Genomic DNA, 144,179 nt, shown 5'->3' with positions numbered 1-144,179 from the left:
GTGCATTTCCTGAAGGTATGCTGTCTTTGTCTGCGCTGGCCCTGTGGCGGTCCTGGGGGTGGTGGCGGTGGGTGTTGTGGCCCTGTTGGGGCTCCGAACTGCATGATCAGTGGCTCCATGGCATCTGTTGGTCTTCAGGTGTGGCTGTGGGCTGGGCTCCCTTTTCTGGTGCAGGTTGTCTTCAACTTTGCACCAGGTCAGAGCAGGTGTTAATTTCCTGCTGCTAACGCGCCTTATCGCCTGTTTTGTGGTCTTATCGCCCTTCTGGCTGGTCGTTGAGAATGTTGAGGTGTGGTGTTGTCGCTGCTTTTTGCTTGGGAACACCTACTCTGCATCTCATTAGCGTTAGTTGCCGGGGTCATCTGTGACGATGTTTTTTGCGACTGCTATCGCAAGTAAACTGGTGATATGGGCTGTTAGCACCAGCTTGTGAATGGGGCGATAAACTTATCGCAACTTTGTCTGAGATAAAGTGCTGATAACTCAACGATAGATCCTTGAGAATATGCCCCAATATTTTATGTCGTGATAGCGTAGATAACTGGTAATGCTGGGTAGAACCCTGACAACGTCTCTTACTGAATATTTATTTTAATCAAAACTAAAGAGGCAAATCGACCCCTGCAATGGAATACTACGTTTCGAATGTGCACACTCTTAGCACTGTATTGGATTTGTTTCTTAATTTGAAATGTATTGCTTTTACTGCCAATAATTATGATGTATCATGTATTTTCAGAATCATTGTTGTTACTCAAAGACTAAGTCAGTAAAAAATAGTTTTGTGTAAAAAAACTAAATATAGCTAAAGGGAAATTAACTTAAACATGCGTAGCAGCATCAAAGACAGAGTGAACATTTCGCAAACATAGTGAATACATAAGTTTGTATTGCCTTATGCCCATTGTAGGTCCAACTACAGTAACAGACAACTATATTTGTTTATTAGAGATGGTGTCAGCATACAAGAAACAGAATGAGGTTTGGGTCAGCCTTTTTCAGCCATCAGCCAAACTTGGGACCAGACGACAGCATTTTGAAGATGTTTGCATTTTCATCCTGCACAGAATTGGACTGTGCAAAGTAATTCTGTCTGTATTCACAGCCAAAGTTAGAGCCTCTCAGAGGCAACATGCTATCACCCAAGTGGGAGCCGGAAGCTGAGAGCAGAAGCAAATGGCTGTTTTGGTAAATTTAGTATGAACCAGCTATCTACAAACTGCTTGGAAAATGTTTTAAAATTCATTTTTGGCAGCATAGAAACATTAATTATGTGCGGAAGAATGCTGGTCTACTAAAATCTGAGTTTGATTAAATGTGTCCTACAGGAACCTTTATGTGTGAGTGTGCCAAGGAGGTAGAGCGCAAGGAAAGTTGAGGGACCAAGCAGGAGAAAGCAGTAGGTTGGAAGGAGTAAGCAGCTGGAGCAGCAGGAGGCCGGACTGGAGCCATCAGGAGGTGTGAAGGGTGGGTAGGGGAGCAGCAGGAGGTGTGAAGGGTGGGCAGGGGAGCAGCAGGAGGTGTGAAGGGTGGGTAGGGGAGCAGCAGGAGGTGTGAAGGGTGGGCAGGGGAGCAGCAGGAGGTGTGAAGGGTGGGTAGGGGAGCAGCAGGAGGTGTGAAGGGTGGGTAGGGGAGCATCAGGAGGTGTGAAGGGTGGGTAGAGGAGCAGCAGGAGTGTGAAGGGTAGGGAGCAGCAGGAGGTGTGAAGGGTGGGCAGGGGAGCAGCAGGAGGTGTGAAGGGTGGGTAGGGGAGCAGCAGGAGGTGTGAAGGGTGGGTAGGGGAGCAGCAGGAGGTGTGAAGGGTGGGTAGGGGAGCAGCAGGAGGTGTGAAGGGTGGGTAGGGGAGCAGCAGGATGTGTGAAGGGTGGGCAGGGGAGCAGCAGGAGGTGTGAAGGGTGGGTAGGGGGCAGCAGGTGGTGTGAAGGGTAGTTAGGGGAGCAGCATGAGGTGTGAAGGGTGGGTAGGGGAGAAGCAGGAGGTGTGAAGGGTGGGTAGAGGAGCAGCAGGAGGTGTGAAGGGTTGGTAGGGGAGAAGCAAGAGGTGTGAAGGGTGGGTAGGGGGCAGCAGGTGGTGTGAAGGGTAGTTAGGGGAGCAGCAGGAGGTGTGAAGGGTGGGTAGGGGAGAAGCAGGAGGTGTGAAAGGGGATAGGGGAGAAGCAAGAGGTGTGAAGAATGGGCAGGGGAGCAGCAGGAGGAGTGAAGGGTGGGTAGGAGGGCAGCAGGAGGTGTGAAGGGTGGGCAAGGGAGCAGCAGGAGGTGTGAAGGGTGGGTAGGGGGCAGCAGGAGTGTGAAGATTGGGCAGGGGAGCAACAGGAGGTGTGAAGGGTGGGTAGGGTAGAAGCAGGAGGTGTGATGGGTGGGCAGGGGAGCAGCAGGAGGTGTGAAGGGTGGGTAGGGGGGCACCAGGAGGTGTGAAGGGTGGGCAAGGGAGCAGCAGGAGGTGTGAAGGGTGGGCAGGGGAGCGGCAGGAGGTGTGAAGGGTGGGCAGGGGAGCAGCAGGAGGAGTGAAGGGTGGGTAGGGGGGCAGCAGGAGTGTGTGAAGATTGGGCAGGGGAGCAACAGGAGGTGTGAAGGGTGGGTAGGGTAGAAGCAGGAGGTGTGATGGGTGGGCAGGGGAGCAGCAGGAGGTGTGAAGGGTGGGTAGGGGGGCACCAGGAGGTGTGAAGGGTGGGCAAGGGAGCAGCAGGAGGTGTGAAGGGTGGGTAGGAGGGCAGCAGGAGTTGTGAAGGGTGGGCAAGGGAGCAGCAGGAGGTGTGAAGGGTGGGTAGGGGGGCAGCAGGAGTGTGTGAAGATTGGGCAGGGGAGCAACAGGAGGTGTGAAGGGTGGGTAGGGTAGAAGCAGGAGGTGTGATGGGTGGGCAGGGGAGCAGCAGGAGGTGTGAAGGGTGGGCAGGGGAGCGGCAGGTGGTGTGAAGGGTGGGTAGGGGAGCGGAGGGAGGTGTGAAGGGTGGATAGGGGAGCAGCAGGAGGTGTCAAGGATGGGTAGGGGAGCAGCAGGAGGTGTGAAGGGTGGGTAGGGGAGCAGCAGAAGGTGTGATGGGTGGGTAGGGGAGCAGCAGGAGGTGTCAAGGATGGGTAGGGGAGCAGCAGGAGGTGTGAAGGGTGGGTAGGCGAGCAGCAGGACGTGTGAAGGGTGGGTAGGGGAGCAGCAAGAGGTGTGAAGGATGAGTAGGGGAGCAGCAGGAGGTGTGAAGGGTGGGTAGGGGAGCGGCAGGAGGTGTGAAGGGTGGGTAGGGGAGCGGCAGGAGGTGTGAAGAGTGGGTAGGGGAGCAGCAGGAGGTGTGAAGGGTGGGTAGGGGAGCAGCAGGAGGTGTGAAGGGTGGGTAGGGGAGCAGCAGAAGGTGTGATGGGTGGGTAGGGGAGCGGCAGGTGGTGTGAAGGGTGGGTAGGGGAGCGGAGGGAGGTGTGAAGGGTGGATAGGGGAGCAGCAGGAGGTGTCAAGGATGGGTAGGGGAGCAGCAGGAGGTGTGAAGGGTGGGTAGGCGAGCAGCAGGACGTGTGAAGGGTGGGTAGGGGAGCAGCAAGAGGTGTGAAGGATGAGTAGGGGAGCAGCAGGAGGTGTGAAGGGTGGGTAGGGGAGCGGCAGGAGGTGTGAAGGGTGGGTAGGGGAGCGGTAGGAGGTGTGACGGTGGGCAGGGGAGCGGCAGGAGGTGTGAAGGGTGGGCAGGGGAGCATCAGGAGGTGTGAAGGGTGGGTAGGGGAGCAGCAGGTGGTGTGAAAGGTGGGTAGGGGGTGGCAGGTAGTGTGAAGGGTGGGTAGGGGAGCAGCAGGAGGTGTGAAGGAGTGGGGAGCAGCAGGAGGTGTGAAGGGAGGGTAGGGGAGCATCAGGAAGTGTGATGGGTGTGTAGGGGAGCAGTAGGAGGTGTGAGGGTGGGTAGTGGGAGCAGCAGGAGGTGTGAAGGGCTGAGGAGCAGCAGGAGGTGTGAAGGTTGGGTAGGGGAGCAGCAGGAGGTGTGAAGTGGTTGGGAGCAGCAGGAGGTGTGAAGGGGTGGGGAGCAGCAGGAGGTGTGAAGGGTGTGTAGGGGAGCAGTGGGAGGTGTGTGGGTGGGTAGGGGAGCAGCAGGAGGTGTGAAGGATGGGTAGAGGAGCAGCAGGAGTGTGAAGGGTGGGTAGGAGAGCATCAGGAGGTGTGAAGGGTGGGTAGAGGAGCAGCAGGAGTGTGAAGGGTAGGGAGCAGCAGGAGGTGTGAAGGGTGGGTAGGGGAGCGGCAGGAGGTGTGAAGGGTGGGTAGAGTAGCGCATCACTGGTAAACTTTGTAAAGTGGCGCTAATGTGTGTGGGTGTGACAGTAGGGTAAGTTTTGGATAGTGTAGGGGTGAAAATTACTATACCCACTCCAGTGAGTGCAACAGTAGGAAAAGGGTTGGATAGTGTAGGGGTTAAATTACTATTCCCATATACCCCAAAACCCATACCCACGCTAAAACTAAAAAATCTCCATTACTTACCTTATAATGCGTTGTAATGGCATGTATTATAATGCTATGCGTTGCAATGGCATGTGTTGTAGTGGCATGCATTGCAATGGCATGCGATGTAAAGGCAGTTGCGTTGTAACAGCTGCGTTGTAAAAGCAGTGCGATGTAATGACTGCGTTGTAATGGATGTTTCACAAAATAGTTTTGCTTTGTGGGTGCTTCCTCACTAAACCAGTGATAGTGTTTACACTACCACACTACAATTGGACATTGAACAAATATTCTAGATTTATGATGCTCTAAACACTCTTGCTGTTAACCAGCAGCCACAGTGGATCTGTGTTACGTGTAGTTTGTTAATAGCAATACAGAGCAGGAACACATGTTACATCCTTAGTGATGCGGGTTTAAGACATTTCCAGGCAGCCTTACAGAGGTGACATGGGCTATCTCGGCGGAGAACTTATGCATTTCTAAATCACATATTTTAATTGTTCATGTGCATATATGGGGTAGTTGATTTTTGTTTGATGGGGACCATTTGGCCTATTCACAAAGGTAAATTCACATGTAAACATCAGTTTTGATTGAATTTACCACACATATTCCTGCCAGGAATTCACAAGTGATTCCTAGCAAACTGTAGTACTCTGATGTAATGACATGGCATGTGTTCTAATACATGTATACAATTGAATATCCCTTATGCTCGCAGAGAACAGCAGGTGTGGATTCCTGGGAGTGGAGTCATTTCCTGCAGGAATCCAAGCCGATGCTGTATCGTAGTATCCCATCCTCGTCGCCAAATAAATGCTGTGTTGAGGTAGAATGTGAAGAAATGTCCACCCATAAACAGCTTCCTGAAGCGTAGTTTGTTTTGGAAGCAATTAAAATGGTGAAGAGAAAACCCACGAAGGTAGCGATAACCAGAAGTGAAGCTGCTGTCCAGTTGACAGTGCCAATAAAATCTCAGCTCAACAGCAGAAACACCATGGGGACAGAATTAGAACAGCATTCAAATTCCAATAAAATATCTTGTATTAAAGGGATACAACAGCTGACTTGTCGCTGCCTGTCATGGGCAGTGTGTGGATTAATAAAGATCTCCTCTTAAACTTCCAGACTGAAGTCTGCTTACTTCATCTTGGTGACGAGTTTCCTGCCGCCCACAGATACTGCCTTGGCTCCCTTATTTTTAGGACATTTTGACATTCTACGGATTCAGCAGCAGCCACGGCTCCTGCGCTAGACCAACATCATTTTTCACGGTCCACGCTGCACCACAAAATCCAGCCTGCCCAGCTTCTCAAGGTTCCAGCCTATGTCGCCGCCTATTTGGGTAATTTCTGTTTATAGCGTGAGGTCACGTAAGTGGCCCTGGTTGCTGGGACACAGCATTGCCTGGAGACAGCGGCATTCTTGGTGTGACCGCGTTTGAGGTCGGAGCTCGTGCTGTTACGGTACAATACTCTTGCGTGTGATCTCACATGCAGGCGCCATATTAGGTTGGGCCAAATCATACTGGGGGCGATTCACAGTACTAATCTAAGATAAAATCGTAAACTTACTACTTTTGGTATTCACAGAAGGCATTTAGTAGTAGTAAAGTTAGGACTCCTAACTTTACTACTACTAAACTGAGATAAAATCCTAAACTTACTACTTTTGGTATTCACAGAAGGCATTTAGTAGTAGTAAAATTAGTACTCCTAACTTTACTACTACTAAATGCCTTTAGTAAATACTGAAAGTCGTAAAGTTAGGATTGTATCTAAGTTTAGTAGTAGTAAAGATAGGAGTCCTAATTTTACTACTACTAAATGCCTTCTGTGTCTACCAAAAGCAGTAAGTTTAGGACTTTCTCTCAGATTAGTTCTGTGAATCAGCCCCTCTGTTTTCAATGCACCCCAGGCTGACAGTGTGCTGCTCCTGTATGGATTGCAAGTGATCTGTGATTGTAAAGCGCTTCCTTGTGCTTCAGTTTACCAGGTTTTGAAGCGCATTCAGCATTTTGGTTCGTTTGTCTACAATTCCTTGGTTCAAGGTAAAAGCTCCCCAGCGCCTGAAGGTCAGTTTGTCCAGACATTCTCTGCATTACTTAGGTGCAGCTCTTTACTCAATTTGTGCCCCTTTTTGTCAGTATTGATTGTTTTCAAGGGTACCATGGCTACAGCACAACAAATCACTCAACCACCTCCTTTTCTTCCACGACCTGGCAAACCTACTATTACATGGGCGCAATGGTTTTGCTTTTTTGACAATCATCTGGTGCAGGAGATTATAGCCCAGAACCTACATTTCCATTGTTATTTGGCAGTTTTGGGTCTTGCCGCCCAACAAATGTTTGACAATTTACCACCCATTTCAGCTCCTTGTGGTCAATCTGGCGATGACAATTGGAATATATATGTGGAGGCTAGTCTGCAGGGTCCTGGGACAGTCCTTAGTCAGATGGCGGGGGCAAACAGCAGACAATTGCATTTCCCTTCAGGTCACTGAGACAGTTTGAAAAGCAATACAGCACAATTGAACGTGAGACCCAAGCATGCATCTGGGCAGTTAAAAAATTCAAAGTATATGTATGGGGCCGTAAAATTGTGTTACACACAGATCATAAGCCTTTAGTCTATATCTTCACGGGGGGCATTCACAACCATGTGTCAGCAAGGTTAACTAGGTTGGTGTAAAAATTGCACAAATACACTTTCACTATAAGACATGTATCAGGTGGCAAAGATTTATGGGCAGATTGCCTTGCCCGCGTGCTGCTTCTGGACGTTGATAACGACTGCGACGAGGTAGATGATGTTGAACGTGTTGCTTCAGTTGATGTTGTGCATGAGAGCAATGCCATGCTCAAAGCGGATGACTGGGTGGATGCCTCAAAATGATGATGTCTTAAAAAAGACTAGCCAATACATTGTTTATGGTTAGCCTAAAGTCAGGTGTTTGCAGGGCGATTTGAAAACTTTTGTCCAAGTTGCAAGTGAACTGTCGGTTGCCAGTGGAATCGTATTAGGAGGCAATTTACATGTTAAACTGCACAATCATATAATTTCCAAAGCACAACAGGGTCATATGGAAGCGACAAAAACATTAATGCGCATGAAACAACATTATTGGTAGCCTGCCATTGATGCGCATTTTAACAGGTAATTGATAGGGTTCCTGAATGTCTCCTTTCCAATAAACAGTGGAGACTCAGTAAAACACCTTTACATCCAACTCCATATCCTGACACACCCTGGGAGAAGTTGGGCCTTGATTTCGCAGGACCATATATATCTTTACCAGGTGACATGAGGTACATCATCCTGCTGATTGATTATTACTCTAAATCGTTATACTTTTCGTTTATTGAATCGCTCACTACAGGTGTCGCAGCAAAATGTTTGGAGCAGGTATTTTTCATACAAGGGTCTCCAAAGTTTTCGGTCACAGACAATGGCTCGCATTTTGTTTCGGAGCAGATGCGTGAATTTATTGCCAGGTATGACCATGGGTGTAGGAACTGTGGGGGACGTGGGGACATATCCGCCCCAGATTTTGGAGAGGGTGGACACAGAGGACAAGGGTGGGGGGATGAGGGGACAAAATAATTTCCCCTCCCCCTTCTAAATTGGTATTTGGCAGGCCATTAGCGACCTAATGGCCCTGCACTTGACCTGGCTGTGACCTGCCTCTCCAGTTACCTGTGTCCAATCCAAAAGTCACAGCATAAAGGTGATGTCACAGAGGCCTCCCACCCTCTGCCCTTTTGAACTTGAGGCTCCGGGAATTCTTTCTCACCTCCCTCCAAAGCTGCCTGCAGTCTGCACTCATTGCTGTCTGACCTTGCCCTGTGTCTGCTGCCAGCTTAAAGACGGAACCATAAGGGCAGCAGGACGAAAAAGCAGGTGAGGAAAATAAGAAAAAGCATTTCGCTTTGGGAAAAATCTTTAAAATATTGTGCTATATAAAGTACACAATTTTCCGTTTAAAAAAAAAAGATGTTCCTTCGTCAGCCAGCACCAGAGGAGCAACTAGGGACAAATTTAGGGGGGGGGGGGGGCTCAGCAAAACTTTCGGGGGTGCTAATTCTTCCAGCAATAGAGTGGAGATGCAGGGGCTCTAGAAGGGGTGGAAAAACAACAAAGCCTCAGTAACAATCAAATGGTCTTTCAAAGACCTGTGAAGTACTTGGGTGCGGCTGTTTGCATGCCCGGGAAGCTGTCTCAACCCGGGCTGACACACACGACGGTGGGTGCTGAAGCCCTTTCAGCCCAATGGGCATTGCGCGCCTGTCCAGCACTCTAAGGATATCTTTCACTTCTCTCACTTGGGGGCATATTAACAAGGGCTTTATCTCCGCTTTTTTGGCTTTAAAAGCCAAAGAAGCAGAGATAAAAATATCGCCCTATCAACAACAGGGTGCTAACATGCAAAATCGCATGTTAGCACCCTTTTCCACTACGCTTCCCTTTGCATCTCTAATGAGATGCAAAGTGGGCGTTCCAGAGCAAAATAGGGTGGGGAATTGCACCATTCCTGGAGGGACTGCAATACCTGGTTGATGGGTGGAGCGTAAAACGTTTAAGGTGATCCTTTTAAGTGTTTTTTCCTTATTTTAGCTTATAAAATTTGTACCGCAGCTCTGTGTTTAGGAATGTGGTCTTTTTAAACCAAACTGCTTAGGTTTTGTACGGATATAAGCAACACACATTGAAACGGGTCCCTTCTGGACCCTGTAGTCATGTGCCTTACTTTTCAGTAAAAATCACTCACTGATTTCTGAATTATGAGAGTCTAAGCGTTAAGGTTACCATGTTCCTGCTTACGTTCACATGCTTTACTTAAACTTGCATTCCTATGAGTGTTTGCTTTTTAGGTCTCCCATACGCAGCACGCAAGCGCTGCTTAGGAGTGTCCTCTTGGAATCACTCAGGACTTTTTGGGAAACTCGTGCATGTACTGCATTGTTCCTAATGAACCCCCGTGTATGTATGGCGTTTACCTTGCGGAAGCGAGCAGCGGCGCCATCTGTTTGCAATTATCACTTTGGAAACAGATGGCGCCGCTGCTCGCTCCCGCAAGGTAAACGCTGTACATGGAGTGGCCACAGTGCCCTCCTTATCCACGGATCTTCAACAATGGAAGATTCGCCTTTCATTTCTCTGCCGTGGCTCCCCAAACTGTATTTCTTCAATATTTATGTGCTAACAATGGAAGATGCGCCCTTCATTTCTCTGGTGCGGCTCCCCAAACTGTATTTCTTCAATATTTATGTGCTTACAAAGGAAGATGCGCCTTTCATTTCTCTGGCGCGGCTCCCCAAACTATTTCTTCAATATTTATGTGCTTACAATGGAAGATGCGCCTTTCATTTCTCTGGCGCGGCTCCCCAAACTCTATTTCTTCAATATTGATGTGCTTTTAAGAGGTAGCGTGGCACGGGCGGCGTGCTGCGCTGCTTACGAAAAACGTAAAATATTGAAAACATAGACTTTGGGAGCTTCGCCTTTCATTTCTCTAGCACAGTACGCTAAACTGTATTTTTTCACTATTATGTGCTTTTAGTAACCAGCGCTACACGCCGTCTGTGCTACGCTGGTTACTGAAAGCACATAATATTGAAAAGATAGACCAACAGGTCTGGTTTTATTTCTCCAATGCTCTTGAATGCTCTCTAATGGTCCTTCCCCCGTAAACAAGGCTGTTAATCTTGGCTGGGTGGGAGGGGTAGACAGCCTTTTGCTTGGGCGAAAATGCCTGCTTCCCAGCCCCGCCACAGCCGCTTACAGGCCCCAACTCCTTACCCCTCCTCTAACAGCTCAGACTCCTGTCGGGGACTTAGTCTTCATTCTCACTTCCCTTTTGTTTTTCCACCCCTGTGCTTCCCTCCCTCCCCCACCGTCTGAATCAGGCAAGCTGCATGATTTCAACCCCCATACTCAAAGCCCGATGAATGGTCATTCTCCAGCGGCACGTGTCCAACTCTGCAGCCACCAGACAGAACCATGCTGCCATTTCAAGCAAGTCTGGTTCCACAGAGGTAAGCGGAGAGCTTCATATCACACTCTGCTAGTAAGCAATCAATCAATCAATCAATCATAGTATTTGTAAAGCGCACTACATACCCGTGAGGGTCTCAAGGCACTGGGGGGGGGGGGGGGGGGAAATGCTGCTACTGTTCGAAGAGCCAGGTCTTGAGAAGTTTTCTGAAGGTCAGAAGATCTTCGGTCTGCCGTAGGCGGATGGGGAGGGTGTTACATGTCTTGGCAGCGATGTGGGAGAATGATCTGCTGCCGGCGGTCACTCTTCGGATGCGGGGGACGGTGGCGAGGGCGCGCTCTGCGGATCGGAGCTGGCGGGTGGGGGTGTAGAGGCTGAGTCGGCTGTTGAGATACACCAAATAACATGGTACTTCGCAACACTAATCATCCACCAGCCCAGGCACAGTAACTGGTTATTCCCATTTATCGATATTCAGTGATCAACAGAAGTTCAATGTTTAAAAACATTGTCTGAAAAGCGGAGCACGTCTGCATTAACTACTCATTATTTGAAATTCACATACCCCACATTGGCTTTGTGCGTGAGAGCTTGCTTCTTTGCTTGCAAGTCTATGCTTTTCTTTGCAGCTAGTGGGGAACTTTTGGTATGTAAACAACAAAACTTTACCTAAGAAACATCTTTGTTAGAAAGAAAGGAAGGGAGAAGAGATGGATTATAAACCGCCTAATGTTCATTGTGCAGTTCTTACATTTCGACTTGTGTTGTCTTGTAGCAGACATAACGAGAGATGACAAGTTGTAGCTGTGTGTCCAGAACACCCGCCCAGCCGCCTGTCATTTTGCCTCACACGTTGTCATGACTTTGTATATTTGATCACTTATTTTTCGCCCGTTTAAAATGTTATTGCAAATGGCCCAATCTCACAAGGGGGGGCTTTCAGTCATCCCTTGTAAATGGCAGCTGCCCATCAGAGAACACTACATATAAATCTCCATGCCAATGAGGGTGAACATATTCTGGCATACCTGGAATTTAATTCGGATCAAAAAGGAGAAATGAAACTTAAAGCACATACTTAGTACATGCATACACTTGCCACTGCACAGCTATCTCCCAAACATAGTAACAGTACAAGGTGGCTCAGCGAGTTAAACATTGCTGCTGACATGCGATGTTATGGCGGACCATACTTCTGAGATGGGTAAATGTTATATCTTTACAATGAGTATTGGCAACAGTTACAGTTGCTATTTAAAACACTTAGTGGCATATTAACAACAGCCAGCGATAATTATCGCTGGCCGTGCTTAGCGATAATTATATTATTGCAGGCTATCTCTGGTATTTATCGCCCTGGTAGCGCGTTATTAACAACGCATTACTCCAGGGTGATAAAAATTCCAGAGATAGCGAGATCATCGCCCTTTTGCAGGGAACATCTCTGGTTTTCCATCGATGTTCCCTGCAAAAAGGTGATAACCTTGCTGATACGACCCACAGGGTCGTATCAGCATAATCCACCCCCTATGTTAGGAATGGCTAAGTCAGGATTTTAGCAGACGTTAGGTTTTGGCGAAAACGGACTCTAATGTGTGCTAAAATCATGTAAACATCAGCGATATTTGCAAGGTGGTCCATCTTGGGTACGCCCAGTAACGCCCCCTTTGCATCTCATTGGAGATGCAAAGTGAGGCGTTGGGAAAAAGGGTGCTAACATGCGATTATGCATGTTAGCACCCTCTTGTAAATAGGGCGCTGGTTTTATCTCCGCTTTTTTGACTTTGTAAGCCAAAAAAGCAGAGATAAAGCCCTTGTAAATATGCCCCGTAGAGGTGACACGAGCGCTGCTTTAAAAAATGTTATTTTTGTTCATAGGATTCTCAGTCCAAGGTAGCAACACACCTTAACAGCAGCCCCTGCAAAACGCCTAGTGGTAATAAGTAATAATTCGCCTAATCTTTATGAGCAAGCGAATCGCGTCGGAGAGACAACTGATTTGCAGAAGATCACATAATGCGAGGAGGCAAGGCACAACTGTGATTAGTATGCGAGTCTGCTGTTTACACCGGTGACACTTGTTTTCCTGCTTCAGCGGTAATTGTTTGTATTGCTGCGCATAAAAAGGAGCGCTATGAGTTCATCTAAAGACAGCATAATTGGAAAAACAGTCATTTCATCAACGCAGCTTGCTTCCGACAGACAGCCCCCTTCGGCCTGCGGGGAGTGGTGGGATTATTTAGCAGACCATGCACGTGGTACATAACTTTCCTTATCAAGTATTGTTGTGCAAACACCAGGAAGAAAGTGCACAGACGATTTGTCAGGGGGGTAGTAAGAGGAAGAGCAGCACTGACAATATGGACGTTTACCAGCGATGCTTTTTTCCCGAAGGGTGTTGTAGGGTGTTCAGGTTGTCATTAGAAATAGAGTTTGCTGATGTCTAGACTGAAGTTGATGTCATTTGGTGACCCAGGAAACATCAACGGGATCACATAACAGTTTTGTGTCAGAGGCTTTAAGTGGGATGAAAGGGGCGTGGCCAATGCAATTAAGGGCGTGGCTTAAAACACGCAAGATAAAAATCTGTGTTTAGCACAGTGTGCCGCCAGACTTGTATTTTGCTGTTCCTGTCATTGCGTCCAGATATGATACAACAAGTCACATCATACCTAAAAGTCAGAACTATTGGCTTTGTCAATGGTTGCTAGTTGCATAAGATAAATAAGCAGCAACTATGGCTTGTATATAAAATAGAAAAAAAGTCCCCTTAAAGCCCTTGTAACACCACGACAATGTTGCTTCTCATGAATTTCAGAAAAAAGAAGGGAAATCCGGGGAGAAAATGACTCTCTTTAAAGGATTTCCCTTCCATTACAAGGCTCACCACACACACAGAAAGTGCCTGCTGTCACTGCAGTCCGGAAAAAAAAACACAGACTGCCTGTGCCAGGGCACAAAACAGAGCCCGATAGAGACCCGTTTCGAGGCCCCCTTAAAAACAAGCATTTACAATGCAATGGTCTCGGCATTTTTAAAGTTAGAGCTATTGGCATTGCTCATGACATTATTTTTGTTTTTAAAACATTTAAAGAAACGGCATTGTTATTTACAATGTCAATAGCTTAATCACTCTCAAATGCGAGACATATTGCATTTGCACCCACACACAGAGCCACACACACAGAGCCACACACACAAAGCCACCCACACACACAGAGCCACTCACATAGCCACCTACACACACACAGAGTTACCCACACAGAGAAAGCCACCACGCATAGAGCCACCTACAAAAAAAGCCACCCACACAGAGCCTCCCACACGCACAGAGCCTCCCACACGCACACAGAGCCACCCACACGCACACAGTACCCCCCAGAAATGTAGTGTCTACTACGCCCCTGTGCGTAAGTGCATTTATTACCTGGCTGGTGTGAGTGATCTTCTCGCCACTGGAGCTGATCTGAGCCCCATATAACCGACGAGACTCAGGGAGGCTTACAAGTTGAGAAACGGAAGGGAGGGATTTTAGGGCATTGACTCCGCGCAGAGCGGGGCACAAAACCGCAGACATTGTAACTAACGTCCTCTGAAGGCCAGATAGGTGACTTGAATAGCAGAGGGAAAACAGTGCAGAGAGTAACGCTGCATGCGCATGTGCAAAAAGCCGGGTAACCACTAGGCGAAAAATAACACTGAAGATCCAATTGCAACTGAAGCAATTTCCCATACTATGTACGGTATTCCGTTCAGAGCGCCGTAGTTTCTTTATGAAAGCAATACTAATCTTTAGATTTTGACATTTAAATAATAAAAAAAGCCAATGTATTTCAACTTTTCTTCAAAATACCAAAACATTTTTAATAGGTTTTGGCGTTTGAAACATGCAGTATTGCCTAAAACAAATCTCTGAATTTGAAGCGGTTTTTTTAATGCTACTTTTTGTTTATTTTGTATACCAATGGAAACAAGATCGATAAGGGGCCACCTTAACACGGCGACTCATTTACCAATTTCGAAATATAGCTATCTGTTTGCATTTGCATGTCTTTCTTTTATGTTTTTTCCAAGAGCTATACTTACACGCAGTCCGCGTTAAGAACTAGACCGCGTTAACTCTACTGAATTTTTATGGCGGCCATGTTGGTTGCCTCATGCAGCAATACATACGCAGCATAGCCTATGGGTAAAAGTGTGCCTGGGGTCGAGACGGAGCACGCGTACACATTTGCAGGCAAACGTTCTTTGGGATCCCAGCAAACAGCACAGAGTTGTTTATCGGAGGGAAATATTTCTAGGACAGACGTGTTTGGTTTCCACCACGCTGTGTTTGTGTACACGGTGCCTCACTGATAACAGCGAGAAAGAAGAGCAGGGAACAGAAATGTCCCGCAGCGTCCAACATCCGCAGGAACTGGCAGCTCACACGGCTCCGTTTGTAGAAGAGCCGAAAGTTAAAAGCAAGAATCCATTTCAATTAGGGACAGCCTAAAACTCGATAGCAAGTACTTACTGTGTCTTGTCCCTACTGTAAAATCAGTGTCAGAGCATGCCGTCTCCAAGTCCCAGGCTAAACGCACGGCTGCATATAGATCCTGTGCATTAGGTTGTTTCCATTGCAGTGTCTCCCCGGCCCTCTCTGACTTCAGTTTGGAGAAGTGCCCTGGTTGCCTCATGCAGCGATACATACGCAGCATAGCCTATGGGTAAAAGTGTACCTGGGGTCGAGACGGAGCACGCGTACACATTTGTGGAGAAAAGAAAGCCCCAGTCTAATTTTCAGGCAGAACCCGTGAAAAGGAAAGGTTGACCTGCTTCGACAGAGGTGAGTTGAAATTCCGATGCCCCCGAATCCGAAAAGGACGGGGCCTGTTCGGAGTGACGGACCTCTTCTCCAATGGCTGGCCAGCATTCAAGAGGCCAGCCAATGGAGAACAGGGGAGAAGAGGGGCGGGTTCAAGCCCCTCTACTCCAAGTCATTATCTCTCGCGAGCGAGACTGCGCAAGCGCAGCCTTCGCTAGCCGAGACCTGAAAACTGCCGCTGCTCAGACCCGGTGAGACCCGGCCCACTTAAAGCCCTGGTCAGAGGCATTAGAATTTATTCCACATAATTGAAATAAGGCAGACGAACAACTAGTTACATAACTTGCCTTCTAAGTTCCAGGCTTGGCTTCACCTAAGGATATAATGCGGTCCTGGGGAACTTTATTTTTCTTTTGTTCCTTATTACCTCATTTGCCACAATAGGGGGCAATTAGAGACAGTCTGACTCCGGTTTTATGCACTAACTAAATTGCTGAATATTTACATTAATATTTATAGTTCTGGTCAAAACTTTGGGGCTCTGGAAACATGCCATCATTGGGATAAAATAACCCTTTCTAGTCTCTACCCCTCCTCTACCCTGCCTTACATCATCTCATACCTCTTCTACTATTGAGATCTCCCAAACAAGCATGTCTAAACCCTTCCCTCCAACCCTTCCCCCTTCCACCTCCCGTTTACTCATCCCAAATCTCCTCCTACTGCTATGAGCTCTAAAAAAAAAAAGCATTTGCAATGCAATAGGTATCCAAGTGGCAAAAGTCAAACTCTGCGAGTATTCTGTCTCCAAATTAAAAGAACCGCCAAGACTACGCTCAGCACACACACTGTCGCAGCATCAATGTAGAGGAAACCAGAGGAACCTGGAATATATAATGATCCATTATTTGTCATGAATGTCAAATAAATTCCTTTATTAAAAGAACATCAACCGAAAGATTTTCATCAGCAAAAGAGAAGGTATATCATCTTCAATAGAGTAACAACAGATCGTAATCCGTCAGAAAAGTAGCAGTAAAAGAGTAGCATCAACAGATAAATTACATCTTCAATGAATTTAAACTATGAACCAAAATTACCAACCATGTTTATAAACATGTATTCATCTTGTTCGCTTATTCACTGCAAGTCACATATTAGAAGATTTAGCCTAGGGACACTGGAAGAGACTCTTTGGCTCAGAAGAGAGAGAGAGAAGGGAAAGGTCCTGAAAATATAGGGATGTCAATATTTTATATTCAAAGGCATGGCTGAAATAAGTTACAGAAGGTAGCAGCCAGGTAAAATGCAAAGAGAATGCCAATCAGTGATTAAAGAACATTTTTAATATTAGAGGCATTGGATGTTGAGAAGAGAGAATCATACAAATATAGAGCAACATGTTAACAAGAGGGCCTTGAATGTGAATCACAAGGTCAGAAGATGTTCTTACAGACCTCTTCACAAGTGGTGGATATGTGGCAACCAATGTTGGGAGATTGGCAAGCAGCGGGCAGGGGGCTATATTAAAAAAAGGTAAATACGGCGAGCCGCATAGCCAATAGGTCTCGCTTTTGGGACTTTATAAGTATTTAGTTATGCAGTACAATATCCTTGGTGCAACAATATCAACTGTTGCATGGCTAAACACTTATAAGGTCCCAAAGGCGAGACCTATTGGCTATGCCAATGCTTGTTCCAGGATGTTGTTACTTTGTTTTTTCAGGCAGCATATTACTCTTGTCTACTGCATAATTTGAATTGAGTCACATCCGAGTGTTTATAGCGGGGCACAATTGGGTTGTAGCTGAAGTCCGTGCGAGTTTCTCTCAGTTGGGCAGTATGGTGTTCAGTGAAGAGAGGATGTGGCACTCTGGCTAGAGCTATCGAATTTGGAACTGGGGAACCAGGCTCAGCCTTTATGACCAGTCCACTCTCATGAGGGAGCACATTCCCATGCTACACCTTAGAAGGCCCCAATAGACCTTGGAAGCCCAATGGCCGTATTACAGAAAGTGCCTCGGGGGGCGCAACAGGCGTTCGTGCCCGCTTTGCATGACCACGGGGCACTTTGGTATTACAGAAGGGGCCGCAGACACTTGTCTGCGGCCCTTTCTGTAATACAAATATAGCTGGAGCAGCTAATGCACCAGCGCTACCACCAGAGAGCGTTCCCTCATTTGCATGGGGGTGCTGTCCCATTCAAATGAGGGGATTCCTTTGCCTCTGTGCCCGCGCTGTATTACAGACGTGGGTGCAGAGGCAAAGAAGTTCTCAGGAGGCACACCTAAAATGTGGCGCACTGTCAGTGCGCCTCTAGAGAGCAGCCCTCTGGAGGGGGTAAAGGGGGTCCTATGGACCCCCCTAACATCCCCTTTGTTTACTTGGTGCATGAAGATGCAAGATTGATATACATATCTTTTTCCCATTTGGTCTAATTACTTTGTGAATGTAAATAACAATAAAGCATACTTGCAAACCATGACTACATGCCTGCCTTTCTCAATATTTCTCTTCATAACTATGCGATTGTATACGTTTAACAGGGTTCGATCTCACACAAAGGGCAATTTGTATAGGGTCACTGGAAAGTCCACAAGGTTGTCCCTGTCCCCCCCAGAAATGTAGTGTCTCCTACGCCCCTGGGTATGACACCAAACATTTACGTGTTGCTCTGTATGTGCCATCTTCAACTGGCCTCGTAGAAAGAGGAAACAAAGTAATCAAAGAGGGCGTACAGACTGCACTTGCTTCAGGCATGGATGTAAAACAGTTCCTTAAACAGAAGGTGTGGAAATATAACACCACACCACATTGTACAACAGGGGTCACTCCGTTTCTGTTGTTAAGAGGCAGAAGAGTTCACCCCTCTTTGTTTCCCACCTGGTTAAAGGAACGTGTAGACATGGCCGATGAAATGGGTGGAGAAAGACTTGGTTGCCTCAAGAGTGGCTAACAAACAACCAAAAATGAGACGTGATTTTTGTAAGGGCGACAATGCTCATGGTGATGTTAAGGTTGGGGATTATGTCCTGATCAGAAGACCTGTCAAAGCCATGAAGGGTGAGTCAGTTCTTTTCATCTCTAACAGAGGGTTGCTGAGTTGGCAAAGGGCCAGCTTTGCTAGACAGCAAGACCTGGTGGAGTAAAAGACATTTAGTGAAACTGTCACAACAGCAAGTCAGCATCAGAATTAGTAAGAGATGCTCTAGTATTGACTTAGATTGGACACAATGGATACAACCCACAGGTGACTCCATAGGCAGTGAATCTGTGAAAGGTTCAGATAGTCATATCTGAGCTGCAGTTAGGTCACGTGAGGTGAGAAGACATGAGAGAGTCAATGATTTTATTATGTATTAATGTATTCCATGCTCTCTCCCTCTTCTTATCTGGGGCAGGTTGAAATTGTGTTGTCATTTTTTCATTTAAGGGTTTTATTCGCTTTTGCTCTACTGATATTTTTTTATTTATTCATTTATTTATTCTCAATTGTTCATTCATGCTGTAGTTTTAATATTTCTTTAATTGTTTTTGAGGGAGAAGGTGAGGTAGTACTGTGATGTAATGGCATGGCCGGATGTGTTCTAATACACAATTGAAAATCCCTCGAGCTTGTGGAGAGCAGCAGGAGTGGATTCCTGCTAGTTGAGTCAGTTCCTGCAGGTCTCCAAGCCGGCTGGTCGCTGCCTGTCGTGGGCAGTGCGCGAATACTTGAATACAGCTCTCCTCCTACACTTTCTAATTGAAGCCTGCTTACTTCACAGACTTACACAATTATATGGTTGCGGATAGCTCCGTAATGAGTGTGGAGCTCCCCACACCCACAAATCTTACTAAGGGGTTGGGGTATAGAGCGTTCCCTGGAATTCCATGGTGTGGTTTACCCAATTTTATGGTTGCGCTCACCTCAGATACGCTCAAGTCTGCAGTGAGTTGCAGATAAGGCCGTAAAATGTTTATTGCGGCATATTTACTGGTGCTGTTGAGTCACTCTCTCGCACCCCCTTCAGAACATACGAAGCCCTTTTAGTCCCCAGGCCTGCTCTTTGCGCTAACATGATTTGGAACTGCCCAGTAGAAGTACGGCCCGCAACCCATTTGAGCTGAGGCTTTGATTCCTCATCCCACACAAGAAGTGTAACACATTCAGTCATTTCCACAGGTCATTGATTTGAGAAGTACGGGCTAAACATATGTTTCTATCCGCCCAAGTGAGGTCGGAAGTGTAGACAGCCCTCAGAACATTTAGACCCAACCCATATGGAAGTAGGAAATGGCATGTGCCGCTCCTCCCACAGACAAAATGCACTGATTCCCATTTTTTTATTTGCACTGCTGTACACAGGACTGTCATCTTCTCCGATGACAGCAAATCTACATCTAGTCCACGGTATGCTTGTTTAATTTCTCAACAAATGCATATTGTGACACCAGCCATAACAACCGGCGGTTGTTGGGAAATGGCAGTCCAAATGAGAAATGGTTGTCGTCGGGCGGAAATGTCTTATTCTGAAATAATTGGCCACACCCCAGGAGGGTGGAGGAGGGGTGTAATAACCCTCTGAGGAAAAAAACATTATCTTACTCTTCTCGTTTAGCCCATTAACAAGTTTTTAGGTCTCGTCTGAGCCAGCTCATAGCCTATAGGTCTCGCCTTTGGGACCTTATAAGTGTTTAACCATGCAACAGTTAATGTTGTTGCACCAAGGATATGGTGCTGCATAACTAAATACTTATAAGGTCCCAATAGCGAGACCTATTGGCTATGCCAATGCTTGTGTTCATATTGCAACAATACTTTAAGCATCTTTGAGTTAATGGGAGAGTAGTAAGATCACATAAAAACACATTTTTAATGACAAGTAAACATTATTTTTGGTTTTCTGTTTGGAAACGTCTGTTTTTAAGTATACCATGCCCCAAAGAAAGAAAGAAAAAAAATTCTTTCTGGCACTCTCTCTCTTTCCTCCATAGCTAGTTTTTTATTTTTGTTGTGTAAAGCCCTATAAATCCTGTTTGTTCAATGTAAAACAGAAATAAATAAATAAAGCACATTTTGGAACACAAATCAGATATAGGTGCATAAACATATCTAGGTGCAAGATAAACCCAGGTGCAAAATTGGCATGATTAGTGAATCGCACTGAGATACTAAATCATTCAGTGCAGATAGAAAATAGTGTAGAAAGATGTAAATTAGGTGCTAAAGTATTGAATTTGTAGCACATCACATGTGATAGACAACCCTTTGATATAAATCATTGTTTATGTAACATGAGTATGAGTGTGAAAGCAGCATTATGAATCACATTCAGGTGATAAATCACTTTAATGTACAAAATCACTCTTGGTCAGGTGGAGTGTGGAATAATCTTTAGGAGATCAAATCAAATTTTATAGCAAAAACCTACTTAAGTACACAATTACCATAGGCCCGTCAAGAATAGGAGTGTGGAAACACCAATTTGCCATTGCAGTACATGGATTCTTAGCTTAACTGTCCATTCTTTGCAATGGGAAGCACTACTTAGGCAGGCAAACGAACACAACTAATGGCCATTAGCTACCAGTGCCCAAAAAACATTATTTGTCCTACTCACAGTCCTAGAAAAATATTAGAACGTTGGAATGTTGAGTGCTCCATTGAAAACAATGGAGTGCTACAGGCTTCTAATGGCAAATAGAAACCCGGAGCATCAACATTCCAATATTTAACAAAGGCCACACGGAGCCCGAGGGGATTTCAACCCCCTAGGGCTCCGTGAGGCCTTTGTTTTACAAATTATAACATTCTGCTCTAATAGCCTTAGACCCCTCCGTAGAGGGCTCTACCAGACATTAAAGGCCTGCTCCCTTGTTAAAGGCTCTCGCCTTCGGCTTGGGCCTTTAACGCTGGAGGAGGCCTTTAATGGCCAGTAGAGCCTGCTACAGCAGGCTCTAAGGCTATAATAGCAATCCTGGAAGCCACTGTTGACACTGCAAATCAATCATAGACTCTCTGCTGCGCTGACTCCTTTCATCAGTATGCGAATCACCATTTTACTAAATACACCACCAGAATGAGACAACCTCACCCCCCAGGTTCCATCCTCAGTCTCCACAGCAAGTCTCCCTGACAGCTCCATTCCTCACGTACAGATGAAATCTGGGGCAGGATGGGCAACTTTGGGTGTTTGCAGCATGGTACAAGTAAAAACGAACACACAAATAGTGGGATAGCTCTAGCACAGTATCTGGCACTGGACATGCAAGATAACCCAATAAAACCACCCTCTGTGAAAGGTGCCCTGTGCCTGTATTGAGGGATTTCTAAGAATCAAAAATCTATGTGTTTTTTAGGAAAGAATGGAGTGATCACTATCTCACTGACCGGATTTTCCATCCTTTTGATTAGCATTTAATTCATGTTACTCTTCCTTTGTTTCTAAATAAAAGGTGTTAGTATTACCCAGTTTAAAAAAAACTCCACTGGCAACCTTCGGAAAGATGGAGGTGAAGCCAGCCTTGCCCAGATTTAAAACCATGAGCTGGAAATTGATGAGTGTCTATTTGAAAGGCCAGAGCTTAAGCCTCTGATCACTATTGGAACATGATCCACCCCATGATTGACAACATTAAATGGAATCTTTCAGGGCAACGTACAAATAAGGATTTCCGTCCACCTTGGTGCTGTCCTGAGTGAATGCAGAATCACATGGCCACGATAGACGAAAAAATGATGAACTTACTTGACTCTTACTGCTGGCACGACATGCTTTCCACAGGTACACATGTGAGCCAGAAACCAGGAGCCCTCCATGTGTGGCCTAGGCCCAGGCTCACCCCACCTGATGCACCCATCCAAGGAGAGTGAAGGGCAGGCTTCACAGTTGACTAACAGATCAGTGGACCTCGCAAGAGCAGTGGCGTTTCCAGGTTACCCTTGCGTCTTGCATGCCTAACTTGAAATATAGGATGCCCTGCAAAGACAGTAGCACTGTCGGCAGCAGAGAAGATGTTCCCGCTGCGCTGCCGCCATGGCCTGGATCAGAAGAGTGGGCATTCTCTTAAATGAGTGTCGGTGGACCCCAAAGACTCAAACTAACCACTGGTTGCAATGTCCCGCTCCTAGTTGCAGCTGAAGAAAATAACCAGTGCTCATCAGAACACTGTTTACATTCTGCTCTTGGGAGTTCCTTTGCCACCACTGAGGGCAAGGGTTGCAAAGGCATTGCTGTGGGTAGCAAGGGGCAAGCTAAAGGGCGCAACTGACCCCTAAATGAAATTCATGCAAGTTTTCCATTTTTACTGATTTTTAAAAATAAATACAAATAGAAAACAATTTGTTTTCATATAGGGACACAAATTGGATCTTCATTTGAATGCCTCTAGCAGTTGTCAGTCATGACACCAGTAGCTGTGCATTTTGACAGCTTGATGGACAGGTAAAAAGGGGAAATATTCCATAATGAAGCTTAAATACTTGGACATGCACACAGGTACTAGAATAGCAGTGCAAATACTTTCAGCTGTTTGGTTTTAATGTTTAGGGTTTCTTACACCCTCCAGGCAAAGAAATGTGATTGTATATTTATCAGTAAAATAAATATGGAACTATACTAATTGAACTTTTATTTTTGCATCAGCGAAAAAAGTAAATATGGATAAGTACCAATAAGATGACAAAAATTGAAATCTAGATAATTACAGGCGGAAATGTCAAAAATACTGTTAAACTTGGGGTCCGAATTATAAAACATCAAGGGGCATATTAGCAAGGGTTTCATCGCCGCTTTGGCGGCACTTTTTGCCGATAAAGCGGCGATTTTTTTATCGCCCAATTACCAAGCTGTCGCTAACAGCAGTTAGCGGCAACTTCCAGGCGATAGCGACCAGTTTGTGGCCCGCTTTGCATGTCAGCGATATTTATCGCTAATGACATGCAAAGTGGGCGTACCCAAACTGGTAGCGACTGAAAGCAGTCGCTAACACAGCTATCGCCTATTAGCAACGCAAGCGAAGCAATAGAAAAAGTCACGCTAAGCGCGATTACCGCTAGTATTTAACACCTTCTGAAAACATGACTTACCTCGTTCATCTATGGGAGGTGGATTGTCAGGCTAAGTCCACCATGGCGTTAATGCGTGAATATCGCTGGATTTCCAGCGATATTCAGGCATTTCGCCGCTATCGCTGGATATTTTATCACAGTGGAGATAAACGTTGCTAATAGCGTGTTATCTCCGCGAAAATATCCAGCGCTAGGCGGCGATAAAAACAACGCGCTAACCGCGTTTTGTGATAATTATCGCAAGTTGTTGCTAATATCCCCCCAAGCGTTTAATTGTTTTGTGAGTATTTATGAAAAACCATTTGAAAAGAGTGTGCACAGTCCACCGCAGGGTAGCTGACTGGCGTCAATGCATGAGCTGGATTAAAGGAAAACGAAACCGTCTTTGTTTCTGCACACAATAGACTCTTTAAAACCGCACCCTGTGAACGCTAATTGAATCCCTTCACAGAGCATCTGCTGTTTGATGCAACGCGTTGTTTACTTGCACGTATCATAGCAACGTAACATGTCAGCAAGATTCTTCTCGCTTGCCAGTTAAAACAGAGGCATCTTTCCAATTCCAGCTCGATGAAACTTCTTTCTATTTATCCCAGCCGACCCGACCTACCAATTATGCAACAAACACGGCATCAGTCCTGGAAAGACAAGTGCATTTTCCCAGATTGTTTGCAAATGTGGGTCATTTCCCACCTGTTCAACCTTTCATTCTTCACATGACCTTGAATTCCTCTCCGCTATAGGTTTGTACTTTACTTGCTCTATCAGCCACGTTCAGAGTCAGTACATGTCCCCATGCCACCGAGTCACCTCTTTTCCAGATCTGGCCTTTTCTTTTACAAGTTATTATTTTCAGACATGCTACTCTAACAGGTTCGGCTGAACTGTCTACAAGTCCCAAAATACAATGATTTGTTACAGTGGCGGCTGGTGAAAACTGAAAGTGGTAGAGTGTAATGAGTGACATATGGCAAGTGAGTGTAGATGTGAGCCTGACTCTTATAAGGAGGGTTCGGGGGGTTCTCTCCCCCAAAAAATTTGAAAAAAAGTGGAAATTTTCAAGCAAATTTGAGAAAGCAAGAAGGTTAATAGGCAAATGTGAAAGCGTAGTTATAACATCAATAAAGAGATTTCATATGATAATGATGTAGGTAGATGCTTATTCAGTATTACCACAGAACTTCATAACTGACTTTGCGATAATGCTGAGTAGCTCAGAAATTTAATTATTTATTGCTATACCGTTACAAATGTGAAATCTACGGAGGACATACAAGTTATTGTGATTTGTCAGCCTGGACACAATGAGACAGCAAGGAATAAACATTTAAGGACAGTAGGCCACCCTATAAGGCACTGTACATCTCATTCAGGGGATGAAGAAATATGATCGCTTCACCCCCATCCTGATGCAACTCCATTAACTCCACATGATGGTCCACTGCATCGTCAAAACAAGCATTGGCATAGCCAATAGGTCTCGCCTTTGGGACCTTATAAGTGTTTTGCCAGACCTATTGGCTTTGCTAATGTGTTTAGGCTATGTTGTAGAGCAGTGTACCTGCTGTGCAGCATGTTGAGAAGTTAAAATAAAGTAATAATCATTTTTGTTGCCTTATATGGCCATCCTGTGGATGATGTCACAATAGGCCTCAGAACCATGGCAGACATAATCAAAGATTGTTGGCGATTGCTGGATATATAGTACCAGTACTAGGTAAAGACAACTGTTTTCCCTTCCCTGAATGGGCCCTTTTAAGTTCTAATGAGGTTAATTTTTTCCCAGCCAGTAGTTATTGTCGTAGATATTGTTTTTAGTTAAGCACTTTCACTCACCCCCGGGTCTTTTGTGTGCATTGAAAAAAACCTCTTAAATATAAACATAGATGCACAGATAGACACACACAAACGTGCAAGCACAGAAACATAGAAACATGCATGCACACATTTGGAAACACAGCCACCTGCAGCCGCTTACAGTGATAGATGCAACGACACAACCATAGGAGAGGCAAATTGGGGGAAAGCTATAACTTAGCAGTGACGGGTGGCGATTTTAGAGCTGGGGAACAAAGTATGATTTTTGGCATTGGTCCAACATCCTGTGATCCTGGGCAAATCACTTAGTCTCTACTTTTGTACCAGAAATTAATATGCCCTTTAAGTTATGCTCATAAAAAGAATTCAAATATTTGTAGGTCCAGTTTGCTGTATAAGGGCCAGTGTTGGTATTTAAATGCTGTGGTGAGTCCTGGAAACCACCGGCTTAAAAAAGCAGTGGCAGTTACAAAATCAAAGCAGCATATTAAATACCATAAAAAAAATCGCAATCTAAAAATAATAAGTATCTCACACTGTGCGTTTTACTTGTGCAAGTTACAAAAGCCAAACAGCATGTTGAACACCGCGCACAATAATATCGCGGTATATAAACAATAGCTATATCACAAATGAGTTTTATTTGTTATAAAAGACAAAGAACATGTAAAACATTGCGCACAATAACAACATCGCAGTTTATAAATAAAAACGATATCAGAAATTAGTTTTACTTGTGCGTGTTATAATGTGTTTTAATATATCTTTAAATGGTGCTAATAAAAAGCACTCCAAAACCTTTGGGTCCAGTTTGCACTGTAAGCGCTGGTGTTGACAATTAAATGCGATTGGGGGTGCAGTAAAACACCAGCTCAAATTAAGCACTACTATAAAAACGGGATATTGACCTATTGGCATTGTAAATTACAATGTATTATAAAGAAAGTAACAGAATAGGAGAGGCAAATGTCATTACGGAAAGCTATAGTGAAACAGGCAAAGATGACCACTTTACAGCTCAGGAAAAATTAAGTCTTGGCGTCGGCCCAACACCTGCTCCTGGAGGAGGCTGTGAGGCTCCCTTAAGGTCCTCGGGCAAAAAAGGAGGAGGCGGGAAGGAGCCAGGGGAGGAAAGGAAGGGGTAGGGGAGGAGGAGGGGGGGAGGTGTTTTCCAACTTTAACAAGTCAGCGAAACTGGAAGCGACCTTTGTAACATGACTCACAACAGATGGCACGCTGCGAGTCTGCAGTGGTACAATAAAAAGAAATGTTGCCCCCTAGTAAAGATCGTTATCATTGGTTGGAGCTGTAAATGAGGCTTTCATCAAGTTGTACATATGGATGCTGTTTAAACAACAAACTGACAAGTTTCTTACTGAGATGAGAATGTTGTCTGAAAGTTTCCATTCCGTTTGCGCTGTAACAGTTGCACTTGCAAAACGTTAAAAAAATTACTCTTACCAACACTGCTTTTTTTTTCAGTCCCACTCTTTAAACATCCATGCTGACATTTAGACAAAGTCCCTTGGCCAGTTATGATAAAATAGGTGATAACAGCACCTTGTATTCTTTGGCAACGCTTAAAAGAAACCGCGTTAAATTAAAATATGAAACCGGGCGCAGTGGTGGGCTGCAGGAACAATACTGATAAAAGAGGCACCTGTGGGTATTAAGAGGGGAAGGGAGAAGAAGAAAATGCTAAAAGAAGAAAAGTGTAAGAGGGAGTAAAAGCAGAAGAGGAGGAAGGAAGCGGGTAAAATAGCTAACTGTATGGTGAGGAGAAAGGAACAAAATAGGAGAGGTAAATGCTATTGGGAAAGGATATGGCGTTATATGGAAAGGTAACAATTTCGGAGCTGGTGAACAAAGTATGAGTTTTGGCGTAGGCCCAAGATCCTGTGTTGTTGGGCAAATAATTTAATCACCGTGTTTGTCCCATAAAGTAATGAGTTTTACTTGTCCGTGTTATAATTTGTTTTAATATATCTTTAAATGGTGCTTATAAAAGGCACTCCAAAACCTTTGGGTCCAGTATGCACTGTAAGTGCCGGTGTTGACAATGAAATGTGTAGGGGAGTGCTGGAAAACACCAGCTCAAATTAAGCACTACTATAAAAACGAGATTTTGACAATGCCTTTTATCGAGTTCTACAAACAGCCATCTACGAGTTCTTTAACCTCGGTTAAAAGCATCTGAAATGCTTTATTAACCCACATTTGAAACTGGTCGGCATCCAAGGGCATTCCATCTATACAACACATATAGAGAGGTTTATGCTGCACACAGCTTCTCAGAACTCCAACAAGTAAGTATTCCCCAGAGCACAGCATGGCTTTGCATACAGACATGCAATAGGTCTCGCAGTTACACGAGTTAAAGCTATTGGCATTGTAAATGACAATGCCAATAGGCATTGTTATTTGCAATGTCAATAGCTCAAACTCGCGTAAATGCGAGACCTAATGCATTGCAAATGCTTGTTTCCCAGCGAAGGATCTGTGTTTATTTAGGCCTTTGTCTGCCCAGGGATTAAGCGCCGGCCCACCAGCATTGTGAATTTGGTGGCAATAAAAGCCCGCCATAACACACTGTAAAATCATTCTTACCATGGCATTACTTGCACAGTATCCATTACAAACTAGAATGCTGGGACTCCCCTTTCACTAATCTAAAGCATTTTATCTCGTTCAGTGCTTAATTTGTAAAATTTGAAGTGCAGGTGCTCAAATCTTTGTCGGAGGCCACACCTACTTTTTCTTTGGCTCCACCCACTTCCTCCAGTGGCTCCACCCACTTCCTCTATTAGCTCCACCCACATCGTCAACTGGCACTGCGAAAAGTCAGATGAATTTCAGCAAGGGAGCCTGCCTTCCTCATAGTAAGGTTTAGACAGGAAGTTCCCCTGCCCTGTGAACATTTTCAAAAAGATTAAATCAAAAGTGCATTTAAAGCACAATTTTGAAATAAATTAGATAAAATCACTAATGCATTGAAAAGGGACAATTCCAGTGCTCTATGTGCTAATTTGGGGAAAGGACAACACTCCTCCTCTTACTTTGCCCACCCAAATTCAGGCCTTTTCCAAATCATACCCCTGCTTGCCCTGCAGCGCTCACTCGAAAGAGACACAAAGTCTATACAGTTTGCCTCAATTTTAAGCTTTGGCTTCTGGTATAGCAAAAGCAGGGTAAGGTGGCAGTGTGCAGAGTTAGTTACACACTGTGATTCACAAAAATTAATTAATTAATTGACACTCAGGGCCGGACTGGGAACCCAAAGCAGCCCTGGCAAGTTTTGTTACACCAGCCCCCATACGGAACATAGCACACAAGCACAGCAAGCGTAATGACCTCCACAGGTGTTTGCATGGGGGAATTCTCCCCTCAAAAACATTTTGCAAAAAGAAAAACCAAAATGGTGCACAACACATTTTCCATTACATATTTAGCTGTATCAACTTTCAAAGCATAGTAAATCATAAATGATGACCTGACATAAGCACCCAGGCCAGAAAGCATGGAAATCTCACACTCACAAGTATTCAACAAGGAAACATGGAAATGTCACACAAAGGCACCAAGGCCAGAAATCATGGAAATGTCACACAAAGGCACCCAGGCCAGAAAGCATAGAAATGTTACACAAAGGCACCCAGGCCAGAAACCATAGAAACGTCACACAAAGGCACCCGGGCCAGCCGGCCAGAAAGCATGAAAATGTCAAAGAAAGGTACCCAAGCCAGTGGGGCTGGAACAATTTTCAGAGTGTTGGTGCTGCCCTCAATGTTACATCACTGAACGAAGTCATAAGATTGAGAAAAATGCAAACATCACACACACTAAGGACAAACATAGCAAATGAGCCTTGCCCATTCCGGCGGAGGTGGTGAGAGTGTGGTATGTTGCAGTGGAGCATTTAGAAGCCCACTGCTTGTTGAGTGGTGTTGGTGAACTCAACTGTATGAACCAAATCTTTCCACAATCCTAAACTCACCAACCCCAATTGCCTCAACTTCCTGCTCTATCCAGTGCTGTGGTAGAATACCTGCATATCGGCTGATGCTTTGGACAGTTGAGTAGCTTTGATGGGAAGAGGAGGTTTCTGAGGTGGGAGTATCAGGCAAGTGACACTTCTCGGGCTCCCTCTGTGCGAGCCTTCAGGGAGAATCCCTCTTCATTACTACCTCCCTGACCCTGGACTCTGCAACGCACTCCCTTACAGGCTTGTTTATCCCAGTAAAAACAATAGTAAAATCACCTTCAAACTTAAAACATTGAATATAGTGGTAAATATAATTAGCACGAACTTCAAAGTATGTTCCACAGTAGCCCTTATGACCCCGACTGCTAATTAAATAAACAAAATCAGAAAGGCCATGACAGGGCCGGCTTCAGCGCTGATGCGAAAGTCTTTTTTGGCGTTGCACCAATAACCTCTCTCTCCGTAAATAACCTTTACTACCACCTTCCAACAGTGCCCCTCATCCCTCCATGCCCCCCCTATTGACATCCTCCTCAGATTCCCTCACTGCCACACGCCACAAGTGTCCCTCATCTCCCCATAGCCCCTCCCCCTCATGACCTCCTCCTCGGATTCCCTCACTGCCACCCTCCACCAGTGTCCCTCATCTCTCTGTAGCCCATCCCCCTCATGACCTCCTCCTCAGACTCCCTCACTGCCACCCTCCAGCAGTGCCCCTCATCGCTCCCTCCTCCACCCCATGACCTCTTCCTCGGATTCCCAATCTGCCGCCCTCCAATAGTGTCCCTCATCGCTCCATAGCCCCTCCCCCTATTGACCTCTTCCTCAGATTCCCTCACTGCCACCCTCCAACAGTGCCCCTCATCTTTATGTAGCCCCTCTCTCATATGCCTTTCATTTGTTGTATAGCGCTACTCATATCAGTGTAGTGTGTGTCAGTACTTTACACCACTCACACATTATACAGGAGACAATGAATCATACAAGTATGTAAATCAGTCTACAGGGAATGTCACATAAGCCAATGAGGATCACAAGGTGTATGAATCACGTGTCATCCATACCTGTGGGACGGAAATTTTACGAGGGTTTGGGCTGGTGAAACACAACCTTAGGATTTAAAGAGTATTCAATGGGGGTCAGCTTTACTGATAAAAATGTACTCATTTTGGCAGTGCTTAATTTGTAAAATATGAAGTGCAGGTGCTCAAATGTTTTTTGGGGGCCACACCTACTTTTCTTTGGCTCCACCCATTTCCTCCACTGGCTCCACCCACTATATTGGCTCCACCCACATCCTCAACTGGCACTGCTAAAAGTCAGATGTAATACCAAACAATCTGAATTTCAGCAAGGGAGCTTTCCTCATAGTAAATTCCCTTTTGATGGCATGGGAAGTAGGCAATATGTATGGTCTATCAAGTTTGGTTACAACAAACTCAATATCACCAATTAAACATTTACAGCATTTTTACAAATTGTAGTTATCTGTTGAAAAGCTGATAACAGATAATTTCCTGTATACGGAAATGAACACCCCTCCCAATCATCAGAATGGCATCCAGAAAAAGTAAATCTGAATGGAATTTTAGCTTAAAAATTATAATAATCTCTTCCAAAAAAAGCTGCCTAAATATTTATATGTGAGGACATGTAATAAGCATATGTTATGTTAATTGAACTTTTAAAGCGCACAGTTATCCTGGGGTGTCCTGGCGCTAAGCACCACCTGCTGGATATCATAATAGAGGGTACTACTGAGTAAAAAGCCATGTTTTCAACCTCTTTCTGAATGAGAGGAGGTCTGTAGAATTCCTCATATGAAATGGGAGATCATTCCAAGCCTTTGAGGCGCAGGTGATAAAACTCCTACCTCCCCAACTAACTTTTTTGACTGAAGGAACTATGACTTGTTTTGCTCCTGCAGAGCAAACAGTCCTTCTAGGGACATACCACTGGAATTTCCACCTCAAGAAGTTGGGTCCTACTCCATTGAGGGCAGGGCCGGCTTTAGTGCTGGTGGCGCCCTGTGCGACAATGTTTTTTGGCGCCCGCCCAATGACCACCTCCACCACGGATTCTCTCACTAGCACTCTTTAACAGTGACCAAGGGGCATATCAGCAACACCCGGCGATAATTATCGCTCAGCGCTCTTAGCGTGAGGATAATTATCGCCGGGTAACGTGGATTTTTATTGCTGAGATAGCGTGCTATTAGCAACGCTTATCTCCTCAGCGATAAAAATCCTAACGCTAACTGCCTAACGTGAGATTATCGCTGGAAACCCAGCGATAATCTCACGCAATGTGGCATTAGCTTGCTGATAGGGACTCACAAACTTAGCATGATATCCACCCGCCATAGGATATCATGGCTAAGTCAGTCCTGAAGCAGGCGTAAGGAAAGTAGCGATAACAGGGGTTATCGCTACTTTTCCTGACGCTATGCTTCATAGCGTGGGGCTTGATGATAGGAGAAACTTCGCTTAGCGACATTTCTCCTGTCATGTTAGGTCAGGAACGCCCACTTTGCATCTCATTAGAGATGCAAAACTGGGCGTAAAGAATCCCCACGCTAAAGCAAGGTTTCACGCGTTAGCGTGGCCTTGCTAATTAGACGATAAAATTATCGGCGCTTTTCGGCCGAAAACGGCCGCAAAAGCGGCGATAATTTTTTATCGCCTGCTTGTAAATATGCCCCCAAGTCTCCATAACCACACTCTCTCAGATGCATTGAATTAGTTATATAGCGCCACTCATACCAGTGTAGGGTGTCCGAGCACTTTGCATCACACATTACACAGAGACAATCAATCATACGTGTGTAAATCCGTGTATAGGAAATGTTACATAAGCCAAAGGACTTAAAGTGTAGGGGTCACATGTCATCCATACTGGTAGGCAGTATAGTTTAAGAGTGCTTGGTGTGGAGAAGCACACACTCGAAAAAGAAACAGCAGAGTTGGGAGTTTTCTTAAATAATAAAGAATCGATTTCTAGTCAAATCAACCCTTTATGCAACATTAATCAATGTTCTAATAATGTATACTTTGCAGTGTGTATGCAGTTCTAGGAGGAAAGTTAAGAGCTCACTATTCTATATTAGGACTTTAAGTTATAAATTTCAAGTAACAAAAATATGTCTCTTTTGAAAGCAGTAACCTGCTGATCTGTTTACGTCAAACGCACTCTGTAATCTACTTGGTTCACGTTCTTTGCAGCAGGCATATTAACCCTCTGCACTAACTTCACCGAAGTCAAAATCTCAACTATACAAAGCACTGAACTCTCTCCAGGAAGATAATTAATCACACGAATTATCTTGACATTTATGTGAGGCCTGGTAATTGCCGGGGAAAGAAATGCTGCAGCAGGTGCTTCAAAAGCATAATAAACTTACAAACAGGGCGCCCCCAGGAAGCCAGCACCCGGTGCGGTCACGGTGGCACCGGTCGCACCGCCTTAAAGCCGGCCGTGATTGAGGGCTTTAAAAACAGTGCAAAGTGCTTTAAAATGCACCCACCAGGTTCCCTCTAATGCCTAGGCATGGGAAACTCTACCACCCACCAGCTTCCCTCTAATGCCTAGGCATGGAAAACTCTGCCACCCACCAGCTTCCCTCTAATGCCTAGGCATGGGAAACTCTGCCACCCACCAGCTTCCCTCTAATGCCTAGGCATGGAAAACTCTACCACCCACCAGCTTCTCGTGGACACTGTATGATCTTGCCCATGATCTGTGGCAAACTTGGAGTGATCTTGGGCAAGATGTGTTTTTGCTGCTGTTAATTGATGCAAGAGGTGCCCTGAGCACAAACATTAAATGAGGAATCGCCGTCGGAGGCCTTGGAGAACCGAATGCGCGAACAGACCCCGTGTCTGTGCTTGACTGAGGTAACAAGGAGGCCTCATGCCAGCAGCAGCGGGTTATGAAAATGTATTTCGATACATGATAGACAAGGTACACTTCTGCAATAATTCACGTATTGGGCCAATATTGTGTTTACCAGGGTGGCCTTTTATGCACAATTAGAAAAATAGATTGTCTTGCGGTATGTGCAAGTCAGAGTGCATGTTTCCAAGTACGATGCGATGCAGAGCAGTAAGGGGTGCTGGGAGTTACAAAACGGGGACTCGGGCCGTTTAATGGCCACACACTTGAGGAGCGCGAGTCGCTGATCTTTATGCTGCATAAAGAAACACTTCGCTTGGCTGGGCCGCGGGATGCATTCTATTGAAAAATTACATTGTGGATCATAAAGTGAGTCTGTTTTTTAAACTACAATCCGTCGTCCGTTACCTGCTGTGGTGGGCCCGTCCGGCCGGCAGGGACTCGAGTTGTCAACTTGTTTGGGTCTTTGGGACAGAGAGAGAGTCAGTGAGACACAACGGACGGCTGCGATTAGCAGGCCTGGTCCGGACCGGTGCTGCTGCTGCTAGCTAAGCTATGTAACCAGGCAGCAGCACACTCGGGTCGGGCCTTGGGCGGCGGGGGCCGGGGCCAACTTTAACGCGACGACTTACTCAGCTCATCTGCCTGTTGCGCGCGCCGCGTTGGTTATGCTGGGGCGTGTGTGTCAGAAATTTGTAAAAAAAATCTGCGCACGTTGCCGAAAAGCCGCCTCATACAACCAAAATCAAGCCCAAAAAACGCCCACAGCAGTCCTCCTCCGGCCCGCCCACGCCCACGAAGGCCTCCGCAGCGCGATGATGCCGCCAGAATCAGTTAAGTTAAAGAAAGTAGTTTATTTATTAAATTTTATAACAGACAGGACTCAGAGACAGCCAGTCAGTGTGTGTGAGCATGCGTGAGAGTGACTCTCAGAAGATGCGAAAGAGGCACGGGCGGCACGATTTACACAATCACACGCAGACGGCAGTAGTGAATTTAAAAATGTGACGTGCGACTGGTGCGCGCAGTGCAAGAGTGTGTAGACCCGGCCCTGTGAAGAAAGTGCCGGTGCTAAGCACCGGAAAGCACCGGCACAAATTAAGCCCTGATCTCGTTCCTCGTGCGTAATGCTGCTTTTCCCCTTTCTAATTTGAAAAAAATACAAAAACGTACTTATGTTTTTTGTGACCCTTTGTGTGTTCAGTTTTTTTTTTGTCCAGATGACTTGTTAACAGTGACGCAGATAGGTGATCCGAAAACAAAAGAAACATTTTAATTAGAGCTTCAAATTGGGGACGTTAGGCCATAAAAATATTTTTCTACGTTTGCATCATTTTTTCCCCGTACCGTGAATTCAACCTACTTGTAAAGTTCCTAACACATTACAACCATCAGGTGGCGTAACAGCCAAGCAGACCTGTGCTTTTTGGGTGGCGCTGATATTCCGGAAGATTTAGCCGTGAGCATATGTATTGTATTAATTATTTTCCAGTACGAAAGAGCTTTGTAATCCCACTATAAAACACTTTTAGAGTCAGCCGCAGATAAGGCGAGGCCCTTTTGAAGGAGGCTCATCTTTAAGAAAAACTGTTGATGACCTGATCACGTCTCCCTTTTTAAAAGTAAAAATATAAGGCATATTTTTTGCGCTGAAGAGTTTTTAATTCTTCGCTGCGGCCGTTAGCGTGTTATGTGCAGAGCAGATTGTGGCTGCAGCAGTGATGTGCAATGTGTTGCTTCTTGTAATTTGGAAGCTGGGGGATCTGGTTCCAGTCCCGGCAGGGATGCTCAACACCCTGTGATTGTGGGCAGATGACTGCATCTCTTTGTGCCTAACAAAATGAATGCGTCAGTCTGTAACGCAACTGGTGCTCATGTAAAACGCTCTGATACCTTCGGGTCGAGTTTGCGATAAATAAATAAAAAATCAGCGTAGTATTGAATTTTGGGATGTGTAGTCATGCTTTTCTAATGGCAAGCACTAGAAAGTAAATCATAAAACATGTGAGGGGCTAGTGAAGAAATAGGTATGGAATCGTAAAGAAAATGATTTGGATTGAATTTACAATGAGAACAAGCAGGAAGTGGGATAAGGGAGGGGGTGGCAAATGTTTCACTTGTGAAAGTAATCATTTCGCGGGCGCTTTGATGTTCGCAGTGGCCGCGCGGCTCACTGAGAACATCAAAGCGCCCGCGAAATGTACACGCAGGCTGCCAAATGGTGCGCGCGCCCGGCGCACATGCACTGTAGTTGGGGGCCTGAAAAGCACTCATTTGCACTTCCAAATCCCCGTTTTCTATAGCTCTCGCCAGAGCAGCGCTAACGCGCTGGCTCAGGCGAGACCTAAAAATGAATAAATAAGTGAAGCTTATAAAAAGCACTTCAAAAACGCTGGATCCAGGTTATGCTATTAGTGCCAGTGTTTATAATTAAGTGCTGTGGTGAGTTCCGGAAAGCACCAGCTCAAAGTAAGCACTGCTATAGAAAAAGTAACAGATTAGGAGAGGCAAATGCCATTGGGGAAAAGCTATAACATAGCAGTGAAAGGTGCCGATTTTAGAGCTGGGGAACAAAGTTTGATTTTTGGCATTGGCCTAACATCCTGTGATCATGGGCAAATCACTTAGGGGCCCATTTGGATGGCAGTCGGAATACCACCCCAACCGCCATGGTAGCGGAAAACAGCCGCCCGCCGGTACCACTGCAAAACCGGCGGTCCGATTAGGACCAACCGCCAAAAATAACCGACCGCGGCGGAAAGAGCCAAAAAGAAAATGCCCGTAGTGGGCGGAGAGGGTCAAAAGCCGTCTGCGGCGTACAGATTCTCTGCAGAAACACACCAACCCACCGCCACGATAGCGGAGACACCACCCGGTAAATTTGGATATCCCCGATGTGCCCGCGATACGTTCCGCTGTTTCCGACCGCCTTGGTCGCAAACAGTGATGAATGGGAGATATGGCGGAAGGGCTGTAGCTTAGCCACCGCTGCCGACGCTCCGTAAATAAAATGGCGGACAATATTAAAACACACAACATGGCCACCAAGTGCACACAGCAAACTAGTCCTGCCCCTAAAAACACCTAACACATCTCAAAGACACACACCCATGGCAAATCAGAAAACTACAAATCCCAGGACAACCCACACAACACACCTGACAGCAATAAACCACTTTGACACACCCACATAGCTGAGTATAAAACCAGCCCCTTCCATAACCACAATCCTTTGCAATACTCCACAACTTAAGGGCCCAACATCACAGCTGAAAGGAGAGGCAAATCAGCACAGCACACCACACAGACATCACAACCACCAACCCCACTTCCACACCTGCACCTCTAACCCCTTTGCACATCACACACCATACACATCACCACCCCAACCACCACTCACATACCTGCACCTCTAACCCCTTGGCACATCACACACCATGGCACCATAGAAAATGCCAAAATTCACTCAGCGTGAGTTGAAGGTTATGGTAGCTGAGATAATCAGAGTTGAACCACAATTGTTTGGTAACCTGATCCAACAGACACCATTAGCCACAAGAGCACAAATGTGGGTAAGGATAGTTAATAAGTTCAATGCAGTAGGGACCACCCCGCGCAACAAACAGGAAATACAGAAGCGGTGGCATGACCTGAAGACTGTTGTGAAGAAGAAGAGGAGCAAGAAAGAATCATGAGCTGGCACAGATGAGTGGCGGTGGCCCTCCTGTTCCACTAAAAACATTCACTTCATGGGAAGAGAAGGTGCTTGCCATACTGCATCCAGAGAGTCTCTCAGGAATAGCCGGGGGAGTGCAGGCTCATAAGTACAAACAAATGTATACCATCACACTGCTACGTACTGTCTTGCACAACTACAAAACTACACCTCCTAGGCCCAAGTCCATTAGTCTGCACCACAATACCCAACACAGGTCTCACAGAGGTAACATTCACTCCATCTGAATCACCCCAAAGCTACACAACATTTACAGGGTGGCATGTGTCCAGGCAACCAGCACCACAACTCCCACCATGCACCCCTGTCCCGCCCCTGAGCAGGATGCAGCACTCCCTCCCACCCAGATGCATGTGGCAGCCATTGTATGGTTCCCCCTCACCTAACAGGTAGGTAGCCATCTTCCCAGGGAGGGCGGTTTGGGGGTGGGAGGCTTGCACTACAACTCCCACCATGCACCCCTGTCCCACCCCTGAGCAGGATTGAGCACTCCCTCCCACCCAGATGCATGTGGCAGCCATTGCATTTTCCACCTTCACCTAACAGGTAGGTAACCATCTTAACAGGGAGGGTTGGCAGTGGTTGGGAAGCCTGCACTGCAACTCACACCAGGCCCACATGTACCAAAGATCAGCAGGATGGAAAACTCCCACCACACCCACAACCAAGTGTCCTCCATTGCATTGCTCTCCACAAACTTACAGGTAGGTAGTCAACTTTACAGGGAGGGGTGTTTGTGGGTGGGAAGCCAGCACTACAACTCCTACCATGCACCCCTGTCCAACCCCTGAGCAGGATGGAGCACTCCCTCACACCCAGATGCATGTGGCAGCCATTGCATTTCACCAACAAAACTCACAGGTAGGTAGCCATTTACCAAGGTTGTTCTGTCTGGGGGTGGGAGGCCTGCACAACCACTCCCACCATGCACCCCTGTCTCATCCCTGAGCAGGATGGAGCACTCCCTCACACCCAGATGCATGTGGCAGCCATTGCATTGTACACCTTCACCTAACAGGTAGGTAGCCATCTTACGCTCTCTTGTTCCACCCCTGAGCAGGATGTAGCCCTTCACCACACACACAAAGAGATGTGTCACAAATTCCACCCAACTGTCAGAACCAAACAGGTAAGTAGACAGTGCATGCACCCAGCCATTCCACCCAAAAAGCATGTTGCCATATGACAACACCAGCACTCTCAACACACCAAAATTCACACAGATCCTAGTGCCACTTACAATGTGCAGCCAGCCAAGCGAATGTAACTGTCACAGCAACCAAAGTGTGACTCACCAATTCACATGTTGATGAAAGTTGCTGCACAACAATGCACAGCACTGAATGCCATGTGTAAGTGCCATGGGGCCAGAGCATCAATTACCACATGAGAACAAAAAAAGCATGGGCGGCAATACAAATTGAGGTTTGCACATGGCATGACAAAGGAATGCATGAGATAACAATGGCCAGTCCATGCTCAGCTGTAACCTCTGCCAGGCAGAGTGATCAACAAAAATGCTTCACATTAAATTGTTGTGGCCCAAGTCGTCAGATGACAACATGTCCTTGTAATCACAAAACATGCACGTTGCGCATTGCACGTATTGACATGTCACACCATGGACAAGCAACGCATGTCCTGCCACAGCAAGTCAGGATGTACAGTAGTGTGCAGACAAACAATATGACAACTAGTAATCGTTCTTGTGTATGAACAGTGAATAAGGTGCATCTAACACCATGCTTGAGGGGTGCACCTCAATGACCATCTCCCCTCTGTCCCACACGTGACCAAGAACTGACTGCAGAGGACGACAACAGCAACCTGCTGAGCCAGTCTCCCCCCTGCAACATGGACTCTCGAATGTTGACTCCCTGGATTCTTTGGATAAGGAGTTTGGAGCCGGCCCATCTGGTGTGCCAGGGCGCAACAGGTCCCAGGACCCCATTGTCCCCCCACATCTGCTGCAACAACAACATCTCTGCAGCCCCCTGCTGTAACGGCCTGTGTGTCCTCAACAAGCACCACCACCACCAGTGCTGCCTGCAACACCCTCCGAGCACCAGAGGATGACCACCCCACACCGCCAACTGAGGAGTGCAGGGAGAGTATGCGTGTGTCTACAGTGGTGAGGCAACAGGTCCGTGGCAGCAGGACAGGTGGGAGGACAAGGGTCAGACATAGACAACCAGACACTGGGACCGAAGCCCTGGACAACATCAACGGAGTCATTGGGGCCTATGAACAGGCCAAGGGATGAAGGGGCCGGACTGAGGAAGATTCCCGCGAGCACCTCCTGCTGATGAGGTCCATGGACACCCGCATGGGACAAATTGTGAACCTCTTGGGCCAGCTAGTGGTGCAACTGAGAGACAGGCCTGTGCCACAAACAACACCTCCACTTCACTCTGGTGGGCTGCAGGAAGACAGTTCACCATCCTCCCCTGCGGCCACAGAGAGGGGTGAGTCCTCAGACCCCCGTGGCCCACAGCAGAGGGCCCCCTCACAAAACGAGCAAGGGGCTGTCCAAAGAAATCCCTGGGAGTAACCTGTGGCAAAGCACCTGACAAACGCCAGTCACGGAGCCAGTCATGATGGGCTCACTTTTCAATACTACATTGACTTTCTGGACTGTCCTTACCCATACTGCCTTGTGAATGGCATCTGTCTGTTAGACTGGGTCACCAAATCGATTTGGTGACTACTTGATTGTCTCATGTACCATAACTGACAACTCACTGCATCAATAATCACCTTATTGTAAATATTCACCCACCCTCACATGTCCCCCATTGTAAATAAACACTGCTCACACACACATGTCGTTGTGTCAGCTCCGTGTTTAATCCAGGTAGTGCAGTCTTCACCATGATTACAATGTACTTGGAGTATGGAATGTGTGTTGACAAGGAGAGGCTGAAGGGACCCAGGAAAACAGAACAGAACAATATTCACTAGTCAGGTGTTGGCATCACAGCCATCACTCAACACTTGTCATCAAGGAACTCAATTCTGCACACATTACAATGAGCGACAGTGCTGACATAAACACCATGTAGATGTGCCAAACGACTCTGTCCCAGAAACATTATTAGCCACCATTAAGTCAACAACCGGCTGCAGTCACAAAGCTGACACACGCCTTGCCAACAACAGCGACATCATCACACAATGGGGCCATTGTACATTGTCACTACATGAGGGCACCTCTGGTCTTGTCCAGGCAGTGAAACCGTGACTTGAGGAGACTAAAAGTCCGCTCCACCACATGACGGGTCCGCCCATGGGCATCATTGTAGCGGACTTTTTAGGCAGTGTCTGGGGATTGCGCAGTGGGCTCAGCAACCAAGGAAGGTTGGGATCTGCAGAGTCACCTAGGTGTGAGATAAACAGACCTACTTTGTAATACAACTGTGACAGAGGACAGCATGTCACACACAGAGTATGCTAATTGACTTACCCACAATCCATGCCCGCTCAGGAAGCAGATTAGCCATCAGCTGGGGCACAATACTATGCTGCATGATGTATGAGTCGTGGGCCGAGCCTGAAAATTTGGCACACAAGTGCGAGATGATCATATCACTTGCACGTTGATGGAATGGAAATGTTTTCAATTCCTGTAGACGTGCTCACGTGCCTGTGGTGGAACCAACCCAACATGTGTGCAATCAATGGCACCAACAACATGGGGATGTGCCCAAGGGCATAAAAGTCACTCTTAACATCCGCCTACTCATGCCTCCTGGGGAAATGTATATACCTTTCCTTGTATATCATCATGGCGGACAGTACATCCCGTAGCACCATGCTGAACATCGGTTGTGACATCCCACCCGCGCTGGCCACCGTGTTCTGGAATGTTCCAGTCGCAAAAAAATGCAGGGCCGCCATCACCTTCGTTGTTGTGGTGAAAGCACCCGGATATGACCTGCGAGGCTACAGCTGGGGCTCCATCATAGCACATAGGGTTTGTAGGGTGGCTCTATTCAGACGGAATTTTCGGATGATCTTCTCATTCTCCATGTCTGCCAGCACTGTGTATGGACGATGCAGATTTGGTCTCCCCCTAGTTGAGATAAAAGGGGAAACATGTTAATGCAATACACCATGGGATGTGTACCACATCTTACATTTTGACTGACAGTACACCAACAAGGACTGTCATCACAGTCGAGTTGCAGACCACCTTACATGTAGTGACACCTTCAGCTTTACTACTCGTACACTTGTCCCCTTTCACACAGCAAGTACCTACAAAACAATATCTGACTATGAGAATGCACAAAGGGATATGGACACATCTAGCATGATCATCCCTGAGAGTATTTCAAACAGCATATGTGTGAAACTGCAACACCACTGTCTCATACCTAGCTGCTGTACCTGCCACACATTCAGCGGTAAGTTGCACAGTGCACACATCGACAACACAATGAGCACAGTCTGTGCGTAAACTACAAGTGTGTGCCTGAGCCAAGAAAAGTAGGCAGTCCAATATGCACATTGTTCATTGACACATACATCACTTGGATTGTATCTGCCCTTTCACACATTGACATGGGTACCCATTGGAAAGTCCATCACAACTCTGTTCTGTGTGCATGCCCATCAAAATCACAAGTGACATGTGAGTGAGTACATGCCAATGTACTAAATCCCATATACAAACATGGCATATGTAGTCAGCAGTGGTCTAAATGTCAATATGGCATTGTGTGCACAATGATGTGCCATTAATATTTGGCCACGGTGCACTGTTGATAACTGGCCATTGGCCATTGACACAGCTTGATGTGTCCATAGGTGCTGTCAAAAAAAGTGCTCCGCTATCCAAATCACGGTCAGACATTGCAGTGTATGGCACCCAAATCATGGTCACTCATAGCAATGAATGGCACCCAAATCACTGTAGCTACAGCCCGGCCCGTGCGGTGTGTCACTTCCAATGCCCAACACACAATCGCGGTAGTGATAGGCATATACACATGGTCAAATGGCGGTTGCCATGCTCCCCCACCCAAATCACGGTCACTCATAGCAATGAATGGCACCCAAATCGCGGTAGCGCCCACCTGGCCCTTGCAGTGTGTCACCGCAATGGACCATGCCCTTACAGCCAATGGGAACCGAAATCGCGGTAGCCTAATGCAATTTTGAAAATCGCGGTAGGCGTGCTATGCCACCGCGGGGCTGGACATTGGATGCAATTGAAAGATGCACCACCGCGGTAGTGCCCGCCTGACTCCTGCGGTGTGTCACCGCCATGGACCATTCCCTTACAGCCAATGGGAACCGAAATCGTGGTAGACTAATGCAATTTTGAAAATCGCGGTAGGCGTGCTCCGCCACCACGGAGCCGGTCATTGGATGCATTTGAAAAAGGCTGACCTGGAATACCAATTGCAGCAGCTTAGAACCACTGAAACTGCCCCAGGGGGCTATATATGTGTGGGAGAGAGCCTCACATTTCCACAGCTTCCAGTGCCTGCTACCTGAGACTCCTCACTTGCCTTCTGCTGCTACCTCCAGGGACTGCTGCCTGCCACCCCTCAACACCAACAGCTTCTGCCTCCAGGGACTGCTGCCTGCCACCCCTCAACACCAACAACTTCTGCCTCCAGGGACTGCTGCCTGACACCCCTCAACACCAACAGCTTCTGCCTCCAGGGCCTGCCGCCTGCCATCCCTCAACACCAACAGCTTCTGCCTCCAGGGACTGTTGCCTGACACCCCTCAACACCAACTGTAGCAGCTGCTGTCACCTGGCCACAGTGATGGCAAGGACTGAGAAGATCCGGGCCAGCCCCTTCACCAGCGAGGAGCTGGAGGTCCTGCTGGACGAGGTGCTCACACACTATCCAAGGCTATATGGAGCCCCAAATGTCATGGCAACTCAACATGTGTATAGAAATGAGCAGGTACTGTGTCCACCCTCACACCTGCATGCATGTACGTGTGGTTCGCCCATGCTGATGTACCATGTGAGAAGCATTCTTGTCTCTGTGAGACATATCTGTGGATTTGTGATGAGTTAGTATCATGCTACTGTACTGAGAGATATTGGTACATAACACTGTGTCACCGATGTTTTCCCCCTCTTGTCCCCCATGCCTGCAGCTCAAAGTACACCAGCGTAAGGCCGTGTGGAGGGCCATTGCATGCAAGGTGAGAGCTCTAAGTGTCTCCAACCGACGGCGCACCCACTGTCACAAGAGATAGGATGACATCTGCCGGCTGAGCAAGAACGTGGCCGAGATGACACTGGGGCTGATCCCTCGGACTGGCAGGTTGGCACGGCGAAGCATGACACCACTAATGGCCCGCATCTTGGCAGTGACACAGCCTGAGCTAGATGCACATTTGAAGGAGCATCAGCAGCAAGCTAGGGGTGAGTATTCTGGGAAGGGTGACTTTGGCTGTGAATGGCTGCATGTGTACACAGCCTGGGCCAGCTCTGTGCTATTCGATATTGGTAGTGTGATGCAGTGGCTTGTAAGTAGCCTCTGTGCTGAGTGCAGCTGTCATGCATTTCCCCTACCTGTACTTCCTTTTTTTTTTTTTAATATATTTTTATTAAAGAGTAACATGACACTAATATCATCCATCAAAATAAAATATCACAAGAAAAAGAGATACAAGAAAATGTATCATCTATATCATCAGTATCATGACTTTTACAATTTTCAACCCCGAACCCCCCCACAGAACCCACCCAACCACCCCGGAGATGCTGTGGATTGGAGATAGATATAAAAATCAATTAAACATTAAACCAATTATCCCAGTGGATTAATATCTCCAGAGCACAATATATACAATATATGCAAAATATATAACCTACTATCAGACTGCACTTAATTCATAAATCATTGATTTGTACCATCCAACCAATTGATTAAAGGTGCCCAAATTAATTCCCCATTTCTACGGGCCCTTGGGCCTCTTTCTGAAAACCAAGAGCTCCCATTTCCCAACATTTATAAATTTACTGAACCACTCATGTTCTGATGGAGGTATGGGATCTAGCCAAACAGTTGCTAAACATAATCTGAGTGTAGCCATAGAAACAAAAAATAACTTCTGCTCTGAGAGCGTCATGTTCACATCGACTACTCCCAATATAATGGCCTGAGATGATAATTGAAACGTACGATGAAACAATATCTCTAACCGTTGTTTAACAGAGGAGTTAAGTTAGGGCAAGAGGAGAACATATGAATAATATCGACGGCAAACTCCCCACATCTAGGACAGTTAACTCCGGAAATCCCACCCCATTGATGTATGCGCTGTGGAGTTATATACAGATTATGCCAGGTTTTAAAGCATTGGACCTGGAGATTTGAAGATAAAGTAGAAATATAACTAAGCCGTAATGACTCTTCGCATACCTCCTGTCCGGCATGTAGTCCAGTATACCATCGACCAAAATGTTTATGTAAATCATCTTTCCTTCTTTCATTAATTATTTTATAGATAGAGGATATAGTGGAGTGCCCACCTTTAATAGCCTCCAATAATGGGAAAGAGATCCAACTAACAGTCTTCCGAGAGAGAAAGTCCCGGATCTGTAAAAACTTAAAAAAATCTTTATTATTAAGCTTAAATTTCTGTTTTAGATAGTCAAATGTCCTTACCCCACTATCCGAAACTAAATCCCCAAATTTGCTAACTCCTTGGGCCCTCCAGTCTTCGAAGAACCCATCAGCAAAAATTTGAGGCAAGAGAGTTCTATTGACTGGAGTATATATATGTATTCTTCCTATATTGAATAGTTTCCGAATAGATATCCAGACTTTAAAGGCAGCCAATAAACCCTTAAACCTCACACGTTTGAAATAAGCAAAATCTATGTACCTTAGTAAAACCCCTAAAACTTCTTCTCCATAAACTAATTTATAGGTTGATTGCTCCGAATCTTCGAAATCTGGACAGTCCAGCAACACAGAGATATGTCTCAAAGTGATAGCCCAATAATACATCTGAAAATTGGGCACAGACCAACCCCCCCTTTCTCTTGGTAATGTCATGAATTTAACAGCTCGTCTAGGTCTTCTCCCTGCCCACAGAAACCATGAAACAATACGTTCTATTTTTTTAAACCATATTGGTTCGAACAATACAGGGATAGCTCTAAAAAGATACAATATCTTCGGTAAAAAGAGCATTTTTACGACATTACATCTCCCCATAAGAGCTAGCTGAAGATCATTCATCCTACGGGTATCTTTTTCAATCTTACACAACATCGGTTTGAGATTAATCTCCACAATTTCTTCTGGATTTGAGTTTATTAGGATTCCAAGATAATTTGCAGTATCAGTGACCCTAGAGTCCACCAATAAAATCTTATCATTACAGATAATTTGGGTTTTCGAATCATTAAGATGATAGCCTGACAGTCTGCCGAATTGAGATGTCAGTTTTTGTATTTCCAGCAATGCCTGTTCAGGTAGATCTGTTAGGATGGCCAAATCATCTGCATAGCCCAGTATTTTAGATTCACCACCCTTGGATCTCACTGGACTAATCAGATTATTCAAAAGAATTTTTTTTATTAAAGGGTCGATATAAATGGCAAATAATAAGGGGGAACAGGGACAGCCTTGTCGAGTGCCTCTAGAAATATTAATAGTTCCCGACTGACTTCACATAATTGAAATTTGCGCTGTAGGTTGTCTATACATAGTCTGTATTGCTGTAATAAATCCTTCTCCAAAACCATAATGTCTCAAAACCGCCCATAAAAAGGGCCAGGAGACCCTATCGAAAGCCTTCTCCGCATCAAGCAGAATTAAGGCCATAGGGTCCCCTGAAACCTTAGTGAAGTCAAACAATGTAATTGTGCGACGAATATGATTAATTGTTTCCCGTCCTGGGACAAAACCATGTTGATAAACTGAAACCAATGTCTTAATCACCCCAGAAAACCTCAGTGCCAGCACTTTTGCATACATTTTTATGTCACTATTGATAAGCGTAATTGGGCAGTATGATCCCATATCCATTGGGTTTTTATCTTTCTTTAGAAATGTAATGATTCGGGCTTTCTGCCAGGACTCAGGAGAAAATTCTCCCTTCTGCACTATCCTAAATAAAGCCAACATAACAGGAGTAAGTTGATGCCGGAATATCTTATTTCATTTCATTTTGGCTCCTTTTCGTCAGTTTCATTCTGGCTCCTCTGCTCCTCCTATTCCCCTCTGCTCCTCACATTCCACCCCTCCCTTCTAACCCAGACTTTAGATGCTCTGCTCGCATCTCCCTCCTCACTTTTCGTCACTTTTATTCTGGCTCCTTTTCGTCAGTTTCATTCGGACTCCTCTGCTCCTCGCAATCCCCATTGCTCCTCTCATTCCCCCCCTCCCTTCTCGGCCAGCCCTTTGATGCTTATAACATTGTGTTTAATTTAGGGCATTAAACATAAAGGAGCACTGGCAATGCTGATAAAATGGATTTCATTTTGAGTAGTGACTAAAACTTTAACCACACACACAACCACACACACACACTCACAACCACACACACACACAACCACACACACACAACCACACACACACAACCACACACACACACAACCACACACAACCACAACCACACACACAACCACACACTCAACCACACATACAACCACACACAACCACACACACACAACCACACATACAACCACCCACACACCCACACAACCACCCACACCACACACAACCACACACACACAACCACACACACACACAACGACACACACACACAAGCACACACACACATAACCACACACACACAACTACAAGCACACACACACAAGCACACACACAAGCACACACACAACCACACACACAACCACATACACAACCACACACACACAAAACCACACACACACACAACCACACACACAATAACGCACACACACAACCACACACACAACTACACACACAACCACAACAACACACAACCACAACCGCACACACAAGCACAACCACACACACAACCACTCACAACCACACACACAGAACCACACACACAACCACACACACACAACCACAACCACACACAACCACAACCACGCACACACACAACCAGACACACACCCACAACCACACACACACCCACACACGACCACACACACATCCACAAGCATACACACACAACCACACACAACCACACACACACACATCCACAACCACACACACACCCACACACACAACCACAAGCACACACACACACATCCACACACACACACACATCCACAACCACACACACACCCACAACCACACACACAACCACACCCACAATCACAACCACAAGCACACACACACACAACCACACACACACACACAACCACACACATACACACACACAACCACACAACCACACACACACAATAACACACACACACAATAACACACACAACCACACAGACAACCACAACTACACGCACAACCACAACCACAACGACACACAACCACACACACACATAACCACAATCACACACGCAACCACACAAACAACCACACACACACAACCAGAACCACACACACAACAACACACAGGACCACAACCACACACAAACAACCACACACAAGCAACCACACACACAACCACACAAACACACAACCACACACACACAACCACACACACAACTACAATCACACACCACACACACAACCACACACACAACCACACACAACCACACACACACACAACTACAATCACATACAACCACAACCACACACACCCACCCACACACACACACACCCCACACACAACCACAACCACACACACACACAATCACACATACACAACCACAATTACACACAACCACACACAACCACAACTACACACACAATCACAACCACCCACAAGCACACACAACCACACACACACACAACCACACACACAACCACAAACACACAAAACCACAACCACACACAACCACAACCACACACAACCACAACGACACACAACCACAACCACACACAACCACAGCCACACACACACACACACACACACACACAACCACACTCACACACAACCACACACACATAACTACAATCACACACAACCACATACACAACCACACCCACACCCACACAGCCACCCACACCACACACACACACAACCACACACACAACAAAACACACAACCACAACTACACACACAACCACACACAACTACACACACACACACACAACCACACACACACAACCACACACACAACCACACACACACAACCACACACACACAACCACACACACAAACACACACACACAACCACACACACACACACACACACACACAACCACACACACACACAACCACAACCACACACACAACCACACCCAACCACACATCAACACACACACCCACAACCACACCAGCAACTGCACCCACACAAACCACAACCACACACACAACCACACACACAACCACATACACAACCACAACCACACACACAACCACACATACAACCAAACACACACAACCACAACCACACACACACAACCACACACACAACCACACACACAACCACACACACAAACACACACAAACACACAACCACACACACACAACCACACACACAACCACACACACACAACCACACACACAACCACAACCACAACCACAAACACAACCACACACACAACCACACATACACACACACACACAACCACACAACCACCCACACAACCACCCACACCACACACACACACAACTACACACACACAACCACACACACACACACAACGACACACACACACAACCACACACAACCACACACTCACATAACCACACACACACACAACACCAACCACACAACCACACACACATCCACACACATCCACACACACACCCACAACCGCACCCACACCCACAAACACACCCACACACACAACCACACCCACAACCACACACACACAACCACACACACACACACACACAACCACACACACAACCACACACACAGCCACACCAATCATTGGCATAGCCAATAGGTCTCGCCTTTGGGACCTTATAAGTGTTTAGCCACACATCAGTTGATGTGGTTGCACCAAGGATATTGTGCTGCATAACTAAATACTTAGAAGGTCCCAAAAGCGAGACCTATTGGCTATGCCAAAGCTTGTTTAAGGTAGCAGTTTGTCCTTTAAAAAACAAATCACTGTATTCAACTTTGTTTCAAATTCTTCCACTTTTCGCAACTTCCCATCTCTCTACCTGCTAGAAATGCTCAATCTAGCAAGCACTTGAGTTAATAATTTTATATATGTATATATTTAAATATGTATTTGGTATTTATATAGCGTGAACATAGCCAAAAAGCAGTAGAACACTGTACAGGGTCAAAAGAAAAGGCAATGTGAACATGTTATAGAAGGTGGAATTGGTTTGTAGAATTGCTGCATCGTGATACAGTGCTCTTTAAATAAGTGAGTCTCAGCAGGTTCGGGGCAGTCCTGATGAATACAGAGATAGCACCCCAGATGCTAGGTGCACACTTGGAGAAGGCTTGTTGACTTGTTTTTTTTCTTTTTTGCACTTCTTTGTCTCCAGTGTGGATGTGTCCTGGTTAGGGGTGTGCTGATAGTCACAGGAGACAGTGAACTTGTCAGCCAAGGGCAGTATTATGAAATGCAGCGAATTCTCCTTGTTAGCGCCGGGCGCACCTTTCAAAAGGTGTGCCTGGAGATAACAAGAATAGTGTGTTGTACTACATGGAATGCGCTGCCCCCAGGGCTTCTGCGAACTCATTCAAGCGAAATACGGAGCAGCTTTGAAACACCTGCTCCGTGTTTCACTGTGCAGGCTGCAACCCGCCTGCACTTCTGAGAGGGTAGAGAGATCTCCTTGCACACGGGTGCAGTGAGTGACTCCGCCCACCTTCATGGGGATGTCTGGGGGCTCCATTTGTCTCCCTTCCCCCTCCAGAGGGCTGCCATCAGGGGGTGCATTGACAGTGCACCACCTTTTAGGTGGAGCACTGTCACTGCACCTCCTGATAGCTTCTTTGCCTCTGCACCTGCATCTTTAATAAGGCGAGGGCACATAGGCAGAGGTATTCCCTCATTTGCATGGTGTACGCACCCATGCCAAAGGAGGAACACCCTCTGGAGATAGTGCTGACGCTATATGTGCGCCAGCGCCATCTGTATTACAGAAAGGGCCGCACAAGCATCTGCGCCCCTTCCTGTAAAACCAAAATGCAGCGGGAGCACGTCAAATGGTGTTAACACCCGTAGCTCCCCTGTGGCACTTCCAAAATATTGTTCCAGATAGGCAATGGTGCCGTTTATCGTGGCTTTGTAGATAATGCAGCTGGTTTTCAAGATGGTACATGCCGACAAGGAAAGCTAGTGGAGTTCCAATAGGGTGGAAGTGATGTGGTTATTTTCCCTCCAGTCCTTAACGAAGTGTGCTGCAGCATATGGGATGCACATAAGGGGAGCTAGTGAGGGGTCTTGAAGGTCATAGTGCACAGCATAGCCATCATCTATATGTAAGGGTACAAAAGCTTGAACAGCAGTTCTGAAGTCACTTACTGGGAGGAATGGTTTCACCTTCGAGAGTGCTTTTACCAATCTGTCTTGCTTTTGTTTGACTGTTTTCCTTGAAGGAGAGATTGGTGTCATGGGTGATTCTAAGTGACTTGCCATTGATTGAACGTTGGTGTTTGAACCCATCCATGTTCACATCATTGAGCCAGGTATGGATTCGCGTTTTCTGTATATTTTTTGTGCATTGTAGAAATTTTGTGTTGGTGAGATTAAGCTTTAGGTAGGTGCTTGTCATCCAGTTCTAGCAGTTTTTGAGTCATTGGATATCTAGAGCAGAGGAGACTTTCAAACAGAGCTGTGTGTTGTTGGTGGATTGTAGAATATTTATGTTATCTGGGAATTGACCTCCAAGGAGCTCTATGAAGAGGTTGAAAGTGACAGGACAAATGCAACTTTGAGGAACTCTGTAGTTTATCAGAATTTTCTGAGGCAGGGAGGTGCTGATATGAACAAACAACTATTTGTTTGGCTGAAGCATGAAATGAAGACGAATGGATAGCCCTTTAGGAGGTGATTAGCGAAGATGGAATCTTGAATTTTACACAGATTATTTTTCAATGATTTTGCCAATAAGAGGTAGGTGAGTGATGGGCTAGTAGTTGAGTAGCTGATATGGTCATCCAGGTGGACTTCTTCTGGAGTAGGAGGATCCGGTCTGTCTTGAAAGCATCATGGAAGATGCCTTGAGTGTGAGAGACATTGACAATGGTGTATAACGTTTGAAAGCTTCTATAGAAGGGGCTTTCATGAATGATGCAGGTAGCATATCATCTTATTCAGCTTAGAGGGTATTGAGGGTGTGAGCGAGGCCTTTCAGAGACAGGGGTTTGAAGCATAACCATTGTGGGATGCCCCGGAGTGGTGTCAGAGAAGAAGCAGGTTTGGTGTTAGTGCTGTGCTGTGATATCTTTTGCATTTTTTTCACTAAAGAAGTTGTTGATGGCATAACTCTTTTCTGTGGAGCATGGTATACGATGATCAGGCAGGGGGTTGATGCAGTGTTTAATTGGTTTTCCAGAGTGCTCCTCTTCTACTGCAGCTCTGTTCATGGTGTTGGTATAGTACTTGCCTTTGGCTGATGTGATTAGTTATCAGCATGTTGCACAGAGGGACATCAGTAGCATGAGTCCATCAGGGGATCTGTACTTCCATTTTCTTTCCTGCCTGTGGATGGAGCATTTGCTTTATAGCAAGGTCTTTGGCTTACCAGGGTGCTGAAGGGTTTGGCACAGGGCTGGACTGGGAACCGAAACCGGCCCTGGCAAACTGCTCGGCCACCCCCCTGGGGGTGCAGCGGAGCAGTTTGCCAGGGCCAGGTTTCGGATGATTTTGTTACAGTGGGCCGATATTGCCGACCCCCGGTAACAAAAATGGCCCCCCAGAGACCCAAAACCGGCCCCCACCTTGGCGACCCAACGGGGAAACACCGGGTGCCCGCTATGGCCAGCCCAGCCCTGGTTGAGCATGCAGTTTTTTGTTTTAGTTGCAGCTTGGCTAGTTATGTTAAAATCATTTAAAAGGGTGTTCATATCAGCTGTGAAGGTTTAAGGGTGAGAGATGGGTTTAAGGTTTAGGTAGTCTATGAAGAAGTCTTTGATGCATCAGAAAGTTTGTTTTTCTTTTTTGGGGTGACCTTGATGTGTTGGATGGACAATGAGCAAGTTAATGGGGGTGACAAGGTGGTCGGTCCAGTCTAAGGATATGGGAGGCCTGTACTGGATGGTTGTTGAGGTCAAGAATGCGAGGTACAACAAGTGGATTTTTAAGTAATTCGATTCGGTGACATGTTATACCACGTTGAGGATGTGTGTTAATCTTGCTGATAACCTGGCTGGGGGTTGGTACATGTAGTTGCTGTCATTGCTGTTTTACATCCAGGGCACTACACATAATTATTTTTATCATATCAAGCGGCATGTAAAACTGTCTTAGAATGAAAAGAATGTTTCTTCCTAATGTTAGCAGGTTGAATCAATTTATACATAAGTTTACAATCTTTTCTCTCTCTCTCTCTCTCTCTCTCTCTCTCTCTCTCTCTGTCTCTCTCTCTCCCTATATATATATATATATATATATATATATATATATATATATATATATATATATATATATATATATATATATATATATATATATATATATATATATATATATATATACACATACATATATATATATACACACATACATATATATATATATACACACTTATATATATATATATATATATATATATATATATATAAAGTCCAAATCCCCACTCAAAGTAGAAGAAGGGTCCGTCCCCGCCAGGATACATTCAGGAGGATTTATTTCAGGGTAAATTCACTGCGCAAACAGGGTAACAATGCGGCAGACGCGTTTCAGCGATTTAGCTTTCCTCAGTGCCTGTTACAATGGAAGAGCCTCGCACCTGGTGGCCATTTAGGTATTCACTTGACCACTCCCATTAGAGTCTTAATCAAGGCTCCTTCTTTACCTTAAAGGGATATTGCACTGTGCGCTGGTGAAACAGGCTGCTGCATGCTGGGATTTGCAGTCCATATGCGGATCCCCCTTGAGTAAGTGGGAAATCCGAAACACCTGGTGGCGTCCCATCAATGTGGCCTCCGGACTACACCCAACCACAGCTTCCTGTTTGGTAAAATGTCCTCACTGAGACCCCTTGATGCTCCCTGCAGTCGATGCTGTTCCTCTCTCCCCACGCAGTGATGTCTTCACACTGTGGTGTTTTGATCTGCGCGGGGGGCGCCGCGTTGTGCATTCCAAACACAAGTCCAAAGGTTGCTGGCTAACGCGGTGCTTCCTGACTGAGAGGGCGTGTCGGGAAAGCCAGTGCCTGCAATACTGGCGTAATGTGAAGTCCAAATCCCCACTCAAATATATATATATATATCTACACTGGAGCCACCATCCCTGCAGGGCGGCTTCAGAACAGGCAAGGAGACGCCCATAATAAATCACAGCACAACAAAGCCCAACTTAATTGCATTCAGGCCTTTTATTAGGAATACAGCTGGCAACATGTTCGTTTTCTTACACATTTCTGCTACTGAATAAGCCTTGATCTCAGGTGAGCAAACTCCAGGTGCTTTATTTCATAATGAACACGTGACCACTGGTAACATCCTGCAAATACCACAATGCATCAGGAATATCATAGTACTGTTGAAGACCGGTGACATTAAATGGATAGCGTTTAAATGACACAGTCTCCAAATAATGTTTTATCCGCATGCATGTGATTAAAATAACAGTTACACTTGATTTCCAAAAATATATTTATGACCTTCATGTATATATATATAGAACTGTTCAATTAATTCTTGAAGAAATTTATAACAATTGGCTATTTTTTCCTCTCTTAATCCATCCATCGTACAGGTCTAAATTCACAGTTGTGCCTTTGTAAGAAACTCAGAAATATTTTCTGTAGTGGCTCCTTATCTAATAATATTGAAAGATGGTCAGGGAATTATTTACATCTTGCTTTAATTTAAAAAAATTATATTGAGGAAAAATAGTATTCATAATTCATAATACACAGTACATAACACATTACATAACACCTTTAGTTTACAGTTATTAATCAATAACAACTTATAGCTTAATTTTAAGTGATAAATGGAGTTCAATTTATTCAGGCATGAAATTCACGTGTCTGGAAAATATTGCCATAAATCACAATATGTCCTTATTGAGCCTATCCTACAAACATATATGTATATATTTTAGGTTCTCCGCCTTACACATCTTGTTTAGCCAATGTGGAAAAGATTGGGTGCTGTGATGACCTCCATTTTTGCATTATAAATGATATTGTCACTCGAACAGTCTTGAAGGTAAATGTCCTTGCTCATTGAGAAAGCCCTGGTATTTGTATTGTACAGCCCAATAGTGCTATAAGTGGGCTAAGTTTAAGAATTGGGATACATTTGGAAATTTATGAAATTATTATGTTCCTCCGGTATTTAGCAAAATTTGGCAAGCTCCACGCCATGTGCTGCAGCATTCGGCCAGTAGGGTAAAATACTAGAATTAATTTTGTTCAATGCCCTTGGAGTATAAAATATCAACCACATAGCGAATATAACCATACATCCAAAGTTTGCTCCATGCACACATTACAAACTAAGGGGCCGATTCCGATCCTGGAAAAATATTCCCCGTACGAATCGTATCTGGATTTTTCCCGTACAAACTGGCAAGTACGATTCGTATGTGAAAAAGTCCATACGAATCGCATTGGGTAAATTCCCCGACACGTCCTCGGGTCGGAAAAGGTGTCCGACACGTCCCCGGACATTTTTACGTACGAATCTGAAAACTGAAGTCCGAGCGCGCAAGTACGATTCGTACCGTCCGTGCGATTGTACAACCGTATGGTAAAAAGACCGTCCGGAGCGAACTCCTATAGCAACCATGGAGACGTCCAAACAGGTGCCCGGTACGCGCCGAACCCCCCCGCTAGCCCCACGTATGTACGCGCCGTCCCCCCCCAGCCCCGCGGATGGACGTGCCGTACCCCCAGCCCCCCGCGTATGTACGCGCCGTCCCCCCCAGCCCTGCGGATGGACGCGCCGTACCCCCAGCCCCCCTGCGGATGGACGCGCCGTACCCCCAGCCAGCCCCCCGTGTGTACGGTGTGAACCCCCACCCGTGTATGTATGGCATGTACCCCCACCCCTGTGTGTACTGTGCAGACCCCCACCCGTGTATGTACGGCGCGGACCCCCACCCATGTATGTACGGCGCGTACCCCCACCCCCGTAGGTACGGTCCGCACCGTACCTACGGGGGTGGGGGTACGCGCCGTACATACACGGGTGGGGGTCCGCGCCGTACATACGGGGGTAGGGGTCCACACCATACCTACGGGGGTGGGGGTACGTGCCGTACATACACGGGTGGGGGTCCGCGCCGTACCTACGGGGGTTGGGGTCCGCATCATACCTACGGGGGTGGGGGTACGCGCCGTACATACACGGGTGGGGGTCCGCGCGTACCTACGGGGGTGGGGGTCCGCACCGTACCTATGGGGGTGGGGTTACGCACCGTACATACACGGGTGGGGGTCCGTGCCGTACCTACGGGGGTGGGGGTCTGCACCGTACCTACGGGGGTGGGGGCACGCACCGTACCTATGTGGTGGGGGTATGCGCCGTACATACATGGGTGGGGTTCCGTGCCGTACACACGGGGGGGCTGGGGGGGGTATGGCGCGTCCATCCGCGGGGGGGCTGGGGGTACGGTGCGTCCATCCGCGGGGGGGCTGGGGGTACGGCGCGTCCATCCGCGGGGCTGGGGGGGGACGGCACGTCCATCCGCGGGGCTGGGGGGGACGCCGCGTACATACGGGGGGCTGGGGGGGGACGGCACGTACCGGGCCCCCTATTCCGCTCGCATCGCGGCGTACTTCGCTTTTCCGGCACTTTTTAGGTGCCGTAACAATATTGCCGTCCGGACTGCTGTCGGTACGAATCGTACTTGCTGGGACGTAAAAACATGCCTAACTCCATCCGGACGTCACGTCCGCGGTGTCCCGGATCACATTCGTATGTATTTTGCTGTCGGTCGGTGTTTTTTCCGACTCGCAAGTTTGTATGGTGTTTGTACCGGGTACGAGTCGGACGGAGAAAACACTCCGACCGACGGTTCGTACCCGGTTTTTCCAGGATCGGAATTGGCCCCAAAATGTAGCTATCTCTTCCCACATTTGGGTGCCAATTCCGATCCGGTAAAAAAATTCCCCGTCCGACTCGTATCCGGATTTTTTTCCGTCCGAATCGTCAAAGTAGCGTACAAACTGCCAAGTATGAATCGAACGGAAAAAAGTCCATACGAATCGCATTGGGAAGATTTCCCCACACGTCCTCGGGTCGGGAAAAGTCACCGACACGTCCCCGGGCGAGAAACCCACCGTGCGGAAAAATAAAGTCCGACTGCGCAAGTCCGATCCCTCCCGTCCTCCCCATTTCACAACCGTACGCAAAAAACACCGTCCAAACCGAACTCCCATAGCAACCATGGAGACATGTGCCCGCATACGCGCCGAACACCCCACCACCCCCCCCCGCCCGCGTATGTACGCCCCGAACCCCCACCCGTGTATGTACGGACCGAACCCCCACCCCAGCAGAGTATGTACGCCCCGAACCCCCACCCGTGTATGTACGGACCGAACCCCCACCCGTGTATGTACGCACCCAACCCCCACCCCAGCAGTGTATGTACGCCCCGAACCCCCACCTGAGTATGTACGCACCGAACCACCACCCGTGTATGTACGCACCAAACCCCCACCCGTGCATGTACGCCCCCGAACCCCCACCCGTGTATGTACGCACCGAACCACCACCCGTGTATGTACGCCCCCGAACCCCCCCCCAGCCGTGTATGTACGCACCGAACCACCACCCGTGTATGTACGCCCCCGAACCCCCCCCCAGCCGAACCACCACCCGTGTATGTACGCACCAAACCCCCACCCCAGCCGTGTATGTACGCACCAAACCCCCACCCGTGCATGTACGCCCCCGAACCCCCACCCGTGTATGTACGCACCGAACCACCACCCGTGTATGTACGCCCCCGAACCCCCCCCAGCCGTGTATGTACGCACCGAACCACCACCCGTGTATGTACGCACCAAACCCCCACCCCAGCCGTGTAAGTACGCACCGAACCACCACCCCACCAGGGAATGTACGGACCGAACCCCCACCCGTGTATGTACGCACCCAACCCCCACCCCAGCAGTGTATGTACGCCCCGAACCCCCACCTGAGTATGTACGCACCGAACCACCACCCGTGTATGTACGCACCAAACCCCCACCCGTGCATGTACGCCCCCGAACCCCCACCCGTGTATGTACGCACCGAACCACCACCCGTGTATGTACGCCCCCGAACCCCCCCCCAGCCGTGTATGTACGCACCGAACCACCACCCGTGTATGTACGCACCAAACCCCCACCCCAGCCGTGTAAGTACGCACCGAACCACCACCCCACCAGGGAATGTACGGACCGCACCCCCACCAGTGCATGTACGGACCGTACTGACGCCAAAAAAACACGTACTGAACCCGGACAAACCATATTTACACAAGGAGAGTCAAGTAGAGTTTCCCCACACCACCAAACATGCCCAACAACCCCACAAACATCACATACACTCACCTGCAACTGCCAAACTGCCAAACAGAGGCCCAAAACTCAATCACTCCTCATAACACACCCACACAAATTTCAAACACAGCCACACCCACAAATGGACCAATAAAAATGGACCACACACACAAACCATGAGCCTTTGCAACAGACCCACTGCTGCCAGAGCCCACAGACGACCCACACCACCATACTTGAACCTCACACTTGCATACCTTCACACAACCACCTACACAAACACCCCCTCATCACATTCACACACACACCTCCACTACCACACCCACACACCCACAGCCATCCACACCCACACCCCCACAACCATCCACACCCACACCCCACGCCATGTCCACCACCAAGAATCCAAAGTTCACAAAGGAGGAGCTGGAGATCCTTGTCGACGAAATCCTCAGAGTCGAGCCACAGCTCTTTGGGACATTGGTCAGACAGACCAGCATATCCGAAAAAACCGCCATGTGGCAGAGGATCGTCGATTCTGTGAATGCTGTTGGGACAACCAGAAGGACCAGGCACGAGTGCCAATCCAGGTGGTACGATCTGCGGAGGACGGTCAAGAGGAAGATGACTGACAATCACAACCAGGGGAACATCACTGGAGGAGGGCCGCCCCCCAGACCGGTACAATACCATCCCTGGGAGGAGAAGGTGATGTCCACGCTGGCGGTGGAGGGACTACACGGACTGCCAGGACTCCCAGACCCTGGTGAGTACACAAACAACTCACCTCACATGGGGGGGATGCCATACACAATCAATCATGCATGCCACCCCCCCCAAGCCACCACCGGACACAACAACACTCCACAAACACACACATGCCACTAGCGCCTCCATGCCCCATGCATCAATCAGGGCCATGCCAAGTCACAGGCCACACAAAACACCAACACAACACAGGATGTGGTCGATGCTGGGAGTGGGGGCAGCAAAACTAACATTGAGCAACTCACAAGCACACAACAATGCCCTCAGCCCATATGGCCCAGGGCACAGCCATACAAACTGTGTGTACCCACACAGTACTGTCTTGCCTGCAAATGGTGGCTGCCATGCAGGATGACATGGGTCTGAAGGCACAATTTGCACATAACAGCAGACAATGAAGATGCATCGCTCTGATAGAGTCTCAGCACACACCGCCACAGCAGCAGCCTACACTCAGACACACTGCCCAATGGGTGCCCGGAGAACAGGGACTAACTCACATGAACAAGCCAATGGCCATTCAAAGACCGGCTAACTGTGTGTGCCCAGGAAGCTGGCCTGAGGTGACAGAGAGTGACAAAGAGAGGGAGGGAGAGGGGGAATGAGAGGGAAGGAGACAGAGGGGGACACAGGGAGACAGACAGAGGGAGGGAGTAGGGTGACAGAGGGAGACCGACAGAGGGAGGGAGGAGGGTGACAGAGGGAGACCGACAGAGGGAGGGAGGAGGGTGACAGAGGGAGGGAGGAAGGGAGACACAGGGAGACTAAATCACCCTTGGGTGGTGTGGCCATGTCCACTCGTCAGCCGGTGGACTGTGTGCATGCAGACCAGGTCTGGCAGTGCCTCAACCCCCCCTTCCGTAGATGAAGACCGGTCCATGTGTCAATCTGTGCACGAGTCCATCCGTGCTGCAGGCACAGACCTAACCACACACCCAGTATACCCACCCACTGTGTCGGTAAGAACCCTGTCACAAATGCTTCAGTCCCCTACCTGCAACATTAAATTGCCTTGCCAAAACACCATTTGGCCACGTACAGTGCAACACGTAAGGCGCCTCTGCATGGCTCGCTACGCCCGCACACCACACTGCTGACTGTGTACCCAAATAGATGCATCAACTAAGATTGTGTCTCACACATGCGTAAAGCCCTGACAGCTGTGGCCAAGGGACATAGCCATGCACAAGTGCACTGTGAGAGGAATGCAGGACAGATCCAACTACCCAGAGGAAGAGTGCCAAATCAGAAATGCATGCAACATGGATGCCACATGTGACACTGTTAACATTGTCTCTCTCACACACAGGTCAACGTCGACGAACACCCCCCAACACTGGGGGGGAAGTCTCACAGGACCAGGCTCCGCGGGATGAGGACCCCACCGCCAGCGATGACTCTCACCACTCCGTGGATGACGCCGACCAACCTGGCCCCTCTGGTGTCCAACCACCTGCAGCACCTGCGTCAGGTACAACTGTGCCAACCACCACCCCCATTCCAGCCACATCCCAGGAGACGTCCAGGAGCCCTGCCCGCACACGACCACCCAGCCAGTCTGCCCAGGAGGGACACGGTCCTCCGGGCACCCAGGAGGAGGCAGGCGGCAACGCAGATGCCATCCCTCAGGGGTCCCGGAGACCCGATGCACCCACAACGGCAGGCCAGGTGCACGTGGGCAGGGGTGGCGGGAGTGGAGGACGGCGGAGGCGCGAACCTGACCAGGCAGCTCAGGACCCGGTAGTGTCCCAGGTCAGCAACATCCTGGATACATACCGGCGTGACACCAGGGGCATGGACCAGATTGCGTCCACCCTCAATGACATCAAGGGGACCCTCCAGGAGATGAAGACCCTGCAGTCCCAGCAACATGCCTGTCAACTGCAACACCAAGGAAGGATGGAGGATAGACAGGCTGAGCTCGTGGCGGTGCAAACCCAAATGACCGGTGTACTCCGTCGAATTGCCGACAACATGGGCAACCCTCCCTGTGGCACCAGGCGAAGGCCATTACCAGACACAGGGAGGGATCAGGAGGAGGAGGATTCATCCGACGGAGCGTCACAGACATCGTCACGGACTGCTTCCGAGGGTCCCCGCAGGAAGGTGGGTCGTCCACGAAAAAGACTGTGAGAGTCAGCAGAACATCACCATCTCCCAGGTCACCTGGCCTGGCACCTGGCCCTCTGGCCCAATAGCAGCACATGACATTCTCTGCCACATGGACTTGCTGGTCACTGTCTGACCTATGTTGACAAAGACTGTGGCATGGACTCTGACATTTTGCTACGGCAAGGATACCAACTCCCCCAGTGAACTTTGGATTCTACACTCCCGCTGTGCACCTCTTGTCATCCCCACAAACCCGTACCCCACCACAAATAAATTAATCACACTTACAAGATGATGCCGTGATTCTACATTATTACAATACATGTGTGTGTCGTACAGTCAAAGCATGCCTGATCTCAGAATTATCTCCAACCATCCAAACCGTGGGGTAGCAGTCTTGCCCAGGACACACATGGGTCCCAATGTCTCATCTGATACAAACATGGAGTACCATACTCACCTGTGCTGGGCCCAACCAGCTGAGTGGTTCCCGCACAACTGTGGCTACAGACACATTCAGGGGAGCAACAGTCATGCGCAGAGGTCAGGGATCATGTGGAGTGACCTGGCTTGCCGCTCCCAGGTATGTCTAGACATGTGTCCCTACAATGTGCAGCATGCTTGCGTCAGGCGGATGTTGAGAATGGTGGCTAGGCCAAGGTTGGATGCATGGAGATGCCAGAATGCAGTTTAGGATCACAGTGCCACATGGTTGTGTTGGGGTTGTGGGCTGCATCATGAGTGTGGGCGTGGATCGAGAAGGTCATCCTGCAGCTGCCTGTGAAACATTCCCCCCATCCCGTTTGGACGTTGATGTGGCCTGGTTGCCCGACGCAGTAGCAGAGCTGTGCAGATGCACTCCGGATATGGACAAGTACCATGGGAGTCGTAAGGCACATGTCCGTAGACTGCAGGGTAGGATTCGACACGGATGTAGTAGTTGCCCTGGGGGATGGTCTCTCTTGCATTGAGGTGGATGGAACTGTGCATCTTGTGCATAATACAGTTCCCACTCCCTGACAAACCCCTAGCATCTTGTCACTCTACACATAGACACATATGCACCACCTATGAAAACTATGCCAGACCTGCCGCACGCACAGTGGCAACAGGGCACCATTGACAGGGAAGAGGCACCTTGGAGACAGAGGGACAAATTTATTAGTCATGTGTGTTGGAATGACAATGATACTCTGTCAACACATACACAGGTCATGTGGATGAACATGTGGGAGCAACACTGGCACCCCCCATTGCAACACAGATGCTGGCATCCCATTGACCTGGCACACAAGTGACGGATAACAGCTAAACACCCCCTGCTGCCACGGAGAGGCCGCTATACACCATTGAGGCCCTGATGGGGCAATCACACACCATGTCAACCCGGTGCAACCTGTATGTTTCCGAGGCCAGTGTTACACACAATGATGGCCTCATCACAATCCCCAATCCCCTGCCACATGACAGTCACCAAGTCTGAGCATGGCTCCAGGTGAAGCCTGCCCCATGTCATGTTCCCCATGTAGGATCACCATGTATGCAAATGGAACACACATGAACCGGAGAAGTGCACACAGACTACAAACAATTCACACACCCAAAACGACGTGAGGCATCCCTTACCCTAAGGAGATTTCAACACTTGCCCGTGCATGTGACGCTGAATCAGCACATGTTGCTGTGTTCATGAGGAGTAGCAGGAGCACAACAATGCCACCAGCAGACAGCATGCACATGGACCTGTGGAAGAGAGACACACAAGGATTCAGCACAAAGGAGCACATCCGCAAGCATGTACTCAACACGTATCATGTTGTTAACATGACAGGTGACAATGATGACCCTCAGACAACATCCTTCCATTGCGCCATCACTTGAGTGACACTTCAATACACACCACTGACTCACTTGGCAGACATGCAGATGGACACACACATTGCAACACATACCACACACGGCCCAATGCGTGCACACTCAGACACTGGAACTCACCACTAAGCAAAGAAGTTGCGTATGAGCCGACTCCGCATGTCCTCCACAGCCTCCTCCTCCTCCACATCACTTGCCCCGTCACCAAGGCCTTCATCCTCCACGGGTGGATGGTCCTGGTCATCTTGATCCAGTATGAGTGGAACAGCTTCCTCCACTGCCATGTTGTGCAGCATGCAGCAGACGATGATGATCTTGCACACCTTCACCGGGGCATATGGGAGTGCTCCGCCGGTCTTGTGGAGGCACCGGAATCGGCTCTTCAGAAGTCCAAACGTCCTCTCAATGACTCTCCTGGTCCGCCCATGTGCGTTGTTGTAGCGGTGCTCGGCAGCCGTGCTGGGGTTGCGGACAGGCGTCATCAGCCATGGCATGTTGGGATAGCCAGCGTCCCCTACGAGGAAACATCATGGACAGAAGTGTGTCAGCACAGGCAGTGAGATTGGAAGATGACGCCAAACACTGAACTGCCAGAGTCTACCCACCAACAATACATGCTCGCTCGTTCCGCAGCTGCAGCATCATTTCAGGCACCCTGCTACGCCTCATGATGAAGGCATCGTGTGCTGATCCTGGAAAGCGAACACAGACATGTGAAATCACCATGTTGGACAGACACACCACAAGGGCATTAATGGAGTGATAATGTTTGTGATTCCTATACACCACCTCCTGTGCCTGTGGTGGTACCAACGCAACATGTGTCCCATCTATGGACCCAATGACATGGGGCATCCCTCCCAGGGCATAGAACTCACGCTTGACATCTGTCAACTGCTCACGATTTGGGAATTTAATGTACTCATCCAGGTGAACCAACATGGCCTCTAAGAAATCATGCAGAACACGGCTGAACATCGTCTGGGACATGCCCCCGACATCAGCAATGGTATGTTGGAACGTACCCGTGGCAAGGAAATGTAGGGATGCCATCACCTTCAACTTGGGTGTCAGTGCACTGGGATACCTGTGGCGCGGGAGGAGTTGTGCTTCCAGCCGGCCAGTCAACTCATCAATCAACCGTTGGCTGAATCTGTAGCGGCGTATACAGTCCCGTTCATGCAGGGCAGCAATGTCTGGCATACGTCGAGGGAGAGGCGGAGCCCTGCAGTGAAATGGAAGGAACACCTAAGAGTGAGCACTGTACAACAACATCGTCAATGCCCTGAGCACATGTTACACAGCCAATACACATATGCCACGTTGTGAGTCAGGTCTGTGCCACAGTTCCTGGACACGTACGCCAGTCAGGTGACACTCCTACCAAGGGACAGCCACTAACGGAGGGGGGCAAGATCACGATGACATGGCATGAGACTAGCTGTGGGCCAGTGTAAGTGAACATGCACACGCATCACAGGATTCACAGACATCCACACATGTGCAGAAGTAGTATGCGTATGGTACAGACAGGTAGTTGGATGCGATATGCACTGGTCACATGTCATAGGAATAGGACAGGCCACACACATTGCCTTTGAGGAGTACATGTCGAGACAGAACATACATAGGGAGCATGTGGATAGGTACTTGTGTTGATACTCCGTGTAGTTGGATACATACACACCTCATGGCAAATCACATATGTGGGCTGGTGTGCGGAACAGTGTGCCATGCCCATCGACACACAGACACATGTTGGCAGCAGCAACTGCTGACGCATTGAACCACACACCTACAGCAAAATCATGGAAAGACATGCCACACACATGACATGGTTGCAGCGTGCAACGCAGCCATACACGTGTCATGTGTAATATTCCGTGTACCTGGCATCAGGGGACAGGTGCGGGTGTCCGTGACTGGGACATGCAAGTGACTCATGGCTCCACTAGTGTGTACGACATGCACACATGTCAAAGGAGTGCAGGGGATGTGTGGTACAATGCGCACCATCACACACGACATGTGTACACAGCTCATCGTACATGTGCTTTGCCCACACCTCAGGGGTAAAGTGCCACATCACATCCTGACACACCTGTGTCATTCACATGTGGTATTGCACAGACAATGCATTGGTGTCCACCCTTGGCAATACCTGTCCGCTCCATTCCTGTCTGTGTGCCGCCTGTCACCACTGACAGTTGTGAAACGCACCGTACATACGCTCGGAGCGCGTGTATAGGGTCCCTGGGCCAATATTTCCGCTGGCGTATGCGTACGCCACAGTAGTACGGACTGTACACGCGCTTGTGCGGTCCGGATCACAATATGGGCGCTGGCGTATGCGTACGCCACAGTAGTACGGACTGTACACGCGCTTGTGCGGTCCGGATCACAATATGGGCGCTGGCGTATGCGTACGCCACAGTAGTACGGACTGTACACGCGCTTGTGCGGTCCGGATCACAATATGGGCGCTGGCGTATGCGTACGCCACAGTAGTACGGACTGTACACGCGCTTGTGCGGTCCGGATCACAATATGGGCGCTGGCGTATGCGTACGCCACAGTAGTACGGACTGTACACGCGCTTGTGCGGTCCGGATCACAATATGGGCGCTGGCGTATGCGTACGCCACAGTAGTACGGACTGTACACGCGCTTGTACGGTCCGTACTACTGTGGCGTACGCATACGCCAGCGCCCATCTTGTGATCCGGACCGCACAAGCGCTTGTACGGTCCGTACTACTGTGGCGTACGCATACGCCAGCGCCCATCTTGTGATCCGGACCGCACAAGCGCTTGTACGGTCCGTACTACTGTGGCGTGTGGCGTACGCATACGCCAGCGCCCATATTGTGATCCGGACCGTACAAGCGCTTGTACGGTCGGTATCACTGCTTGTGGGGTGCCCTAGGGCGTGGAACGCACCGTACCTGTGTGTAAATGTATGAAAACACATAGGGGACACATGAGGGACAAGTATAAGGGCCTAAATGCCTGATGGTTGCCATGGAGACTGAGTTAAATTTTTGAATTTGAGCACCAGGTGCACAGCAGAAGTCAGTTTGAAAGAATCTACATTGTTGCAATGTGGATGTTGACTTGACATCATTATCAAAACTGAAACCATGCAAAGCCACACACTGGGGTAGGTTTGAAGGGATTGGATGAAACGTAGGATGCTAATGTGACTGACCAATCAATCTGTACTCCTATACATGAACAGGCCAGCCAGGCATATATAAGGCAGCCAGGTCCCATGAGAGAGCACTTGCCTGCACATCCATTCATCCATGACCACTGCTGCTGATAGTGATTCCTCTGGCACCATGTCCAGGACTGTGGAGAGGTCACAGCCATTCACCCAGGAGGAGAACCTTGCCCTGATAGATGTGATCCTCCCACAGTTCCAGAGCCTGTATGGTCGACCAGGGGTTCAGGTGAGTGCAGACTCCACTAGCTTAGACTGTGCCCCTTTTGTGTGACAGTGACTTCTGGCATTGTGTCCATGTGTGACAGACATGCACTGTTGTTTGGAGTGGGTCCCAGGGTGAGGAAGGCCTCATGTCACCCATGCAGAGCATGCTGTGTTTCCTGTGTGCACTCCTCACTTGCATAGTGCCTACTGTGACAATGAATGCAAGGTGCATGCCACATTCTGCCTGCATACTCCTCCTGGGGATGTTGGTTCCACAGTCCTGATGTGATCCTGTGTTCCCCCCAGTGTGACAGGTGTCAGTACCCATGGATGTGTGTTTGTTCAGTGTACCTGTGCTGTGAGTGTCCAAAGGCCGTGTTCGTCCCCTGCACATTGGTGTGTGTGTTAGTCCCCTGTCATGTGGGTGAGTGCATATGGGGAGTGTTGCACACAAGCAGCATGAGGGATGGATATGGCCTGGCCATCCGATGTGAGCAGGGAGCAGTGCTGTGTGCATGCCGTGCTGAGCCAGCCCCACACCTGTGACACCCCCGTCTACTGGCACATGGGCAGAGTGAGGTGTGTACCCGCAGTTGGCAATGCCATGTGATTGTCCTGTACCTGTGTGTGTCTGTGTACTCTGCTGAGGTAGCATCAGTGTGCTGGGGCAGGTGACTGCTGTGAGGTGCTGTACATAATCCTGGTGTAGCCTGTGAGGCACAGTGTGATCCCTGGTCAGTGAGTGTGTGGTACCCCTCATGCCACCCGTGTGCTTTCACTGGCACGTAGTGCATTTGGCCTTCCACAGTGGATAATGTCCCTATGACAAAGGTGCAATTAGTTGCATGCATACCATGGCCTGTTCATAATGAGGATTGTTCTATATGTGTGTCTCTGTGTCTTTGCTCATGTGGATTAATGTATTCTCTCTTTTGCATCCTCACAGGTAGGCGCCATTGCCAAGGGGGAGATCTGGAGGGAAGCCGTCAGTGCCGTGAGGGGTACAGAGGGTCGGAGGCGGAGCCTGTCTCAGGTGAGGAAACGCTGGCAGGACATCCGGTGCTGGACGAGGAGGATTGCACGGCTCCTGCTGGGGGACTCACCTGAGAGCCGTAAGAACCGTGGGCGCCGTCGTCTGACCCACATCCAGAAGCGTGTGCTGGCGGTGGTCTTCCCCGATATGGACAGGCGCCTACAGGAGAGGCAGCAGCAGGAAGGGGGTAGGTACATGTGTGTCAGTTGTGTGTCCCCAGCCAATGTAAGTGTGCAGTTGCATGGATACACTGCCAGGGTTTGATTGTGCAGTGCGTCAACTTCTCCACAAAGTAGCACAGTGCTGTTCTCACTCCCTCCCTTCCCCTCCTTGCAATGTGTTCCCTGGTCTGTCGCCACTCTTGCACAAGGTTATTTAGGCAGGCAGTTCATGCAGGTGCCCTATGCTATCAGCATCATGTGTGGGGGTGATGTGCCACAGGTATGGGGACCTTGCGTGTGCCATGGCCAATTTCAGTCATTGTGGTGTCCATGTCACTTGGCACTGATTGTGAATCACGACATAGGGGTGTGTCTCCAAAATGTACAGCCTTCCAGCATGCATGTCCAATTGTGTGCCCTCTGACATGATGTGCCTGAGTGGGAGGCCTGCTAAGTGCAGGGACGGTTGCTTAATTTGCAGTCATGTCCATCCTGGACCATGGAGGAGTGTGGGCACTACTGTGCCCTGGGGCACCTCTTCCTAGGTATCATGTGCGTCATCCAACAATATGGCCATTCACTGTGTCTTCGCCATGGGTTGCGTAGGGTGGCATTGTACCCTGGGCTCAACTGTTAGGACCTACAGGTTGCTACATGTGTCCACTGTACAGGGGGACCCATTTTGCTTGTGCATACTCACAGTGGGCATTACCTGTGTGTGTTGTTGAGACAATCTGATGATGTTTGCCTGTCAATGATGTGTGGACATGGCCACCAGGGGCTGTGTGTGTACAGTCATGAATTAGTGGAGGCCATGTGTTTCCATCCCAGAGTAAGAGGTGTACATACTTTCTCCGTCTCAATGAGATTGTCTCAGGTGTGGGTGGGTTGTGCGTACAAGGCCTACATGTCAGATGCTTCATCCTCCTTGCTGGGTTTAGCCTGTGTGTGATGTTTGACTGGACATACGCTCAAGGTGCAGTGACCCTGTCATGTGTGGCCTGGTTTCATGTATTGCCTTTGCAGCATGCGGCAAGAGTAAATGGATATGATTCATGCTCATCCCTTTTTGACGACGCAGTGTGGTGCAGGTGCCGTGCACATTTGTCCCCAGAGGCTGACTCCTCTCTAAAATTTCAGGTGCAGTGATTTGCTGTTGTGTCATGATCTCCATTGTGTCTCAGTGGCATGGTGGGTCGAAAAACTGTGTGTTCCATGGCCTACATGTGTACATTGTTTTGTAGGTGTTACTCCTGTTGCTTTTCAGGCTATGCAATGTGACCTATGTATATTTGACTCATGTGACATAAGTGTACAGGTGTCTGATTTTCTCCTGTCTCTTCACCTTGCCCACAGCATCGCCGGGGGACACGGAAGGAGACACTAGCACGGACCGGGAGGAGGGATTGAGCACCAGTGCCAGCAGTGCTGTCCTGTCTGCCACATGGAGTGGCACGGAGGCCGAAGGGAGTGAGGCGGAGGACCTGTTGACTGCCAACACAGACTATGACGCAGACGGGTCCGAGGCTGAGCTCCCAGAGGTGGCGGAGTCTGCCCCCCCAGCTGATGGCAGCCCTCCACATCCCCCCGCCACCTCAGGTTCCATCACCGGCCTCCCACATGCTCGTGGCCCTTCCCTCCGTGCTCGGTCCCCACATGTCTCCTTCCTGCCAGGCACCGCACCCCCTGCCCCTGTCACCACTGCTGCGGTGAGTGCGGAGTCTGTGGACATCCTGAGGCAGTTGCAGGTTGGTCAGACTGCGATGCTAAATGTCCTCCATGCCCACACCCAGGTGCTGACCCAGATGGAGGCATACATGGAGGGCATGTCGGCTGCGCAGTCTGACCAACGGCAGTTGCTGAGGTCCATAGGGCCCGATTCACAGAACAAACTTAAGACTAAATCCTAAACTTAGTACCATTCTGGTATTCACAGAATGCACTTAGTACTTCTGGTATTCACAGAATGAACTTACTACTTTTGCTATTCACAGAATGAACTTAGTACTTTTGCTATTCACAGAATGGATTTACGACTCCTAAACTTACGTCCGCACTCGGGCCGGAAATTCCGGCCCGGAGGCGGAGCTTCCGGCCCGGAGGCGGAGCTTCCGGGCCGGAGGCGGGGCTTCCGGGCCGGAGGCGGAGCTTCCGGCCCGGAGGTGGGGATTCCGGCCGATTTAGCTATGGCTGAAATCTCCACCTCCGGGCCGGAAGCTCCGCCTCCGGGCCGGAAGCTCCGCCTCCGGGCCGGAAGCCCCGCCTCCGGGCCGGAAGCTCCGCCTCCGGGCCGGAATTTCCGGCCCGAGTGCGGACGTAAGTTTAGGAGTCGTAAATCCATTCTGTGAATAGCAAAAGTACTAAGTTCATTCTGTGAATAGCAAAAGTAGTAAGTTCATTCTGTGAATACCAGAAGTACTAGGTGCATTCTGTGAATACCAGAATGGTACTAAGTTTAGGATTTAGTCTTAAGTTTGTTCTGTGAATCGGGCCCTTTGACTCCACACTGACTGCAGCACTGGATCTCCTGCAGCGCTGCGTAACACCCCCTACCCCTGCCCCATCCCCAATTCCCACTCCCGTGCCTGTCCCACGCACATCCAGACGTCAGCGTGCACGCACCCCAACAGACACAGGCACCACACCACCAGGGAAGTCGAAGCGCACACCTCCTGTCACGCACACACAGGGTGAGGAAGGCACACCCACTGGGTCGGGGGGGAAACGTAGAACACGCAGCCACAGTGGGAGTCCGCATTCCACACAACCCACTCCCTCCAAATCCACTCCCCTTAGCTCTCCTGGCCAACAGTCAGTGACAGCATCATCCACTGCGAGTGTGCCCCCCAGCCCCAGGATGACACCACCCCGCAAGCGGTGGAGGCGGGACCCGGCCAGGGGAGTTGAGTCCCCCACCCTGTCCACACCCTCCCCCAGTGGCGCTGCGACCCATCCCTTTGCCCCCCCCCCTCCTTGGGGCCTGTGGTTGGATTGGGTGCGGGGGAGTCGCTGGGGGAACTTGCCGACGTGTGCAGCGCCATTCTGTCCTCCACCTTTGGCGCTGGCACCCCCCCTGTGGCAGATTCATCCCTCCCTGCACCCACAACACCTACCCTTTCCCCTCCTGTCCCTGCTGTGCCTGTTTCCACCCTCCCCCCTGATGCCCCCTCTTCTGTGGATGAAATGGACTTGTGAACTGTGCAGGCAAGCTAGGGGACACACGTCCCGATGTGTACCCCCCCCCCCCGGACATTGCTGCTGGGCTGGCCCATGGCCCTTGTACATAGTGGACATTTTCTCTGATATATTTTCCTGCTGAATAAAGCCTTTTCTTTTTGTTTTGCACACTGATGCTTTCCTGGACTTGCTGTTGGTGCTGGTGCTCCCTGCGTTGGGGTGGTGATAATGTGTTAGGGGTCTGTGAAATGTTGGAGTGTGCTGCTCATGGGGTGTACCCTGCCATCTGCGTGCCATCACAAAGGTCTCTGCCAATGGTATTTGGTCATGTTTGCTCTCACTGTATGGTGACATTGTCCCAAGGTGTGTTCCATCCTCTGTGGCCCAGGCCATTTTCCCTGCAGGGTGTCTCCCAAATGCTGTGCTGTGCTGTGTCTACATTTCCTGGATGTGTGAGGGTTGCCGTTCAATATAGCCATGCTGGCTCAGCGATGGCTCCGCCTGCATCTGGGGTTTCACCCTTGTAGGTCACTGAACTTGTTGATGGGGTATATTGTCCTATGTCTGGGCACTGCTGGGAGTGATAGGTACACACCCCTCCTGTGTCTGGGCACTGCTGGGAGTGATAGGCACACACCCCTCCTGTGTCTGGGCACTGCTGGGAGGACCCTGCACCCACCCCTCCTGTGTCTGGGCACTGCTGGGAGGACCCTGCACCCACCCCTCCTGGGTCTGGACACTGCTGGGAGGACTCTGCACCCACCCCTCCTGTGTCTGGGCACTGCTGGGGGTGTTTTGCACACCCCATTCTTATAGCAGGTTCGGTGCGTACATACACGGGTGGGGGTTTTGTGCGTACATACACGGGTGGGGGTTCGGTGCGTACATACACGGGTGGGGGTTCGGTGCGTACATACACGGCTGGGGGTTTGGTGCGTGCATACACGGGTGGGGGTTCGGTGCGTACATACACGGGTGGGGGTTCGGTGCGTACATACACGGCTGGGGGTTTGGTGCGTACATACACGGGTGGCGCTTGGGTGCGTACATACACGGGTGAGGTTTCGGTGCGTACATACACGGGTGGCGCTTGGGTGCGTACACACACGGGTGGGGGTTTGGTGCGTGCATACACGGGTGGCGCTTGGGTGCGTACATACACGGGTGGGGGTTTTGTGCGTACATACACGGCTGGGGGTTCGGGGCGTACATACCAGGGTGGGGTGGGGGTTCGGTGCGTACATACACGGCTGGGGGTTTGGTGCGTACATACACGGGTGGCGCTTGGGTGCGTACATACACGGGTGGGGGTTCGGGGCGTACATACACGGGTGGCGCTTGGGTGCGTACATACACGGGTGGGGGTTTGGTGCGTGCATACACGGGTGGCGCTTGGGTGCGTACATACACGGGTGGGGGTTTTGTGCGTACATACACGGCTGGGGGTTCGAGGCGTACATACCAGGGTGGGGTGGGGGTTCGGTGCGTACATACACGGCTGGGGGTTTGGTGCGTACATACCAGGGTGGGGTGGGGGTTCGGGGCGTACATACACGGGTGGGGGTTCGGGGCGTACATGCACGGGTGGGGGTACGGGCCGTACTTCCACGGGTGGGGGTACAGTCCGTACATACCCCTGCCCACGCTCTGCGTGCCTGGGTACGGGCCGTACCCATGCCTTTGGTGGGTGGGTACGGTGCGTCCCACCATTGTTGCGGGGCCGTGGGGTCCGCACCGTACACAGGCCTTGGGGGCGTGGCTACGGGTCGTACCACGCGTACCCCTACATGACCCCAGCAATGCTGGTACGAGCTGTACCAAGGCCTTTCTGACGTGGGTACGGGCCGTACCGCTATTGTTGGAGTGACGTAGGGGGACGCGTGGTACGTTCCGTACCCACGCTCTTGCGGCCTGGGTAGGGTACGTACCGGTTCGCGTGACCATCCACTTCCGTTGTGGCGGACGCTTGCGTTGCTGGCCTCGCCCCCACACCCTGGCAGTGTCCAGGCCCTGATGGTCAGGTATGTCCAGGCCATGTGTGATTTGGTACCATGTGTTGGTGTTGTGTGTCCTGCCCCTGCCCCCCCCTTTGCCCCTGGTTGTTGTGCTAACCTTCTGCGGCGTCTGCGTCGGTTCCTGTACGCCAGGTGGACTGCTAGGAGGGCAGGGATGGCACGTAGGTTCGGGTCCATGTCTGTTCGTCGCGTCCAGCTGCTCCTTGCGTGTGTCGTCCTGATTTCCCGGCAGTTTTTGGCAGCCGGTAAATATTTTCCGTGCGGGATGACGTCGGTTCGAATCGTACTTCCTGGTTCGTGAAACGTAGGCTGGATGCGTACCGACGTCACGTCGGCGCCTTTCAGGATCGGAATTGTGTTTAGTTTCTGTTCGGTCGGTGTTTTGTTCGATTCGTACGGAAATGGTGTTTCCGTATGAATCGTACTTGCATTTTCGGATGGATTTCGCACCGGGTACGAGTCGGACGGAGAAAAGGCTCCGTCCGACGGTTCGTACCCGGTTTTTACCGGATCGGAATTGGCACCTAATTGTGTTGTGTGTTTTGTGGGGGCATATTGTGGGAGTACATTAATTATTATTAATTAATAATCAAAATGTAATTAGTGAAAATTAATTTGTTGATGAATATTCATATTAATAGTGTAAATAATTTTTTAGGTGCAGGATGGAACCTTTGTGGTGTTATAGGGTTGGAAGAAACTACATTTATGTAATAATTAATGTTTCTGTTAATAAATAATTTCTAAATGAAAATATTTATTTGTCTGATTTATTTTGGTATTTTATTTATAATAATATTTGGAGGTATTTGTGATATGTATTTAACATGATATTATGTTTTTAAAAAAAATACATTTATTTTTTCCAACATTTTAATATATTTTTTATTTACTTTGTTTTTAAAATATTTTTATTTTGTTGAAGATATTTTGTTTTTAATGTTGAACTGACTGAAGTGGGAAGAGTAAATTTGGGGGAGCATGGCTAACCGCCGGACATGGCGGCTGCCTGATCGCCGAGCTCCAGGTCAGGGGTCCCTATCGGACCTGTATACTTGCATTCAGACGGCACCTTATACCTCGCAGAGAACTGGAGAAGTGCGGTAAGGGCTCTGCTCACCTGCTACCTGTGCTGGAGCCCCGTGTCCATGGAGCTGCAGGACGGGCCGGAGGCAGGACAAGATGGCGGCTCCCGTTCTCCTCTCCTAGGACTCGGCTGTTGGAGATGTCGTGCGGTTGCTGGTGTTGCCCCGTGTCTGCCTTGAGCGATTTCTACAAGCTGTGAGGCGGATTGCTCCTTTGTTCACACTATTAGGAACTGAAGAGAGATGCCCAGCTGGGCGCAGCGAGCCACGGTCCCAGAGACTGCAACGTCCGTTGGCGTGCGCCGGGGTCTGACAGCGGAGCGGCGCAGCCCCGTGCGACCGGCAGCTTCTTTTTTGGATTTAAGTTGCTTGTGGTGTGGCGCCTCTTGAGATCGTCGGCCTGGCCTCGAGGCGCTGGTGTGGGCTCGTACTGATCCGCGGACTCATCAGCTGAGCCACCCTCGGTAATTTCTTCCCCGGCGCATAGGGGTATGAAACAAGTGTATGCGGCGGTTGAACTACCCTGCGCTCTACTTCTGCGGGGGGCACGCTGGGACTAGTCACGAGTGTGCCTCCCCCACTACTGATTTGGGCCTGTACCTACCCCGAGGGAGGGGACACTGTGGGGAATACCTGACCGGCTGCCTTGGAGGGGCCCCCTCATTCTGCACGGCAGTTGCTGCAGCCATTTGACCCAGTTGTGGTGCGCGTACACCCGGGGGCCCTCAGGTTGTCCTAGTTACTGCGCAGACTGTTGCCGGATGAAATCTCCTCTGGCTGTTAGACCAAAGAGTTGCCCTCAGGGTAGAACGGCTTGTAGTTATACTTACTCGTGGGTGCACCACAGGACAGTTATTACGCGGTGCGGTGTCTACTTTGGGTTGGAGCTGGTGGGGGCGCCGCCCTTCTCTGCGTCCTTATAAATTGCACCTTGTTCTGTCCCCAGCTCATACGCTAATAGCTACTCAAGGACTACTCCCTTGTCTGGCAATCCACTGGTGCTTAACGGACGTGCTTGGTTCTGGTGAATTGCAACTGCCGGTGATTTGGGTCAGCATGCGGATATTCTTCTGGTATTGAACTGGAGAGGTCTAACGCCACACCGGCCTGGCCCTACTACCACTTAAGCTGGGCGGCAGCCTATGGCGAGGCGTCTGGAGATCCAGAAAGGTACATTTGCCGGGACACTCATATTCATGGTTCCAGTTTTTCAGGGGATTCGGAGTACAAACTGCCTGTGAGATACTAATTGAACCCGTACTCGCTGTGGCGCAACCCATAACTGCCAGGAACCGCTACCCCTATATCACTCCCATTGACCCTGCTACACCTCTTGTGATAAGATGGGGCAGACAAAGGGCAGGAATCAGGACATGGAGCACTCTAGCCCTGCTTCAACTGCCACCTCCATGGAGATGTGCCGCCCACGATGGAGGACGCCCAACCCGACAAGCTGGATTCAATCTTGCAGGAAATTTGCCAATCATGGGTGCTGATGGAGCAGCAGCTGGGGACTCTGACGGCGGACGTTGCTCTCATTCTGGACGATCATAGGAAATTGTCTGACAAGGTTTCCGCAAACAGGACGGCAGTACAAGACCTAATCCCAAAGCAGTAAGAATATTCAACTGAGCTGGAGCGGATGCAACATCAGATAGTACAGCTTCAGGAGAGGGTTGAGGATGAAGAGGGCAGAGCACCTCAAAACAACGTACGCATTATTGGCTTTCTGGAGAACATGGAAGGCCAAAATGCTATGCTCTATATTGAAACTTCGCTTAAATCTCTTATTCCACTGGGACGCTTGCCCGACACTTTTTGTATTGAAAGAGCTCGCAGGGTTCCTGCACGTTGGCGAGAGCCGGGTATACCACCTCGCCCTGTGGTAGCTCGAGTGCTCAATTACAGGGACCATGATGCGATACTACAGGGCGCAAGAGAGAAAGCTCCAATACAAGTGGAAAAGCAAAGGGCACAATATCAGGGGATTAACCGGCATTTGCAGACCATTAATGTTAAGTATGCACTCCTGTATCTGGCGAAACTTAAAATATTTCATGACCAAAAAAGCCACTTCTTCGATACCCCAATGGAAGCATGGGAGTGGTCTGAACATACCTTCCCTGATCTGCCTATCGGTTCGTCTAATCAACATTCTGGAGAGACCCAACCCAGGAGGAGACAATTAAAGCGTTGACGTACCAAACCTCAGTGGTACGAGCAGGACGCCACCCCAACGCCGGCACAGGTCCTGGAGGAACAGAGAAGGGCTATCATCTCTGCTGCCATCTTCAGAGACACAAGGGCAATCACAGACGACGAGTCCTCCATGGGTGATGCATGTCAGTCGGAGCTGGAGGGTAGCTCACCCCTATTTTCGTTGTTGTCATCCCATTTGGAGAATGCGCTCCTCAACTGACAGCCACACACAAGGATTCCTTAGAACTGTGTCGCTCCTACATTCTTGGGCAGACTCCCACCGATGTACTTTGTGAGTAAATGTGACACCACTAGGTGGAGTGATACAAGGCTGCCCCACTGAAAATGTAGGACAATTACATGGACACATTATGCTTACCACATACATTATGTGACAGATTCATGTATAGGGATTCCCCCTTAGTTGGAGGCGGATGCCAGCGCTGTGCCTTATGTCTGCCCTTATTGAAACTGTAACAATATTATGTGGCACCTGGGTGGGGTCCCCGTGGCCGGGAGGAGGCGGTACCCCCTCCCTATTTGACTTAGGCAAGACAGTTCCTGCGGAGTGCGAACGGCTCCCAAAGCAAATTTATCAGCCATGACCCCCATTGCAGTAGCAAAAGTTCATGTCCAATTTCTTTATTTCTTTGTGTGTTGGTATTTAATTTGGTCGAACCTAGATTCATAGTTGGACCGTGTATTAGGGTGTTTAAACAGGGGGCTGGCGGCCGTTTCTCCCAGTAGTTGTCCTTTTTCCTATTTGGCCTAGTTTGACGCACACTAATGGCTAGGTCGAGTACGACACAATCATACACTTGCATCACATGGAACATTAAGGGAATGGGTTCACCCCATAAATGTCACAGAGTACATGCCCAATTGATCCGGCGCAAAACACAGGTAGTTTCCCTACAAGAGACACATCTCACAGCTCTAGAAGCCACCAAATCACACCGCAAATGGAGGGGGCAACTGTATTACACAACTTATTCTGCCTTCGCCCGGGGGACTGCTATTTGGCTGAGATCCAGGGTAATGTTCGAAGTACAGGACCAATGCATAGATAAGGAGGGTAGATTTGTCTTATTTCGGGGTAATCTAGATGGGAGTCCTATAGTCCTGGGTAGCCTGTATGCACCTAATTCTGATTATGAAGCATTCTATGTCCAAGTTAATGCTACTCTGGCAGATTGGTCTGAGGTCGGATGGGTACTTGGCGGCGACTGGAATGCTGTGGCGGGTGTACTTATGGATAGATCCCACCCTCCTCTGGCCGGGGCACCAACACTACGCCACTCAAAAACATTACTTAATTGGGCAGGGGGGAGGAACCTGGAGGATGTCTGACGCAAGCATAACGAGGGCATGAGAGAGTGCTCATTCTACTCTGCCACCCACGACCTCCATACCCTGCTTGATTATATCTTGTGTAGCTTGTCACTTGTTACCCGGACCACTCGAGCCGCCTTCGTGGTCAAAACAATATCTGACTATAGTGCATTAGAGATTACACTTTCCTGGGAGCGCATCCCCACACCTGTTCCCGCATGGCGCTTTAACCCCGGTCATTTAGAGGATGGAGTATATCATGCTGCACTCGAATCCGCCATAGCTCATTATTTTTCTGAGAACGCGGGTACATCCTCCTCTATGGGAATGGAGTGGGAAGCATTTAAAGTGGTGATAAGGGGCACAGCTATTAGCACTTCCACTGGGGCTCGGCAACAGATCCATCCGGTCTTGCAAGACACTGAAGATAATTTGAAACTAGGGTATCTGGGGACCCCTCGGCTAAGTCAGACCTTCGGGAGGTACTCATTAAATATGCGGAATTGCTGGAGCAACTGCGTATAATTGATCACCGTGCATAACTACATAAAACACATGCAGAATCAGATACACCAGGTACCCTGCTGGCCCGGATCCTGAGGAGTGCTGTTCCCCCCGCTCTTATCACTGCGATTTTGTCATCCTAACATATTAAGGTTATTACACAACTGTACATAAATGCAGCTTTTCATGAGTGTATATTATAAAGCTATATACACTGCCCCATCACAGATTGCTCACTCGGAAGTTGCCGTATTGCTAGACTCAATAGAACTACCACTCTGATGAGAACAAGAAAATGTTATCTGAGCCTATAACATAAATGGAGATAAAGGCTGCAATCAGGGACCTCCCTAGAAACAAAACTCTTGAGTTGGATGGCTTACCTGTGGAATTTTACGCAATTTATACACAACAACTTGCCCCACAACTTCATAAACTATATACAGAAGCTTTTGAGACTGGCACACTCCTTCCCTCCATGACACAAGCATTAATAACTATGCTCCCTAAACCTGGGAGGGATCACTCTCTGTTAGCTTCATACCGCCCTCTATCGCTGCTGAATACGGAGTTTAAGATTTTGAGCAAAATCCAAGCTAACGGCCTACAACCCTTTATACCGAAACTGGTGCATATTAACCAATGTGGCTTTGTCCCCGGTTGCAGTACATCCATAAACATATGTAAACTCTGTAGCATTATGATTTCCGGTACCGAGGAGACATCCAAAGCAGAATGCATAGCGTCAGATCTTACTCAAGCGTTTGACACATTGAGTTGGGATTACATGATGTCTGCATTATCGAAAATCGGGATCCCGCGGGATTATACGCGCTGAATTCAATTATTATATCATCTTCCCACAGCGAGGGTGCTCAAAGGAGCATACATTTCGGACCCATACCACATACAACGTGGCACTAGACAGGGCTGCCCCCTCTCTCCCATTCTGCTCGCCCTTGCCCTCGAATCACTTGCCCATAAACTCCAAGCTTCCTCTAGGGAATGGGGGATAGTCATCAATAATACTCATCATGCCCTGTCTCTTCATGCAGACGATATCATTTTATATACTAGGAACTTGCGGAATAATTTACTCCCTGTAGCAAGTTTGTTCACACAATTCGAACGTGTAGCCGGCCTTGCCAGCTAGTCCCAAGCCTTCCCCTTTGGTTTTAATATAGTTGACCAGACTATACCATTTGGGCACCACACAATAGCTATTGCCCATCTCACTTTTAAATATTTGGGGATACAGGTGTACAGAACTAAAACAGATTTAATTGAAAGTAATCTACATAAGCCTATCCGGTCCCTGAGGGCACAAATTACGTTTTGGATTTCACTCCCTCTATCGGTCGCGGGACGGTTGGCAATGTCTAAAATGGTCATGCTCCTGCGACTTTTGTATTATTTTGTGAATCTCTCGGTGGTTATCCCTAGAGCTGTATTCACAACCCTGAATACACTTCTGATCTTCTTAATTTGGGGCTCAGGCTGTCGGCGCCTGTGCCTAGCGAAGTTATTACTTCAATCCAACGCCAGGGGAATGGGAGCTCCTGATTTCTACGCCTACTGCTTAGCTTCTCAGCTACAATGGCTTTCCTACTGGCTATCTGGGCGTAATTTACAGGAAACAGCATATTCAGAGCGAATGCTAGCCCAGGGTACATTACACAGACTACTCTCTCTGAGTGGCACATTGCATCACACAGCGGGGACTCTTCTTAGAACCGCCATCATTTACTGGAAACAGGCATTGAAATACACGAATACTCTTCCCGCATATTTGTTGAATATTCCCTTACTAGGCATCCCACCTACATCAGGAACAGTAACCACTTGTTGGTTGAACCCGTGGATGCAGGCTGGAGTGACAACAATAGGGGACCTATTTGGTGATAGAATGCTACTTACACACTCTGATTTCATCAATGAGAGGGGTGTCACAGATTCACTGATTTTGACCCACGCGAGCCTGACACGGTATGGTAAAAATTATTGGGCACCTCATGGTGCAGAGCCCGATACCCATGAGTTGGTTCATCTAATGTACCTTATGGGGACTGGTAGCCACTTAACCAGCTGGTTCTAACGGGGCATACGTGCTTATCGTCTTACCCCCCTCACCTACCTGTACCGTGACTGGAGACAATGAAAAAAGTTTGTTTTAAAAAAAAAAGTGTGAATAGTAAATTTTACCCCTCTGCAATCCAACTCTTTCCCTACTGTTGTACTGACTGGAGTGGGAATAGTAAATTGTACCCCTTCGCAATCCAACACTTTCTCTACTGTTGTACTGACTGGAATGGGAATACTAAATTGTACCCCTCCGCAATCCCAAACTTTCCCTACTGTTGTACTGACTAGAGTAGGAATAGTAAATTGTACCCATCCACAATCCAACACTTTCCCTACTGTTGTACTGACTGGAGTGGGAATAGTAAATTGTACCCCTCTGCAATCCAATGTTTTCCCCACTGTTGTACTGACTAGAGTGGGAATAGTAAATTTTACCCCTCCGTAATCCAGCCCTTTCCCTACTGTTGCACTGACTGGAGTGGGAATAGTAAATTGTACCCCTTCGCAATCCAACACTTTCTCTACTGTTGTACTGACTGGAATGGGAATACTAAATTGTACCCCTCCGCAATCCCAAACTTTCCCTACTGTTGTACTGACTGGAGTAGGAATAGTAAATTCTACCCCTCCGCAGTCTAACACTTTCCCTACTGTTGCACTCACTGGAATGGGAATAGTAAATTGTACTCCTCTGCAATCCAACACTTTCCCTGCTTTGTACTGACTGGAGTAGGAATAGTACATTTTACCCCTCCACAATTCAATGTTTTCCCTACTGTTCCACTGACTGGAGTGGGAATAGTACATTTTACCCCTCTGCAATCCAACACTTTCCCTACTGTTCTACTGACTGGAGTGGGAATAGTATATTTTACCCCTCCGTAATTCAACGCTCTCCCTACAATTGCACTGAATGGAGTATGAATAGTACATTTTACCCCTCCACAATCCAGTGCTTTCCCTACTGTTGCACTGACTGGGGTGGTAATAGTAAATTTTACCCATCCGTAATCCAACACTTTCCATACTGTTGCATTGACTGGAGTGTGAATTGCTTTTTTTTGTTAATTATACATTTTATTGTTGTGTTAAGTGTAGTGGGAATAGTAAAGTGTAGTATTTTGTAATGCTATATTTTATGTAATTTTATATTTTTTGTAGTTAGAATAGTAAATCCTATTTTTGTGTGGTGTAAAATACTTTGTTACTGTTGTGTTGTTTTAGGTGGGACTAATGTTTATATTTATTTAGTTTAAAAATGTTTTCTTTTTAATGTGGTGTACTTACCTGTTTAAGTGTAGGAAGTTGATATTTTTGCATTCTATATTTTTACCTCAATATTTTTTACATCTATTTTTTTGTGGTCGATATTCTGTCAGTGAACCCATGCAGACAAACAGCGATCACCAGGTAGATGAAATAATGCAAACAGTAGAGGAGGTCAGACTCTACGATGTGCACCTGAGGGGAGTGTCTGATGTGTGCTCGCTGCTCAGAGCTCCTCTCTGCGTTGCTACTATGGGCATAGGGAGAGAGTGGCCTTGCTGGGGTTGTGAGCTGGCAGTATCATCAAGCGTGAGGAGGTAGTCTCGCAGCGACGGCCACATGTTGTGAGGTCTGGATGTGGGCAGCTGCAGGCTTGCGTACAATTTGCTGTTTGTAGTTTATTAAGCTATTGGTCCGTGCTTTTTGTGTGGGCAGGTGCCTGCTACTCCACTGTATGGCAATTTCCTTTTAGCTAGCAGGAGAGTGATAGCAATGAAATGGCGCAAGGCTGAAGGGATTTCGTGATCAAATCCCAGGAGCGCCATCAATGGCGAGGGTGTAATTGTGATTTGGGTCATGCTTGACAGTTCAGCAAATATGTTCCGCCAGTACTGGGTTATCTTGTCACAGGTCCACATCACATGGGCAAAGTCTGCTGATGGTGAATGGCATTTTGGGCAGGCATGGGAACGGGAGGGGTCCATCCAATGTAATTTAGCCAGTGTGTTGTATGCCCACCAGATAAATTTGAAGTGGAGTAGTATGTGGCGGTGATTAAGGGAGTTCAGCCATGTCTGTTTGCAGCATTTATACCACGGGGAGTCGAGCAGTGGGTGACCAAGACCCTTCTCCCAGGCTGCATGAACCCTGGCGTCTCTTGTTGGAAGGAAGGCCAGACTTGATTTGTAAAGTTTTATATATTAAATGCTCCCTGCCTGTGTCCATAATAAGTACCGTCAAAGTGGAAAAGTCGTCCAGTTCTAGGGGATAGCTGGGAACCTGGGTTCTGAGTGCCCCCTGCAAAATATTGCAGTACAAACTGGTCCATCAAAGAAGCAGTTTGAAACGAGTATCCACCATCCGTGAAAACACATGTTGATCGAGAAAGAGGTCTCCGATGGTGGTCAGAGAGTATCTAGTGAGGGTTCAACCTTGTGTGATGGGCAGCCAAGGGTTGGTGGCCAGAGGGAGGCCCGATGAGTATAATAAGTGTCCTCCTGTCATCTGGATCAACCGCTTCCAGACCCAGCTAGTTGTGGACACCGTCTGGATGCCATGGGGGTCACATGGCAGTCCCGCCAGCAGCAATGCAGTCAGTGGCACCGGGTCGGCAAGATTAACTTCCGGCTTAGTGTATGGTTGGGTGATACCAGTGACGAGCGAAGCTGCACAGGGCCAAGAGATAATAAAGATGAAAATTAGGGACGCCGAAGCCCCCAAGTCGCACGTTAGGGTAATTTTATACCAACTAATTCTCGTCTGCTTGCCCCCCAAATAAGGCATGTGAGGGTTGTGCGGAGCATTGCGAAGAATGCGTTGGTCAACGGAGTAGGGATGTTGTGAAACATATACAAGAACAGGGCCAGGACCACATTTTAATAATGGCTATCCGGCTGGCCATGGATAATGGAATTTTTAGCCAGCAGTCAACTTGCGTGGATAATTTATCCAGCGCCAGCCCATAGCTGAGGCGTATTATCTGCTCCTTATCTCTGTGGACATGAATCCCTAGGGAAGTTAATGGAATCAACGCACCACCCCAGTGGAAATTCACTACCAATGCTACTCGCCACTGCTGTCAGGGTAAATATCTCGAACTTGTCCCAATTTACGTGTACTCAGAAAGGGCCCCTTATCTGATTATTTCCCTTAGTATTGGTGCCAGATTGTCACTCGGGTGCCTACGTAGGGGATGATGTTGTCTGCATAGAGTGTGATCAGGAGTGGCCTGGTTGTAAACTGAAGCCCTCTGTGGAGGTGCCGCTCCTGCATGTGGCGTATCAGGGTGTCTAATGCTATAATAAATAATAAAGGTGAAAGCGGGCAGCCTTGCCTTGTTTCCCATGTCAGGGGAAGGAGGACGACAGCGCCGCATTTAGGCGAATGCGCGCTGTTGGCTAAGTGTACAGCAGTAGTATACAGCAGCGTGATGAGTGCCGTGAATCCCTGAGGGAGGCCCATTTTGCGCAATGTGGCTTGTGGAGATGGCCACTCCATCGAGTCAAATGCTTTTTCAGCATCCAACCGCACAGCTACCGCAGGCACGATGGGAGCGATTCTATGTAAAACCGTGAAAAGCATGCATAGATTCAAAGCTGTGAATTTGTCTGGGACGAAACCTGATTGGGCAGGAGATATTATTTGCTCCAGCAGGATGGATAGTTGGTTGCTATCATTTTAGCCAGGATCTTATTGTCTAAAATTAATAAGGAAAGCGGCCAATACTAGCCGCAATGCTGTGGGTCCTTCCCAGGTTTGGGGAGCAGTATGATCACTGCTCCACGGAGAGTGGGTGGAAGGACCCCACTCTCTAAGTCCTCCCCTTACAGTTCAAGAAGATGTGGGGCTAGCAAGTGTTTATATGTTTGATAGAAAATGCCAGAGAACCCATCCAGACCCGGCGCCTTCATACTGTCCATTGCCTCTATTGCTTGGACTATCTCCTCCACTGTGAAGGGTTCCCCAAGAAACTGTTGGTGTGCAGAGCTAAGCCACACCAGGGCTATCTCATCTAGGTAATGCATTCTGGTAAGTACTTACCCAGCATGTCAGCAATATAGGTTCTGTCTTTCCGCCGAAGACCAGTTATGTAGGATTGGCCCCTAGGTGGTTGCAGCAGTCGGGCAAGCGTGCAACCTGGTCTTTCTCCTTCCCTATACTTCCTGGCCATTGTATGTTTTCCTAGATGTGAGTTTCTCTCCCCCCCACCTCACGGAAGTCTTCTAGCAGGGAGGCACGGCGATGTAGTTGCGTAAACAGCCCATGCGCAGCCTGGGCTTGATCTATCATGGATGACTGTTTCAAGATTTGAAAGAGAGTGCGTTGCATATCTTTCAAGATCCCCGCATGCTTAGAGATGCATATCCCCCTCATATACACTTTGAAGGCTTCCCACAGGTTGGCCCCGAGTCCACTGAACCTTTATTTTTTTCAAGGTATTCCACTATAGCCGTGCGTAGTTCTGTCCAGAATCCATCCTCTTGGAGTGCCAACCTGGGGAACCTCCACGGTCTCTCCACCTTGGTATGTGGAGCTTCAGGAGCACCGTGGAGTGATCAGACAGGGTTTGCGGGAGATGCTGTATTGAGTCACTCCATGGGGTCATGGTGGGCATAAGGAGCCAATATTCCAAGCGGGTCCTGGTGTTATGGTCTGCTGAGTAGTATGTGTAGGCAGGCTGAGAGGGGCACTGTTGGCGCCAGGCGTCTACCAGATTATGTGTTGTGTTAAGCCCCACAAAACCTGCCGGGATCGTGGTTTAGTGCCAGAGGTGTCTGCAGTCACATTTGGGTTTGATAAGTAGATTAAAATCTCCCCCCATACAAATGTAGTCTACCTCCTCCAAATCAACCTGGGCCTGCAGATTATGATAGAATTCAGGGCTATCTGTGTTCGGCGCATATATGTTAATTAGAAGCATGGTATACCCCAAAAGTTGACCTGTCATCAACAAGTAGCGGCCCTCTGTGTCTGCACGGACTGTGGATAATTGGAATGGCACTCGTTTCTGTATAAGCATGGAGACTCCCTTGGCATATGTACTATAGCCTGTAAAGTAAAATTGAGTTCCACATGTGGAAGCAAAAGTAGGCAATGGTGTGGGGGTCAGGTGTGCTTGCGGTAAAAAGGCAACCTGGTGTCTCTGCAAGTCGTGCAACATCTGCTTGCCCTTGCGTGAGTTGTTTAAGCCCCGTATATTCCAGGTCTCTAGTGTAATGTCCGCAAAGGGGTGTATCTTAACATGCGTGGTCAATAAGGATCCATGTAAGGAAAGTTGTTGTTGCTAAAAATAAAGCTGCGGTATCAGCAGTAACCTTAACAGCAAGCTTTTGAAAAGCTACCCATAACTCAACATGTGTTTCCCCTCCCACGACTCACCCATCCCCATTTCTATTTCCACAGTGAAATCCCAACAATAGTGCCGCAATCATCAACTCATGAAAAAAACAATACCCAATCAGTAATGTGTGAAACACACTTGAGGGGTGGCATACTATTCCAGCCCCCCACCTCCTTCAGGAACAGAAGTTGCTGATAATTATTTTTTTCAATTTGCCATATTCTTAGATATGAATTATTAACTGGATCATAAGGAGACCTACAACAACAATACCATACCCAAAGCAAATACATGGTCCAGCTAGTCAGGGTAAGACCAAAGAAGTCAGCCTGTGGAAAAAAGGTCAATACTGGCACCCGTAGTATCCTCAGATGGTGATCTCAGGGGTGAGTCATTTCGGTGTGTCGCACGGGCTTCAGAGAACTTGCATCAAAATTCCTGCATTGCCATTGGAGTGTCAAAAAGCAGCGGTCTGCCCTCGACCTTTACCCGCAGTCGGACAGAGTACACCATCCTATAGTGGAGGCCAAGGTTGCTTAGTGTGGCCTTGACACCTGTGAACTTGTGTCGGGCGTCCTGGACCATCACAGTGAAATCTGGCTAGAGAGGGGCAGAGGAGCCTTGCCAGTTGAGTGGTCCTTTTTCTCTAGCCATGTGCAAGGTGGTGTCTTGTTCCTGGAAATTTCACTCAGAGCAATAAGTGGTCTTGGCAGGCAGCCAGGGCTCGGATGTGGCCCAAGGTAACAGGGAGCTCTTTCCACCATGAATGTGGCCATAAAAGAGCCTGGTTAAACAAGTCAGTTAAAATCTGTTCCACAAAGTGATCCAGGCAGCCAGTGTTTGTGGATTCTTGGACTCCCAGGATGCGGATGTTTTTTCGCCTTCTTCTTGCCTCCAAGTCCTCCTTCTTGATTGCAACAGTCTTTAGAAGCTTTTCCATGCGGTCTATTTTCTTGGTTGCCTGGGCAGCCCCATCCTCCAGGTCTGAGACCCTTCCCTCCACAGCTTTGTGTAATGCGTTCTGTCGGCAGCCTCGTCTGAGGTATACAGGTCAGTACAGTAGGTAAGTACTTAGTCCTGTATACCCAGCATGTCAGCAATATAGGTTCTGTCTTCCCCCGAAGACCAGTTATGTAAGATTGGCCCCTTGGTGGTTGCAGCAGTTGGGCAAGCGTGCGACCTAGGCTTTCTCCCTCCCCATACTTCCTGGCCATTGCATGTTTTCCTAGAAAGTGTGCATCTGTCTCCGCCGCCTCGTGGAAGTCTTCTAGCAGGGAGGCGCGGCAATGTAGGTGCGTAAACGGCTTGTGCGCCGCCTGGGCTTAATCTATCACGGATAAATGTTTCAAGATTTGAAAGAGAGTGCGTCGCATATCTTACAAGATCTCAGCATGCTTAGATATGCATATCCCCTTCATATACGCTTTGCCAGGCGCATCCCCAGCTCGTCTAAACGTTTATCTAGTCTATCAAAACGGCTGTCTAGGGCCTTGAAGCCCGCCCTAAGCTCCAGTATGAGAGCTTCGGCGCGTGTCACAGCAAGGACACTCAGCGCACTCCCCCCTTTGCGGTCGAAGGGCCGGAGCCCTCCCAGGGTACTTGTTCTTGTCAAATGTCAGCCGGCGTTGCTTTAGGTCATTTCGGACCATAGCTCATAGTTCAGTGAGTCTGCGATGGCAGACCATGTGGGCAAGGGGGATGCCACAGCCTGGGTACTGTGTGTATTCAGGGGGAAGGTCCACTCTCCCACACCTCATTCAAAGCAGTGACTGGTGGACGTCTACTCGACACTGTCAAGAGGTATTGAGTGCGGTCCGGGGTCAGAAGCGGGCTCACATCCGTCGCTCAGCAGCGGTTTCTTGCTAGGCAGGGAGGGGCACACAACCACCAGTCCAACAAGCTAGGAGTCCGGACAGGTAGATGTCTGCCCACAGAGGGGGGTAGGTCCAGCACCCCAGCCAAGCAACGATGTCCGTTCCTAGCCTGTCACGGCCTCCCCAGCGTCAGGCCCACCGTTCCCACAGATGGACCAGGGCCCCAGCAGTCACAGAATGGAGTGTCAAAGATGCCCCATGGGCCAACAGCGTATCCTCCCCCACCTCTCTCTCCCGACCACAGCCAGCAGACCCGGCCAGGGAGAGCAGTGTGTAGAAAGCAGCAAGGATGGAGGGGAAGGCAGAGGCTGCACAGGGCTTCGGCCGTCCCAGCTGGAGCCGATGGCCGACCCCCAGGCTCACCCGTGGACCCAGTCACCACGGGGCCTCCGGGGGAAGCGTGGCCTGGCTTACCTTATCACTGGATGTGCTTGTTCTCGATGTGACCCTCCGCCAGCTCCAGGACTTCGCCTTCGCAGCTGCCATCCGATGGTTGCTCTGCAACGGCACGCGGGCCCCCACTATGCAGTCCTGGCACCAATCTCTTCCCTCCGCCGGGTCAGGCAGCCACTGCACCAGCGTAAGTGAAGGCTGCACCCCCAGGATAGGCCTGCCTGACCACGAGGTCCATATCCAAGGCCCAGAGGGGCCCGTGCGTTCACCAGCCCGCCACGTGTCTCAGGCCTCAGTCACTCCGCCGCTCGTCACAGGGTGCACCCGTGTGCCTGCCATTTGCTCAAGCTACCTCTTTGGCCAGGATGGTTGATGTAGCTCAGTAAATGACAAGGATTGTGAGGAGGCCGGCGGAGCTTCAACGCTACGTGGCTATCTTGGTCGGCAGCTTGGCCATGCCTAATTATTCAATTATTCCTCTGTTGTTAATGATCATGGTTCAACCTTGCATGGAATAGTTGGGTTTTCAAGGCTTTTCAGAATTAGAGACAGTCAACAGTCTTACAACCAGGGGTAAAATAAATGTTTGCCTATGGACTCCTAAGGACCTTTGAACATATTTTTTTTTGATAATCAATTTTATTGACTTTATGAAAAATGACAAAAGAAAACAATACCAGCCAATGATACATTCGACATTGCAAAACAAGGACAGGAGAATATTACACCAGCATACATAGTCCGACAGGCCAGAAGAAAATAGCACCACATTCGCCCCAGCCCAGAAGTGATCCTCTGAAGTTGTCAATCCTCTACCACCCCAACCCATTTGCCCCACATTCTATGAAACTTCTTCGGGCATCCTCTGGCCTCATCCATGGGTTGCTCCTAAGCAGCGCACCAGTCCATCCCCCCCGTGCCAACGCGCCATGGTGGGTGCAGTCGAATTCAGCCAGTTGGCCGCAATGTCCCTCTTGGCCACCATCATAGCTTTGTTTAAAAAGAGTTTTTCAGCCCTGGAAAAATCCATTCCCTCGGTAATGCCCAAGAGCACCTACATTGAACTAAGGGGAACCTCCCAACTCTAGACTTCAGTGAGCTCCCCCGTTATTGACTCCCAATAGAGTGTGATTACGGGACAAAGCCATACCATGTGATAAAAGACAGCCTGGGGGTATTCGCAGCGGGGACAGGATACATCAGGTCGGAGCCCAGCATGGTTGAGACGCAGCGGCGTGAGGTAGGCAGCATGCAAATAGTATATTTGAACCAGTCGAAGCCTTGCTGAGGCCGTGACTGTTTTAGGGGCCATCAAGGTGTTGCGCCAATCAGCGTCATCCAGGGACCCAAGCCAGCCCTCCCATTTGTTCCTAAGGTGAGATAGGGAGTTGGGGGTGCTATTCGCAAGGGACGGATAGATGCGGAAGATTCCACCCTTCCCCAGGTTACCGGTCATGACCTGGGCCTCCGGTGGACTATATTCGGGCAGGGAGGTGTCTTCTTGAATATGAGAGTGAAGGTCATGACGCAGCTGCAGATAGCGGTAAAACTGGGAGGTGTGGAGGGAATATCGGGTCTGCAGGTCCTGAAAGGTGAGCATATGGCTCCCGCTCCAGACATCCCCAAGCTGCGAAATCCCAATGAGATCCCACGCTCTAAAACCGGAGAGATTGGCCACTTCCCGGAGCCACGTTCCGCACCACAGTGGGGTGCATCGGGTCAGTTTATCCGTCCAGTGGGTGTGGTGCAGAGAGGCCCACCAGGCCAAAAGCACCCCACGCGTGACCTCAGGCAAGGTCTGGGGGACGGTGCTCCCGTACAACATTCCCTGAATGGTGGATAAACCCAAATTATGGAGTTCCAAGCGGTACGCCGGGTCTGACCAGCCGCCATTGAACCAATCATGTACAGTAAGGAGCCAGGTCACTAAATAGTAAAGATATAAGTTCGTCAGTCCCAGGCCGCCATCAAAGGGTGGGATCCGACATTGGGTGAGGGCCAGTCTCGGTCTACGACCACCCCATAAAAACTTGGTGGCTAGGCTGTCCATCTCCCGAAACCACGACCGTGAGAAGGAAAGGGGCGTGTTCTGAAGCATATAAAGAAACCTGGGCAGAATCATCATTTTAAAAAGGGCTATTCTGCCCCCTTTGAACATATTTTATTGCTTGAAGGAGAATTGTTGTCTCATTTTAGAAGAGACAAGACACAGGGTCCTGGATGGTCCCTTATTAAGACAAATAGACCTTCGCTCCAATGTGCCTCATGCAAGTTGAAAAGTATTTTCCATTTTTTCTGGATTCCGCTCGAAGCCAATGGAATGCATTCAAGGCTGGATTAACTTGGTCATGCCTCCACATGTTTTGAACCTTCTATCTGCCTAGTTTTGCAAACTTTGAGCCTAGCGATAAGATTTTGCAGGAGACCTGTGTAGATTACGATCAATAATCCAGTCGGGCCACCAGAACAGCTTTAATTAATTCAAATCAGTGATTAGCTGAGAGGAGTGGGAGGATTTTCCATACACGTGGCAAATGTACCCTTAATGACTGCATTCATTTGAGGAATTAAGTTAAGTTCACAAGGTTTCTGGCTTGCTGGATGGGAGCACAGAGTAGAATGTCATTGGATTGATGGTGATTCAAGAACAGCCCCGCCTACAATTAGTGTTTCACTCTTTGCTCCATACTAAAAGAGGAAACTGATCCAATGGGTGATATACTCAACGCAGTCTACATTCCTCGCATGCTCATCCACTCTGTTCTCCTTGTGGATATGAATTTAGAAGTCAACAGTGTACATTTGGACATGTACAGCAAGGAAACCAGGTTTTTGTGTCTGGGGAAGCATTTAAGTCATGAAGAGAAGAGGGAGTAGGAATAACCCATTTGATACGTTGCATGGCACATTGGGCGAGAATTGCATATAAGATCCTATCTGTATATGCTATGATTTGGAGGACAGACGTAATCAAATACCAGGCCACTCTTGATTCGCCTTTCCAGTCCTAACGCCAGTTATAGGATATTGTGGTTTACCCTGTCAGAGTTGATTTTATGTCTCCCAGCGGTCTGAATCAAGACTGTAGCACATTCAGGATGATGTTTTATTCCATATACTCTTGGAATTATCAGGTAACTTTCCTTTCCGGAATTTTGCTCATCTATGGGATGTTGGAGATCTCTTGGTTATTAGGAACTGGATGTCTGATGTAGGGTTATCCTGTAGTGAGTGATGATTGTGTTTTTTAAATCGATCCAAAGCTGCCCATAGAGAAGGAAGCCTTTATTTGGTGTGTAACATTTACAGCAAGGAATGCAAACACTTGTTTCATACATGTTACTGGGTGAGGTTCCCTGGGCATTTTAGTCACTCTTATAGTCTTTTCTATTTTAAGGTCCCTTCTCTGCCAGGGGTTTAAGAAAGTGAGGTAGGACTGGAGTAGAGTAGGCGAAATTGGTGAATAAGGCATATGTACTCCACTGTTAGCAACTATTTTTTCTGATGTTTAGGATTTTTCAAAAGGTTTATTTTGTCTTCACTGTATTGCTGAAATATACAAGGTGCCTTTTTCAGAACTGCAAAGTCTGCCAGTTCTTGGAAGATATTGAATCGTTCATTCAGGACTCTAAGATGCGTTTTTTGTGCTTTGAACTCCAATGAGGTGTCTTCTACTTTGAAGCTTGGAACAGGTGTTGCCTGCTCCTGACACAGGCATGCCTCCTTAGTTCCAGATTGTAACGTTTCCTTTTCAGTTGTGTCAGCCTTCTGGTTTGCTACTTGATGAATGAGCTTTTGCTGGGTTTCATGTTTTTTTAAAGAGAGAAGTAGCCAATATGTCCAGGGTGTGAGATACACTCCAGCAGTGGGTGTCAAGCACGGTTTCTGGGTTGAATCTGATCGTGCTTTTGAGTCAGCCTCTTTGTAGTGTTTGTTGAGTTCCTCTTTGCCTAAATTGTTGCTTTACCCATCTGAAGCACCCTTGTGATTTGGCCTGAGGCAAGGACAAGGCTGTTACATGAGTTTCTAGAGGAGCAGGATGATTATTGGGTTTGAAGACCACGCATGGTGCTGTAAAATTACCACCCCGACTATGATCATGTTGCTGAATACCAGATCTAAAATGTGGCCAGCTGTGTGCAAGGGGCCACCCAAAACTTGAATTAATCTCAAAGATTTGATACCTTTGATCTGTTCTGCAGTTGTTGTATCTTCACAGACTGAAGGCACTCATGATGTTCTCATGAGTAAAAGGCTGGAAGTCCATGGCCAACTCAGGTATTTCATCCAAGAATTATGATAACATTTCCAGAGTATCTTAGATGGGCATCTTGGTCAACTGTGTGTTGATGAGGCTTAATTTAAAGGTGGGTTGAAGATAATGGGGCCGATTCACAGAACTAATCTGAGATAAAATCCTAAATGTACTACTTTTGGTATTCACAGAAGGCATTTAGTAGTAGTAAAGTTAGGACTCCTAACTTTACTATTACTAAACTGAGACAAAATCCTAACTTTACTACTTTTGGTATTCACAGAAGGCATTTAGTAGTAGTAAAGTTAAGATTCCAAACTTTACTACTACTAAATGCCTTTTGAGAATACCAAAAGTAGTAAGTTGGGATTTTATCTCAGACTAGTTCGGTGAATCGGCCCCTAGGTATTTATGTGGGCAAATCAATACTTGTATTGTGTTAAATTCTTCGAAAACATCATTTTTAATTAAACATTGTAAAAACATTCTGTGTATTCAAATCATGAAGCAGTATTCAGTTGTCTCCTCCATTTACCAGTGATTTCCAATGCATTTTCATAGCTACCATTTTGATCTGTTTTCTATCTCACCTGCCTTCACCTTCTAACCTTTCTTGGGAAATTAATTTCTTGTTATTAGGTGTTATTGTATCATCACGGACCATCCCTCAAACCATCAATAACGAGTGAAAACGCATCTATCGAACAGCCCACATTATCTCAGATATCCTGGCTCCCATGAGTGGAGAAACTATTTTGATTTGTTCTGCCAAAGGGAACATATTTTATGTTGAACATTATTTTTAAACTCTGTGGAAATTATATCTTAATGGAAGTAACACATATTTAAAGAGCTCAATTAAAGTGGTCTGATCCAATTTCCTGTATTCAGGTTCAAACCCCGTGCTGCACTTGAAATTCACACCCCTCTTTCTGGGAAGACTACAGATTGTGGCCATGTGCTCCTGTAAATTATTTCCCTTGCTCTATAATCTAGAAACTCCACTAAAATGTTTCTTGGATTTGATATAGGTTTTGTTATTATAAATAGATTTTGGTGAGTTCCTTGGTTTTATCTTATAAAGTCAAACATTTAATCATTTCATGATATGGTCTCATTAGTAGGAGGATTATAAAATATTTTGCATGCTACCCTCTGTAGTCTCTGCAATTTAAATAAAACAAAATTATTCTTTTCAATTCTGTTCCATTTATTTCAGTTTCTCGGATATTGTTTGGTATACCATCATCTTAATTTAATTTATTTCGTATTAATCTGACCATAATAATTATATCCACATGACATTTAAATTGTACAAGTTGTATCCTAAAATATGTGTGAAATGCTGGAGTATCCAATAAACCATTGATGTGCTTCTGACATATTGAACCTTTCCTGAATATCATTGTACATAAAAGTGGAAACATTAGTAACTTATTTCCTATTCTACTCTCTTTCTTCATGCTTTTACTAACTTACTTTTCAGAGCCTCTTTTTTAGCCTGATCTCATTGAACCTTTTTAGAGAACCTATTTGACTTTTTGAGGCATGAGACTACAAATTATGCTGCATAATTTTTCAGCATCTCTATATTAAATATTATTGCAGCTTTCTCCTCTTAATAATTTACAGACTACAAAGATGTAGTGGTTACCCATTTGCAAATGGGCAGGGGTCCATAGGGACCTTTTCTTCTTTTTGAATGTAAAAAAAATGTATGTTTAAGAGGAGGCAACAGTCCATGCACCACTGTGTTTTCATAAGGAAGAAACTTTTCTTTTTAAACCAATCCCATTTCCTTTTAAGGGAATGAGCTGCATTTTAAAAAAAAGAATGTTTTTTAAAAAGCAATCAAAGACATGGTGGGCTGCTGATCCAAGCAGATTACCATCCCAGTGATGACGCTTAATCCTAGTGGGTCAAAAATTGTGACCTACCTCATTAATATTTAAGGGGTAGGTAAATTTGCGATTCACTAAGAATTCGCTGATTTAAAATTCAAACTTTCTTGAATTAGAAATTGCGATTTCCAAATTGTGATGCAGCAAAAATTCGCAATTACTCATCTTCATAAATATGGCCCAAATTTGCAGTAATCAAGAGATCTTCTTCACTACCTCTTGAATTTTCTGCTTCCCTTGCAACCTTTTATCCGCTTAGGCACATTTGTTTCTCCTTGTGTTTTAATGGCAGCTGAAGCTCTAGAGGATTCCATTTTCTACCTGGTACCAATTGTGTTTTGAGACTGAGACACACAACATGTTAGAGCAGTGTCGAAGCTCAGAGATGTACAGGGATTTAAGTTGATTTCACCTTTTTTGTCACCTTCTTTACAGGAACTACTAGAGTATCCAGTTACCTTGCTCACTGTTAGAGACCTAGCTAATACATTTCCTGATATTACTGGGACTGGAAAATGTGTTGAAAATTAATTGTAGGTCTCATAATGACTGTGTATCACCGTGGCCCCTCATCTTAGGGGCTGATTCCGAAGTTGCTCCGTCCGACATCGGTCAGGAGCCGTAACCGACCGACCTGCTGTCGTTGGTTACGGAACTGCAAGTACGATGGGTTCGATCGCACTTGTATACTTCACAATGGGAGCATGCATTCCAAGCGGAATGCATGATTGCAGTGTGAAAAGCAGGGGTGCAGTTCATCCCTGCACCCTGTGGCCGGCACCCCAAGGTGCCTGCCATCGGGTGCAGGGATCAACAGAGGGGCACCATAGGTGCCCCCAGTCCACCATTTGGCAGCATCGGACCCATGGGGGCCCCCAAAGGCAGTTTCCAACTGCTTTTTCGTGCTGGAAACACCAGCACAAAAAGGCAGTGGAAAACTGCCATCGTACTCCCTCAGTCATAAAGAGACGACCGAGGGAGGACTGAAGGATTTCCGGATGGCGGACAGCTCTCCGAGCCCGTTGTAAGCCATCCGGAAATCCAAGTCAGATTCCTTTCCGACCGAGCCCATCGGAATAGCTCGGTCAGAAAGGAATCGGGCAGGCATGTTCCGATTCTGGTGGAAGGGCTCCGACCATCGTTCGGAGCCCTTCCGTCCGAAATCGGGCCCAGAGTGTTAACAGTGTTGGTCTGAAAATATTGAACGATATAAATACCAGAATGCTTACAGCTGTGCCAAATAAGAGACATTTGCTAATAGGCTAAGGAAGGTCATCATGATGGAATTCCATTGTCTCCCTTTGCCACTGTGCACCATCTTCAAACCCAGGTGTATCACTTATGAAGCCATTGCAACCAGCACCCCCATTTATCCTGCAGCCAAGCTCACCATTTCTGATGGTTCTTGGTACACTGCAGCAAGGACACCATTTGACTGCAGACTACAAAGTTTAAAAAAGAAAAAAATAAGACAAAAGGTATTTTCTATCTATGCACCAAGAATCGGAAACTACATCCTGAAGTCATCAGGACCACCCTATAGGCTGCTCCAGTATAGGAAGAGTTGAAGACTCACCTCTTTAAAGAACTCTATGTCACAATGCATTAACTCTCCAAATCTCAGCTTCCTCTCCTATAATTCACTGCCTTTAAGTTTGCTTTTGACTATGTACAGTGCTCTGTGCCTTTTGGGAAGGTTTGCACTATAGAAATACCATTTACATGCATATATACAGCATGCTGCCAGAGCCTACAATGTTTAACTATAATGGGTTGTCTGAGCACTCTGGATGTGCATTTATTTTCTTGCTAGTATTGAAGCAACACTCATTAAAAGAGCAGCGTACTGACACAGTCACTGTGAAAAGGTATGAATGCTCTTCTCTGATTATTTTTAATTAATGCAGTAGAAAAAAAACGTAAATTACAAGACGAAAGCTTAAATCTTAACCAAAAATTTAGACAACACATTTCATCCTTACATAACCATATAATAATCTCGAATGTATCTTAAAACCACCAATCACAGTGCATTGTGCATAATAATCAACCATTTGGAAACTGTGCCCAGAGCCCTACCAAATGTATCATAATGCTATAAACAGCACTTTTGCCATATTTCTTAATACTTGGCCACTTAATTCTTCCATTTTGCATAAGCCAATTCACACAACTTCACTCATTTCATTTTGTGCAGCCAGTGACACAAAAGCAGCGTGTGCGTAGAATTCCTTGAAAATATATGCAGCTGATCCCAAAATAAGGTAGGGCAAGAACAAGTGCCTGTTAAACATGCCTCCAATTTCCAACCCCCAATTGACAATTGGGAGAGGATGAATGGCTCTTATTAATAACACCAGTTCTATAATGGAGCAGCCAGCTAGCAGAGTTCCATCCTTCAAAAATGTTCACAGCTAAATTGCAACATTTCAACTCATTCTTTCAGTGTGAGCATAAGCCCTGTTTCTCGAACAACCTCATCTAAATGCTGTAAGACAAGCGAGGTATAACAGTTATACCGTAAATGTTTATACACATTTCCAACCCCTCTAGTACTTAATTTAAACTAGAGTTTTAAAAACAAAATGTTTCTCTCATTGGTTACAGCAGAATGTTTCTGGGGCATGCATTTCATCTTCAAGAAGCAAAATCTTAGCCCAGCATTCACATTTTCAGTAGACAATCCAAGTTGCCCAAAGGTTATTAATCTTAATATCTGCTATAGTTTTAAACCTCATTCTGTTCAAGCTCGATATCCCTTCTCTTGAAAGTGCTAAATCCAGTCATTTACAAGCAGTAAGGACTGCATTACGATGTCGGCGGACTTACGTCCGCCTGACACTGTTGCGGAATTGGGACCGACCGACCTCCGGTCAGTGGTCCTGACCTCATTATTACGATCCAGCGGTAGCACAAGCTCCCATAGAGAAATGGGAGTTTTTGTAAATCCTTGAACTGCACGGCAGGCACCGTCAGGGATTAACGATAGGTGCCCACCAGGCCACCAACAGGAGGCTGCTGCGGTAAGGAGGCCCTGCTAGGGGCCCCCGAATTTGCTTTTCATGTCGGAAAGCCCAGCATGAAAAGCCTGTTGGAAACCGACATCATAATCCCCACAGAGTTAACACCGCACATGGGGGATTATGAGCAGCCTTCGACTGGCCAGCAGGCTCCTTGAGCCCGTCAGAAGTCAGCTGGTCCAACTGGTCGGACTTGCAACCAACCATGTAAGTCGGAAAGCCTCCGACCTATGGTCGGAGGCTTTCCGACTTACATCAAATAGGGCTCAAAGTGTAAAAAAATCATGACTGCCTGGAATCATGTATTTCTTGAACATTTTGTTTTTGCAAAAAAATAGCTCCTGAGTTGACTTATGCAGGTTCTCTTAGGCAGCTTAAAAAGTTTGACAAACATTTGTTGCTGAATTCCTGCATCATTTATCATTAAATGCACGAAAAAATTATCAAAAATAAAAACCAAAATTGCAATATTACAACAGGACAACATAGCTAAACATGCAGTCTGAAAATAAACACTTAGCTCAGATGGAGCCAATATGCCATATTCCCTATTTAATTATAAATAACTCAATTTAAGGTGTGGGACTTGATCCGGGTAAACTTGCGAAACAGCTTCTCGACCTGAGTAAAAAAGTGCTTGGACATTTTTATAGGAACATTTAAAAATAGAAAAATAAACAATGTTACTATAGACATCTTAATTAAAGGCAGTGTCCCTATAGTGAATCAGAGGGGAGAGCTTCCATTTATTCAACAAAGTTTGGACCTTATCTAAGGTGCCCTTATAATTCAGCCTAACTAGGTCTGAGTAATTGGCCATCACATAGAGTCCTAATTGGCTGGCTGGATGAAAAGAGTCATATCTACTTTCCCAATCCATAGACAAATCCTGCACAGAAGCGTAGAACAAAAGGATATCTGATTTACTAAGGTTTATTTTTATACCCATATATGTGTAAACTCCTGAACTGTATCTAAAGTATTCTGCTTATTAGTTCTTTCCGCACTCAAGTAGAGAATCAAATTGTGAGCACACAACTTTAATTTTGACATAACTGAAACTAGAGGGGAAACATTAGCATTTTCTATAATAATAATTGCCAAAGGCTCAATAAAAAAGGCAAATCATATCGGGGACAGAGGACAAAGCATAGCATGTTTCCCAGGAAATATTAATCCTACCAGCCTCTGTAGAGTTTAAGATTACTGTAGCTTAAGCCCCACGTAAAATTGTTTCAAACTCTGCTTGAATTGATCAGGAAAAGAAAAACCTTCCTGAATTTGAAATAATGCTTCCAAATTTTCTAAGTCGAAAGCGTTTTCAGTGTCCAGAATTATAACTGCTGAACTATTATGGTTTACAGATACGGATCAGCTTTTGGTCAGTTTCCAGTGATGTAGATTCTTGATTAATAATTTCCTTTATAAAGATCTCATTAGTCTTATCCTTCTTGGATTTTGCTGACCAAGGCAAACGCTTTTCAATGTATTCATTTTCTTCATATAATTGCTGATCCATATTCTTCTTAATTTACAAGTTCAACTACCAAATACTAGTCTTTTAGATTCTGTTTAGCCATGGATAGTTTCTGTAAGTTGACTTGAGTGTTAGAAGTAACTACTACCCTAGCAGCCCTGTCAACTAAATTTTGCAAAGAGCTGATTGCTTGCTTCTCCATGTGCAAATTCACTGAATATGCAATTGCATGCCCCATCAGAGCAGCCATAAATGCGTCTGCATGTGATGGGAAATAGAAGCAGGTTCTAAATTCTGAAACAAATATTTAATGAACTCTTGTGTAGATGTAATTTACTTGACATCCTCGAGTAAGCCTGTTATTAAAAGACCACCTTATAGACCCAGTAGGAAATGCTTTAAATACTGTATCTAGGGATACAACTCTATGTCAGAAAAGCTATTAGCTAGAATTAGAGACTAAGGGCCACATGTAGGTGGCCTAACATTTACCACTTCATAAATACCGAAATTTACCGATTCGGTATTTATGAAGTGGTAAATGCTATGTAGGTAATCCATCGGTAATATTTACCGATTCGGAATGGGTCGGTATTTTAGAATCGGTATTTACCGATTCGGTAATGGGGGGAGCACAATCAAGGGTGGCAGGGTGTCACAGTGACACCCTGTTGCACCCCTGATTCCTGCATGTGTGCACATGTGGCACACATACATGCCCTAAGGGCATGTATGTCTGCCACATTGCACCCTTCTAAGTGCAAAAAAATGCATTTTCAAAGCCATTCGTCATTTACCACCAACTTTTAGTTGGTGGTAAATAACGAATCCACACAACACCCACACACTCCCCCTACATCTCATTTCAGGATTCGGTATTTACCGAATCTGTAAAATTACCGAATCGGTAATTTTACCGATTCGGTAAATTACCGAATCCTGAAATGATCCCCCTACATAGCAAAAGCCTAAATACCGGTCGGTAACGGTATATTTACCGAAAATCGGCCGTTACCGACCGGTATTAGGCTACCTACATATGGCCCTTAGTACCAGTTAGATGCTGAGAAATCAAAAAATAGTCCAAATTGACGCAGAGTGAAATCTTTCTGAAAAACAAGTATACTGTCTTGCAAAAGGGAATTCCTTCCACCAAGGATCAATTAAGCCATCATTGGATTTGAAATTTAACATAAGAACTTCAGTTCTAGTTTTAAGTTGTTTCTTACCCATTCATGAGGCATCTAATATTAGCTCCTGAATAAAATTAAAGTCGCCACCCATAACTATTGAACCTCTAGCTTGCATTGAAATTATATAAAGTTGATGGAGGGCCTGAACTTAGTCTTCTATTGAACTATAGTATTGAATTAAGTTTAAAAAAAACTCTACTACCTATGTTGACTGTTACCCTCAGCAACCTACCCCGAGGGATCAGCCATAGACTCTATCAAGCTGCAGTTTAATGAAAACATAATAAAATTGCATCCCCACTGACCCCCCCCCCCCCCCCCCCCCCCCCATTAACAGCAACTGCAGCCAAAGGCAAACTTTTTGGGATTGTTGCTCTTTAGATGGGTTTCTTCAAAAAATAGTACGTCGGGACTCAGAGAGTTGAGCCAACACAAGGCTGCTTGATATTTCTGATTGTTATTCATTACATTAATATTGCAAAATAGTATTCTAATTTTCCCCATTATTTTTCACATTATTTAAATCAATATTAAGGGGGAAATGAAAAAAGAGAAAAAAAGAACAAACAGGGAAAAAGGATACAAAATAAAACGCTTCTCTACCTGTTTTCTTGTGCCCCGCATGTCTCTATTGTCCCCATCTCATAGCCCTTCAACCCACCCACCTCTGAACTGCCCCGGACCCTCACACCTCTGAACTGCCCTCCAACCCATCCACCTCTGAACTGCCCCCAATCCTTGCTGCCAACAAAAGGGTAGCGCCCATCCTCACCCTCGTGCTGCAAAAAAAGACCCTCCATGTGGTGCCATGGAATTGCACCTTAGTACGCTTGCTTATAAGGGGGAAGACAACTCAACGATGCACCTAAAAGTTAACACATGGCACTGTAATCAATGCAATCAAATGCAAAATAATAGTTTACCTTCTTTTCTAACATTATATAATAACATACTCAAAACATTTAAATCCAATATCCCCAAATCAGCCATTGTGAAAATTCCTAGGTGCCCGCTTGTGCCAATGCAGCCATAGACCAATACAACATCCATGAGCATTGAATTATTCAAATACATCCAAAAAGAAAGGGGGAAGAATGCCCCCTAATAGTTTCTGAGTCGAACACGCTGAAGCCCCTTCAGAAAGTTCTAAGCCGAAGGGATGGAGAAGAAGAAATGGAATCTCCCATTGTGCAGGACTTTCAGTTTAGACTGTTGGTAAAATGTGGCCTAGGTGCAAGAAGCCTTAAAAGAGTCCAGCATGCTCTTGAAGTCTTTCCTGCGCTGAGGCAATCGCTGTGTTAGAGAAGATTTGGAACTGACAGTCTTCCACCATCTCAAAAGATTTGTGTTTTTATCGATTTTGATAGTATAAGTTATTTATTATGGAAATCTGTCAAATTAACCAAAACACTATATGGGAAATTAGCTTGGGGGTTGCGGATGAGGCCAGGCAATCTATGCACTCCCATTTTTTAGAGTTCCGAAATTGAACTAGGTAAAATATACTTTTGTATCACCCTCTCAACTAGATGAATCGTTTCACATTCATTCTGCCTTCCCTCTGGAATACTTATGAACCTAAGGTTCAAGCGCCATGAGAGATTCTCCAGTTCATCCTATCTGTCCTTCAGAAGTGCAGTCTCTTTCTCGTAGACGCCATAGATATTCAAAAGCATGTTCTGTTGATCTTAAAGGTTTGAAATATTCTATTTAATTTGATTCACGTCCTTGCAATTGGGCCAGTGCCTCACATTGGGATGACTTGAACCCTCTGATCTTGCTCAAGATAACTACTAGTATTTGATTGAGGAACTAACCACTGATGCTGCCCGCAGATGTCTGAACCAAAGTAAATGACTCCTCCCCAACAACATTCAATGAAATACCCAAATCAGGCCATGCCACATTACTCAGTGAACGGGTGAAAATGGACTGAACTGATTTAACACTAAGGTAACAGTCAGAGGTGGGTGTGGCTGCTGCAAGATGCCATTAGCCTGGGGCCTGCCTGCCATACCTACAGCTGAATCACCCCACTTAGCTCAAATAAAGAATACAGCTGTCGATCATCTGAGATGTTAGCACCTGGCATAGCAGCAGTTTTATCCTTCTGAGACACCAAATCAGAACCAGAGACCCTGTTTTAAATCGATAGCACCACAAGAAAACTCACTTTTCGCCAGCTCGCTAATTGCAGTTTGCTCTGACACTCCTAGCTGTTAGTGGTTCTTGCCCAGTTTTTTTTAGATTACACTGTTTTGTGACCTAAACTTCTGGATCAACACAGCCCTAAAATCCGCCTTTTAACAGATGAATCAGAATTTTGTTTAACCTTTCGAGGAGATTTGCAAAGACTATAAGGCTTCGTTAGAGCAGAATATACTGCCTTCATACCATCCATCTTAGCTCAATGCACTTCTGCACCTATTAACTCGAACCTCGACCCAACTTCCACAACAAGAAACCGTCTCACTTGCAGAAGCATGGGAGGCACCTAGGGAGAGTGACCAGGCAAGAAAATACCAACACTGGTAAAATGCGCTCAGGACCCACCAACTCCTTCAGAGGGCAGAGTTCACACCTATCTTAGCCCTGCCCATCAGGGACATCCCCCTGGGATGCTGTGAGAAGCTGGCTTGGTATATGGTGCACACTTATTAAGTGGGCACCCTGAACCAATCTAGATGACCCTTATGGTGATTGTAGTGGTCTTAGACAACCTTAGTAAGCTCTCTAGGTGGTAGCTGTGGAGAGCAGTCTTCAGGCATAGTCCCGAAGGAGTTTAAAGCAGCTTGTTTTACCAGAACATAATCTTATTGGTATAGATTAAGTGAAAAAGAACCACACAGTGTATTTATAAAAATATGTATTTATTAGAAGACACTCACTAACACATACAGATATCTCCTAGCCGGAGATATACACATTGCATGGAAACAGATAAGTAGCACAAATGTACAGTGGTCACCAGGGGGAGACCAAACCATATTCTAAAATAGTGGTATGTTAATCACGACTCAAGTCAAGGCTATACCCAGAAGACGTAGAAGTGCCAGGAACCCAAGGGACCACCCGAGGTAAGTAACCATGAACCACACGGAGGCTGTGTGCAGAGTGGGAACATGACCGTGGGCGCAATACAATTCAATAGGTAAGTCGCGGTTGCAATTTTAAAGAAGAAGGACCCTTCCCAGTGGCCCCTGAAGAAACCCCATGGAAGACAGAAGGTTGGAGAGCCACCCGACCCGTGGATACCCTAGGAGCCACAAAGGTGGATTCAAGTCGAGAAGTACCTGCAAGCAGAGGGACAGAGTCTATGCCACTCAAGTCAAGTCAAAAAATAAAGTTTATTTAGACCAATTGATCTATAAACCACAATACATATTTTATTATCTAAAATCGACATAACACAGATTCTTTCCATTTGCTATAAAAATTCTACTATTATAAAACTGCATTTATACAATTAAAACCAAAATTCATTAGAATTAAAAAACTTTGGCCTTTTCATGGGACTCTACTCAGATTAGAAATTTATAGACCCCCTGCATAAATTTCCCAATGGCTATCGCAATGTCAAGATTTTCCATATCCACTAAGAGATCACGTGCTTGCGAGCGCTCCTTGACATCATATTTTAAAAATATCGGGCGAAGAAACACTTTACGTAGATTTAAAAACAAATAGCAGTCCAATAAAAGGAGTGGCCAGGATGCACGGAAGATGAATGCCTAACGATGTTGAGTGTTGCAGGAGAGTTGACGGTGAACTTGAAACTGCAGCTGTGTGGATCAGGCGATGCTGTGGAAGACCAGAAGCTGTGCACAAGCTGACCCACGTTGGATGCTGAGAGTTGAGGGCTTGGCATCCGTCGGGAGCACCAAAAAGCCTTGGCAACTGCAACCAACAAGGAAAGTGTCCGGACCAGCAAGGTCCAGGTGACTCACCACAAGCAGGGGATCAGGGCAGGCCCTGAGCAATCAGGGGAGCCCACAGAAATCAAAGGAGACCCTTAGGAGGACCCACAGGTCGGAGGCACTCGAGGCGAGCACCTCACCAAAGATGTTGGCTTATAGTGCAAGTGATGTGGCGAGGACGAAGATCTTGGTCACAGGAAATGCTTGAGGTTGGGGCTACTTGGAGACTGAGGACCTTGGTGGAAGTAAGCCAACAAGCCTTTGCAACTGCAAGTCGACGCACAGGGGTTTGGTTCCTGCGACGAGGGATACTGGCCTCAAACTTGTTGAGAGGACAGGGCGGGCCTCTAGGGATGTGAAGAATCACAACCTGTGTTGCTGAGCCTTTCGGATAAGCAGACCGGTCAGCTTAGTTGTGGTGCCTGCAGATGCAGGGAAGTGACTCCTTCAAGGGAGATTCCTTCAGGTGTCTTGGATGCCCACAGGCCTTGGAAGGTTCCTGTATATTTTTGGCATTAATGTTAAGTACATGAATAGGGTCAGTTTTATCGTACAGCAGATAACTGTCTTTGCTATAAGCACATATTACTCCCTTTACGCTTTACTTGGATATTTAGATCATCTTCGCAAGGAAACAAATACCCTGCTTGTCTTTTGGATCAATTTCGCAAGGGAACAAATACAGCAGCTCCACTTCTAATGGGGCCAGCGACTGCAGCCAGGGCCTAGGGTGTCCCAGCGAGGGAGGTTAGCATGACCAGGGGAATGTGTTGGAAGGAACGAAGAGGCTGGGTTAGAGTCTTCTTGGATTGTTATTTTGGAAAAGCGTTGGTGCTGGTGCTTTGTCTTTGTTTTAAATATGAATCCAACATGTCTACTTTGGCCGTGTAATGATTTGCCAGTTTGTCTGTGAAATCTTGAGTAACGGGTTGAGCTCCTTCTAGGCAATTTGGTTTAGGAAATTCATTGAGAATTTTATAGAATTCTTTATTTGCACATTTAGCATTTTTAATTCTGTCGGAATAGTACCTTTTCTTAGCTTTTTTGACAGCTGACTTGTATAATCTGTTATGTTTCTGTAGCCAAAGTTTTTCTTAATTGGTGTTTGTTGAGTTAAGCACTTTGCAGATTTCTAATTTGTCAAACCAAATGTTGAGGTCACCCAGAACACATAGGTGAGAGTGTAGTGTTATCATGTTTGAAACCGTGTCTAGAAGTGTGTCTGGGAATGTTGCATTGCTAGGTTGAAGTCTGTAAAGGAGCAGGAAGTTACAGGAGGAAGATGGTATAGGATTGAATCTGGTGAAAATGGCCTCACAATCTTTTATGGCGACGTCGTCAGCTTTAGTGATATGTAATGTTTGTCTGAACACAACTGGTAGGCCACCTCATCTTTTGCCTACCTGCAGAGAGCAGTTGTTCTACATGGGAGTTTTGCTGGAGCCCTGTTGCACTCAGAGACCCTCGGATGCTGTCTTTCTTCGCGCTGTGAGTGAGCGGTGACTCTCTCTGTTGTCCCCCTCCGCCGCCGCCAGTTTCCATCAAGCGGCTTCTGAGTGGGGGGACTACAGATCCCAGAATCCCTGGTGACTCGGACACGCCCACCCACACCCACTTCCCCGCCCGGAGGCGCTTAAATCATCGTTGCTCCCTCGGTGGAGTGGGAGCCTACCTGCAGAGAGCAGTTGTTCTACGTGGGAGTTTTGATGGAGCCCTGTTGCACTCAGAGACCCTCGGATGCTGTATTTCTTCGCGCTGTGAGTGCGCGGTGACTCTCTCTGTTGTCCCCCTCCGCCGCCGCCAGTTTCCATCAAGCGCCCGCTGAGTGGGGGAACTACAGATCCCAGAATCCCTGGTGACTCGGACACGCCCACCCACGCCCACTTCCCCGCCCGGAGGCGCTTAAATCATCGTTGCTCCCTCGGGGGAGTGGGAGCCTACCTGCAGAGAGCAGTTGTTCTACGTGGGAGTTTTGCTGGAGCCCTGTTGCACTCAGAGACCCTCGGATGCTGTATTTCTTCGCGCTGTGAGTGCGCGGTGACTCTCTCTGTTGTCCCCCTCCGCCGCCGCCAGTTTCCATCAAGCAGCCGCTGAGTGGGGGGACTACAGATCCCAGAATCCCTGGTGACTCGGACACGCCCACCCACGCCCACTTCCCCGCCCGGAGGCGCTTAAATTATCGTTGCTCCCTCGGTGGAGTGGGAGCCTACCTGCAGAGAGCAGTTGTTCTACGTGGGAGTTTTGCTGGAGCCCTGTTGCACTCAGAGACCCTCGGATGCTGTATTTCTTCGCGCTGTGATTGCGCGGTGAGTCTCTCTGTTGTCCCCTCCGGCGCCGCCAGTTTCCATCAAGCGGCCGCTGAGTGGGGGGACTACAGATCCCAGAATCCCTGGTGACTCGGACAGGCCCACCCACGCCCACTTCCCCGCCCGGAGGCGCTTAAATCATCGTTGCTTCCTCTGCGTCGCGGGACACGCGCGGGACCGGCCGGGATAAGCCTGGGCAAAGGGCGGGCCGTCTGTGGCCGTCCGAGGCCGGTCAAGGCTGGGCTAGGCCACCCCCCTTGGCTCCACTTACTAAGAACACCTATGTAAGATTATAGAACAATTGTATATCCTATGCCCCCTTATTAAGGTATTTGACAATTGTGTCTGCATACTGAGCTGTATTTTCCCCGGCACAATGAATAATCGACTAAAAACTGGTAGGACATCTTTGGTGGGTGGGTCAGTTAAAGGTACTCTAGACCAGTTCATGATCAGGGCTGCCTCAGTCTTGGAACGCGAAATCGCGCTTGCTGAGCGGCGCCTATCCTCTGAACTGTTAAACAAACGTTCCTCCCCGGGATCCATACAGCTAGCTACCACTCCGTCTAACCAAGCTACAGATAGAGATTTAATAAGTGACATTGGTTTTCCCCTACAATTACAAGATCTCACAGAGTCACAAGATAGGAGTAGGGACTTTGATACTATAGATATTAGCATAGGATCTCAATCTGATACTTCTATGGAGGAGCAAGTAGTAGTGACTGTGAGCAATCCTCTAATTAAGAAAGTTACTGGAAAAACATCATGCTCAGCTCCCCCAATAAAACGAAAATGGGGAGGTAATAAGCAAAAAGGAAATAAGCAAAAAGGAAATTGAGCAAAAAACTCTAAAATGGTCATTAGCCCCATAAAAACCAAAGGCACCTTAGATAGTACATTTGCCCAAGATCATTTAATTGCACATTCTCATCAAGCTCTAATGGGAAACATAGAGAAGTTGGTTAAATCGCTAATGTTACCACTCATTGAGAGGGTAAAGAAAATGGCAGAGCAATTGGGTTGTATTCAAGACACTGGTATTGCCAACACAAACTTATTGAAGGAAATGTCAGCAAATAGACTTGATCTAATTCCCACTGTTCCGAGGATAGTGCCGAACTCAACTAATTCTGCAAATAGCACAGATCCCTTACCTCATATACATGATAACATCTCGGCTAAAAAGGTTACGAACTTGACCCCTGAGTTAACAAACCCTAGGGAAGAGAGATTAAGAGTCCAAGGTAAAAAGCAGGAACACGAACAGGGATACACTGATAAGAGATCCCCTCTAGACAAAAAACTCAAAGGACCTGTTCATTATATAGATCTCCCACCGGAGGCAGAACCTTACGTTATTGTACTTACAGGGGTTCCAGAGCTGACTAAGGGGAAATTTGAAGCCCATCAGAATCTTAAGAACAAGGTAGTACATTGGCTAAGTGTGAATAGGCCACTACCCCCTAATATAGATGGCGAAATCCTACATGTTAGAAGATCGGAATGGGTAGGTCGAAGACCAAAGGACCTTCATGGGGATATCATTATTATTAATTTCAAGGATCGTAGGGCCACAAACTATCTGAGGGATTGGTATTCAGAGAGTTTTGAGGATGGTATTTCCACCCGAGACCTGAGTTATTTCTACCCAAGGGCCCTAGTAGGAAATATACTGAGATTAAGACATCATAATATCAGGCCTACGGCGAGACCAATGTCACACTTTGCCACTGTTAATCGCTTTTCCCCTCTTTCAGGTCTTGAGGGAGTGGACTGACTTACAACCTGGACCGATGAGAACGTGAGGGAAGATGACACACCTCTATGGTCTCCTGACATTAAAACAGCCAGAAATGAATATTCAATAGATAGTGGGCAGAGGGAGGGTCTGGCTGATACCATCCATAAGACTTTCCAAGACGGCCAGTTGATAGTTTCCTGGAATTTAGCGGGTCTAAAGGACAAAGTGGATCGTCTAGACTGGCTTGAGATTATAAATAAACATAATATTTTGTGTTTTCAGGAAACCTGGACGGTCCATGAGACTCACTTATTGGGATACCAAACCTTTAATACTCCTGTCAATGTCAGCACCCATGGTAAAAACAAAGGGGGCTTATGCACCTATATTTCCAATACATCAGGAATTGCAGCCACTAAGTTTATCTCGGCAGATTGCTATCAGATTTTACTAGTTAGCTGGCCGGGCATAAAAAACATGGCCATTATAAATTTTTATAATAATGCCCATGCTTCCCAATGGGAAGAGATAATAGTCACTCTGAGAAAATCACTGAAAGCGTTGGAAAAAAAGGGTGATGTAGATTTGGCTCTCTTATGGGTTGGTGACTTTAATTGCTCCCTAAGCACTAGTTATGCTACCGGTACTTGTCACCTTGCAGAGGAAAAGAAAGATATACCTGCTCATTTTTGTCATTCTAGGCTGGGGGAACTATTAAATTCCTTGACATACGAGTTTGATCTCGGCTATATTAATGAAAGCTGTTCGCCAATGGCGGAATTTAAACCAACATTTAATGGGAGAGGGGCAAATTCAATAATTGACTTTACCCTTCTATCCTCTAGATACCGATCCCTAGTTTTGTCATGGGAGACATTAGATGCCTCCCACAGTGATCATTATCCTATTTCCTTTTGTCTAGGGCAAAAGGGTCAAGTACCAAATTCCGAGGTTATTCATGATATACCAATAAATTTGGCCAGTACCAATGGCTATTACATTAACTGGGCAAACGTTGATCCAAAACTCTTTATGCATAAATTGGTTATCAAAGTTTACGATCAACTACAAACCTGCCTCTCTTTGTCTGAAAGTAACCAGCAAGTTCTTGATGCTTTTGGTGCAATAATCTTTGAGATCAAAAAAATGTTGTCAAAAGAATATAAAACCCGCACGTGTAAAACAAAGAGTTGGTTTGATAGAAATTGCTCAAAGGCGCACCAAGATCTGAAAATGGCCTTGCATGAAACTCCGAGATCATTGGAACTGGTAAGACAGATTAGAAAACTGTATAGGGTTGCATTAGCCAGAAGAAAAACTGAGTTAAAAACTGAAATTTGGCAGAACCTCCACGAGGCTTGTTTAAGAAAGGATAATGTAGCCTTCTGGAGAGCTGTAAATGCCCCTTTTCTGTCAGGTAGAGAGACAGATAATATTGATATAGCCATATCAGGGGCTGTCTGGGTTACGCATTTTAGTAATTTATACAAGAACCCTAACACCCCTGTCCATAATAATGGCATGGATAACCAGGAACTCTTAAACCCATTCCCACTGGGGGTTGTTTTTGAACATGCGGAGGTTATTAAGGCCATAAGGGACAGTGCCTCGGGAAAAGCTCCGGGACCGGATGGAGTCCCGATCGATTTATTTAAATCTGAGATATCTCTATGGTCACCTCTATTAACAAACGTACTAAATTGTGCTAACGCCTCTGGCTTTATTTCAACTTGGTCAGAGGCAGTGGTTATACTCATTTTCAAAAAAGGGGATAGGAACAACCCCGTATGTTACCGACCTATATCCCTTTTGGATGCCTTAATGAAGGTTGCAGGCAGGATTATTCTTAATAGGCTCCAGGTTTGGGCAGAGGATCAAGATATCATATCAAATTTACAACATGGTTTTTGCAGTGGCAAGGGCACAATTGAACAGGGCTTAAATGGAGAAGTGTGGCTCAATGGTTAGAGCAGCAGACCCTGATGCAGAGATCTGGCCCGGGACCAGGGTTCAATTCCCTGCCTCAGCGGGTCTTGGGCTCAAAAAATTCCACGGACCTGACAATTCTCACCTCGGTGCCTATTCCAATCATGGAGCCCCACTCTGCAACTCTGGGCAATAACTTGCTTAATCTCCACAATGGCCCCCACAACACTAAAGATGCCTGGCCTCCAACTTGGGGGTGCCCAGGAGTGGACACCTCACAGGGAAAGCCAGGATGGGTTCCACAGCGGTATTCGTACAAGCACCTTGAGACCCTTGCGGGTGAGTAGTGCGCTATACAAGTATCAATTTACATTTACATTTTAAATCTTGCGTTGCTGACTGCAAAGTATACTCAAGCCAAGAAGGAAAGCCTATTTATTACATTTGTGGATTTAAGCTCCGCGTTTGACTGTGTAGATCATTCTATGTTATGGAAGACACTTAGTGACATGGGTGTAGACCAACAGATCCTTCTATTTATCAGAGAACTATATAGGGATGCAGGGGCCAGGGTACGTTACGGGAGAGGGGGGGCTTGTTCTGATAAATTTAACATCAAGAGAGGAGTTAGACAAGGGTGCATTTTAGCACCCTTCCTCTTCACCCTATATATTAATAGCGTGGGACAACATCTTAGGGACTTTCAGTTCGATTACCCCGCTGTTGGCAGAACATCCATCCCCATTCTTCTGTATGCGGACGACGCAGTAATAATGTCACGTACCTTTATTGGCCTACAAAGGGCGGTTGTCGAATTTTCAGACTATATGAACACTCGTGGACTAGTAATTAACGTCTCTAAAAAATATTCTATGACATGTAGCACCTCTAGAAAACATAGTAAGGCAATTTTGCTGAAAAGAGATAAGATTAAAAATACTGACAGCTTCTGCTATCTAGGAGTTAATTTTGATAGCAGAGGGAATTGGAAAGGGGCAGTGTTTGCCAGAAAATTGGCCTTCAGTAGGGCCAACGGTTCTCTGTTAAATTTCTCCAGGAAATTAGGTGGTCGACCAGTCAAGGAGCTTGTACAAATTTATAAAGCAAAATGTATTCCTACTGGCACCTATGGGGCAGGACTTTGGGGGATTGTCAAAGCAGACAAGATACAACGAATTGAAAATGATTTTATTCGTTATTTGTTGGCAGCCCCAAAATCCATGTCTACTTATTTTAGCCATAGTGAACTTGGGATACCTTTTATTGATGATACGATTAAATCTTCCCCATTGCTCTTATGGCACAAAATTTGGGTAACACCAGAAAGTTCCTTAAATAGAGATGTAGTTTCTGACTGCTTATCTTTAGACAGAGCTGCAAATATTAAGTGGTTACATTACATCAAAACCATGGCATCGGATATAGGGCATAAAGAATATTTTGAAAACCCAACTTGCTTAGAAACGGTCCCAAAACGCACACTCAAAAAAATGATCTTGGAATTTTTACAGAATAAAAGGAGGCTTGCTGAAAAGGGTAAATGCACAACCCTGGAAAATAATTTATTGAGTTTTCATGTAGGTATTCAACCGTATTTATTGTCAGAACCTAGTCCTTTTTTGAGGTAGTTGTTGACCAGGTTCCGGGTTGGCACTTTTTTTAGACTGTTAACATTTCCCAATTGTAATGATTGGTCCAAATCACTAGTGAAGTGCCCCTGTGATGATTTAGCTGATCAGTCTAACATTCACAGCATTCTTTTTTGTAAATTCTATGAGATTGCGAGGAAAAGGTTTTTGAAGCCGATCCTTATAAAATTATGAATAGTATGTCAGGGTTTGTGTCAGTGAGAAGGTCCTAGATGTGATGTTTGTTTTTAGAGAGCGATCGAGCATTTATTAGTAGACAGTTTAGAGAACGTGCTTTGGTGATAGGGTGACTTTGTTTTGTAGAAGAGTGAGCAGCATTTTGCGGGCTTGCAGCAGTTGTGTCCTTAGTGTTGGTATTAGCTGTATGAGGATAGCAATTGTGTAGCTGTTCTGTATCGTGTTCCTCGTCCAGCAGGCTAAAAAGGCATTTTGATGGGCCTGTGTGTGTAAGTGGTGGGGATGGTGGTTGAGAGTGAGTTGGTGTGTTATGTTGTTTTTGTAGTGTAACTTTGCTGGGTTGTAGACATGGAGAAGCGAAGTTGTGAGGTGTGGCATGTTGCTTATTTTGCTTGCGTCTGTTTGGGGCAGGAGATGTATGAGTTAGGGGTGGTGGTGCAGCATGTGGGTCATGTAGTAAGGTACTAAATTGTCCAATGGTTGAGAAGTGGTTAAAAGAGAGTTGATGTGTTGCTGTATATGTGTTAGGTGTTGGGGAAGAGAGAAAGCTTAGCATTGGAGTTTGTTTATTTGTGTAGTCTAAAAGGTGGGTGTATGTTTGTAGTTTGTGATGGAAAGTATTATGAGGTGTTGCGCGTGAGAGATTTTGTTGTGCTGGTGTGCGTGTTATGTTTTGTTTTTGATGAGTAGTGAAACGAGGTGCTAATGTATTTGTTATATGAGATGTATTTGTTTGTATATTATTGTTTGTGAGTGGAAGTTGTAAGGTGAACGGGGTGGTGATATGTTTGTGAGTAGAGTGTATGTTGTGTGTAAGGGGGTAAAGTAGAGTGAAGAGTGTTTGTCTTAGACTTGATTGCTGCAAGAGGTAATATGTGTGGTGCAGTGGAGTGTACGTGTTGTGTGTTAGTGTTATTGTGGTAGATAGAAGAGGAGGGTTTTGGACGGAGAAATGATAGGAGGCTGAGTATAGGTTTGTTAGTGACAAAAAGGTGTCTGTTACGAGTAAGGGAGTGTGTGTCTGGATGGGATATAGTTGTGCATGGTGTGGATTTGGCTTGTGTTAGGGATGAGTGGATTGGTTAGTGGTATCAGATAGAGTTGTGTACTGTTTGTAGGTGATGGTGCAAATGTGTGGTAGCTGGGGTAGATGGGTGTATAGGTGTGATTTCTGCACATTGAACATTCTGAGACATTGTACTTTGTCTTGGGTTAGTGTGTAGTAAATGAGTAGGGTACATGTGCTGTGAGTGTGTTACTCTGGTTGTGGATGGCGTAGGGTGGGTGCTTCTGTATATGAAATTGGGCAGCATTTTTGGCCCAAGTCCCGACCTGTCTCGAACAGACTCAAACAGGCAATTGCCCTTGTCCTCTCTGCGCTTAACCTCGCAGCCGACTGAGACGCCCTGAGCCCTCAGCTTAAATAGCCCTAGTAATAAGATGACCGCTTCAGCCAATGGAAACCCTAGCCCTAACCCTAACCAATCACTACACTATCCCTAAGCCCTAGAACCAATAGGACAGCAGCCTCTTATAGCCAATCACAGCCTAATTGTTTTTGTTCTTTTTTTTCTAGGAGTCACTGATCCAGGACTGGATTTGTGAATTCTGAGACCCCATCCACAGGATGGGCTCTACGGAGGATTCATGCTTCAAAAATCCAGTTTTGGATCCATGAATTCCATGAAAATGTTAACTACATTAATGGTTTTTTTTTTGTGCCCTCCCCTCATAGGCCTGGCATCAGGGTATGTTCTCTCTGCAACTTTATGTCATATTTGTCTTTATTTTTCCATTGTGATCTTTGGGTAATGGCAGCCGCAACAGAATTTTTTGTGACCTCCAGCCAATCAGAACATGGCGGATTTGCCAGTCGACAGTGGATGAAGGGAAATAAAATGTCCTCATCCAATGGCATAGAGTAATCTTCTGGTTTTATTCAAAGCTTGGCGTTTTTTCTGTGACAGAGAGAAAAGATTCCTGTAAGAATTAAAATTGTAGATGTCATGTTTTTGCTCCTCTCTTTGTCCCTTCCCTACCCAGATTAATCTGTTTGCCATGCTGAATCTAAAGAGGAAACTATTTATGTCTTAGTCAAACCCACGGCCTTCACAAGGAATGAACAGCCATGGCTGTTTGCCCCAGGCCAGCATGTATCACCAGCTGCTACTATGTGCCAGCATATGATGAAGCTGTCTCAAAATGTTTCAGAGGATTTATTTTTAGGTCTCACCTAGGCAGTGCATGCGCTGTCTCTTCGAGATATGCTGTATCTAGAATATGGGCTTTAAGCACTGCCCATCTTTGTAAGTGGCTCCTTTTACAGTCCTTCGCAAATGGGTGCTTTTCTTTGGTTAATATGCTCAGTAATCCCTCCTATTCTACTTTTGAAACCTCCCATAAGGACTGTCCCTGTGACATGTGCTCCTACTCGTCGTGTATTTATTGCTTTCTAAGCCCTCTTTTTTTTCTTTTTGTGTGTTATAGGCTGAGGAACTCACTTGTGGCCACGCTTACTCCCTCTCCTCGGGCTACAGATGCCTCCTCCTCCTCCCTCCTACTTGTTTTTTAGGTCTCGCCTGAGCCAGCGCTTTAGCGCTGCTCTCGCGAGAGCTTTTGTAAACGGTGGTTTTGGAAGTGCAAACTAGTGCTTTCAGGCCGCCAACTAAAGTGCATGTGCGCCGGGTGCGCGCACCATTTGGCAGCCTGCGTGTACATTTCGCGGCCGCTTTGATGTTCTCAGTGAGCCGCGCGGCCACTGAGAACATCAAAGCGGCCGCGATTACTTTCACTTTAGCGGCAACTTCCAACATACAAAAGAAGCGGCATGACAGGAGGGGCCATCGTGTAGCTAAAATATTTCTTACAAATCGCACACCGTGCTTTATCTTTAACAAGCGCATGCTTTTGAAAAAAAATGTTTTTAGCCAAATGGCATACAGCATTTTATCTTCAACACAGGCACACACTTTTAACAATTGTACCTGTGGCTCACAGCCCATCACTCCCATCCCACCCCCCCAGGCGCCGTGTTTAATGTTTCAGCACGGCTCTCGCTTATACATTCACAATGGCAGCGCGCCTTTTTTTTTTTTTTTCTTACCATACCGCCTGCTTCACGGGCTGTCACGCATACGTTTTATGGAGATGGGCGCCATGCTTTGTTTCACCATGGCGATCGCGTATTCCGGTGGATGCAGATATTCACCTTTCAATGCATGCATGACACATGTTTGTTTATGCATGGCACACTTTCACTTTATTATGGCTGCCACCCACTTTTGTTTCCTTCTCCATGGCGAACGGGCGGCTATGCATGTGAAATGTTACCGGAGGCTGGTCCGACCTGGTCTATTGCCCCTCACAGCGTCCGCTCCACCGCCCAAGACCAAGGACTCAGCAGTTTCATGTTTGCAACTTGAAGAATAGCGAGGGTATATGTTTTAAGTTTCTTGCTGTTTCCTCTCTCAAGCAAGTTGCTTTTTTAGGAAACTGTATAACAGTTTAACAAATAGCTCTTCAGCACTGCTAGATGTGGATCGGTCTTAGACAAAAGCGCGTTACACTTTCGCTATACTTAAAAAGCTAATTTTCCCCTAAAAAGGAATGCTGGGAAAAGTGCATCACTATTTTAGAGCATTTGAGCTTTACAGCTGCGAATAGTAGTGCCCTGCTGCTTTCAAACATCTTACCAACAACCCATTCTCCTTTCTAAATTGGCTTCACAATAGCAGCCATGCATAAGTTTTATAACAAGCATTTGCAATGCAATAGGTCTTGCATTTGCGAGATTTTTAGCTATTGGCATAGTAAATTACAATGCCTTTTATTTACGTGCTTAAAACCTGAAATAATAAAAGGCATAGTCATTTACAATACCAGTAGGTCAAAGTTTCAAAAATGCGAGACCTATTGCATTGCAAATGCTTGTTATTCTGAACAGCTCCTCTTAACATATGCGAACACATGCTTCCTCTCCTTGGCTGCAGCTGCCTCCTCCTCCCTCCTGCTTGTTGGGCGCTATTCTACCCTGCAGCGCGCGCAGCGCTGCTGATCCCCCTCCCCTTGTTTCTATTTGCTCCCCCTCCAGTCCGTATCCGCATTTTGTTCAGTCTCTTCTCCCATTCCACCCAATATTCTTTCCGGCTCCTCGTTTCTTCTCAGCTCATTGCTCGTCTTTGCACCCTTTCTCTCAGTCCTCTTGGTAGCCACCGCTTACCACACCCTCCTTCATGGTGTGCACATGCACTTGTTGTGCAGCAGGAATCCATTAGTCTGCTCCCAGTGAGAGGGCATAAATCGGATTTAGTTTCTTTTAAAGAAAACATCTTTATTGGAAAAAAACAATAGAAGCAGCTTAAACACTGACCAGACGCACAAAGCAATCCATATCCACGAGAACACTTACACAAGTCCCGAGGAGATATGCATCTGCCACTTGATAAATAAACAGCATCTGTGCTGGATTACACTACCAGAGAACAAAGCACGTGAGCAAAACCTTGTAGGCGTTACAGTGATAGTAAGGGTGCTGCAAATCCGACACGAAACCCATTACTGCTACAATGACCCAGCAATGACAAACAGCTACATTTAGTTTTGTTGACTCGATGATAGCTGATGCTTTACCATTGCCCAAATGCAAAAATAGGGTGTAACGTTGTTGTGGGGGTGTTGGTTGAGGACTTCTTCACACAAACAAAGTATGCTCTGCCAGGACTATACAGTCGAAGGAGCCCAGCTTCATCTCATTTTTTAATGCACTTCGACCACTGGTGGTAAAGGAAGGTGTCTTCTTTGTGCACAAAGCAGGCATCCACATCGGTATGCCCACAACGCAGCCTAAAAACATTGATAAATTCAATAACATATCATAAAACATGCTGCGCACTCACACAGCACTTGAAGGTTTTAATGGATTCCTATTTGGAAACATCTGAAATGTCCATCAGTTTCTTGAGGAGTGAATTAGAAAAAGGCCATGGGGTAATTTATCTTTAATTGGCATATATGGAAGCATCAGCTGACAGAGAGAGTATATGGCACTCTTTCTTTAGCTGTTCACGACGCTTTCAGGGCAGCCAGCCCATTGATGTCTATTTATTAAACAGCAGTTAACGCTGTGTGCACACACACTTTGGTTGCTGTGCCTGCCTCTGCAACGTGAAGCTGGGTGTCATCCTATGTACGCGGTAAACTATCATCATTCTTGATAATGTTTTTATTCGTGTGTATTGTGCAACTCTTTTTCCTGTTCTCGAGCGTGGCCAGTACTTGTGCAGCCTCCTCCCTCTCTCTCTCTCGCCCTCTCGCTCCCCTCAGCTCTCTGCTTCTCAGAATAGTTTTCGGAGTGTGGGAGCTCAGACTTGCATCGAATGCATCAAGGTTCAGTGCCAGCTCCCTCATCAGCATCCAGGCCCCCCACCCCATTCATCACACACAGCAAAGCTTCCATCAGGACCTGCCATCAGCCTTCCGCTGCTTACTTTCCCTCCACCAATGATGGTATCCCTTCACCTGTTTTTAAATCATGTTGGTATATTTTATGGGAAATCAGCAAGACCGGGAAAAAAAAGCTTCCAGAAGAAAGAGAGGCGTGTCAAATTCTTACTGCTTGGGAAACACGCTTCTTCTCCTCGTCAGGGAGATCATTAGGCTGCGTGTGCTTTATAAACAAGAAGCAGAAGGAAGATGCAACTAACCTCAAACGGTTGAGCTTACTGCATATAAAATTGCAAAAAAAGAAAAGGAGGGCGTTGGCTCTAGTCTTTCAAACCCTGAGCAAACATCCTGTACCTTTGCATGTACACATAAGAACGACCTGTGCCGCTTGGAACATGATATGTTATTACTATAGTTATATACTACCCTTATGAGGCATTGAAGTACTTTGAAAATGTATTGATTGTGTGCATTGCTTGTTTTTTTTAAACAGCCAAAGAGACAGATCTGGAGCTTAGCTCCTACCTATTTGTTTTTTTTCATCACCAAAAAGGCAAAGCTATCCACGCAGATCCAAGCCACACAATTCAACTCCACACATTTCCAATCCACACCACATAATTCAATACCAAACCACATAATTCAACTCAACAACACAATTACAATTACACAACACACCACCAACATCCAATCCACACCACAGAATTCCACATCATGCCACAAAATTCAACGGCAGACCACAATTATTAAAGGCCACAACATACCACTCCACAACACAAAATGCCATTCCACATAATTGCACTCCATACACACAAGCCCACTCCACATATTTCCAGTACACTTAATACCACATAATTACTATACACATAATTCCGTTACTCAAATCCACTCAACAAAATACAGTTCCACGCCACACAATTCCAGAGCTAACAATTCCAATCCAACCTACATGCTTCAGCTGCACACCACATATATACACTCCATACACATGGGTAAAAGACATTTGGGCTGATTACGACTTTGGCTGTGTAGGAGCATGGTGGCATGCCACCACCCCCTCCCGCAACCCCAATGTCAACCTACACAACACAACATAACCAGGTGTGAGCATAATCATAGGCAATAAAGTGCCTTGTACATATTTCAATCAGTAGAATTGTGATTTACGAGCCTTACATGGACTATCATTAAATGCAAATTATTATATGTTTCAATTGCAGATTTTCCCCCTGAGGAAGGAACTGCTTAAGTTCCGAAATGCATTGGGCATGAGCATCCATCAGTGCATGATTTTGTAAAAGTTATATTGAGTTCTAAGTACATGATTATAATATATATCTAGAGATTCTATGTACAAATGTCTTTGAAAAAACGTTATGCACAATGAAAATGATTTATTGAGTTGATAATTGATCTATACATAGGATTAAATCATAGCAAATCTTGAAAAGTGTATGTTTATACTGTGGTGTTCAGCACCTAGTGAATTGTGCTCAGCAAATTCAAGTCCCAGTACTTGTTACAAACTTGGGAACCTCCAGCCACCTGCCAGATTAGAAGTTTTCTCCTGGTCTGGCAGGCGGTCCGTTGGAATTACTACGGCAGTGCCTTTAAAAAGAGCACCGCAGTGGGAACACCAAAGCAATTTCCTGCACTGCATTGACTGTTTAGGAACTGGGCGAGCATGCACAGATGGGGGCACACCATTTGCCCCCTGAACGCATCCCAGTGTACAGGGGCAAGACGGGCCCCCCCTTTGTTTCCCCACTGCCAGCCTTTTCTTGGTGGGCTCACTGCCATGAAAAGGCTGGAGGTGGGGAAACTCAGAATATGCTTGGTGGTTCCGCAGCAACACAGCCAAGGAATGCGCTTCCCTGGCAGTTGCGGCGGTCCCAAAACGGTCTAACAGCTGTACTTGTTAAACGATGGTCAGACCACTCCTGCGGTGGTCCCAAATCGCCACCGCACCTCCACCACGGATTTGGCGGTCCAATGGACAGCTGAACTCGTAATCAGGCCCATTATTATTTACAGCACCAATTGCTCTAACTCCAGCAAATGCGAGACCTATTACATTTCCAATGCTTGTTCGAGCAATGTGCTTTGCTCGTGGTAATCAAGAGGGGGTCCTCACGAGATTTGTGACCGGGCCCCACAAGGGCATGTGACAGCCCTGTGCAAACATTGTAGAGCCTCACTCAGTCTATTCTTACTGAATAGAGTCAATACAAACAGATGAAAAGAACTGCAGCAGCACACATATTTGAAACCTATTGTTCATGCAGACAAGAAAAGCTTCTTAATGCCAGATACAGTGAATTCTAAGTCAGTCCCATCCCCTCTCAAAAGACAGTAGACAAAGTAAAACGTGCTCTTTTGAGCATCACTTCTAGGGGGATCCCTACTCTCAAGCATGGTAGTGTTAACTCGGTTTCCATAATGGTTTAGTTGCTGCTCAAGCATTGCTGCCTGTATTTCACAGAAAAGAAACACTGCTTCATTGAAGTTTATTGGAACAAAATGTTACCCTGAGTTTGCAAGCAATGCAGTATAGTAGAAATATCCTCTGAATGAAGTATATCTGGCACCTTCCCCAAGAATATTTTCTACTTGCATTCTCCTTCATACAACAACAAAGAAATGTATAAAAGCAAACCATACGACAACTTAAAAGACTCATTGTAAGTAAGAAAAATGCCATTATGCACAATCTAGGAGTGCATAATAAGCACTGCAAAGAACATGGGCACCATTTATATAACCCAAAGGGAAATTAATTAATTAAATGTCAGGTCAGAGATATATGGTAGTAATATCACCTGTATCACATGCATTGAAAGATTTCCAGTTGTCAGGTCTTACATTTAACCAAACATCACAAGCAGCAGCGATACTCAAAACGTTTACATAGCATTCATTCTTGAATGTAGGCTGAGACAGATTTTATAAGCTAGACTGCTGAGGTCAACAAATGTCTCAAAACGAAACTTTTCAAAGGTGTTAGAGGAGTAATCAGAGCCAGTGCTCAATTTGTACCGGTGCTTACTGGTGCTCAGCACCGGCACTTAATGGCCAGCACCTGGGCTTATGACTGTCTGCCACATGGTAGTGGTGTCAGCCAATTTAGGTATGAGCCCAACAACTTCTGTTTATTATTTCAATTTACAATTCCAATTATTAATATTTGCCTCCAAAGCCATTCTTATAGCTTTGGGGGCCTGTAATAGTAACAATTGTCTCAATTTTAAGAATGTGATTATTAGTAGTGTGTTCGTGCAGTCATTGGCAGTGCTGTCAGGGGCAACGGATGGTGCAAGCTCTAATGTCCGCCTGTCGAGGGCCCCGGCACTACGTATTTTACAAATTAAGCACTGATCAGAGCTAGAACAGGCAGGCAAGTGGCTTCTAATTAGGGCATCTCTCAGTAGTGAGACGAGGGAGCACTTCTGCACAGGTAAATTAAATTAACAGAAAATAATATGTGCATAGTAGTTTGCTGTGAAAACTGTGAAAACGGAAAGGGGTGCACTGATCCGAAGAACCCAACACGAAATGAAAAATACATTTTGGTGACAAACTTCATATCTTAACCTTTCTTTCGAACATTCCTAATGGAATTGTAACCCATTTTAACTAGAATTCAGTAGCAGCATTAGACTTCAAAGTCACGTATGACGTGATCGAAAGCTTAGAGAGGTCTATATTTCTGCGTCCATTTTGCATTGTTGTAAAAAGCTTGTTTCCTCCACTGTGGTCTTCAGGAATTTCTGGAGTCAAGAGAAACAAGATTTCTGGATATATTTAATCCAAGAATGTTACAGTGGTCTTCTATAACTTATCCCTCGGCGTATGGTGTTCCTCAGGGCTCGATACTCAGCCCCTTATTATTCAACATCTACGTAAGACCCCTTGCTACTATTGTGGAGGAAGTCGGCCTTACACTGTACTCCTACGCTGACGACACACAGATCATTTTTTCCCTCTCTAACAAAGGGTGCAATAACATCTCTGCTTTGAAAGAAGGTCTGACTCGTGTTTCAAATTGGATGAAGGGTAATTTTTTGAAAATTAACAGTGACAAAACGGAGGTTGAGATACTAGGCAAAAACAAGGATCTCTGGGGTTCCCACCATTGGCCCAATGATATGGGACCTACTCCACTACCTGTAGCTGTAGTTCGCAATCTTGGTTTTCTCATCGATGAGAAACTTACAATGAGACAGCAGGCTGTAAAGGTGGCTTCTATCTGTTTCGCCACCCTGAGATGGCTTCAGAAGATCTTGTGGATGTTACCTCCATCCTCTCAAAGAACGGTAGTCAGGCGTTGGTTATTTCCCGCCTGGACTATGGTAACGTCCTATATCTGGGAGCCGACCAAACAACCATAAAAAAACTTCAGGTTGTGCAGAACGCTGCCGCCCGACTGCTCTGCAATGTTCCTAGGAGAACATCAGCATCTACAGCACTCCGTGACCTCCACTGGCTCAAAATTCCGAATAGAATCAAATTTAAAGCCCTGTGTCACGTCTTCAAAATCAAACACGGCTCAGCCCCAAAATATCTTCAGGATCTTATCCCGGCCTATAAACCTAGTCGAACTCTTAGATCATCAACATATGGTGACTTCTCTGTCCCTAGATTTAGGCTGGCAAAAATGGGAGGGCGTTCTTTTGCTTATCTGGGTCCCAAGTTTTGGAATGCTCTTCCTGTGACCCTTAAGACAGAAACCAATCTTTTTCGTTTTCGTAAGGGACTCAAAACCTGGCTCTTTCAGCAGTGATTGTTAGCCTGGTAAATTCAGCGTGCCACTCTTTTTCCATTTTCAGCCTTTTCTTGAGCGCCGGGAAACCCACTGTGGGTAGCTGTGCGCGTTAGAAGTTTAAATAAATAAATAAAATAAAAGAAGACAATCAGAAAGAATTTCTTAAAAAGGTGTGGATATTCGATTACATCATACAGAAACCAACCTCAACTACAGAGCTAGCTTAAAAAAATTATTCAACTATTGCAAGTCGCCACTGGGTGACTTGTTGGGGAGGTGAAACCCTACTCAAGCAGCAACCACAATCTTTGTCAGGGTGAAGTCACAAGAAACCCCCAAATTAACCTGTGCTCAACCCTCTGGTAGATTGGCACACAGCAGTCGGACTCAATTTATAGGCAGTGTGTAAAATGTATGCAGCACTTCAAACAGTAATATCGTGAAAGCACAACACAAGATAAATCCCACAATAAATTAGAAAAATAGAGTACATTTTTTATAAATAAATCAAGACCAAAACAACAAAGATCCAATAAGTAAAACCAGAGATATGCACGTTTAAGGATTTCAGTGAAAAATGCGCAAAAAGCACAAATTGCCAACTGGAGTTATGTGGTTGCGCTAGACTGGGATCGAGTCACTAATTTAGGCTGACCATGAAGGAGTGCAGGTGGGCTACAGGGGCTCCCTTAGGTCCACTGAACACAGTATCTGAATCCTTGTTGTGAGGCGATGTGAAGTCCTGTGTCGAGAATGAGTTGTGTAGTAGAAGTGATCCCGAAGTCCAGACGAGGAGATGTGCCAAGCACTGGTTGCTCTGGGGAGCTGTGAGGTGTGATGCAATGTCCTTGCATGGAGAAACATTGCACAGCAGTGGTTCCAATGGGCTGAGTTAGGCAAGGTGATGTCCTTACGTGGTGATGCATTGTGCAGCTTCAGTTCTGATGGATTGCTCTGGGTCAGGTGATGTCCTTATGTGGGGATGTGTAGCGTAGCGATGGTTTCGATGGGCTGCGATGGGCGAAGTGAAGTCATTGCATCAGGGTAGTCCCCACAGCAGAGGTGATGCAACGATTCCAACGGCAATGTGTTGAGTAGCAGAGGTGATGTACCAGTTTCTCAGGAGATGCACTTCGGAGGAAAGGTGTTGGTTCTGCTGACTCCACAGATGGGCTGGCAGATCACTTTCATGTCCACTTCCAAGGATCCAGGACTGGGGTAGCACAACTTTGGAGGGCAGGACTCACAGATGGCAGAGTCCAGGTGCTGGATTAAAGGTTGTTGGAAGCCTGTTCTGTGACTTCTGATCAGGAGGCCAGCAAACGAGTCCTTGGGTGCATTCTGTGGTCCTGGGTTTCGATATGCAGGGCCAGTCCTTCTCTCCCAGGCAAGAGGGCAACAGGTCAGCACAGCTGTCAGCATTCCTTTTGGGCAGCAGTCCAGTAGATTGGCAGTCCTTTTAGCAACAGCAGTCCTTCTTCCTGGCAGACTTCACAGATCCAGAAGTGTAGTGAAGAGTTGGGCCTAAGGGTTCAGTATTTATACATGGTGCCTACTTTGAAGTAGAGGAAGGTCCTAGAGGTTGCCACCCCCTTGAGGTGCCAGGTATCCCCTTCCTCCCTGTCCTGGCCCCAGGTTGCCTGGGGTCACAAAAGACTAGGGAAAAACCCGTTGTGAGAGTGCTGAGGCAGATCCTTTGTGATGTTCAGGTGACAGTTCCTTCCCTCGTTAACTCAGAGTGCCCATCCTGCCAAAACTTAGCTTCCCTTTGTCGCACTGCCGGGGAGCAATTCACAAAGACCAACTGCCAGTTACACCTAGCCATGGGACCCAGGAACAAGTTGCAGGCACCAAATGGTTAGGACCAGAAAATGCCATCCTTCTAAAAGTCTCATTTTCAGAATTGTGATGAAAGATCTGACTTTGCCATTAAAGAGGGCTTTTAATTACAATTCTTAAGACACCAAACATGACTTGTATACCTGCTCCCATTTGGATGTTACAGCTTATTACATGTAACAAAGTAACTCCAACGTTATCCAATGAGAGAGGCAGGCCAAGCAGTAGTGAAAAATAAATTTAGAAGTTTTTCACAACCAAGACATTTGTTAACTTAAAAGTATATGTCCACAATTTGAAATACACCGCACCCTGCCGTCTGGGCTGTTCAGGGCCTACCCAGAGTGTGACTTATATGTATTAAAAAGGAAGGTTTGAGCCTAGCATAAGGTTTGTTTTGCCAGGTCGAAATGACAGTTTAAAACTGCACAATCTTATAGAGACATCTAGCCACAGATTCCTTACTTTAGAATCCTGCCCAGGTGCAAGGCTGGATCCGGCAAATGTTTCCCATAGCACATCTGCACGTCAACAGAGGGTTTCGTGCGACTCTGTATTGGCGTCGTACACCGGATGTGATGTCGACGAAGCCCATATAGCACCTTTGCCGATGCTCTGACATCAGTTCCTTCTTTTCCGTGCTTGCAACATGGATACGAATCGCCTGGCGGGCGTTTTTCGGCCCGTCTCAACATTTTGTTGAGACAACAGTGTGCTTTTTTTGTGATGTCTTCAGGGTTTAAGCCACAGTTGTCGTCCACAGTTTCTCAGACCATCTGTTTGTGGTACCTTGGCTGACACCATGACTTTCAGTACTATGGTTCCTCTCAGCGTCTTCGACCGAAGGCGTTGAGAGAACGTCGCATGAAACCTCTGGTGTCACGACTATCATTTGCACCACGGCGCTGCCCTTCTTCGTCAAAGTCCAGAGACCGATCCAGGAGCCTTTCGCATGAGGGACCGTTACCGTCGGAAGAGGCTCTGAAAGACAAATGATCAAAATATCAGTGCTTCTCCGCCGCCGCCTCCCAGCCTTCAGTAGCAGAGCATTCACAGAAGTCTACCCTGCGCCTTCCTAAGTTTTCTGAGCTGGGGTGACTCTAGCCCAAATGCAGGAGTATTACAATTCCTTACATAAAGTCTTTGGGCCCCACTCTGGTGTGCTTTCTAGCCCCAATGAAGGGAGAGGTGCCCTGACAGCATCCTCGCTGGTGGTTTGCCCTTGGTGGCAGTTAGGCTCTCGGAATCTGTTATCAGATTTGACCCAACACCAGTGCACAGTCCTTCGGGACTCCCACCTTTGATATCGGGTCAGCTACTGACGTCGGAGGAGCTGATCAACGCCGAGCCCATTACTCTTTCCAATGTCGATACAATGCCACAATGACGCCAGATTGCTTTGGATGTGGCGCTGATGGGGCAATCTACTTTAGACAATTCTCCATCTGCCCTTATACCACCTGTAAATGTTTTCCCTGTGGAACCACGCAGTTTTGCAAGTGAAATGGAGACTGTAGGGTCTCAGCACCCTTTGGGTAGTTCTGTCCAGACTCTTTTGGAGGAAAACTGGCTGACTGAACTGGGTGCGGCTAATGGGCATGAGAACTCTCTAGTTTCAGATTAACTTTTTCTACCTGGTATAGCAACAGAGGCAAATTCCACTTATGCTGACGTACTGAGGAGAACAGCAGCAGTCTTAGATTGTTAGTTTTCCTCAGTGGAATTATCCACAGACCCTTTAGTGGATGTTCTTCACCAAGGTGAAATGGGAGTTGTGCCCTTACTCCCTTATAATGAGTCTCTATATGACATTTTGTTAGGAGTTTGGGCGAAACCTGTTAAGGGAGCTGCAGTTGACTGGGATGTAGCCCATAGACATCAACCTTCCCCGGGGACCCACTTTGTCTCTTGTGTCATTCAACCATGAAATGACTGGTGGTACAGGCTGCTATGGCTTTACCTGACCCTACTGTCCTACCCTTGGTTCCACAAATAAAGAGTCCAGATGGCTGGAACACAGTGGGAAGAATATATTCTCTTCTGTCAGTTCAGCCTTGAGGTCGCTAAACATAGCTTGTTTTTTGGGCAGATTTTCTCATGCTTTATGTGGTGCAACTGCTGCCTTCTCTTCCAGAGGAGGCCAGAAGTGGGCTCCTACAAGTGACACACAAAATGGCTGGGAGGCGGCTGCATTCACCATCTGATTCAGTATGTAGAGTTATGGCTCAGTCAGTTGCGCTGCACAGACATGCATGGCTGCACCAATCTAAGGTTTCAGAGGCTGTACCGAATTGCCTCAAAGATGTGCCATTGATGGTGTACATTTGTATGGTGTATATGCTGATACTGCTTTACAACGATTCAGAGCTGGTTGGTGTGACAAAACTGCCAAGACATTTCTTTGAATGTTCTGGTTAGATTTTTTCTTTTTGAGTGCATCTATTCTGAAGAACTCCTTTTAAGTGGAGTCATATTCTTTCAAGATAGAAAGCGACAAGTGGCTTTCTTCATTGTTATTTATGACTCAGTGTAGAAGCGGTGAATTTACACTTCAGCTCTGTCGCAGAAATTTTTTCAGCTGTTTAGTTGGGTTTGATTTTTACTTGATACCGTGTAGGCTTGCATTTTCTTCACTGTGACCAGGAGCTTAAGCTCAAAAGTTGATGCCTTCATGGTATGTCCCTTACTCGAGGTGGATTATTGTTTGTATGCTTTGGTGAGCATTTATAAATGTATATATGCTGAGCAAGGATTGCTCAACTTGTGTACTATCAGACCCTCATTTAAGGGTGCAGAGTTCAACCCTCTGGGTATGGTTATTTTTTCTGACGAACGATATAATAATTTGTGGGGTTTAGTACGCCTTATAAAAGTACTTTTGATATTTGTAACGCCATGGAGTTTCACTATATATGATCTGCCCTTTGTAGACAGTGTTTGTTTGTAATGATCCTCTTATTAGTCTTGATAAACATTAGGGTGAGGTGCCATTGATGGGGTAGTTCAGCACTGAGGGTGTTGTTCGCAAATTTCCATCTGGTAGCTTGAAGCCTGCATTACTAATTTATGTGGGTTCTGCTTTCCCCTGGCACGACCTTGCATTAGATTATATTCCATATGATTGATAATAACAGTTCTCTGCTTTTGCTAGATTTTGTGCACTGTAAACTAAAAGGTCATCATCTTGTGCGCCTTAAGGCACTAAGGGCATCGTTATGATTGCGGTCGGAGTTGCCTCCGACCGACATCGCCATGGATTTGGAACTGACCGACCCTAGGTCGGTGGTTCCAACACCGCAATTAGGATGCGTCCGCTCATGGTGCTGTCGCATACTTCAATTTTTCAATGGGAGCTTGTGCAGCAGGCCGAAACCACCCGCAGCACAAGCTCCCATTGATAAATGGAAGTTTTGAAATATTCCTGCACAGTGTGGCAGGCACCTCACAGTGCCTGGCACATAGTGCAGAGAGAGGGGCCACAAGCGGAGGGCCAGGGGGCAAGGGGCCTCTGCTAGGGGGGCCTCCAAAGGCACTTTCTGACAGCAGTTCCATATCGGAAAGGCCAACATGAAACTGCTTTTGAAAAGGGCCATCATAATCCCGACGGCGCAAACGCCTTCCTTAAGGGATTCTGAGGCCTTTCCGACTGGCCGACTGGCTCTTTGAGCCCTTCGGAATGGAGTTGGATTGCAATGCGACGTCATTGTAATGCAGCGGTCGGAGTTTAAACCTGCAATGTCGGTCGAAAAGCCTATACATCACCAAAAAGTCTGAGCCATCCACACAGATCCACGACACACAATTCAACTCCACACATTTCCAATCCACTTCACATAACTCAATACCAAACCACATAATTCAACTCACAACACAGTTACACAACACACCACCAAAATCCAATCCACATCACAGAATTCCACATCGTGGCACAAAATTGTAATTAGGCCCTATATGATTTGCTCTTCACGTACTGTCCTATGGCCATTAAAGTTTGCTTGACTATTCTATACTTTTGTGTAGACATACTTGGTTTTTACATGTTCTTTGGACATTATTGTGTTGTTTTCCTAGGATTATGTCCAGCTACTATAGGTGTCCAGGGAGACAATGGTCTCTCGGTCAATTATATCGCTCTGTTGTAAAGAATTCTTCATTTTCTTGACTCTTTTGGAATTGTTTTGATGCTTTGAGATATTAGTTAACTTTTTTCTTCTTTTCTGAAAGAAATTTCCCTCTAATCTTCTCTTCTCTATGCATGTTTGTTTACATAGATACATGAGGGGAATAGGCATTTGCATCAGAGCTTCTACTTTTTGTAGAAGACTTTGATTCATATGGGGGATAGGCTCATAGCTTTTATATTTTGTTGAAAAGTTTTATTACTATATTACAAGATTGTTGCTCTGCGAGGTGACAAACAGTTTTTGTCATTTAACAGACGCTAGTTGTTTGTAGTTAGAGTACACACTTTGCGAAGTGCTGTCCCTAGTTGGAATATACAAACCGAGGTTTGTTTTATGGGTCAGTTGGATTCATTTTCTTGAGGAATACTTTAAATTATACGGTTTCCAGATAGGGGACCTCCTGATCACCTGCAGATGGTCATCTGCCCCTCGAGTAACGTCAAGTACTAACCTTGATTGTCAATGGGCTATCAATGTTTCTTTTTCATACATAATGTATTATACCACTTTATACCACTATTGATTAATTGTGGTGTCTCAGGCAGCTTGCATAATCTGACGTGTTGGATGGCTGTTGCTTTCCTAAGTGGTATCCATACTAAAACTTCCATACTGTTATGTCAGTATTGTCTAACTGATTATTGGGCTTTATTTTAATATATATATATCTGCATTTTTTTTGTTGGTACATAGGCATTTATTTATTTTACTCCTACTCCTAGGTCACTACATTTATTAGGGATATCCTTGAAGTATTTATATCTTCTGAAGTTATTTTTTCTAGGGAAAGACTTCTTCTATGCCAATAGTTTCTATTGTTGTCTTTGACTTCTTAATAGACCATTCTTTATGCTTTCTACACGCGAAAATACCTTTCTCAGTACTTTTACAGGGCACTTTTGGCTAGGACAGGACTTTATATGGCATAGAGGTATTGTTCAGTGGCATGGCCTGCGGCTCTGTGTTCCACAAGTATCTAATACACAGTTCGGGTCTGGACATAAGAGCGAATAGGTTTATATTCTTAGGTTCTTTTGGCAGCATTGTCTTATTGTCATGGGTGATATGTCCTCATGCTTTTAATGTTTTTATGACTTTTATTACTGTGGTCCCTTCCACAGTTATTATGGGATGAGCATGCCTGAGCTTGGATCCCATTATGGATGCAAAGAGTATTATATTCATATTGATAGTTGACTTCTGACACAGATTTGTCATCCTAACGTGGATAATTTGAGTCCCATGTTTTTCTTTTAATGTCTTACAACTTTACTTTCACGTGGCTCCTTCCACAGATTTATGCGTGGTACAGTATGTTGTTGTTGCTCCCCTAAATTATTATGAATGTCCGGTCTTTTTCTAGACAGGTTTCATTCTAGTAAGAGACTTTTAATGGTCTCAGTTCACAGACCCTCCTCCAAGGTTGATGTTGCTTTGATATCTGATTCTATAGTAAGAAATCTACTGCTAGATGTCTCTATCAGATGAACAAGTTAATTACCTTCGGTAATGCATTATCTGGGAGAGACATAATCTAGCCGCAGATTACTAATGACCCTTCCACCCATCCTGCTCTGCAAACTGAGTCTTCTTTTGTCTCAGGGATTTCATTATGGAAATTCACATCCTGATTTAAAAAACCAATTCTGTGATTTTTTTATGCCACGGTATCTATTATTTTAGCACACTATTTCAATAGACAGTTTCTATATGTGGCTCCATGTTTTGGGTGCAGAAAACAGTCACGGAAGAAACTGACGTCAACGCATCAGCAAGGGGGTTATATAGACTCTGGAGACATCAAATCCGCAGGACGACGTCGATACGGAGTCGCATGACACATTCTGCAGATGTGCTATGGGAAGAATTTTCCGGAACCAGTCTTGCACCTGAGGAGGATTCTAAAGTAAGGATTCTGCGGCTAGATCCTGTCTCTATCAGATAATGCATTACCAAAGGTAAGTAATGTGCTCCATAGGCTGCAATGACAGTCCTAAGACAGGTTGAAAGAGCTACGTAAGTGGGTGGCACAATGAGTGCTGCAGGCCCACTAGTAGCATTTAATTTATAGGCCTTGGGTACATGTATTACCACTTTTCCAGGGACTTACAAGTAAATTAAATGTGTGAATTTGATGTAAGCCAATTTCTATCATATAAAGGAGCGAGCACAAGCACTTTAGAACTAGTTAGCAGTGGTAAAGTAGGCAGAGTCAAAAAAGCCAACAAAAATGGGTTAAAAAACAGGAGGGTGAAGACAAAATGTTTGAAGATGATGCTGCAGAAAGGGCCAAGTACAACAAAAGTAGAGTCTAAAACTAAACTCTTTTATCTTAAATTTCTAATCACCCACCATCCTGGTCAAATGTGGCAGTCCTCAAGGTTCATACCGCTTTAAACTCTATGCGGAGCCTTTAGCCACAATAACTACAGATAACAACATCCATATACGCCAATATGCTGTTAACTCTACCGCAGGGTCTCAACCCAGCTAGCATAGCCAATCTAAATATCTTCCTCAAAAAGATAACCAATTGGATATTCTCTCTCTAAAATTGAATTCAACTAAAACCAAATGTCTGCTCTTTGCTTCAGTGTTTCTCTACCTCATTTTGATATGTGACAGGCATTTCTGCAATCTAGTTCCTCATAACAAATCTCTGGCCTTTCTCATAGACCAACGTCTTGACCTACCAGCCTACATCACCAAATTGGCAAGAGGCTTCTCTTTTCAACTCCACCTGCTCAGAAAAATAAAATCGTACATTCCTCACTCAGACTTCAGGTCAACAATAGAGGCCCTAGTACGGAGCCATTTGGATAGAGGAAATGCAGTCTTGGCAGGCCTCTTGAATCCACCCTGGTGCCCCAATAATAGGTGTTACATGCAGCTGCTCATCTAGTCAGAGGAGCTAAAAAACCATACTATTTCACACCTGTTCTAAGGCACCTTTACTGGTTCATTCTGTAAGGGCACATTGACTTTAAGATTGCTTGCTTAACCCATAAAGCATTATATACAGGCCACCCTTCATATCTGAACGACAAACTTCAACTCACCAGAGGCTGCTGAAAAACTAGAAACAAAAGCTCACTAATGCTGGAAATTACAGTATTTTAAAGAGCAAAAACATCAAAAAGATTATTTCCTGCCTAACCCAAAGGCTTTGGAACTCTCTCCCTGGTCATATTAGACTAAACCAGAACCTCCTACTCTTATGGAGGGAACTAATAACCCACCTCTTCAAAATATTTCTATCTAACTAACATTAGTCTAATTTCCTCTTTTCCATTCCTCTCATCAATGCAATGTTATATGTTTTCTTCCAGTTGCATGTATAGCACTCTGCTGCTCTAGGGCTAGGTCCCTGCGATAACACTACTATCGAAATAAAAAAATTAAATAAATCATTCCAGTTCTAAAGCCAAATTAAGCCTCCATCTTCACATCCTTATTAGACGCCCATTTCTAAGGACACGCCAAAAGAACAATGCCCACAACCATAGCAAAAGAAGAAGAAGACAACAGTGAGGCAGCTCTTTAAGAATATGGAGCCCCCTGTTGTTCTTCTTAAAATGGTACTATTCCAAATGCACATGAGGCGGCAGGTTTTATTTGTTAAACTGCAGTGAAAACATGCTCATAAGCACTAACACTTAAATCAGTTTGAAGCAGATACTATCCCCACAACAAACACAGAGTCAGAAGTCTTCTGGTAGGACAAAAGCAGAGTCCTTGAGCAACCAGACAGCCACAAGAATTGTTTTGGTATCCTGTTCTCTCCCGTTCAATTGTGCCCCAAATGTTACATACATGTGGTTCAACAGAGCTGCCAAGCAGGTTTTGACAGTATGGTGTAACAGGATGCCCTCAACCCCCATTCTAAATATTCTATGAAGTTCAGAGGAGATATTTTTGCGCATTCAAAACCCTGCTGTTATCCTCTACTTAAAAACTCTGTCAGTGTCTACGTTCCTCCCCTGAGATCCTGGGGGCCTCATAAGTGTTCTCCCATGGTTGCTTGGGACTTAAAAGAATTAAGTCAGAAGGTAAAATCTTTTACCAGGACAAACCTGGTTAGTTTATCCAACCTACTGTCCACACGGTCAGGCTCAAATTGAGCCGAGTTCCCGGCCAGCTGCGACTTGAGGTTCTGAGTGACTTCATAGATAAGTCAAGCTTCCCTCTCATTGTCTATTTCATATCACTCATAACCTCTCAGTGAAAAAAAATCCCAGTAATTCACTGTTATCCATCTATAATTCTATATGTTATTCATGCTGTTTGCTTATACATTTCTAATCTGGTCCCAACCCTAAGACTAAAGGGCTCAGAGAGGTAGTGAAAGTAAGCCAGCTATGAGGTTTATTAGCCCATCAGGAAGATGAATCTGGAGGTTACAATAACAGCTTTCACTGACATTCGAGTATGAGGAAGTCACTGGGAACGTCTTGTTGCAAGTACTTGGTGAGTGAAGAAAAATGAGCAATAGCAACCGGTATCAAAAACCACAGATGAGGCCAGAGTAGAACCGCTAATGGCTTGTGATTGAAATGCATTTCAAGGACTTACTATTTTAACAATCCCTGGTCACGTTCTCTGCGGATTACAGAACATGTTGCCTTTGGTTAAAAAAACATAACTTCACAGCTATAACAAATAATGCATTTAGTTATTGTTTCACCTTTAAAAGAAGATAGGCAACCTGCCCCAGGTTTGTGGAGCATGCTAAGGGAAAGTTTGCAGTTAAGGAGGGTTCCTTATCGCTCATTCTATACACAGTCTTGCACTTGAACGCTTATCTCTGATTATTCAGCAGAGGCCAATAAACTCAAGATAACTTCTGCAAGGCTGCCAACCAATGATGGTGCAATCGCCTCTGACGAACTGCAAAGAACTCCACTGAATTTCAGTTACTTGCCAAACCTCAAATGTGTCGTCAGCAGGACACCACAATGGTTTAAGCACAACCAGCAGATTTCATGAAAATAATTTAACTTTCTGGGTATGGACGGGCAACCTGCGTCAGATCCCCGCCCCCACAGCAGTTAAAGAGCATGTGACTCTATTGTGACATATGTATGTCTGTACAAGTGTGTGGGTGTGTTGGAAAACGAGATCTGTCATAGGGCAAAAGAGCCATATCTACTGGTACAGGACCAATAGGAAAGGGGGTGGAGAAGGAAAGAATACAAAATAGGTTACCGGAAGGACATATGCCATTTCAGCACTTGCAGTGTATCCACACAGGCTTAGATAAGTGCCCATACATCTTTTTAAAGAAACCAGTAAAAAATCGTGCACAGTTACACATTTGTGTATTGTTGGACTTGGCCCTTTCTACAGGGTCATCCCCAAACGTTTTGCCTTCCCCCTCCTACTTTTGCTGAATATGTTTTTGTTGGCCTTAGGACTCTGCACTTTACCACTGCTAACAAGTGCTAAAGTGCTTGTGCTCTCTGCTTAAAACATGGTAATATTGCCTTACACCAAATTGCCATATTTAATTTACTTCTAAGTCCCTAGTAAAGTGGCACTACATGTGCACAGGGCCTTTACATTAAATGTGACTAATGGGCCTGCAGCACTGATTGTGCTACCCACTTCAGTAGCCCTTTGAACATGGCACAGACCTGCCATGGCAGAGCCCTTGTGCCCGATTCACAGAACTAACTTAAGACAAAATCCTAAACTTACTACCATTTTGGTATTCACAGAAGGCACTTACTCATTTTGGTATTCACAGAAGGCACTTACTCATTTCGGTATTCACAGAAGTTATGAGTCCTAACTTTAGGACTCCTAAATGCCTTCTGTGAATACCGAAAGTCTTAAAATTAGGATTTTTTTCAGATTAGTAGTAGTATAGTTAGGACTCCTAACTTTAGGACTCCTAAATGCCTTCTGTGAATACCGAAAGCCTTAAAATTAGGATTTTTCTCAGTTTAGTAGTTGTGAAGTTAGGAGTCCTAACCTTAGGACTTCTAAACTGAGAAAAATCCTAATTTTAAGGCTTTCGGTATTCACAGAAGGCATTTAGGAGTCCTAAAGTTAGGAGTCCTAAACTTAGGACTACTAAATTGAGAAAAATCCTATTTTTAAGACTTTCGGTATTCACAGAAGGCATTTAGGAGTCCTAAAGTTAGGAGTCCTAACTATACACACCTAACCGAATATCTCAATGACCACTGACTCCTCAACACCACTCAGTATGGTTTCAGATCCAACCATAGCACGGAAATTGCCCTCATCACCGCCATGGATGACATCAGCATGACTATGAATAGAGGAGACACACCGCCTCTTATCCCCCTATACCTCTATGCATTATTTGATACAGTCTCCCACTCCATCCTTATCCAACACCTACACAACATTGGAATACAAGGACACAAACTCCAGTGGATCTGCTCTTTCCTGACTCGAAGGACCCAGTCAGTCAGCCTGGCACTGTACACAAAGATTCGCCCTGAGCCTGATCCTCTTCAATGCATACATGATCCCTCTAGCCAGCATCATCCACTCTCACATCTACGTCCTCTCCTATGCCAAAGGCATGCAACTCATTTTCTCCCTCACGGACACGACACCCAGTACATGAATCAAGTTCAATGCCTGCATGACTGAAATTACCCACTGGATGAAGACAACTGTCTAAAGCTAAACACCAACAACACAGTGGGACTCCACCTAGTGGCCAACAGAGCTAGGACTGACACCCATCACCACCTCCCACACCAAGAACCTCAAGATCATCATTGACAGCACATGTGAGAGAACCACCCAAGTCAATGCCGTCACAGCCTCATGATTCCATACCCTGAAGATGCTGAGGAAGATTTTCAAATTGCTCCCAATCAGCACCTTGAAAACTGTTATGCATGCCCTGTTCACAAGCAAGCTGGACTATGGGAACACCCTCTAAGCCAGGATCAATAAAAACTTACCAGAATGCTGCAGACCATTCAGAACTTGGAAATCAGAACCCCTCTCAACCTCACACGCTGCACCGACATCCCACTACACCTGAGGGAACACCACTGCCTCCCTTTTCACAAATGAGAACAATACAAACTCCTCACCCACACTTTTAAGGCACTACATAACACTGTCCTAGCATACCTCAACAATCGCATTTGTTGTCACAAACCTTCCAGACACTTCCACTCGTCAGGACTCCTACTTGTGCACATCCCACACATAAAGAAAACCAGATGCAAATCTTCTCCTACATCGCTTCTAAAGGGTGTATCAACCTGCATTTACACATGTGAGCCTCCTCCTCACTTCATGAATTCCACAAGAAACTGAAGACCTGTCTTTTTCGAGTAGTCCCGCTAGGCCCTGGGTGTGGCTAGATTCACACATGCTTAGCACCACTATACCCTCCCGGGTGATAGTGCTCTCTACAAATCTGCATAACATATTTTGACATAACTGTTTGTAGGTATTTCTATTCCATTGTTAGACTTTCTCCACCCTGTTTTGTAGAGTGCGGAAGAGATGTAGCCACCTAAACATGTAAAACAAAAATATTCCAGAACCACTAATGTTTAAAATGTGCACATAATTGAAACGCAGCACAAAGTGCAATATGATTTGATAAACATAATCACGAGAATTGGGGGCAATCCTGTGATACTTATACCTAGAGAAAAATATTGAAGCAGGATCCAACCTTTGGGTATCTTGCCATAGGTTCAACAGCAGAGCAGCCCTTCCCTTGTCTTTATGAAGTCCTGTTTTGCAGCAGGTGCAGCCTTCCTTACTGCAGCCTTTGTTTTTGAGGTTCAGCAGGTGCAGTACTTCTTCTGCTCTTTCCGAGTCAAGCAATGATCAGAGGCTGGTTGCCAGGGGTGCCACTTTTATGCCAAGATCGAGCTTGTAGGGGGGAGGACTTCCAATCCAATTGGGTAAAAATTCCGTGGCATGCCTACCCATTTCATGGGGATTTGGCACTAAACAATTCCACTGTGCATCCTTCTGGCCAAATCCAAGATGTTGGGAACTTTCCTCCCTGGGTCAGAGTATGGGCACAACCCTGCTGTGTTTCCAGTATAATGAGCCATCACTCCTGTAAAACCGGTCTTGAACAGCCCCCCCCCCCCCCCTTGTGAAATGCTAGCCTGTCTGTGCACAGAAAGGAGCAGATAGGCTACAGTGTGACTCACATTTGCCTATCACAGATGACAGCCTCTTTGAAGCTGAGCCCTCTGTGGCCACAGCCCTCTGGCCAGCCTGTTGGAGGAGGTCATATCTCCTCCCACTATCAGACCCTTTTGTTCCTCATTTCTGGAAGCGCTTCACATCTCATGGTAGATATAGGAAGCTGGCTCTGTAAATACTATACCAAAGAAAGGTATAGTGTGCACAGAGTCCTGTGGATCCCCAAAGGTATAGCAGAGGCTAATGTAGATAATACCTTACTCTCTTTTGTGGTTGAGCAGACAAGCTTATCAGACGGTAGTGTTAAGCATTCGTTGTACACACTCAGGCAAGAAATGATGTCACACACTCAAAGACTGAATCCAGACCAATGGTTTTTATAAAAAAGGTGTTATTTTGTTATTTTTATTACTAGAATCAAGTTCTACTTAGTAGCAGGTAAGAGATACTTTCAAAACAATAACTCTTTTCAAAATATAGTGTGTACTCAGGGCCAGACTGGCCCATAGTGGGCACCGGGCATTTCCCCGGTGGGTTGCCAGTGTGGGGGGCCAGTTTTGGGCCCCTGGGGGGCCGTTTTTGTTACAGGGACGTTTTTACAGCATAGCTGCACTATTGGTCCCTGTAAAAAAATCGGACGAAACCGGCCCTGGCAAACAGCTTGACTACACCCCCAAAACCCCGGGGGGCCGGACAAGCACTTTGCCAGGGCCAGTTTGAGTTCCCAGTCCGGCCCTGTGTACTGATTTTGTAAAAGCATACAAGTTACTTTGCAGTATAGGAAACACCCATGGGCGGTTACTCCACTATGGCAGAGGAGCTTTGACCCACTGCTTTAAAGCAGTGCAAACAAAAAATAAAATGATAATTACGAAACTTTATTATCATTTGTGTTGTAATCTGACTTAATTCCCTTTCCCCTCTCCCCCCTCCTTTCCCTCGCTCGTTGGTTTGCCCTGTGTAGAATGTTGGAGCGGACGCTCCTGTGAGAATGTTGACAGAATGTTGGCATCTCACTTCGAGAGGCTGAAGGATCCGTACAAATAAACTACTTCTCCTGACTAATATCATATTGGGAGTAATTATTACAACATTAATTTTGGCGACGAGCTGCCTTACCGTACTGGGGACGGTCCGGATCCTTCCCCCAGCGCCTTTCCGCCTCTCCTGGCACTGGATTCTTCAATTTAGCCGTCATCCGTCTGGTGCTGTTTTTACGGGGGTCAGCTTTCATCTGTTCACCACACAGCGGACTGTCACCGGAGCCCTGAGGCGTGGAGCTGTTCCCGGACTTTGCTGCCTGCAATAAGCGGTAGGCTGTGATGCGATGAGAGACTTGTTGTCCCGCCATTTGTTCCGTGCCAGTTCCTCTTGTGGTGCCGCTTTATTATAAAGAGAAACTGACTGTGTGCCTCACGTGAACGCTTGCTGTTGGCTCCGGCAAAGTCGTATTTTGACCGCTGTTGTCAGTGTGGGGGTTTGAGAGCACCTTAGACCCGCTTTCGGTCCCATGCAAGTTAGTCCCAGCTGTGGTGCCATTCGTTTTGCCACTGCCTCAGTCATCACGAGCCATACATAGTTTACTCACGTGGTGGACTGCAGCGCAATTATTCCCATGGATTGTGTTTTGCCGCAAGAAGTGTGTAACTGAGGGGACGTTTGAGCTGCTCTTCGCGTGGTGAGATACAGGTGGCAAGAGCTTCGTTTTCCAGTCAGAACTGAAGCGACGTCGTCTCCCCTTCAGGCATTTCCTGTTTCCTGCTGTTTCTGGTGTTTTTCTGACTGAACTCCTGTGAGGCTGCTCGCCAGTCAGACACTGCTCCCTGTTCCTTCTACGCTGCTCCCCCTGCTGGGGAAATAGCACAGCGCACCTTGATTTTCTTCAAAGCTCATCCTGCCTGCTGTGAAATTTTCGCTGACAGGCTCAGCTCACGTATTTCAGTATTTTATTCTGTACTTTGCCCCTCAGTCTGTTCATTTCGTAGGGGTGTGGACTTTGGTTATTGTTATTATCACATTCTCCTCTGGGGTTTTTCCAGTGTCAGCCTTTCCACTCGCTCTTTTATATTCCTCATTTCTTCTACCTCTTCTCCTCCTTCTGTCTTCCTCTTCCCTGGATCTGCGTTTTTCTTCCTATCTCCGCCATGTCTGCCCTTTCAATGTCTCAACCCCCTCCGTTTCTGGATGAGAGTGGGGATCCTGTGATCCCATGGAAAAAATGGGTAAATCTGTTTGAATCATACCTAATAGCAATTGGGGGTGACAGGTTTTCTGCGGTGCGGAAACAACATGTTCTACTGCATAACCTGGGGAAGCAAGGGAGAGATATCTTTGATGACCTACCGGATTCAATGGTTGAAGATGCACATGAGGGTGATGGGGGCGAAGGGGAGGCCCAACGGGATGTGTATCAGCTAACACTGTTGAAACTAGAAGCTCAATTTGGTGACAAAATTAATATTGTATTAGAACGCCACAAATTTTGTATGCGCATTCAAGGGAAAAATGAGAAAGTTATAAATTATATTGCTGTTCTGAGAGGTTTAGCCTCAACATGTGAGTTTGGGATGTTAACTGAGTCACTAATTAGAGATCAGCTTGTAAGGTGTACCTGTAACAAGAAGATCCAAGAAAGACTTCTTGCAGAAGCCCCTGATTTAAAATGTGCCATTGACATCGCTAAGAGCATAGAACATACAGCTTACTGTATGAATGAGATGAAAGAGGCTGTGGAGGTAAAACAAGTAGCGGAAAACAACATACACAAGATCTCCAGTAGAGACCACAAACGCAAACCTTCACCGTCCAGCCCTGAAGTACACACTGCATCAGGAAATAAGTTAAAATGCTACAGATGTGGAAATCCCAATCATCTGGCCAACAGCGTAAGCTGTCCTGCAAAGGGAGTTTTGTGCAGCAAATGCAAGAAAAGAGGCCATTTCTCAAAATTATGCCACAGTGCAAAAAACACTGTCACCCACATGATAAGCAGTGAGCTGGACCAACAGCAACCAAGTGAGGATATAGTTTTCCAGGTGTCCAGTTTTTCAGAAGGTAACAGCACTTCCTACCCCAAGTGCGAAATATTTCTGGACAACGTTATGTATGAGGTTTACACAGACTCTTGTTCTCCATATACCCTCGTTAATGAAGCCACATTCCTGGCCAATTCGGGAACAAATGTATCTAGCCTTTTACCTCCAGACATTAAACCAGGGGGTTATAATCAAGATCCCATACCACTGGTTGGAATGAGACTCATGAACATCAACTTTAAAGGTAGATCAACCGTGGGAAAAGTCTACATCACGAGGAATGGTTCCAACCTGCTGGGGTGGAAGCACCAAAAGGATTTAGGAATCAAACTAGACCCCAACGCACCGGAACCTGTGTACCTGATCGACAGGGTCAACGTTGGAATGGAAATATGCAATCGATTCCCGGAGGTGTTTACTGATAAACTCGGACTCCTAAAAGGCTTTCTCCACAAAATCAGACTTAAAGCCAATGCCAGACCTATCATCCACAAACCTAGGTCTATCCCACTGCTGACGAGGGAACCGCTTAAGAAGGAGCTGGACAGATTGGAAGAGTGCAAGATCATTGAGAGGATCGAGAGTTCTGAATGGTTGGCGCCCATTGTGGTAGCGGCCAAAGGGAGTAACAAAGGGATTCGTCTGTGTGTTGACCTCAGGGACTTGAACTCTAACATTTGGGTCGACCGACATCCCCTCCCCAACATCAATGAAATGCTGTCAGCCATCCATGGGGCCAAAGTCTTCACAGTCCTAGATCTATCCTCGGCGTACCACCAGGTCGCTCTTCATCCAGACTCTAAGCCCCTCACTTCCTTCATAACCCCACATGGAGCTTACCAGTTTTCCAGATTACCCTTTGGCCTGGCATCTGCGGCTGCTGTGTTTCAACGCGTCATGCAACACATTCTGCAAGGCTTGGAAAACGTTCTATGTTTCCAGGACGACATCCTGATTCACGGTTCGTCAGCTGAGGAACACAATAGAACGCTAGAAGCAGTGTTGACCAGACTTAGTGAGGCAGGTTTCACCACTCAGAAGGACAAATGTAAAATCGGGGTGGAATCAGTAGTCTATCTTGGCCACACCATCTCGAGCGAGGGAATCAAACCTAAATCCAGCCTGGTGGACTCCATCAAACTAGCTCCTGCACCCACAAACAAGGAGGAACTCAAATCATTCCTGGGGTTGGCGGAATACACGTCGAAGTTCATCAAAAACTTTGCGGATCAGGTGCATCCCCTCAGAGAGTTATTGAAGAAAGGGTCCGAATTTATTTGGAATCAAGATCACCAATCAGCTTTCCAACTCATTAAGGAAGCCATCGTTGATGCACCGATTCTGAGTGCTTTCAATCCCAATGCCAGAACTACTCTCACCACAGACGCCAGCGCGAAGGGTTTGGGAGCTTCCCTGACGCAGAGGACTAACGGCCAGGAAACTGTGATCGCTTTTGCTTCTAGAACTCTGAGAGATGCCGAGCTGAACTACTCGACGATAGAAAAAGAAGCATTGGCATGCTACTGGGCCATAAACCATTTCAAGTATTTCCTATGGGGCATCCCGTTCGTATTGAGGACGGACCACAAACCCTTGATACCGTTATTCTCCACTAAACGGTTGGAAATTACCACTCCTCGTATATCCAAATGGGTGTTGAGTCTACAAGGGTTCAACTACACCATGGTATACGTTCCAGGAAGTGAGAATAGGCGGACTGTCTCTCCAGACTACCAGCGACCAATGGGAACCTGTTGGATAACCCACCTGAGGAGACCATCCTCTTGGTTGAAATTCCAGCCATCAATCCAGAGGAGTGGGAGAAATCCGTGAGTGAGGACAGTGATTTCGCTACACTGAGGAATTTGATAAGCAAGGGGTGGCCTGCTAACAAGCATGAGGTGCCAGAGTCCATGCGCCATTTTTGGCCGGTGCAAGACGAACTGTCCCTTGTTAAGAACCAAATATGCAGAGGGAGTAAGATCATTCCTCCAAAAAACATGTATGAAAGGTTAATACAGATTGCCCATGAAGGTCACCCAGGGAGGAGCATGACGAAAAGCAAAATCAGGCAGCACTACTGGTTCCCTGGGATGGATTCGCTAGTGGAGGACCAAGTGAAGAATTGCACAGCCTGTAGTAGTTGTGACAAAACCAAAATTGTCCGCAAAGCACCGTTGATCCCCGTGGAGGTCTCTACCGTGCCATGGGAAAAGGTGGGTTTGGACATAATTGGGCCTCTAAATCTACTTAACCAATCCCATAGATTCATGTTTGTTCTTATAGATTACCACTCTCATTGGATTGTAACGAGAATGGTATCTTCTATCACCACTGCTTCGTTGTTGAACTTCTTAAAAGACGCCTTTTCAAAGGAGGGCATACCAGGTGTCATAATAACGGACAACGGAGTTCAATTCACTTCAGAGGAAATGAAACAGTTTTTATCCACTCTGGCCATTTCACACATCAAGGCCCCGCTCTACTGTCCCAAAGCCAATGGGTTGGTTGAAAGGGCGAACAGGATGCTGAAGGACACCATCCAGCTTGCTTTGAGCTCCCAGATTCCGGTGGAGGAAGCCATCAGGAAAATGCTGTGGTCGTATCATACATCACCTAATGCTGTATCTGGAGTGTCACCGTTCGTATCTCTCAAAGGGAGAAACCCGGGTTCCAAACTCACTCCCAACTGGCTAAATGGAGGAACTCCCGTGTGGGTGGACAGAGACGCTGTGTTGGAGAAAACTCACAAACACCAACAAGAGTACAAGCACAGGTACGACAAGCGTTGGGGAGTTTCACAAAAAAAATGGAGTGAAGGCCAGTGGGTGGTGGTTAAGAAACCATCCCTGTCAAAGTCCAAATTCTCCTCGTTTTCTAAGCCACTGAGGATAACTCGGGTTAACAACAATTCAGTGGTGCTGGAAGATGGAGGCACGTGGAGTATGGACAACATAGCGAGGTGTCCTAGCACTGGTTCCAAACCTACCTATGAGGAAGTTCGTAGGCCTGAAACGCCTGATGGGAGGGAACTCAAAGTGGCTAGGGTACGGAAACCTCCGAGTTGGCAATTGGACTACAAAATGGGACCTTAAGCCTTCCTCCATCTTTTGGGTCAGTTGGCTGCTATTATGGGGGGGGGGGGGGTTGTGGTGGGAGTGCAATTTTGTATCTCCTCATCTAACCTTGGTTGGGTGTATATGTTGTTACAGGCGCTCCAGGATGCTATTTTTGCATAGTAGTGTTCCATCCTCCTGCCCCCTATCCTTGAGGTATGTTCATATTGAAATGTTATTCTTGTGTATTTCCTTTGCAGTAAATGTCATTACAGGCGCTCCAGGAGGATATTTTTTGCAAAGTAATGTTCCATCCTCCTGCCCACTATCCTTGAGGTATGTTCATATGTAATGTTATTCTTGTGTATTTCCTTGCCCCGCAGGGAGATGTGTTGTAATCTGACTTAATTCCCTTTCCCCTCTCCCCCCCTCCTTTCCCTCGCTCGTTGGTTTGCCCTGTGTAGAATGTTGGAGCGGACGCTCCTGTTAGAATGTTGACAGAACGTTGGCATCTCACTTCGAGAGGCTGAAGGATCCGTACAAATAAACTACTTCTCCTGACTAATATCATATTGGGAGTAATTATTACAACAATTTTATTTTTAGTATTGCCGTTGCACTGCAGAGTACCAGGTTGTTATGGCGGGGCGGGCCAGGCTCCTCTTATGTCCATCGAGGGAGGAGAAGTGATGGCTGCACATTAACTGTGCATGAGGGTTGGCTGGCCAAACTGGCATGCATACTGTGCATGTTCACCACAAGCTGCATTATACAGCCTAGGTGGAGAACATGCCCAGCTTCCAAGCCCCAGCCTGAGCACCAAACCAGGGCACTCACACCAATCACAACACTGCTATAAGGTGGCGTTGTGAATGGTCAGGGGATTCTGGGTGGCTGTGTTCTTCCTGGTTCCTGCTGAAAGGAGATATGACGACTGGAGACGGCGACCCCAGGTAAGTTTTATTTTTTATTTTCTAACCCCCACACTCCTCCCCCTCTTCCCCACCACCGTTCCCTACCAGCCGCCACTGGAAACGCCTTGGAAACTCTTTTGAATACTTGTAAGTACTTTAGATCACTTTTTAGTTACTTTTCAGGTACTTTTACAGTGCAAGCTTAAAAATGGTACTGAAATACTTTAGGGAGGCAATGTAATACTTTTGCATGAATTGATGCACTTTGGATGTGCAAGGTAAGTAACAGTGACACTAAGTACTTTGGCAGAAAAAACATTCAATTCAGTCCTATTGAGGAAAAACCACTGTTAAGTTTGCAGGTAAGTAAAAGGTTTTGGTAACTGAGTTCTGGACGGTAGATCCAAGGTTCTCCAAGGTTCAGGTTAGCACTCCAGGTGCACCCCAGCGGCACTAGGGCGGCCGGGTGCAGGGTTCAGGTTGCCAGAGTTAGCCAATGGGGTTAGTGGGCTCCTTGATTGGTGGCTGCTCACGGACAGGCCACTCAGTTTTGGAAGACAAGTTCCCAGGGTTAAGGTGAGGGTAAAGGGGGTCCCAAGTAAGCACCAAGACTACACCACCAGGGGCACAGGGGCGGCCGAGTGCAGTGTGCATTGACGGTGTAGGGAGCCGAATACAAACCTATAGAGGTTGTCGTCTTCAGATACAGGCTGCAGGCTCGGTCTAAGAAGTCTTCTTGAGGACCCAACAGCTGGGCAGGTAGGTAGGGATGTCCCTTGACATCAAGACACTTGGGATCTAGTCACCAGGACACAGGGTCGGAGACTGCAGGGATAACTTTCAACATCAGGAATGTTCTTACCTGTCCGGTCGTAGTGGAGGGGGGGTTCCCGGTGTTGAGGCTGCATGCGTCGTCACCAGGGCTTGGAGTCATCACCCCTCATTGGATTCAAGCTCAGAGATGCTGGGGAACCTCCTCTGGACCGGTGGTCTATTTGGACTCGGGCCGTGGGTGTGGGGTGCATAAGTCAGCCAGGCTGGTGACGGTGAGTTTCCCATGATTTGCAGGGTCCTTGAGCTCCTTTTGTAGAAAGAGCCGCTGTCTTCGGGATTATGTTTTTTTTTCAAAGATGATCAGTCCTCCTGGGGTTTGTGGAGGTCGCTGGTCTTCGATTGGAAGTCGTTGTGCTCAGGTTTTGTGGAAGGAGCAGGCAGGCTGGTAGGGCTGGGGCCATAGCAGTTGTCGCCTTATTCCTTGTCTGCAGCATCGTCTTCTCTGCCAATCTTCTTAGGTCGTCAGGAACTCCCAAGCTGGGTTCAGGGGTGCCCTTAAATACTATATTTAGGAGTGTTACTGGGGTAGCAAGGTCGTAGTCAATGGGCTGCTGACCTTAGGGTGCATACACCCTTAGTGTGCTCACCCCAAATGGGGTAGTGAGCACAATCCCTGACCCTTATTGGCGGGTGCCTGACATCTGAAAGATGGCGGGCACTGAATAATGAGCTTCACCTTGCCTCTCTCACCTGAGGGATGGGGTTGGCAGTGGTGGGCAGACCTTCTTGGCTGTCCTGATTTTCCCGCCTGTCTTCCTGCCAAAAAGGGGGTAAAGACAGGAAAGGATCCTGACCCTGCTTGAAGGGGAGGCTTTGGGATGCATTGCAAAGGTGGCAAGGCCTTTGAATCTTCCTTGACACGGATGGCTCTTCCTGACCTGGGGGAGGTCTGAACACCTCCGCCCAGGAAACGCTTTGTTTCTGGGCCCTGGGAGTAAAAGCTCTCACCCCAGGGGTCCAGAACCCTGTCTCATGGTGGCAGGCTGGGTTTCACCAGTCAGCAACCCGCCAGTGGTTTGTTTAGTTCATGGGGTCCCCTCTACAAGGGACCCCTGAGTGCATGGGATAATTCATCTGACACTGGAATCAATGCAGGTTTATTATTCTGGGATGTTTGATACCAAACATCCCATGATTCAGTAAAGCCATTATGGTGCTAGGAAACTTGTAATGACCAGTTTCTAAACCATATACTCAGTATGGCTTTACTGGGCTCTTTTAGGGCCCGATTCACAGAACTAACTTAAGACAAAATCCTAAACTTACTACCATTTTGGTATTCACAGAAGGCACTTACTCATTTCGGTATTCCCAGAAGTTAGGAGTCTCCTAAATGCCTTCTGTGAGTACCAAAAGTCTTAAAATTTGGATTTTTCTTAGTTTAGTACACCTCCGCCCAGGAAACGCTTTGTTTCTGGGCCCTGGGAGTAAAAGCTCTCACCCAGGGGTCCAGAACCCTGTCTCATGGTGGCAGGCTGGGTTTCACCAGTCAGCAACCCGCCAGTGGTTTGTTTAGTTCATGGGGTCCCCTCTACAAGGGACCCCTGAGTGCATGGGATAATTCATCTGACACTGGAATCAATGCAGGTTTATTATTCTGGGATGTTTGATACCAAACATCCCATGATTCAGTAAAGCCAT

At 46.7% G+C, this 144,179-nt stretch overlaps 1 long non-coding RNA gene across 1 annotated transcript; it reads right to left on the bottom strand.

The window, feature by feature from the left end:
- Window positions 1-39,520: 39,520 nt before the first annotated feature.
- On the bottom strand, window positions 39,521-136,421 carry LOC146862193 (uncharacterized). The gene is made up of 3 exons (XR_014978392.1): window positions 135,819-136,421; window positions 40,158-40,766; window positions 39,521-40,071 (listed from the first exon to the last, which is right to left on the bottom strand). It is a non-coding gene; the product is annotated as an uncharacterized LOC146862193 (long non-coding RNA).
- Window positions 136,422-144,179: the final 7,758 nt, after the last annotated feature.

The sequence above is a fragment of the Triturus cristatus genome, chromosome 2_2 (genome assembly GCF_964204655.1).
Source record: "Triturus cristatus chromosome 2_2, aTriCri1.1, whole genome shotgun sequence".
Taxonomy (NCBI): Eukaryota; Metazoa; Chordata; class Amphibia; order Caudata; family Salamandridae; genus Triturus; species Triturus cristatus.
The sequence above is the reverse complement of the archived record's forward strand: the minus strand, read 5'-3'. Positions and strand labels throughout refer to the sequence as shown.